We start from the raw sequence: 144,179 nt of genomic DNA, 5'->3' as shown, positions 1-144,179 counted from the left end.
GTGATTTGCAGAGTATCCATGTAGATGTAGATGTAGATTACATTGAAGATACACAGCGGACCCCCACTGAACTCGGCGATGGCGCCGCACGGCGTCGGTGGCTCAAAGTATCAAAGTCGACATCTGGTTGCCCCGCCTTGCGGTTGTAGAGATCCCACTTTCACCACGGCGGAGTGGCCACCGCGTGCGTTAACTGTGCCCGCGGCCCAGAATACGGCTGACTGCTCCCTCAGGCGTAACTCGAGGACCCCGTGTAGAGCGCCCTCCATGTAGTGAGCATTAAAGCCGGCGGCACACGGACCGTGCTGTCGAACGTTAACGTTGAGCGTGCCAAGTTCAACGTGCTGCTGAACGCTCAGGAACGATGCGAGTTGTGCATACGGTACGTGGGCCCCAACGTGGTATACGCGATCGCAACGCACTCCAGCGGCAGTTGAGGGATGTTTCTAGTTCGTATATCACACTGTTTACTCAAAGAGCGCGCGTAAAATTCCCACGTTAGCTCTATTAAAACGCACATTTCCTCCATCGTCCACGAAAAGGAAAGTACTATGTCCGATCAATAAGGACACAGGCTTATAAAAGTTCCATTACAAACAGTGCGGAACAAATTTGGAATACTTCTCCGCATAAAATAAACATTATTTCATGATTCCCAAGCCGGTCGGAGTGGCCGAGCAGTTAAAGGCGCTACAGTCTGGAGCCGCACGACCACTACGGTCGCAGGTTCGAATCCTGCCTCGGACTTGGATGTGTGTGATGTCCTTAGGTTAGTTAGGTGTAAGTAGTTCTAAGTTCTAGGGGACTTATGACCACAGCAGTTGAGTCCGATAGTGCTCAGAGCCATTTGAACCATGATTTCCACATTTTAGTAAAACGCCAAGGTCAGTCTTAATTGATCACTGTTCCTACCCAGTAGCAGAATCTTTGCAACATGTGAATTACGAAGCGTAAAAGAAAAAGGACCAAAATATCTTCATACGAGTAGCGCAAGCTGTCCTGTAGATTAAGCCAATCGAAAAAATTCACCCTTCAAAAAAAGGTGAATTTATATTTAGATAACATCAAGTATTATAGCATATACTTATATTAAACTAATAATGAAGTATCAGAACCTAATAAATGTTACTGAAAAAGTTTGGAAGTATCAAGACGCGAACCACCGCCTCAACAAATAACTCAATACTGGACAGCGACGCTACTCATTACACTAACCCAACAACACACCCTATGTATCTAATCATATTATGTTACGTCTTGCTAAAAACCTTATACGTAGATGTGTTACTGACTGAAATTTAATCATAAAAAATTGTACCAAGAACAATGCGGTTTGGGTGGATCTTCAGTGTGTCGCTGCCTTCAAATAGTAGCCTACTCTCATAATACGGAAGTTACAATAATTGTTTTGCCACGAATATGATGTTTCTTATATATATATATATATATAGTTGTGTGATTCGTTCCAATAAACTAATAAGAAACATCATATTCGTGGCAAAAGAATTATTGTAACTTGCGTATTATGAGAGTAGGCTACTATTTGAAGGCAGCGACACACTGAAGATCCATAAGCCGTCGGCACACGGACCGTGCATCCGAACGTTGAGCGTTGAGCGTTGAGCGTGCCGAGTTTCTGACGTCATAGCGTGGAATAGCACGTTCGGGAGTCTTTCCGAACGTGCAGAGCAATATTTGGCAAGTCAGATATTCTTAGCGTGTGTCTGAGTGTTGACCAATGAGATGGCACAACGCCACCTACGTCACACATACGCCGTCTCCCTTCAGTACAGAGTTGTGAGGCGCCATATTGGCATTCATTTCAAACCTGTATGTATATATGCCGTTTCTGAGCAACAGAAAATTGAGAATCACTAAAAGAAACCCGCTGTTAACTGTGTGATTCATTCCAATAAAATAATGAGAAACATCATATTCATGGCAAAAGAATTGTTGTAACTTGCGTATTATGAGAGTAGGCTACTTGAAGCCAGCGACACACTCAAGATATACCCAAAAGGCATTCTTCTTGGTACAATTTGTTACAATTAAACTTCAATTAGTAACGTATCTACGATTAAGGTTTTCTGAACGTGCAGAGCAATATTTGGCATGTCAGATATTCTGAGCGTGTGTCTGAGCGTTGACCAATGAGATGGCACAACGCTACCTACGTCACACATGCGCCGTCTCCCTTCAGTACAGAGTTGTGAGGCGCCATATTCGCATTCATTTCAAACCTGTATGTATATATGCCGTTTCTGAGCAACAGCAAATTGAGAATCACTAAAAGAAACCCGTTGTTAGCTGTGTGATTCATTCCAATAAAATAATGAGAAACATCATATTCGTGGCAAAAGAATTGTTGTAACTTGCGTATTATGAGAGTAGGCTATTTGAAGCCAGCGACACACTCAAGATATACCCAAAAGGCATTGTTCTTGGTACAATTTGTTATAATTAAACTTCAATTAGTAACGTATCTACGATTAAGGTTTTCTGCACGTGCTAAGATACTATGATTAGACATCTGAAGCACGTTATTGCTGTAGCGTAGTGACTAGCGTCACTGCCTTCAAGGTTATTTTGATGGGACGGTGGTTCGTGTCTTGCCACTTCCTAATTTTTTTTCCTAACATTCGCCTTTTTATTGGGTTCTGATACTTTATTATTAGTTTAATATAAGTATATACTATAATATTTGATGTTATGTAAATATAAGTTCACCTTTTTTTGAGGGGTGGCTTTGTTCGATTGGCTTAGTCTATAGGACAGCTTGCGCTACTTGTGCCCGCATCTCGTGGTCGTGCGGTAGCGTTCTCGCTTCCCACGCCCGGGTTCCCGGGTTCGATTCCCGGCGGGGTCAGGGATTTTCTCTGCCTCGTGATGGCTGGGTGTTGTGTGCTGTCCTTAGGTTAGTTAGGTTTAAGTAGTTCTAAGTTCTAGGGGACTGATGACCATAGCTGTTAAGTCCCATAGTGCTCAGAGCCATTTGAACCATTTTTTGCGCTACTTGTATAAAGATATTTTGCTCCTTTTTCTTTTTCGCTTCGTAATTCACGTGTTGCAAAGATTCTGCTACTGGGTAGGAACACTGATCAAGTACGACTGACCTTGGGGTCTTACGAAAATGTGGGAATGATGAAATAATGTTTATGTTATGCGCAGAAGTATTCCAAATTTGTACCGCACTGTTTGTAATGGAACTTTTATACACCTGTGTCCTTATTGATTGGACATAGAACTTTCCTTATAGTGGACGATGGAGGAAATGTGCGTTTTAACAGCGCTAATGTGGGAATTTTACGCGCGCCCGTTGAGTAAACAGTGTGATTCACGAACTAGAAACACCCCTCAACTGCTGCTGGAGTGCGTTGCGATCGCGTATACCACGTTGGGGCCCACGTACCGTATGCACGAGTCGCATCGTTCCTGAGCGTTCAGCAGCACGTTGAACTTGGCACGCTCAACGTTAAAGCCGTCGGCACACGGACCGTGCTGTCGAACGTCAACGTTGAGCGTGCCAAGTTCAACTTGCTGCTGAACGCTCAGGAATTCTATTACAAACAGTGTGATACAAATTGGCAATAGTTCTCCACATAAGATAAGCATTATTTCAGCATTCCCACATTTTAGCAAAACCCTAAGGTCATTCTTACTTGATCACTGTTCGTACCCAGGAGCAGAATTTTTACAACATGTGAATTACAAGACGTAAAAGAAAAAGGAGCAAAATATCGTTATACAGGTAGCGCAAGCTGTCCTGTAGATTAAGCCAATCGAACAAACTCACTCCTCAAAAGAAGGTGCACTTATATTTACATCACATAAAATACTATAGTATAAACTTATATTAAACTAATAACAATGCGTCAGAACCTATTACACGAAAGGGGGGAAAAAATTAGACAGCGCGAGACACGAACCAAAGTTATTTCTTGCAGGTAGGTAGAAGTTGGTAATGCTACTCACTACGCTACGCTGACAACGTTGGAGCATCATTGTGTCGTTGCATTCAAATCACATACTCTCATAACGCGCAAGTTACAATAACACTTTTTCCACGAATAAGATGTTTCTCGTTATGTTTTTTGCAACTAAACACACAGTTAACAACAGGTTTTCGAGTAATTCTCAATTTCCTGATGCTCATAAACGGCATATCTACGTATAGGCTTGAAATGAGTGCCAATATGGCGCCTCACAACTCTGTACTGAAGAGAGAGACGGCGTGCGTGTGACGTAGGTGGCGTTATGCCATCTCATTGGTCAACGCTCAGCCGCACGCTGAGAATATCTGAGATGCCAGATATTGCCCTGCACGTTCGGGAAGACTCCCGAACGTGTCATTCCGCGCTATGACGTCAGAAACTCGGCACGCTCAACGCTCAACGTTCGGATGCACGGTCCGTGTGACGACGGCTTTAGCAACACCGGCCGTAACCCCAGGGCAGCTCGTACAGTGGCCGCAGAGGGCTGTGCACTCGGGAGGCCGCGAGTTCGCACCCCTGCCCTGTCCGTGCGGACGGCAGCTTGCAGTCCGCCGGACGATGCCACCCACAGAGCAGAGGTTAGCAGCCATCTCGCTCCCTGCGCCGTTGTAGCTCAAACATGCAACGCCCCCCGCCACAGCAATGACGCGTCCGTGCAGCGGAGGTTGCACGTAGCTTCAACGGCGCGGTTGACCGCCGATATCCATCACCAACAGGTCATCGCCGTTGGCCTGAAACTTAAACAATAGTCCTTCTCTCCGGTTCTAGACGCGGACAAAATGGCGACACTGCTGCCTGCGTTGAGCCTCCGGGCTCGCCTGTTTATACGTCTTTTTCCCTACGCCTCTAACGTAGTTCCTCTGGAGGGGAGAATTGGTGGTGAGAAGTTCGTGTGCGACCAAACTGCTCAGGTCATCGGTCCCTAACCTAAAGCCGTCGGCACACGGACCGAGCATCCGAACGTTGAGCGTTGAGCGTGCCGTGTTTCTGACGTCATAGCGTGGAATAGCACGTTCGGGAATCTTTCCGAACGTGCAGAGCAATATCTGACATGTCAGATATTCTGAGCGTGCGTCTGAGCGTTGACCAATGAGATGGCACAACACCACCGACGTCACACGCACGCCATCTCCCTTCAGTACAGAGTTGTGAGGCGCCATATTGCCATTCATTTCAAGCCTATATGTATATAAGCCGTTTCTGGGCACCAGCAAATTGAGAATCACTGGAAAAACCGTTGTTAACTGTGTGATTCGTTCCAATAAAATAATGACAAACAACATATTCGTGGCAAAAGAAATATTGTAACTTGCGTATTATGAGAGCAGGCTATTTTAAGGTAGCGACACACTGAAGATCCACCCAAAACGCATTGTTCTTTGAACAACTTCCTATAAGTAAATTTCAGTTAGTAACATATCTACGATTAAGGTTTTCACCAACGGTTATCACAAAATAATTGGAGATCCGTGGTATGTTGTTCGTGTAGCGTAATGAGTATTTTTTTCTTAACATTCACGTTTTTATTGGGTTCTGATACTTTATTATTAGTTTAATATAAGTATATATTGTAATATTTGATGTTAAGCAAACCAATTTTTGTGGAGTGACTTTGTTCGATTGGCTTAATCAACAGGGCAGCTTGCGCTACTTGTATAAAGATATTTTGTTTCTTTTTCTTTTACGCTTCGCAATTCACATGTTGCAAAGATTCTGCTACTGGATAGGAACAGTGCTCATGTAAGACTGATCTTGGGGTTTTACTGAAATGTGGGGATGATGAAATAACCAAGAACCAAATTAGTACTGCGCTGTTTGTAATGGAACGCCTGTGTCCTTATTTATTGGACATGGCACTTTCCTTTTCGTGGACGATGCAGGAAATGTGCGTTTTAATAGTGCTAACGTGGGAATTTTACGTGCGCCTGTTAAGTAAACAGTGTGATTTACGAACTGGAAACATCCCACAACTGCCGCTGGAGTGCGTCGTGATAGCGTATACCACGCTGGGGCCCACGTACCGCATGCACAAGTCGCACCGTTCCTGAGCGTTCAGCAGCACGTGGAACTTGGCACGCTCAACGTTAACGTTCGACAGCACGGTCCGTGTGCCGACGGCTTAACGCACTACTTAATCTAACTTAAACTAACTTACGCTAAGGACAACTCCTACACCCTCTTCCGAGGGAGGTCTCGAACCTTCTACTGGGGGAGCCGCCTGAACCGCGGCAAGGCCCCTAAGACCACGCAGCTACCCACGCGTCTGGAGGGGACAAGCGGAGTGCTCTTTAATAATTACGTCGCCAGCCTTCCTCAGCTCGCTTCGGCCGCTACACACAGGTAACTAGGTGCTGTTGTAACTGCAATGCATGGATTCTTCACAGGACATCGGTGCCTTGGGCTCCTCCGATTACTTCACACTTGTATACAGTACCCGCTGTGCCATGCCTTCTATCCTGCGAGCAGTGTCGTAGACCTGTCTCAGAGAATTGTTTGCAAAACGTCGACACCGCCTGCGCCTGCGATCCAACGTGCCAATCGATCCCTTGTGGTAGACTCTTTTATGTGTTTGTCTATTTTTTGTTTGTCTGTTGTCGATGTATTATGCTCGCAGTAAAAGGTCGTAACAACGTGATAAAATTGTCTCTGGTAGAGCTGTTAAAAGAAATTACTGTTTGTTGCGCGTATGAAGAGTCTTGGGAGAGACGGCTGGATATTTTTAGCAACTATTCATACATCAGATTGCAGGTTCGAGTGCTGTGTCCACGTCTCTTCCCACCGAGCGAGGTGGCGCAGTGGTTAGCACACTGGACTCGCATTCGGGAGGACGACGGTTCAATCCCGTCTCCGGCCATCCTGATTTAGGTTTTCCGTGATTTCCCTAATCGCTTCAGGCAAATGCCGGGATGGTTCCTTTGAAAGGGCACGGCCGATTTCCTTCCCCATCCTTCCCTCACCTGAGCTTGCGCTCCGTCTCTAATGACCTCGTTGTCGACGGGACGTTAACCACTAATCTCCTCCTCCTCCTCCTCCTCCACGTCTCTTCCCGTACACGTCGCATTCAATCTGAAACAATTCTGCCATTTCTATACTTCCAAAAATACTAATAAAGGTCGTGACGCTCACCTTTGTTCCCATGAAATAATAACGGTTTCTGTGTCTCTTGCACAATTCTCCACATAACATCAAAAGAAGCGAACAGAAAACTCTAGTTACCCTTAGTTACGAGTAAACCACAGAGAGAGTAATATTCCGAGTCAACGATATAATTAGCATAGAGTCTCTCAGATAACGTCTTTGCCACTTAGCTTTCTCACAGTCGATTCAGTACATTACATATTTATTACACTACACCCTTAACAATTAGCCGTTCGTACGTTTCGTATAAATTTATTTGCTTGGCGCCGGCAGCGCTAATTCGGCTTACTTGACTTGTCGCCAGCCGCTTGTCACTTTTCCGTAGATGACAGGCTTCAAACGCATTGACTTTTGCTCGTTTTAATTTTCCGGAAATCCTCTATTTTGCCATATCGTTCCACAAACTCGAATTTTCTTTTCAAGTAAATTCTCTGCAAGTTCTACTCTGTTATAATAATTATCTATGCAGAGGTTGTGCCACTTTCCATCAGAAGGTGTCAATAGTTCCGTCACTGTTATTGCTGAAGGCTGTCCAGCGCCGGAATGTATCTTGAATGAGGAAATGTATCCCGTACTAAAATCACACAGCATCCGCATGAGTATACCGTATTTCGTAATTTTTCACGGATTATAAACTTTAAAATTTAACCTTCCACGCCACGGTATCATTCCTTCATCTATTGAGATGTTTTGACTTGGATTAAACGTTTCTTTAAACTTTTTGGAAAAATAATCAATTACGAATTGCATTTTGACAAGCCGTTCGGGACTATCCAGTTTATTGTTGTTGTCGGAAAAATGTAAAAATGATATTTGTCTGAATCGGTTGCGGGACATCGTTTTGCGAAATATCGGCGTGTCTATCAACGGATTCGTTGACCAATAGTCATTGGTCCTTGCTTTTCTTACAGTTCCCATAAGAATAGCAAGCCCAAACCATTTTCTAATTTCGGGTCCCGTAACGTCGACAAATTTGATGTTTTTTTTTTAAATCCAGATTCCTTCTATTGCAATTTTGACTGTAGTACTTTTTGGTTTCGTTGCTAATATATTCAAATAGATCGTTCCCAATATACAGGGTTATTACAAATGATTGAAGCGATTCCACAGCTCTACAATAACTTTATTATTTGAGATATTTTCACAATGCTTTGCACACACATACAAAAACTCAAAAAGTTTTTTTAGGCATTCACAAATGTTCGATATGTGCCCCTTTAGTGATTCGGCAGACAGCAAGCTGATAATCAAGTTCCTCCCACACTCGGCGCAGCATGTCCCCGTCAATGAGTTCGAAAGCATCGTTGATGCGAGCTCGCAGTTCTGGCACGTTTCTTGGTAGAGGAGGTTTAAACACTGAATCTTTCACATAACCCCACAGAAAGAAATCGCATGGGGTTAAGTTGGGAGAGCGTGGAGGCCAGGACATGAATTGCTGATCATGATCTCCACCACGACAGATCCATCGGTTTTCCAATCTCCTGTTTAAGAAATGCCGAACATCATGATGGAAGTGCGGTGGAGCACCATCCTGTTGAAAGATGAAGTCGGCGCTGTCGGTCTCCAGTTCTGGCATGAGCCAATTTTCCGCGGGCTACGCGTGAAACTTGCCCGCACGCGTTCAACCGTTTCTTCGCTCACTGCAGGCCTACCCGTTGATTTCCCCTTACAGAGGCATCCAGAAGCTTTAAACTGCGCATACCATCGCCGAATGGAGTTAGCAGTTGGTGGATCTTTGTTGAACTTCGTCCTGAAGTGTCGTTGCACAGTTATGACTGACTGATGTGAGTGCATTTCAAGCACGACATACGCTTTCTCGGCTCCTGTTGCCATTTTGTCTCACTGCGCTCTCGAGCGCTCTGACGGCAGAAACCTGAAGTGCGGCTTCAGCCGAACAAAACTTTATGAGTTTTTCTACGTATCTGTAGTGTGTCGTGACCATATGTCAATGAATGGAGCTACAGTGAATTTATGAAATCGCTTCAATCATTTGTAATAGCCCTGTATACCTGTACGATATCCTCGACGCTCTGTGTATCTTTTGGAAATATGTTTGGACCCGGGGATCCTTCAAATTTATTAATGGTCTTCGGTAAATCAAAGTCTGACCACTGTGCACTGTCTTCTTCGTCTGATTCAGCAGAATCAGTTGCCAATCGTTGCGTTCGCCGAATTCTTCTTGGGCGTATTTCACTATCTTCCTACGATTCTGCACCACTTTCTTTTTTTTTTTTTGATATCCATTATCTTCTTCCCAATCGGCCAAGTCGTCCGGAGCGTCAGAGAAGACGTTCGCGCGTTCATCGTAACTAATCCTATTGTTTCTTTCGTCCGCCATGATGAAAGGCCACAAGTACTTATAAAAACAAAACATTTGTTGACGTGTGTAGTTTATTGTTACCTAAGCAAAACATCAACAGAATGCAAAAGATACTAATGTGCTGTCGCCAGCCACTGCGCGATACCATGCCCACGACACCACTGTGGTGTCGCCGGACGGCTTAGTGTTAACTATTGCCTTCCAGCCACAGGTGGCGAAATTTACAAGACTTCCCCAAATCCATGTCTGTGCTTATTCATGGCGCAGAAAATGTTTAAAACGTGACGGGTAGGAATTAACTAACTCACATCTGTATTTCTTTTTCTATTGGTAGAAAAAAAGACTTAGAAATGTTCAGAATGTAACCATAAGAACAAATTAATTTTGCGATGTGAATGTAAAATTAGTCGTCCCGCATCATTACGATCTATCGTGGAAAATGGTCGGCAGCATGTAACTATGAAACTAATTGTGCGATATACGGTTATACCTATGCCGACCAGATTTCAGAGAGGAAAATCAGGTACAGTTGTGTTCGTACTTTACACTTAAATTCATTACTGCAGTCACACTTATCTTTCATGTCACTTATCCTGGTATTACGAAATTGATATGGGCTATTACGGTGCAGCAGCTGAAAACCCACATCAATACTGTATTTTCATTTTGAAATTTTTGGAAAAAAAGATGTGGGTAGATTACACATTAATAAAATCCTTTTCTTCAGAAATAAAAAAGACTGATACATATTTTTTTTGTATTACCCTAGATTTCTTTTCTGCAAAGTTTAGCCACATACTTAGGTACATTTCTTTAATCGTAAAAACTATGTAATATAACTAATCAATAATTAGATACAAATTATACATTTCATACTAAAATTTAAGATTTCAGACTGTTACGTAAGTGTGCATGAATAACAAACAATATTCAATAAGCATTGCTAACACACGCCGCATCACTCACATTCTTCGCAAAATTAACCCCCATATGGCTGCAGTCCCGTCAGAAGAAATGGTGTAAGTGATGCTTGTTTATAACTTCTTCGGTTTTGTGTTTATTTGTCTTGAGAACCATAATGTGGAAGGTCGGCACTTTAGAGGCTGTGGTTGGTAATACCAGCTTTTCGTTTCAACATATCTCTCTCTCTTTTTTTAGGCAAAAGACGAGTTAAACTATATGCGGCAGGCAAACATGCTGTGAATATATGTATTTCCGTAACGTTATACTTATAGAAAACTTGTTTTTCACCTATATTTAATTGTATGAAAAATATTATTGCATGCATTTTATTTCTCGATTAAGAACCGGGACAATTGAGTATTCTGAATGGTTTACTGGGGACACCAGCACACTCATGTAAAAACCGGGGACCGTCTCGGAATAACTGGGACTTCTGGTCAGCCCAGTGATATCCCATGCCTTCGGGTAAAGGCAGGTAATTTGTGGGACACAAACGGGCAATGTTACCTTTTCCATATGTGTCATGAGACACACCGATACTCACGCAAGTCATCTTCATTTCAGCCTGTACAATACCCTTGGGCAAACTTCTCACACTTTAAGTACTTTACTCAATCTGATTTTCTTGTTGACGACTAGGTTTCTTTCCAACGAAGACGAGGCGTTTCATTCTCATCTTCAAAAGAGCTGTTTGCCTCATATGTCTTTAGACTCTTCTGACTGTTTTTTTTTTTCTTTGTGACCTAGATTCGGAGTCCGTCAACATTTTATTACCCTAACGGGAAGATGCATTTGTTGCATTGAGTTCATTTTCGTAGCGAGACTCCGTGATCGCGGTGCATTTTCGTCTTCACCTGGTTGATGGCGGGCTCTCGTAACGGGGTACTGACTATACATTCTACGGTGATACAGTGAATGAAAACCGTGCTAGCACCTCAATCGACGGACCAGGATGTGGAGAAGAAGCAGTAACTGACTCTATTGCCTTCTGGGAATCTGGCATTATCCTTACTGTTGTATGTGACGGTGGAAATTCCTCTTCACCATAGGCATTTGCATTAAGCGGGAAAACGCCTGTGTCGATAAACCCATATAGGTCATTTTTATTTTTGGTATTCTAGTATATGCAAGTCCCAACAACTGAGCTATTTGGTACTAAGTTGACACTCTTCTCAGATGTCTGTTAAGGCGTGTCTTAATTTCCTGACCGTATAAACCGCTTAATGGTCCCGCCTCAAATGAAAAATTCCACTTGCATAATGGATAATCAATCAAATTACTTGTTACAAAAATTACCCAAAAATGGTGCGAATTAGTTGTAAACTGTACATGTAATTATTAAATTGTAGTTATTAAAACGTGTACACACAAGTAGAGTACCGTTAAAGGTATATACCGCTTAGGTCACACATGTAAGTCATATGTAACGAAATCCCCGGGTAATATCAGGTAGTTCCGGTTTTACCCAACTGCTTCTACTCGGTTTTACCCCATGTGAACCGTATCTATGAAATTCCTTCTGTATAAGAAAGACGGCGAAGCATCGCTTAACTTAGCATATGTTCATAAAATTTGTGAAATGTATTATTCTTCGTATTAAAAGTTTCAGGTTGTAATACAACGGTATAAGTTCCTCATTGAACACAAAATATCACAAAGTACGATACAAAACCACAATAATCTAACAAATTATTTTGTTGAATAACAATGCACCTGACACTACCAGACTCATGGCGGCTCTGAAGTTTGCGACTGTCTTCACGGTCCAACGGCCAAAAAACAATGTTACCAACTCGTAAAGAGGAATAGGAGTGTTCCCAGTTTCACCCGCACACCCTATTATACCACAACGCCCCATAAGTGCTGCGATACTCCAGAGGCATCGGAAAAGGCAAGTGTGACAAAAAAGTATTGGATTTATCCGATATTACGCGAGAGGTCTGCGAAGGTAAAGTATATTCTATCTGTCAGTTTATGCACAAGTTTTAGTGAACGCATTATTGTGGCCAAGATAGATACGACGCCCACGCCTACTACAGTAGTACAAGTTTATATGCCAACTAGCTCTGCAGGTGACGAAGAAATTGAAGAAATGTATGACGAAATAAAAGAAATTATTCAGATAGTGAAGGGTGACGAAAATTTAATAGTCATGGGTGATTGGAATTCGGTAGTAGGAAGAGGGAGAGAAGGAAACGTAGTAGGTGAATATGGATTGGGGCTAAGAAATGAAACAGGAGGCCGCCTGGTTGAATTTTGCACGAAGCACAACTTAATCATAGCTAACACTTGGTCCAAGATTCATAAAAGTAGGTTGTATACATGGAAGAAGCCTCGAGATACTGAAAGGTATCAGATAGATTATACACTCCTGGAAATTGAAATAAGAACACCGTGAATTCATTGTCCCAGGAAGGGGAAACTGTATTGACACATTCCTGGGGTCAGATACATCACATGATCACACTGACAGAACCACAGGCACATAGACACAGGCAACAGAGCATGCACAATGTCGGCACTAGTACAGTGTATATCCACCTTTCGCAGCAATGCAGGCTGCTATTCTCCCATGGAGACGATCGTAGAGATGCTGGATGTAGTCCTGTGGAACGGCTTGCCATGCCATTTCCACCTGGCGCCTCAGTTGGACCAGCGTTCGTGCTGGACGTGCAGACCGCGTGAGACGACGCTTCATCCAGTCCCAAACATGCTCAATGGGGGACAGATCCGGAGATCTTGCTGGCCAGGGTAGTTGACTTACACCTTCTAGAGCACGTTGGGTGGCACGGGATACATGCGGACGTGCATTGTCCTGTTGGAACAGCAAGTTCCCTTGCCGGTCTAGGAATGGTAGAACGATGGGTTCGATGACGGTTTGGATGTACCGAGCACTATTCAGTGTCCCCTCGACGATCACCAGTGGTGTACGGCCAGTGTAGGAGATCGCTCCCCACACCATGATGCCGGGTGTTGGCCCTGTGTGCCTCGGTCGTATGCAGTCCTGATTGTGGCGCTCACCTGCACGGCGCCAAACACGCATACGACCATCATTGGCACCAAGGCAGAAGCGACTCTTATCGCTGAAGACGACACGTCTCCATTCGTCCCTCCATTCACGCCTGTCGCGACACCACTGGAGGCGGGCTGCACGATGTTGGGGCGTGAGCGGAAGATGGCCTAACGGTGTGGGGGACCGTAGCCCAGCTTCATGGAGACGGTTGCGAATGGTCCTCGCCGATACCCCAGGAGCAACAGTGTCCCTAATTTGCTGGGAAGTGGCGGTGCGGTCCCCTACGGCACTGCGTAGGATCCTACGGTCTTGGCGTGCATCCGTGCGTCGCTGCGGTCCGGTCCCAGGTCGACGGGCACGTGCACCTTCCGCCGACCACTGGCGACAACATCGATGTACTGTGGAGACCTCACGCCCCACGTGTTGAGCAATTCGGCGGTACGTCCACCCGGCCTCCCGCATGCCCACTATACGCCCTCGCTCAAAGTCCGTCAACTGCACATACGGCTCACGTCCACGCTGTCGCGGCATGCTTCCAGTGTTAAAGACTGCGATGGAGCTCCGTATGCCACGGCAAACTGGCTGACACTGACGGCGGCGGTGCACAAATGCTGCGCAGCTAGCGCCATTCGACGGCCAACACCGCGGTTCCTGGTGTGTCCGCTGTGCCGTGCGTGTGATCATTGCTTGTACAGCCCTCTCGCAGTGTCCGGAGCAAGTATGGTGGGTCTGACACACCGGTGTCAATGTGTTCTTTTTTCCATTTCCAGGAGTGTATAATGGTAAGACAGAGATTTAGGAACCAGGTTTTAAATTGTAAGACATTTCCAGGGGCAGATCTGGACTCTGACCACAATCTATTGGTTATGACCTGTAGATTAAAACTGAAGAAACTGCAAAAAGGTGGGAATTTAAGGAGATGGGACTTGGATGAACTGACTAAACCAGAGGTTGTACAGAGTTTCAGGGAGAGCATAAGGGAACAATTGACACGAATGGGGGAAAGAAATACAGTAGAAGAAGAATGGGTAGTTTTGAGGGAGGTAGTAGTGAAGGCAGTAGAGGATCAAGTAGGTAAAAAGACGAGAGCTAGTAGAAATCCTTGGGTAACAGAAGATATATTGAATTTAATTGATGAAAGGAGAAAATATGCAGTAAATGAAGCAGGCAAAAAGGAATACAAACGTCTCAAAAATGAGATCGACAGGAAGTGCAAAATGGCTAAGCAGGGATGGCTAGAGGACAAATGTAAGGATGTAGAAGGATGTAGAGGCTTATCTCACTAGGAGTAAGACAGATATTGCCTACAGGAAAATTAAAGAGACCTTTGGAGATAAGAGAACCACTTGCTTGAACGTCAAGAGCTCAGATGGAAACCGAGTTCTAAGAAAAGAAGGGAAAGCAGAAAGGTGGAAGGAGTATAAAGAGGGTCTATACAAGGGCGATGTACTTGAGGACAATATTATGGAAATGGAAGAGGATGTAGATGAAGATGAAATGGGAGATGCGATACTGCGTGAAGAGTTTGACAGAGCGCTGAAATACCCGAGTCGAAACAAGGCCCCCGGAGTAGACAACATTCCATTGGAACTGCTGACGGCCTTGGGAGAGCCAGTCCTGACAAAACTCTACCATCTGGTGAGCAAGATGTATGAAGCAGGCGAAATACCCTCAGACTTCAAGAAGAATATAATAATTCCAATCCCAAAGAAAGCAGGTGTTGACAGATGTGAAAATTATCGAACTATCAGTTTAATAAGTCACAGCTGCAAAATACTAACGCGATTTCTTTACAGAAGAATGGAAAAACTAGTAGAAGCCGACCTCGGGGAAGATCAGTTTGGATTCCGTAGAAATACTGGAACACGTGAGGCAATACTGACCTTACGACTTATCTTAGAAGAAAGATTAAGGAAAGACAAACCTACGTTTCTAGCATTTGTGGACTTAGAGAAAGCTTTTGGCAATGTTGATTGGAATACTCTCTTTCAAATTCTAAAGGTGGCAGGGGTAAAATACAGGGAGCGAAAGGCTATTTACAATTTGTACGGAAACCGGATGGCAGTTATAAGATCCGAGGGACGTGAAAGGGAAACAGTGGTTGGCAAGGAAGTAAGACAGGGTTGTAGCCTATCCCCGATGTTATTCAATCTGTATATTGAGCAGGCAGTGAAGAAAACAAAAGAAAAATTCGGAGTAGGTATTAAAATCCATGGAGAAGAAATAAAAACTTTGAGGTTCGCCGATGACATTGTAATTCTGTCAGAGACAGCAAAGGACTTGGAAGAGCAGTTGAACGGAATGGACAGTGTCTTGAAAGGAGGATATAAGATGAACATCAACAAAAGCAAAACGAGGATAATGGAATGTAGTCGAATTAAGTCGGGTGATGCTGAGGGAATTAGATTAGAAAATGAGACACTTGAAGTAGTAAAGAAGTTTTGCTATTTGGGGAGCAAAATAACTGATGATGGTCGAAGTAGAGAGGATATGAAATGTAGACTGGCAATGGCAAGGAAAGCGTTTCTGAAGAAGAGAAATTTGTTAAAATCGAGTATAGATTTAAGTGTCAGGAAGTCATTTCTGAAAGTATTTGTATGGAGTGTAGCCAAGTATGGAAGTGAAACGTGGACGATAAATAGTTTGGACAAGAAGAGAATAGAAGCTTTTGACATTTGGTGCTACAGGAGAATGCTGAAGATTAGATGGGTAGATCACATAACTAATGAGGAAGAACTGAATAGGATTGGGGAGAAGAGAAGTTTGTGGCACAACTTGACTAGAAGAAGGGATCGGTTGGTAGGACATGTTCTGAGGCATCAAGGGATCACCAATTTAGTATTGGAGGGCAGCGTGGAGGGTAAAAATCGTAGAGGGAGACCAAGAGATGACTACACTAAGCAGATCCAGAAGGATGTAGATTGCGGTAGGCACTGGGAGATGAAGAGGCTTGCGTAGGATAGAGTAGCATGGAGAGCTGCATCAAACCAGTCTCAGGACTGAAGACCACAAGAACAACAACAATGCACAAATATCAATTAAAATAGTTTTTGCCGGTGTTAAAACTCTTTGATCTGAAGCAGTTACAAATTTATAATTAAAAATCAAAAAGTGTGACAGAAAGTTCTTCACTTTATTCGGTGCACTGTGATTCACTATTTTCATAGTGTCGGTGCAGAAGACTGAGTATCTGTATTGCCATCTGGTGAAGACGGTGAAGATGAAGATGTGGGAATTGTATATGATTGTGAAAATCTAGTTTTTCCTGCATTTTCAGTTTCCTAACCGCAGGAAGTTGAGAGATGGGGAACATCTCATCAGCGTTGGGCATGTGAGTCGTAGATTATAGGCTACCAAAGGTCCTTGTAACACCAGTGCTATTGCCTCCTGGAACAAATCCTGTTTCCTCTTCTTAGATTTTGGTCTCAGCGTACTTTCTGCAGATCGAGGTGAGGTGCATGTGCGCTCTCTGTATCCTGATTACTTTCAACGGTGTTCATGTTCCCTCCAGTTCTGAGAAAAAATAACGTTTGCATGTAACTTAACGAAATATTCTTTCATACTAAAACAATAGAAACAGCTACTACACCTCAACCGGTGAAATAATACGTCCACAGGCAGTGACGGATAGCTCTCACTTACGTTCTTTGTTGAAACACTCCTTCGAGGAAAGACATCTGCTTGTAAAATACGTATGCTCCGCTGGATGTGCCAGATTCACCACCCCTCCTCTGGTTTTTCACACATTTCGTATAAGAATCTTTCATACTTTTCCACCTTTTCTGATCTTATATCCCTGAAAGATCATGGCTAAAAGTGTAATTACCTGCTGCTTATTTAACTGCTTTTGCTTAATATAGAACATCAGAGATTTATTTATGAAGTAACTCTTTTGTTACAAGTCACGATTTTCTTTTTATCTGTATCTATTTTTTATTTATATTTAAATTTATATTTGTATTTTTCTTTTTTATTATAATTTCTTATATTTTGCATGACGCGTTTCGGGAAAAGGTTCCCATTTTAAAGGGCATCTTCTGTGCGCTTTGCAATTTGTGCGTGATGTTTACCGTGTGTAGGTGTTGCGTTATTCTGTTGTGTTTACTGTAATTTTTTAAAAACATGTGCAGTTTTTAATTAATAATCGATCTTTATATGGATGTCACCACTAACTATATAAAAAGATCGATCTTTAATTAAAAATTGCATCTGTTATTATATGCTAAAGGCTACAGAACATTGCAGTAGCTCAGACGCACAAAATATCGTGAATACATGGCATGTCATAAGGAAAACGCACTTGGAAGTGGGAATCATTTCCTGAAACGCGTCGTGGAAAATATAAATAAAAAGAAAATCCGCAGGCTTCATCAACCATCCCTGAAGGATCGAATCAAATTTTACATGTATCTTGAGACTGGAAATTCGATGCGTTCTCTACATTTCGAGGTTCTTCTCTGCCAATCTACAATCGTTGACATTGCCCGCCCGGTTAGCCGTGCGGTCTAACGCACAGCTTTTCAGATTGGGAAGGAGCGCCTGGTCCCCGGCACGAATCCGCCCGGCGGACTTGTGTCGAGGTCCGGTGAGCCGACCAGCCTGTGGATGGTTGTTAGGCGGTTTTCCATCTGCCTCGGCGAATGCAAACTGGTTCCCCTTATTCCGCCTCAGCTACACTATGTCGGCGATTGCTGCACGAACAAGTTCTCCACGTACGCGTCCACCACCATTACTCTATCACGCAAACATAGGGGTTACACTCGTCTGGTGTGAGACGTTCCCTGAAGGAGTCCACCGGGAGCCGAACCACACAATAACCCTGGGTTCGGTGTGGGGTAGAGATGGGGGATCCGCTCTTGAACTAATTAATAGAGTTGAACCTTTCAAAGGAGTGAACAATCAGTGTTTCAGAAAAAAAGAACGGTAGCTCCAAACGTTTCCCCACGGCAGAGAGAGAGAGAGAGAGAGAGAGAGAGAAGAGAGAGAGAGAGAGAGAGAGAGACGGAGCATATCAGCAGCGCCTCTGCTGGTCAGAGCACAGTGCACGCCACACAACACAGCCAGCGCCGGCCTCTGCCCTGCTCCTACCTTGGCTGCCTGCATTGTGCAGTGCCCCATTGGATTTTGTGTTTCACATATGCCGTGCCGTCTCTGTGCGTCGTCTGCCGCGTGGTGTCTGGCGCAGCTTACCTTCGCATCGCACTCTGTCGGCGATCGTTTCAGTCGCACGTCCTGCCCTCTGGGCAGTTGATGCGAGCAACAGGACAGAGAGCCACCTAGCGGATAACATAGGAACTACTTGCAACAACCTGCTCGCAAGGGAACGAACGATTTGTCTCGGAGCGGGTGAGTTCACCGCTCCCCCCCACCCTCGGAACTCGCCCGCTCAACGCTCACCCCACTGTCTCGACTCTAGCCAGAGCGTTGAGCAAAGCGACTCAGGTGTCACTCTGGTCTCTGCGGTCTCAGCTCACGCAGTAATACAGCTCGTGGCTCGACCTGCTCGACTCAGCACCTCCGCATCGGAGTTCGTCCCTACTGGATATTGTTCTTCGTAGTAATACCACTATGTATATTACATTATTATGTTATGTATACATCAGTTGTTTTTATGTTATTTTTATTTGTTTAAACTGATTAGATTAGGTTCCTGATGATTCCTCTTACTATAGGATTTTTATTATGGACACTCGAATTTACGCTTTAACTACGAGCGAACCGATAAATGTATCGCAAAATGTGATACACCAATATTTTCCTTGTTTTATTCTGCGGATGGCTATATGCAGCACTTTCGTTTTACAGTCAAATTTATATATTTTTTTCTTATTCTTGTACGGATTTTACGATTTTAGGCGTCTTCGGAAGGAAACGTTCACTTTAAAAATATATGGCTTGCGATGTATTTGTATGAGGTTAATGAAATTTTAATACATTATAGCCAAATATATTGTTAATGTAAATCTCAAGTTACAACATTTTCCGATCACCCAAAAAACCATGATAGTGCAAAATAAATCAATAATCAAAAACTTTGTCATATCGTGGAAATTTCAATAAACAATACAAAATTCTTACTCATTATCTGTGTTACTTCAAAATAGGATCAAATAAGATCAAAATACAGGTATAGTACTGGAAGAAACCAAGTTTAAAGGGCAATGTGCCTTCCATTTATTTTCTATTGTAAATGAGTGGTGAGTCATGAAAAAGAGCTAATTCATTTCAGGGAGTGAACAGTTCTGATCCAATCTCTGAAAAGAACAGTTTTGCCCATCTCTATTCGTTACCGTTGTACACATAACCAAGTAGGTGTTTGGTAAGGAGGGGGTCGAGTCCACGTCCAGTTCTCATGCAAAATTCGCCAGAATTAAAGAGGTACAAACTCTTCTCCACCCCAGTACCTCGCAGGATCTTCTCTATCTCTTCTATAAGTCCTATCTGGCAAGGATCCTACATAGATGAACAATTCTCCAGAATCGATCGAACAAGCTCCTTGTAAGCCACTTTCTTCGTGGATGAGTTGCATTTTCTTATGATTCTTCCTTTGAATCTCATTCTGGCATCTGCTTTTCCAACAATTCCCTTTATGTGGTCATTCTGCTTAATGTCGCTCTGAATGCAACTCCTAGATATTGTACGATAGATATTGTTTCCAGTTATTTGTCATCAATAGTGTACTTAATCAGCAATGGTTTTTTCCTATGTATGCGCAATATATTACATTTGTTTACGTTCATGGTCAACTGCCAGAGCCTGCAACATTACTCAGTCCTCCGCAGGTCATTATCCAAATCGAAACTGTCGTTGCTACTTTCTTTCAGGCAACCGCATGATCTGCGAACAGCCTTAAAAAGCTTCGATGCCTTCTTCTAGATCATTTATATACATTGTAAATAGTCCCAGCACACCTCCTTACGATACCCTGGAAATTACATTTACATGTATCGATTTTTGATTTCCGTTAAGAGCGACGGTTTGAGTTCTGTCTGAAAGGAAGTCTAGAATCCAGTGGCAGATCTGCTCCGATACTCAGTAAGGTCGTGTTTTTTTTCCCACTAAACAGCCGGCCGGGGTGGCCGAGCGGTTCTAGGCGCTACCGTCTGGAACCGCGAGACCGCTACGGTCGCAGGTTCGAATCCTACCTGGGTATGGATGTTTGTGATGTCCTTAGGTTAGTTCGGTTTAAGTAGTTCTAAGTTCTAGGGGACTAATGACCTCAGAAGTTAAGTCCCATAGTGCTCAGAGTCATTTGAACCATTTTTTTCGCTAAATGGTACTGCGAGACGGCGTCACATGTCTTCCTGACATCAAGGACCACGACATCAACTTCAGCGCCATTGTCTACGCGCTATAGACTTTATGGAGGGCAGAGTGAGCTGATTTTCACAAAATCTCTGTTGCGGAATCAATGTTCATTTAATAAAAGAGATTTTCGTTCTCCAAAAGCGACGTAATTCTTGAGCATAAAACATTTTCCATAATTTTACAACAGACTAACGTCAGCGATATAGGCCTATAATTATGTGAATCTCCCCTACCACCCTTCTTAAAAATGGGAATGACCTGCACTTTTTTTCTGGTCACTAGGTGTCATTCCTCGCGCCAACGATCTATGGTAAACTGCTATTTGAAGGGGACTGAGTTCTTTCTCATAATATTAGTAGTATCTTATAGGTATCTCATCTGGCACTGGTGCCAATTTCCCAACTCCCAATTGCCCATTTCCCGAATAATATACATCATTTCGATAAAGAAATCGTTCAAATGATCTATGGAACCTTTAAATACCTACCTACCTAAATAACTAACGAACTAATTAACTGCCTTTCCACTAATAAGCGATTGTAGTTGCTTATCTATTCCGCGATCGGTTATCAAAATATCTGCCGTTTTGTCATTCGTTCGATGATTGAATGGAGGGAGCATGTTACGATGCTTAGCAAAAGTGACAAGATACAAACTTCAGAGTATTGGAGTAGTCACCATTCAGTACTGGAGCACAAATGGAAAAAACTCAAAACGGTGTTCCTATAAGCCTTAGACGAGTACGTTCCGAACAAGGTCTTAAGGGATGGGAAAGACCCACCGTGGTCCAATAGCCGTGTTAGAAAACCGCTATGTAAACAAAGATTCAAGAGAAGTCAAAACCTAGCTGACAAACGAAAGCTTAAGCGGGAGATGTATAGCTCATACCGTTTTCGCGAATAAATAGCAAATTATACAGCTGCATCATACCATTTACCATTTAAAAAATTTACACTGCTGTGAGAATGATGTTCTAAACTGATAAGTGAAGCTTGAGATAGTCGCTGCAGTGCATTTAAGGATCGTTCAAATGTCTAAGGAATCAGGCGCTGACTTGTTCTGCTGGGGCCTTACATTGCAGGACTTTCTTATCATCCTTCTAGCAACTGCCTTCGATTGATTATTTGTGGGAGTGTAATGCGCGATCGACAAAAGTGAAATTTTGAAAACAAATGCACGCCACCCGCCTTATACACTTGACGGTGTTAGTGTGCATTGTTGCTATAAACATTTGTAGTTTCTGAATCTCATCTAGAAGTTTTTCCTGATAGACGACAGAAACACACAGAAGTTTGTTACGACAGAGCCCAAGGACGCAATCATTGCCGTTTACTAAATTAATAAGACACTAAAACATTCTTTTTCAGCAGTAAATTAAATAATAAAAGTTAAATTAAATATGCATTGTGAAAATTTTGTAAAATAGATTAAAGTTATCGGTAGTAACCGTAGTTGCATGCTCATGCATTGTAGTTTCTCTCGCAGTCAAGTGATTCGTTAATTACGAATGCTAATAAGTAATTAATACATACCTTATTACTCAATTACTATTATCGTAATTAAATATTTTCTCTTTATGCTTTGGTTGTACCCTTTGTTTGCGGGAATGCGTGTATCCATATTGGCGTTATCAAAGTGACGAACATAAGATAGAGCTGTGTCAGAGAAGGTTTACTTATCAATATAATTATGTCACTGGTTCAATTGATGAGAGAATGGTGGTAGCGGCATTTTATGGGTGGTCATATGAGTAGCAAAGAGCAATTCGAAACGAAAAAATAAGAAAAGATCATACAGAGATGTCAACTGTTACTGTTTGTTTAATAAGAGGGTATACGAGAGACGATCATTAAAAATGAAAATCACCGGTTTAGTAGCAATTTCAAACACACGTACCTAGAATGTCCTACTGTACCAGAGAGCAAATTATTTTACTGGTACACACTGAAAGCTATTAGGCACGCTATCTTCTCCAAACTGTAAACAGTACCAATACAAAACTCCTGCTATAAAACACTCTTCTATCTAATACACTTTCCTCAAAAAGAGACACAAAAAGGACAAGTCTGATGAACTAACCAGAAAAATTAGAAATTTTAATATATTATCTTGGAATATTGTCTACATTGTGCATGGAAACGTAGTGAGTTCACCGTTTAAAAATAATAACACCATAAATCTATTGTGTTAAGGGAGCAGTAAAGGAGTGTGATACGGAAATTTTTCGCATATAAAATCCTCTCGCTCAAGAGACTAAATCTCAACATTTTCGTAACTTCCAGAAGCCACATCCAACTACATCGACAGCTGCAGCTGCTGCGAATTCAAAGCACTGTGGCTAGCATAATTTGCTACGGCGTAGGAATAGGAGGAAAACATAGTGACCTTCATGCGCAACAGCGCCTGGCACTGTAAATTAACAAAACAAGATATGTAGGCAGTTTTCCTCAAAGACAGTGGATATTTTCCTTCGAATAAAAACAGGGTTCCAGTAAGGCAAGGATTTAAACACTTCTTGTTAATGTTAAGAAAGTCTTTTCGCACATATAACTCGTAGGCCTACTGAGTCTGAAATCTGTACGAAACACTACTAAGCGAAAAAGTGGAAAAACCTGGAAAGTTAATCATTGTAGGAGGATTGGGATACATATCTCGATTTATTGGAACACTGTGATCATTAGAATCATTTCAATTCGAACACGCCCAAACTACACTACTGGTCGTGCTTAGAGATGGGGGATCCGCTCTTGAACTAATTCATAGAGTTGAATCTTTCAAAGGAGTGAACAATCAGTGTTTCAGAAAAAAAGAACGGTAGCTCCAAACGTTTCCCCACGGCAGAGAGAGAGAGAGAGAGAGAGAGAAAGAGAGAGAGAGAGACGGAGCATATCAGCAGCGCCTCTGCTGGTCAGAGCACAGTGCACGCCACACAACACAGCCAGCGCCGGCCTCTGCCCTGCTTCTACCTTGGCTGCCTGCATTGTGCAGTGCCCCATTGGATTTTGTGTTTCACATATGCCGTGCCATCTCTGTGCGTCGTCTGCCGCGTGGTGTCTGGCGCAGCTTAACTTCGCATCGCACTCTGTCGGCGATCGTTTCAGTCGCACGTCCTGCCCTCTGGGCAGTTGATGCGAGCAACAGGACAGAGAGCCACCTAGCGGATAACATAGGAACTACTTGCAACAACCTGCTCGCAAGGGAATGGACGATTTGTCTCGGAGCGGGTGAGTTCACCGCTCCCCCCACCCTCGGAACTCGCCCGCTCAACACTCACCCCACCGTCTCGACTCTAGCCAGAGCGTTGAGCAAAGCGACTCAGGTGTCACTCTGGTCTCTGCGGTATCAGCTCACGCAGTAATACAGCTCGCGGCTCGACCTGCTCGAGTCAGCGCCTCTGCATCGGAGTTCGTCCCTACTGGATATTGTTCTTCGTAGTAATACCACTATGTATATTATATTATTATGTTATGTATACATCAATTGTTTTTCTTTTATTTTTATTTGTTTAAACTGATTAGATTAGGTTCCTGATGACTCCTCTTACTATAGGATTTTTATTATGGACACTCGAATTTACGCTTTAATTACGAGCGAACCGATAAACGTATCGCAAAATGTGATACACCAATATTTTCCTTGTTTTATTCTGCGGATGGCTATATGCAGCACTTTCGTTTTACAGTCAAATTTATATTTTTTTTCTTATTCTTGTACGGATTTTGCGATTTTAGGCGTCTTCGGAAGGAAACGTTCACTTTAAAAATATATGGCTTGCGATGTATTTGTATGAGGTTAATGAAATTTTAATACATTATAGCCAAATATATTGTTAATGTAAATCTCAAGTTACAACATTTTCCGATCACCCAAAAAACCATGATAGTGCAAAATAAATCAATAATCAAAAACTTTGTCATATCGTGGAAATTTCAATAAACAATACAAAATTCTTACTCATTATCTGTGTTACTTCAAAATAGGATCAAATAAGATCAAAATACAGGTATAGTACTGGAATAAACCAAGTTTAAAGGGCAATGTGCCTTCCATTTATTTTCTATTGTAAATGAGTGGTGAGTCATGAAAAAGAGCTAATTCATTTCAGGGAGTGAACAGTTCTGATCCAATCTCTGAAAAGAACAGTTTTGCCCATCTCTAGTGTGGGGCGGCGGAGGGGTGAAGTGAACTGCGGTAGTCGTCGTGGGGTTGTGAACCACTGCGGATGCGGCGGGGACGAAGTGCCTCTGTCGTTTCTAGGCCCCCAGTTAACACACAATACAATACAATACAATCGTTGACATTAGCAGGCACAAAGCCAGATCATATGGCAGATGCTAAAAGAAGAATGTATCAGCACGCAAACCACGGAAGAGAGGAAAATACAAGAAACGAGTATGAGACACGAGCAAACGCCCCTTGGTGTGTGGAATTTATAGACGAAATACACGTGAGACTCTGTAAACTGTGGAGATCAAGCAGCGAATATCGTAATTGCAAAAAGTATTTTTCTATTGTACTAATGGCCATAAAACTGAACTCAGCCCGAACAGACCATGAAGGGCCGGCCGCTGTGACCGAGCGGTTCTAGGCGCTTCAGTCTGGAACCACTGCGGTCGCAGGTTCAAATGCTGCCACGGGCATGGATGTGTGTGATGTCCTTAGGTTATTTAGGTTTAGTAGTTCTAAGTCTGGCGGACTGATGACCTCAGATGCTGAGTTCCTTAGTGCTTAGAGCCATTTTAATCATTGAAGACCATGAAGGCCCAAAGGTGCCGACCGGCCGCCGTGTCATCCTCAGATCACAGGCGTCACTGGATGCGGATATGGAGGGGCAAGTGGTCAGCACACCGCTCTCCCGGCTGTAGGTCAGTTTCCGAGACCGGAGCCGCCACTCCACAATGAAGTAGCTCCTCAGTTTGCCTCACAAGGGCTGAGTGCACCGCTTACCAACAGCGCTCGGTTCACCGGACGGTCACCCATCCATGTGCTAGCCCAGTCCGACGGCGCTTAACTGCGGTGACATGACTGAAACCGGTGTTACCACTGCAGCAAGGCCGTTGGCACTCATGGCCATAGTAGACAGCAAATATTTTTCAGATTGATAGACGTAGAGGGATTTGGTCGGCAAGGACACTCTACTATGTTCAGAGCAACTGAATTAGGTATAAAAGTACGTATTTACAACCAAAGTTTGAATTTGCTGGATGCAGTACCACTTCCGATGATCATAAAAGAAAGCAGCGCGTTTCTTGCGCATGCTGCCGGCGCCCAACGTGAAAAGAAACGCAGATCGAATGTACCTCAGCACGTTCGAGCCCCGTGAATGCAGAAATCTGTGGGCGCACAGCGTGCGAAAACGTTTTGTGTGGCCAGCCTCAGGAACTTGGGCAAGGTTTTCTAGAAGGGAAGTTGGGGGTCTAGTTTGTTAAAGAGGATCTTAAAAAAGGCTCGTGTTTTGATGTGTTGGCAGAAGAGCCAACGCCGTGTTGCTAGAGGAGGCCGAAATGCACGCGTTAAAGCTCACGCAGGCTGGCGTGAGGTCTGGAACTGTTAAGGGAATTATAGTAGCAAATAAAGTACGTAGTTGATGTAATACTTAACTTTAATCCATAATTGGAGAACATCGCTCTTGACAGTACATTAATAACAATCTCAATATTAACTGGTAATGGCGCCTTGCTAGGTCGTAGCAAATGACGTAGCTGAAGGCTATGCTAACTATCGTCTCGGCAAATGAGAGCGTAGTTGTCAGTGTAGCATCGCTAGCAAAGTCGTCTGTACAACTGGGGCAAGTGCTAGGACGTCTCTCTAGACCTGCTTTGTGGCGGCGCTCGGTCTGCAATCACTGACAGTGGCGACGGGCCGTTCCGACGTATACTAGCGGACCGCAGCCGATTTAAAGGCTACCACCTAGCAAGTGTGGTGTCTGGCGGTGACACCACATGTTTTTCATTTATTCTGAAAATCTTTATTTGACAAGATGATAATTTCACTCTATTGCAAAACGAATTAAAATTCTGATCTAATGTATTGCCTCTTTCCTAACAAAACACAGCTCAGTCCTATAATACAAGGTTTACTATCGCAAAACAGAAGAATCTTAATCATGGGCTCAATAAATTATGAAGTTAAACGAGTTCAAACCTCTTAGCTATTTTTCTCCTGCTTTTGTGTTGTACTTAAATGTACGGCTTACCTGAAACGAAGTGAGAATTCCTTCTGCATATAAAGCATACCAAGTTCCTCAGTTCAGTCCCAGATTTTATTAAAGTATCTTTCATTTCACTGAAATTCAAGTTCCTTAAGTGACGAACTATTTTAAAAATTATTGTTTCAACAGTCAACTTGAAATTATAGCAGTCAAATACATTTATAAAACAAACCGTAATACACAGATACTATCAGCTACAGTTTTTGGATGTTAGCACTCACTTCAGCTAGACCTCTAATGTATGTGACCTCATAAATGAGTTTGTATTGCTCCATGATAATATGCTTATACAGTCTTTCTTGCTAATAAACTCCTCTGCGATATACAACATACATTCCCATTTACATAACATTTACTTTCTTTTAGAAACGAACGAATTATAGAATGTTCTCTCACATACCCCTTCCGCTCTCCATAAACTCGTCCTCATCTTTCCGTATCGGAACTGGTTTCATAATTGAGTACCGTCTGGGCAACCAGATTGGGCCATATTTTCCTACGTGGGCTACTAATGATAGGACAACTCAAGAAAAGTGCGTGCTGGTTAATTTCCCTAACGTAGAAATCTTCGTATCTTTACGCTTAGAGTTTGTATTTAATGTTATTTCTAGCGATGTTTGCTGCTCTGCTACCTTGTGAAATACTGAAATATTGCATCCCTGGAGTGCTACGTCTCCAAATAAAGACTTCAGTGCCAACATTAAACTGGTATACATAGGTCTTAGGCTGCTATAGTAGTGTTTATGTTTTCTGTACTTTTCGTAGCGCGAATGGATGGATCGAAATCGGCCTTCTTCTTTCTTGCTACAAACTTATCCATAATTAGAAGCTATCACAAGAGAACACAGCACAAAATAAGTGAACAATAGCACTTACATTACGTTCAATTGCAAGTAAGAACTGAGGTGATAAACAAAACAACAACTGAACTCAAGTAAGGCCAACAATGTAAAGTAGTTGACCTTGGCTTAAACCACAGGTGGGTGACGGCCAATGGTGCTATCGATATATCGATAGTTTAAATTTATCGATGGCTTTGAGTTTTTCGTCGCGTGATCAAAAATAAAAATACCTTCCAGTTTTGCGGTACATGGCAACTACACTCCTGGAAATTGAAATAAGAACACCGTGAATTCATTGTCCCAGGAAGGGGAAACTTTATTGACACATTCCTGGGGTCAGATACATCACACGATCACACTGACAGAACCACAGGCACATAGACACAGGCAACAGAGCATGCACAATGTCGGAACTAGTACAGTGTATATCCACCTTTCGCAGCAATGCAGGCTGCTATTCTCCCATGGAGACGATCGTAGAGATGCTGGATGTAGTCCTGTGGAACGGCTTGCCATGCCATTTCCACCTGGCGCCTCAGTTGGACCAGCGTTCGTGCTGGACGTGCAGACCGCGTGAGACGACGCTTCATCCAGTCCCAAACATGCTCAATGGGGGACAGATCCGGAGATCTTGCTGGCCAGGGTAGTTGACTTACACCTTCTAGAGCACGTTGGGTGGCACGGGATACATGCGGACGTGCATTGTCCTGTTGGAACAGCAAGTTTCCTTGCCGGTCTAGGAATGGTAGAACGATGGGTTCGATGACGGTTTGGATGTACCGTGCACTGTTCAGTGTCCCCTCGACGATCACCAGTGGTGTACGGCCAGTGTAGGAGATCGCTCCCCACACCATGATGCCGGGCGTTGGCCCTGTGTGCCTCGGTCGTATGCAGTCCTGATTGTGGTGCTCACCTGCACGGCGGCAAACACGCATACGACCATCATTGGCACCAAGGCAGAAGCGACTCTCATCGCTGAAGACGACACGTCTCCATTCGTCCCTCCATTCACGCCTGTCGGGACACCACTGGAGGCGGGCTGCACGATGTTGGGGCGTGAGCGGAAGACGGCCTAACGGTGTGCGGGACCGTAGCCCAGCTTCATGGAGACGGTTGCGAATGGTCCTCGCCGATACCCCAGGAGCAACAGTGTCCCTAATTTGCTGGGAAGTGGCTGTGCGATCCCTTACGGCACTGCGTAGGATCCTACGGTCTTGGCGTGCATCCGTGCGTCGCTGCGGTCCGGTCCCAGGTCGACGGGCACATGCACCTTCCGCCGACCACTGGCGACAACATCGATGTACTGTGGAGACCTCACGCCCCACGTGTTGAGCAATTCGGCGGTACGTCCACCCGGCCTCCAGCATGCCCACTATACGCCCTCGCTCAAAGTCCGTCAACTGCACATACGGTTCACGTCCACGCTGTCGCGGCATGCTACCAGTGTTAAAGACTGCGATGGAGCTCCGTATGCCACGGCAAACTGGCTGACACTGACGGCGGCGGTGCACAAATGCTGCGCAGCTAGCGCCATTCGACGGCCAACACCGCGGTTCCTGGTGTGTCCGCTGTGCCGTGCGTGTGATCATTGCTTGTACAGCCCTCTCGCAGTGTCCGGAGCAAGTATGGTGGGTCTGACACACCGGTGTCAATGTGTTCTTTTTTACATTTCCAGGAGTGTATGTCGCTCGAAATTTCGTTTAGGTGATGAGGGGGAGGGGTCCGGACATCCTAAAGACTCCACTCACCCTCCCCCCCTCCCCCAGCCACAGCCTCCTTTTAGCTACGTCCCTGCGAGCCCCATTCAACAAACAGTGGCCCATATTGTCGGCATGAATTCCTACAGAAACGCGCGTGGAAAGCACGCTGGTGTGGCAGCAGCCTGTAGCATGGCTCAGCGCTTGGTGACTTGTTATTTGCTTTTCAACGGTCAGTTTGTGAAATTCACACGTGGGAAAAGTTTCCTGAATAAACATAGATCGTTTCTCTGGCGCTAGCATTTGTCCTTGGAGGGAACAGATGTTACGAAGATTTCGCCTTTAGGGAAATGCATCAGCACGCACTTTCCCTGAATTTGCTTCCCAGCAATTTGCTCCGACTTCATCCACCAGAAAAAATTTTTTTACCGGCGAACAAAGCTAGTTTTCGTAATACATTTACCGAATTTAACAATAATCTTGTACAGTCGTTAATCTGAACACTAGTTCACTCAGCACTCCACTCCATCTTTTCCATGGCTATTCTTGTCAGAGTAACCGCTGAAGCCTACGTCCATGATAACGCGCATGCTGCATTCCTTTTACTACTCCCAGAACTTCCTTCGATTATCAATTCACCTGTTGTTTGACTTTGTGGTGGCGATTATTGCAGAGAATAGATTCGCACAAATTAAACCTCGAAAGTCTCTACACCTCGATTCGCAGAGTAATACAGTGGACACTGTAAATTAAACTGGAAATCATAGAACCTAGCAATTAACACGCAGCAGTGCTAAATGATGTGAACAGCTAACCGCTGTCGAGTGCAAGGAGCTCTAGGCAAAGTGCCACGGTGCCACGGAGCACGGAGACGGGCTGACGAATGTTCGGCCACCGCGCAGACTCACAGATGAGAGGCATCATCTTAAAGCCCTTGCTACTGAGAAGGAATTGAGACTTTTTTTTTTGGTCATCAGTCTACTGACTGGTTTGATGCGGCCCGCCACGAATTCCTTTCCTGTGCTAACCTCTTCATCTCAGAGTAGCACCTGCAACAACCTACGTCCTCAATTATTTGCTTGACGTATTCCAATCTCTGTCTTCCTCTACAGGTTTTGCCCCCTACAGCTCCCTCTAGTACCATGGAAGTCATTCCCTCATGTCTCAGCAGATGTCCTATCATCCTGTCCCTTCTCCTTATCGGTGTTTTCCACATATTCCTTTCCTCTCCGATTCTGCGTAGAACCTCCTCATTCCTTACCTTGTCAGCCCACCTAATTTTCAACATTCGTCTATAGCACCACATCTCAAATGCTTCGATTCTCTTCTGTTACGGTTTTCCCACAGTCCATGTTTCACTACCATACAATGCTGTACTCCAGAGGTACATCCTCAGAAATTTCTTCCTCAAATTGAGGCCGGTATTTGATATTAGTAGACTTCTCTTGGCCAGAAATGCCTTTTTTTGCCATAGCGAGTCTGCTTTTGATGTCCTCCTTGCTCCGTCCGTCATTGGTTATTTTACTGCCTAGGTAGCAAAATTTCTTAACTTCATTGACTTCGTGACCATCAATCCTGATGTTAAGTTTCTCGCTGTTCTCATTTCTACTAGTTCTCATTACCTTCGTCTTTCTCCGATTTACTCTCAAACCATACTGTGTACTCATTAGACTGTTCATTCCGTTCAGCAGATCATTCAATTCTTCTTCACTTTCACTCAGGATAGCAATGTCATCAGCGAATCTTGTATCATTGATATCCTTTCACCTTGTGTTTTAATTCCACTCCTGAACCTTTCTTTTATTTCCATCATTGCTTCCTCGATGTACAGATTGAAGAGTAGGGGCGAAAGGCTACAGCCTTGTCTTACACCCTTCTTAATACGAGCACTTCGTTATTGATCGTCCACTCTTATTATTCCCTCTTGGTTGTTGTACATATTGTATATGACCCGTCTCTCCCTATAACTTACCCCTACTTTTTTCAGAATCCCGAACAGCTTGCACCATTTTATATTGTCTGACGCTTTTTCCAGGTCGACAAATCCTATGAAAGTGTCTTGGTTTTTCTTTAGCCTTGCTTCCATTATTAGCGTCAGAATTGCCTCTCTCGTCCCTTTACTTTTCCTAAAGCCAAACTGATCGTCACCTAGCGCATTCTCAATTTTTATTTCCATTCTTCTGTATATTATTCTTGTAAGCAGCTTCGATGCATGAGCTGTTAAGATGATTGTGCGATAATTCTCGCAGTTGTCAGCTCTTGCCGTATTCGGAATTGTGTGGATGATGCTTTTCCGAAAGTCAGATGGTATATCGCCAGTCTCATATATTCTACACACCAACGTGAATAGTCGTTTTGTTGCCACTTCCCCCAATGATTTTAGAAATTCTGATGGAATGTTATCTTTCCCTTCTGCCTTATTTGACCGTAAGTCCTCCAAAGCTCTTTTAAATTCCGATTCTAATACTGGATCCCCTATCTCTTCTAAATCGACTCCTGTTTCTTCTTCTATCACATCAGACAAATCTTCACCCGCATAGAGGCTTTCAATGTATTCTTTCCACCTATCTGCTCTCTCCTCTGCATTTAACAGTGGAATTCCTGTTGCACTCTTAATGTTACCACCGTTGCTTTTAATGTCACCAAAGGTTGTTTTGACTTTCCTGTATGCTGATTCTGTCCTTCCGACAATCATATCTTTTTCGATGTCTTCACATTTTTCCTGCAGCCATTTCGTCTTAGCTTCCCTGCACTTCCTATTTATTTCATTCTTCAGCGACTTGTATTTCTGTATTCCTGATTTTCCCGGAACAAGCCGGCCACTGTGGCCGAGCGGCTCTAGGCACCTCAGTCCGGAACCGCGCTGCTGCTACGGTCGCACGTTCGGATCCTGCCTCGGGCATGGATGTGTGTGATGTCCTTAGGTTAGTTAGGTTTAATTAGTTCTAAGTTCTAGGCGACTGATGACCTCAGAAGTTAAGTCGCATAGTGCTCAGAGCCATTTGAACCATTTTTTTCCCGGAACAAGTTTGTACTTCCTCCTTTCATCAATCAACTGAAGTATTTCTTCTGTTACCCATGGTTTCTTCGCAGCTACCTTCTTTGTACCTATTGAGACTACAGCGTGTAATACTTTCATGCCGATGTGCTCTTTGACCATTTATTATTATACAGGGTGAGTCAGCTAACATTACCGCTGGATATATTTCGTAAACCACGTCAAATACTGACGAATCGATTCCACAGACCGAACGTGAGGAGAGGGGCTAGTGTAATTGGTTAATACAAACCATAAAAAAATGCACGGAAGTATGTTTTTTAACACAAACCTACGTATTTTTAAATGGAACCCCGTTAGTTTTGTTAGCACATCTGAACATATAAACAAATACGTAATCAGTGCCGTTTGTTGCATTGTAAAATGTTAATTACATCCGGAGATATTGTAACCTAAAGTTGACGCTCGAGTACCACTCCTCCGGTGCTCGATCGTGTGTATCGGAGAGCACCGAATTACGTAGGGATCCAAAGGGAGCGGTGATGGACCTTAGGTACAGAAGAGACTGGAACAGCACATTACGTCCACATGCTAACACATTTTTATTGGTCTTTTTCACTGACGCACATGTACATTACCATGAGGGGTGAGATACATGTACACACATGGTTTCTGTTTCCAATTACGGAGTGGATAGAGTGTGTCCCGACATGTCAGGCCAATAGATGTTCAATGTGGTGGCCATCATTTGCTGCACACAATTGCAATCTCTGGCGTAATGAATGTCGTACACGCCGCAGTACACCTGGTGTAATGTCGCCGCAGGCTGCCACAATACGTTGTTTCATATCCTCTGGGGTTGTAGGCACATCACGGTACACATTCTCCTTTAACGTACCCCATAGAAAGAAGTCCAGAGGTGTAAGATCAGGAGAACGCGCTGGTCAATTTATGCGTCCTCCACGTCCTATGAAACGCCCGTCGAACATCCTGTCAAGGGTCAGCCTAGTGTTAATTGCGGAATGTGCAGGTGCACCATCATGCTGGTACCACATACGTCGACGCGTTTCCAGTGGGACATTTTCGAGCAACGTTGGCAGATCATTCTGTAGAAACGCGATGTATGTTCGTGCTGTTCGGGCCCCTGCAATGAAGTGAGGACCAATGAGGTGGTCGCCAATGATTCCACACCATACATTTACAGTCCACGGTCGCTGTCGCTCTACCTGTCTGAGCCATCGAGGATTGTCCACGGACCAGTAATGCATGTTCCGTAGATTCACTGCCCCGCGGTTTGTGAAACCCGCTTCATCGGTAAACAGGTAGAGCTGCAACGCATTCTCTGTTAATGACCATTGACAGAATTGCACTCGATGATTAAAGTCATCACCATGTAATTGCTGATGTAGCGACACATGAAACGGGTGAAAGCGGTGACGATGCAGTATACGCATGACACTACTTTGACTCAGTCCACCGGCTCTCGCAATGTCTCGTGTACTCATGTGTGGGTTCATGGCAACAGCAGCTAACACACCAACTGCACCCGCTTCTCCTGTGACGGGCCTTTTACTGACCCGTTTGCGTGCTACGACCATACCTGTTGCATACAATTGGCGGTAGATGTTTTGCAATGTGCGGCACGTTGGATGCTCTCTGTCCGGGTGCTGTTCTGCATACACCCTGCAGCCTTCAGCTGCATTTCGTCGACACTCGCCATAGATGAGAATCATCTCCGCCTTTTCAGAGTTCGAATACACCATGGTCACAGTTCCTACAACACTACACTATCACAGACGTCTGGTAACACGGTGTACTACAGTTGGTCTGCGTGCGGAGACGAATGCAGAATAACAATAGCAGCAAGCGCTACATGCGGACACTGCGACAACTAGACCAAACCACAACAGTGGACTACAGCCACACTCGTAAACACGGTTGTCATCGTAAACATGTCCCTGCAGATGCTGCTCGCCGACCGTGGCCCGTGTTTGTTACAACACGCAACTGGACGTCGGAGGTTTCAAGCCTCAGCTTTAGGTTACAATATCTCCGGATGTAATTAACATTTTACAATGCAACAAACGTCACTGATTAGGTATTTGTTTATATGTTCAGATGTGCTAACAAAGCTGACGTGGTTTCATTTAAAAAAACGTAGGTTTGTGTTAAAAAACATACTTTCGTGCATTTTTGTATGGTTTGTATTAAACAATTCCACTAGCCCCTCTCCTCACGTTCGGTCTGTGTAATCGGTTCTTCAGTATTTGATGTGGTTTACGAAATATATCCAGCGGTAACGTTAGGTGACTCACCCTATATATATACAGGGTGTTTAAAAAAAAAAACGGTATATTTGAAACGGCAATAAAAACTAAACGAGCAGCGATAGAAATACACCGTTTGTTGCAATATGCTTGGGACAACAGTACATTTTCAGGCAGACAAACTTTCGAAATTACAGTAGTTACAATTATCAACAACAGATGGCGCTCTATAGTACGATATTTTCCACATATCCACCATGCGTAGCAATAATATGGCGTAGTCTCTGAATGAAATTACCCGAAACCTTTGACAACGTGTCTGGCGGAATGGCTTCACATGCAGATGAGATGTACTGCTTCAGCTGTTCAATTGTTTCTGGATTCTGGCGGTACACCTGGTCTTTCAAGTGTCCCCACAGAAAGAAGTCACAGGGGTTCATGTCTGGCGAATAGGGAGGCCAATCCACGCCGCCTCCTGTATGTTTCGGATAGCCCAAAGCAATCACACGATCATCGAAATATTCATTCAGGAAATTAAAGACGTCGGCCGTGCGATGTGGCCGGGCACCATCTTGCATAAACCACGAGGTGTTCGCAGTGTCGTCTAAGGCAGTTTGTACCGCCACAAATTCACGAAGAATGTCCAGATAGCGTGATGCAGTAATCGTTTCGGATCTGAAAAATGGGCCAATGATTCCTTTGGAAGAAATGGCGGCCCAGACCAGTACTTTTTGAGGATGCAGGGACGATGGGACTGCAACATGGGGCTTTTCGGTTCCCCATATGCGCCAGTTCTGTTTATTGACGAAGCCGTCCAGGTAAAAATAAGCTTCGTCAGTAAACCAAATGCTGCCCACACGCATATCGCCGTCATCAATCCTGTGCACTATATCGTTAGCGAATGTCTCTCGTGCAGCAATGGTAGCGGCGCTGAGGGGTTGCCGCGTTTGAATATTGTATGGATAGAGGTGTAAACTCTGGCGCATGAGACGATACGTGGCCGTTGGCGTCATTTGGACCGCAGCTGCAACACGGCGAACGGAAACCCGAGGCCGCTGCTGGATCACCTGCTGCACTATCTGCGCGTTGCCCTCCGTGGTTGCCGTACGCGGTTGCTCTACCTTTCCAGCACGTTCATCCGTCACGTTCCCAGTCCGTTGAAATTTTTCAAACAGATCCTTTATTGTATCGCTTTTCGGTCTTTTGGTTACATTAAACCTCCGTTGAAAACTTCGTCTTGTTGTAACAACACTGTGTTCTAGGCGGTGGAATCCCAACACCAGAAAAATCCTCTGTTCTAAGGAATAAACCATGTTGTCCACAGCACACTTGCACGTTGTGAACAGCACACGCTTACAGCAGAAAGACGACGTACAGAATGGCGCACCCACAGACTGCGTTGTCTTCTATATCGTTCACATCACTTGCAGCGCCATCTGTTGTTGAAAATTGTAACTACTGTAATTTCGAAAGTTTGTCCGCCTGAAAATGTACTGTTGTCCCAAGCATATTGCTCGTTTAGTTTTTATTGCCGTTTCAAATATACCGGTCATTTTTGAAACACCCTGTATATACTTGCTTTTATCTTCATGTAAATTTATATGTACACGATGTATGAATTATTTTATTTTGCTGTATAATATATTATGTATATTATGTAAATATCGCTGAGTAATCGCTGAGGGAATGTTAGGGAAACGTTAGGTTTTTGTCAGCGGATAAGTATCGTTGGAGTAGCGGCGTCTCTGGACGCGGGAGGATGTTACGTCCGAGCGCGCGCTACACAGAGAGAGACCTCTGGTGTGAGACTTGGTGAAGTGCGGACGGATGGATGGCGTGCACTGCACTGGAGGAGTGACTGTTTAGCAGCACGCGGCAAGTGATGAGCGCGGGCGGTGGAAATATTGGCTGCAGCAACATCAAGAACCCGCCACGCCAATATCATTGCCAATAACTTCCGTGCTCGCTAATTATCATGGAAAGGAGCCAGCAGCAGTATCGTCGTCAGCAACTTCGTCTCGGCGAGAATGGACTGAAGTAAGATTGCTGCATCACAGCTTATTGTCAACTGGTTTTCTAAAGGCGGTACTCAGCTTAGTGGTGTTTTGCGAGTGAATAATTACCATAGTTTAATCAAAACTGTTTACTCGTGATTCTCCTAAAATCATTCACCAAGTTGGTTGCTGTCCTGTCCTATTGTTACAATAATCCGACTACCGTTTATGAGAAATGAAAATTGCAGTGCCAGTTAATTTTGCTTATGAACTAAATGATTCAGTTAGATTAAAGATTTGAACTTAAAGCATTCAATAATTTCAGTCTCAATAACTTTAAATTTAACATTAATCTGAGGCGATCTAATTGTTGCAAATAGTAAATAAACTAATCAAATTAAAATTATTCCTGACACTATGAACAAAAGCACTAATTAGAATTAATGAGTGAGAGCAAATATCAGTGATTATTGTAATTTGTTGTTAGTAAAGTTCTGGTTCACATTGTGACTTGCAGTTGTGTTAAAGTATGATAATTACCTTTTGATACAGTAATTATCAATTTCTACTTCCCTGTTCAGAAATCAATAGAGTTTCTTTTAATTATTTTTAGCCATTTTCCAATATTCATATGAAAATAGTAGACGTTATTGTTAGGTAGCACTATTGCCACTTACAACAGTAAGTAACCATTAATCTAAGTGTTGTGGCGTATCAAGACAGCCACGCCACTCGGAAGTAGCCGAAATGCACGCGTTACACACGCCGCTGGCGTGATGTCTGAAACAGGATACGTAATGAATGCTATAAAGAAAAGTACGTAGCTTCTGTAATACTTAACTTTATCCATCATTTGTATACAGCATTCTTGAAGATACAAGTGAGACTCTCTCTAGATATGGTTAATGGCGCCTTGCTAGGTCGTAGCCATGGACTTAGCTGAAGGCTATTCTAACTACATATCACTCGGCAAATGAGAGAAAGGCTTCGTCAGTGTAGTCGCTAGCAAAGTCGTCGTACAACTGGGGCGAGTGCTAGTAAGTCTCTCAAGACCTGCCGTGTGGTGGCGCTCGGTCTGCAATTACTGACAGTGGCGACACACGGGTCCGACATGTACTAATGGACCGCGGCCGATTTAAAGCTACCACCTAGCAAGTGTGGTGTCTGGCGGTGACACCACACTAAGTGTTATCTTGTATGTTTTCAAAATTTCAGCTCTATTAGTTAATGATATTTCGAGTGCAAACTATTTTCTTTCTCGCTTTATTACGTGAATGTTTCACTTGTTTTTGCTAACGTGCGTGCAGCCCTCTGTTGCCGCGCGTGTCCGAGTAATTCTTGACACTGACCGTTCGGCTCATTAATTCACCTACCGAACAGAAATTCTGCCCAGTTGGGCTGGCGACCGTATTTCTTTTAGCTACAATTATTTCAGTAACTCTTTTTACTCTGTTCCGATCCACGTGGTACCCGTTCTCGTTAGCACAGTACGTGAATGATAGCACAAACCTTTCGAACAACCGTACTAAATTTTACAGTAATTAAGTAATCGGAATAAGTTGCCCTAGAAGGCATCTTGTTGTTAACCTACCTCTCATTTATCGACTTTATATTGCATCTTCGGAACGACAGCCTTTTCAAAACATTATTCCGATTGTTTAGGCATATGCTTACACGGTCATATATTTCTAACATTGTCGATAGAAAGAAAGGGGGACGTTACAAGCGAACGCAGTTCCCGGCCTTGGCGGAATTCCTGTCAGGTTCGGCATTTCATGCGCTGCAGAGTTAGCCCATTCCATAAAACACATTTACAGAGATTCCCTTGCACAGCATGTAGTCCCCTCTGATAGGGAAAGAGCGCAGGTCCCTTCTCTTTACATGCGTAAAATTTCGGATGCACAGTATTACAAGACAATGTCGCTGACGCCCATCTGCTGGAGGATTCTGGGGCATATTCCAAGGTCAAACATTATGACGTTTGTGAATAAAAATAAACTTATCTCACAGACGAGCACGGATTAAGGAAAGAACATTCGCGTGAAATGCAGTTTGCTCTCTTCTTACATGACGTCTTGCAGACAATATACACTCCTGGAAATTGAAATAAGAACACCGTGAATTCATTGTCCCAGGAAGGGGAAACTTTATTGACACATTCCTGGGGTCAGATACATCACATGATCACACTGACAGAACCACAGGCACATAGACACAGGCAACAGAGCATGCACAATGTCGGCACTAGTACAGTGTATATCCACCTTTCGCAGCAATGCAGGCTGCTATTCTCCCATGGAGACGATCGTAGAGATGCTGGATGTAGTCCTGTGGAACGGCTTGCCATGCCATTTCCACCTGGCGCCTCAGTTGGACCAGCGTTCGTGCTGGACGTGCAGACCGCGTGAGACGACGCTTCATCCAGTCCCAAACATGCTCAATGGGGGACAGATCCGGAGATCTTGCTGGCCAGGGTAGTTGACTTACACCTTCTAGAGCACGTTGGGTGGCACGGGATACATGCGGACGTGCATTGTCCTGTTGGAACAGCAAGTTCCCTTGCCGGTCTAGGAATGGTAGAACGATGGGTTCGATGACCGGTTTGGATGTACCGTGCACTATTCAGTGTCCCCTCGACGATCACCAGTGGTGTACGGCCAGTGTAGGAGATCGCTCCCCACACCATGATGCCGGGTGTTGGCCCTGTGTGCCTCGGTCGTATGCAGTCCTGGTTGTGGCGCTCACCTGCACGGCGCCAAACACGCATACGACCATCATTGGCACCAAGGTAGAAGCGACTCTCATCGCTGAAGACGACACGTCTCCATTCGTCCCTCCATTCACGCCTGTCGCGACACCACTGGAGGCGGGCTGCACGTTGTTGGGGCGTGAGCGGAAGACGGCCTAACGGTGTGCGGGACCGAAGCCCAGCCTCATGGAGACGGTTGCGAATGGTCCTCGCCGATACCCCAGGAGCAACAGTGTCCCTAATTTGCTGGGAAGTGGCGGTGCGGTCCCCTACGGCACTGCGTAGGATCCTACGGTCTTGGCGTGCATCCGTGCGTCGCTGCGGTCTGGTCCCAGGTCGACGGGCACGTGCACCTTCCGCCGACCACTGGCGACAACATCGATGTACTGTGGAGACCTCACGCCCCACGTGTTGAGCAATTCGGCGGTACGTCCACCCGGCCTCCCGCATGCCCACTATACGCCCTCGCTCAAAGTCCGTCAACTGCACATACGGTTCACGTCCACGCTGTCGCGGCATGCTACCAGTGTTAAAGACTGCGATGGAGCTCCGTATGCCACGGCAAACTGGCTGACACTGACGGCGGCGGTGCACAAATGCTGCGCAGCTAGCGCCATTCGACGGCCAACACCGCGGTTCCTGGTGTGTCCGCTGTGCCGTGCGTGTGATCATTGCTTGTACAGCCCTCTCGCAGTGTCCGGAGCAAGTATGGTGGGTCTGACACACCGGTGTCAATGTGTTCTTTTTTCCATTTCCAGGAGTGTATACACGTGAACGTTTACTGTGGTTTGCGTCCTCTTACATTTCCGCAAGGCGATCTACATCGGCGGTTTCTAATAAAGTTACGATCATACTGTCTTCACAAACATCTGACTGGATCAGCGAATAGAGATCAACATAAACGTCATTTCCGCACTTTGTATTGCTCATGAAAACCACACATTGCATGTTGCACCACCATACAGAGAGACCTTGTAATGTTGTTGCTTTATTTTGCTATGAAAGCGGTACCGACAGCCAATAAAAGCGGCATAAAAGCTATGATCTGTCTGGGGAAGTTAACCTTGCATTACTGCGCAACTGTTTCACCAGGTATCCAGTCTAGCTTACCAAATTCCCAACTAGACTAACATTAATTATAATCTTTTAATAGTCATACGACAACCGGTGATATATATATGTATAAAAAAGAGAATTTAAATAACAAGAAATAAATCAGTTTATATTTCGAAATTTATTTTAACATTTATCATTGAAATTTCAGCATATTAAACGTGAGTCATAACTAAGCTGGTGCTTTATTTAGGACTGTGAAAATGTGAGTTTGTAATCTTACGGAACACATCAAATATGGAGCCAAGATTGGGAGACTGCACACAACACTGCATTCATAAAATAACACACGAAGAACGTTGAAACACATGCAAGAGGAAATTAACCACAACCAACCGATTCAATTTTCACCCAAAGAAGTTACGTTCGTTGCACAATCCTGTCCGTCATGTAATTACCACACACTGGGATACTAAATTCATACTAACTCTCTGTGAAACCTTCCCGAAAAGAATAGCTGAGGGCTAGTTTGATGATTACACCACATGCTTCACGTGGTCAACTTGGTTTACACAAAGAGTGTAACTGCACAATAATTTTGATAAAAAATAAATTAGATCGAAAAGCAATTTACAAAAGAAAAACCTCGAACTGGTTACTATCGTCTTACTATTAACCTGATGGGTCAAACAATTGTATAAGCACGTGGTACTGGTCTCACAAAGTACACCCCACGTGGGTTGAACATAAAGAAAAGTTGCAATATTGAAAAATATTGTCAAGACGAGACGTTATAATCTCACGCACATTCGCATTGAAGATTGATGATGCTAGTTAGAGTTACTGATCAACACGTGGTTCCACTTTACTCATAAAGTAGTGACAAAGCAACTACCGGAATATATTCTGAACTTCACACTCCAATTACACTGCGTTGCAATTTAAGATAACATTAGATATTTTACAGCTAAACCTGAAATAAAGGTGATTAAATTTTCAGTTAGGCTGAACTTAAGAAATCCATTGTCCTATGGACTTAGCAGACACGCGCTTAGCCGGAGATCTTACCACTTCAGACGCTCGCCACGGACAGACTGCTGTGGTCCCTTTCTGAGGGTGGCTCATAAATACAAAACGGAAGTGGCCAGAGGGGCAGCTTCCTATACCAACATGACTAGAGACGGACAGGACCATACTAAGAATAGAAACATCTCTGCTTTTAGAAAGCGTAGCTACCTGTTCCGACGTTGGTCCTACTGTTCTCTAGCAGACAGGCTTGTCTGTTACCCTCAAGCATGCAACTAGAAATACATTTGCTCATTCATCCTCTCACACAGAAGGGAAGCGGGATGACAGTATCTTATCATATACAGTATATAAAAGAAAGCGGATGTAGGTTCCGTATGAGACTGTGTGACATGAATTACATATAAACTGTGTTTTAAAGTGTAGTAGTGTGACAGATCGCTCTTATTTATGTGTAAAAGTAACATGTTCCACTACTCAGTCTCCTCCCAGATAGTCAGAAACGCCACAGTAAATTTAGAAGAGTAATTTATGCCGTAAATGACAACAGATTTAAGAAATTAACATGAAAGGAATCCAGCAGAGACCTTTCAACCTTCAGAGGTGGTGGTGCAGATTGCTGTACACACAGGTCCCTCTAATGCCCAGTAGCACCACCTCTTGCATTGATGCATGCCTATATTCGTAGTGGCGTACTTCAAAATGGTTCAAATGGCTCTGAGCACTATGGGGCTTAACATCTAAGGTCATCAGTCCCCTAGAACTTAGAACTACTTAAACCTAACTAAGCTAAGGACATCACAAACATCCATGCCCGAGGCAGGATTCGAACCTGCGACCGTAGCAGTCGCACGGTTCCGGACTGAAGCGCCTAGAACCGCTCGTCCACTCCTGCCGGCAGTGGCGTACTATCGACAAGTTCATAAAGGCACTGTCGGTACAGATTGTCCCACTCTTCAACGGTGATTCGGGGTAGAGCCCTCAGAGTGGTTGGTGGGTCACGTCATCGATAAACAGCCCTTTTCAATCTGCCCCAGGCATGTTCGATAGGATTCATATCTGGAGAACATGCTGGCCACTCTAGTCGAGCGATGTAGTTATCCTGAAGGAAGCCATTCACAAGATGTGCACGAGGGGGGCGCGAATTGTCGTCTATGAAGACGAATGCCTCGCCAATATGCTGCCGATATGGTTGCACTATCGGTCGGACTTCAAACTACAAGCAGACTAACGTGCCTCCGACTTCAGCTTTCGCCTTAGCATAATTAAAGTTTAGAATAGCCTTGTATTCAGTCAAGAAATCAACACCTGGTACCATTTGTGTAGTAAGAAGGGGAGCAATAAAGAAGTTGGCAGAGAAATGATGACCTTGTAAAATGAGATCTAAATGTGTCTGTTTACTAAATTCTACAGCATTTCCAGCATTCACACCCTTAATTTTGTTTCCATGCAATGGGAATGTTGGACCAACAGTTCATTACTGACATTTACTGAAAGCTGCCTCGCTGATAGCCGAAATAAGACTACCTGAGTCTAACACCACTGATAAAGAAACCTTTCCAACAGAAACACTATAGGATGGATTAAGATGTTGTGATTACCTATTTTCTCTTCCAACAAGGTATCTCTAATACCATCAAACTGGACAAAATTTATTCGTCTCTTCTCAGAATCCATGTCAAAAAATAATTTTTCCTAAGAAAGTGTCTCCATCATATGCTACCATTTCATTAGTTATGTTCCCTACTGCTTGTGGATGTACATCTTATCCAGATTCACTATCATCATCTGACCAAGCCAAAAATACTGATCCAGCAAAAACACTGATTTCCCATAAGTCTATTGCCTGGTCCTCAGTAGTCTCTCTGTTAACTGGACTATGGTCTGTTGCACTTAATATCTGTTCGTCATTTTAATTACTAATGTCTCACACCGTTTATTCTGTTCGTTAGTAGGTTCACAATGTATGAATTTTATGGTAGGAATGGCGTTAGTCTCTGTAGCGTCAAACGAGTCATTTGCCACACGAGGCGTGAGACATCCCTGAGATGGCCCGTCACTCATAACATTATCACGAGGATTGTGTGGCCTCATCTCAACTACTTCAGGACTAAAGTTTCCACGATCGCTCCTCTCCTGATTATTTCTTTGGTAATAAGTGTTACGATCATGCGGATTGTCTCGTGTTTGGTTGTAAGGATATACGTGTGATCTAAAATCAGTGTTCTCAGTTTCTCGATTTGAATTAAAGTTTTGTCTTTCAAGCCAATTACTGTGATTGCGTAGGCTTTCCCGGTGTAATAAGTCTTGAAAGTCTCTTCGGGTTTGCTGCTGGATCCTAAAATCGACTCGATATTTCGGCGATCCAACTGTTCGCCATCTTCAGGAAAATGCTGCTTATGCTGATGAGTCCCGCTGAGAACTGACGCCAGGTTTTTTTTTTCTTTATTGTAACTTTAAACACCTTATACAAAGGCGGGCTGTCAGCAGCACAATGCGCCGCTCTTCAGCCTTGAGTTTGACAACAAGTAGTACATAAAGGTGGCACAGAGAAGACAGTCAAAACGGGGGGCAAAAAATGTAGACACTAAAAATCGAAAAAAACATGGAGCCGTTCACGCTGGACGAGAAACATCACTAACACTGGGCGAACAACACTACACACAAACGAAGGCTCACACACGAAACACTGATGGCGATGATCTCCAACACGCGAATGTTCACTGAGCGTGTGCGAGTCTGGGGACCTGCCAAGAGAGGAGGAGGAGGAAAGGGAATGGGAGAGGGAGAGGGGAGAGCAGAGATGCCATGGGCAGAGGAGAGAGGGGGAGGGAGGAAGGCGGAAAGGAAGCCCAGGGGAAGAGGGGAGGAGGGAGGGAATGGGGGAAAAGGAAAGAGAAGGGAAGGGAAGAGAAGGGAGGGAGGGTGCCTAAAGGAAAGGACACTGGAAGTGGGGAGGGGGCAGGATCAAAGTTGATAGGAGGGGTAGATGGAGGGGAGGAGAACATCATCAGGGAGGGGGAGCTGGCGGAAGCCACCGTGGGAGAGGGTAAGGAGAGTGGAGAGATGGAGACCGGGTGGGACGTGGGAATACAGGCGCGGCAGCGGGCGGAGGTGGGAGAGGATGAGCGAGACAAGTGGGTGAGGAGGATCGAGTTTGTGGGAGGTGTACAGGATCCGTATCCTCTCAAGGAAAAGGAGGACTTGGGGGAACAGAATGAGATCATACAGGATCTGCGTGGGGGAGGGGAGATGGATGCGATAGGCGAGGTGGAGAGCATGGCGTTCAAGGATTTGAAGGGATTTATAAAAGGAAGGGGGGCGGAGATCCAGGCTGGATGGGCATAACAAAGGATAGGGCAGATGAGGGATTTATAGGTGTGGAGAATGGTGGAGGGGTCCAGACCCCACGTACGGCCGGAAAGGAGCTTGAGCAGACGAAGGCGGGAGCATGCCTTGGCTTGGATTGTCCGGAGATGGGGAGTCCAGGAGAGGCGACGGTCGAGGTTGATGCAAGGTACTTAAGGGTGGGAGTGAGGGCGATTGGACGGCCATAGATGGTGAGATAGAAATCAAGGAGGCGGAAGGAAGGGGTGGTTTTGCCTACAATGATTGCCTGGGTTTTGGAGGGATTGATCTTGAGCAACCACTGGTTGCACCAAGCGGTGAACCGGTCAAGATAGGATTGGAGAAGGTGTTGGGAGCGCTGCAGGGTAGGGGCAAGGGCAAGGAAGGCGGTGTCATCGGCAAACTGGAGAAGGTGGACGGGGGGTGACGGCGGCGGCATGTCCGCCGTGTACAAAAGGTACAGAAGGGGGGAGAGGACGGAGCCTAGGGGCACACCGGCGGAGGGGAAAAAGGTGTAGGAATCCGTGTTATGGATGGTGACATAGGAAGGACGGTGGGAGAGAAAGGAACCGATCAGATGGATGTAGTTAATGGGAAGGGCGAAGGTTTGGAGCTTGAAGAGGAGAACCAGAAATGTTGGCAACCACAACAGTTTCCTCAAATTTCAGTTTGTGTCCCTCATTTAGGCAGTGTTCTGCTACCGCCGATTTTTCCGGCTGTTGTAGTCTCGTATGTTGGCGATGTTCCACACACCTGTCTTGCACTGTGCGAATAGAACGGCCAACGTAAGCTTTCCCCATTGACATGGAATTTTGTGTACAACATTTCTGGTTTTTGGAACAGTGTGTATAAAGAGGCGATTGAAATTAGGTTGACTGATAATTTAATCGACAGAGGCAATGGGTTTCAACGTGGAATCCTGTATTATCTCGCATCAAAACTGAACGTTCTTCGGTGCGGCCTTGATTGCGATGTATCGTCGCCAGCAGTGTTTCACTAAGGGCGGCGCCACCTCCCTGTTTTGGAAGGCAGAAACTGTGATGGGCGGCGAATGCGCCGTGTACTGTACGGTGGCCTATATAGGACGTCGATTTGCAACCTGGCGTCAGTTCTCAGCGGGACTCATCAGCATAAGCAGCATTTTCCTGAAGATGGCGAACAGTTGGATAGCCGAAATATCGAGTCAAATTTATTTTAGTATCCAGCAGCAAACCCGAAGAGACTTTCAAGCCAATTACTGTTATTTCTTTCATTATACTGATGTCTCTTGGAATCGCCATTACTGCCGTAGCTTCTTTGGTTCCTAAAACCACGACCTCTTTTCCTGCCTTGAAATTGATACTGTTGTCGGACCGTTCTCTCAGATGCCAATTGTATGAATAGTTATGATAATCGCCATTAGAAAATTGATTATCCTGATCACAGCTTTTGTTACTATTTGCAGAATACCTGTCATCTGAGCTCCTTCGTTGTGACTGGAAATTTTTCCCGTTGCTGTCTCTGTATTTATTTTGTGAGTAAAATTCCTCACCGTGAACTTCAAGTTCTTGCAGTAAATTTTAAAAGGCTGAATGTTATCTTTACAGTGTCCTTCCAAAATAATGTGTCGCAAGGGTGTCGGTAATTTAGTCAAACAGATTCTGATTAATTCAGAGGAACTGTACTGATTCGATAAGAAACAATTCTCACATATCATGTGCTGAAAATAGCCTGCCAGGCTGGAAAAGTCTGACTGAACAAAATTCTTTAGCATGCTGATACTGTTTTTGACTCTGTCTTGTGTTGCTTCAGAAGCATCTGCCGACAAGAATGCGTGATAAAAATCACCTTCTGTTTGGAATTCTTGTGCAGTTCCTCTCAATGCAGATTCTAAATAGCCACACATATATTCAAGTTTATGACCAATTGGCCCACCCAGGGAGGTGGCGCAGTGGCTAGCACACTGGACTCGCATTCGGGAGGACGACGGTTCAATCCCGTGTCCGGCCATCCTGATTTAGGTTTTCCGTGATTTCCCTAAATCGCTCCAGGCAAATGCCGGGGTGGTTCCTTCGAAAAGGGCACGGCCGACTTCCTTCCCCGTCCTTTCCTAATCCGATGAGATCGATGACCTCGCTGTCTGGTCTTCTCCCCCTCCCCCCCCCCCCCCCAAAAGAAAAAAAATTGGCCATAAAGGTAGAAGACAATACTGGAATTGCTGAAGTCACTCTCTGGGGTGCATGTCATTGGGAGAATTTTGGAACACTTTAAACTTTCGAACTGTAAGAAAATGTTTGTAATCGAATGAATCATTCTGATCAGAGAGCAAATTATTTTTCACTCTCTGCGAGGCATCTGCGCTACCTTGTTTGTGTAATGCATTGCATTCACGTATCACTTCACCTATGTGCCACGAATCAGAAACTTAGTAAGAAGTATTAAAACACAAAGTATGGCTATTGGAATCATCATTTTCTGTTCAACGTGCGGTAATCCGTCATCCAATTTCTTTACATATGATTTGTGCCGTTGATTACTGGTAATTTGTCTGTGTTTAAAGGGATGAAGAGAAAGATATTCTTCCAATTCTACAGAGGGAACAGGTTGTGTAACAGTCGAATTTTTATTCTCATTGCTAGACGGTTGGGTCACAGTTACAGAAAGTTCGTCTACATCTTTGGTAATGATATTTAACTGCTCTTCAGTATCTGTCTCTTTAGTTTTCAGCGATGCACATTGTTCTTCAGTACTTTGAATCTAGGTTTCAAACTGGCTTCCCTGTTGCTTTTACGTGAAATCTCGACCATTTCAATGTGTTCAATCTCGACTTTATTTATTACAGGTTTGCCTAATCTGTTTCATCTCACCCTTGAAGCGATTAATCTCTTCCCTAACGCTTTCTTTAATGTCTTTTGTCACAATCCCTAATCTCCTGTCACTTTCTTCATTGTTTTTTTGAATGATTTTAATATCTAATAATAGTATATGCAAATGATCGTTGTCATTATCTTTGCCATTACTACAGGAAGGGGTGGAGACTGGCTCAGTTTGATTAACAGTTGTGGATTCAAAACTCAATCTTTAACTACAGAATCGAACTGCTATGAAAAATTACATTCAATGGACTCAGTTTCCAAAGTAGAGCCCCTACTGCACTTTCTTTCCCCATGTTTGATACTGAAAAATTTCGCTGATCAATCCTGACAGGTATTGTCGTATCCTCTCAGTTAAATCATTATTTTGAGAGGAAACCTGTACAACTGCCCCTTCTCTATCTACGGGATTACCAGAAGTGACGTCAGCTGCAGCTCTGGCGTCTGACCTAGCTCTGGTAAGCTTTGAAATTTTAAAGCAATTATAGTAATACAGCAAACAAAAAGGAAAATTGTCACACACAGAAGATCAATACTACATAAATAACTACTAAAAATCACTTCCTAAAATGTTAATGAAAACAGAAAAATATAAAATTTATCACTGACAGGCTTCACTGAATAAATGCAAATATAAGCTTCTGACAATATCACTGTGCGATGAAATGCCTATACGTGAGTACAGGACAGAATGCTGCCTGCACCATAAAAAATCACTGTTTAACCATACAACACTTCAAGATTCAGTAAACAAGAATAGTTTTAAATGGCAGTATATCATTGGTAGCTGCAAAGAGCAATAGCAGAATTACATATTATAAGCACAATATAACACTAACAATGCATAAAATGCACTGCTGTCTGTTAGATACTTGTCACAAATCGGTATTCAAAGTTGCAGAAAATACACAAAACTCTGCTCATGCTCAAACAAATTTTAACTGTTCTGACACGTGTGAGACAGGTTCTGATGTATCTTTCTACCACAGATGCGCAAGGACGCCTTTAAACAAATGATCACATAATGACTCTCGCAATCGTGTCAGCTACGTAACTTTGAGATAACCAGCTGTTTCTTTCATGCGTGTCGTAACGCAGGCGACTACAGTGAGTCACCAATGTCTTGAGTTGGGTTTTTCCAGACGTTTATCTGCGAACTCCGCCCATGTTCGTGTAGAAAGGCTTTCCGAATGTCGTCATTAAAACCAGGGGCAAGGGCTACTTTTGCTGGCGACCTACGCAGCGGCTGCAGCATCTCATTGTGTGCGCCAGGTGTCCCATGGCGAGGGTTTCAGCCGCGCAAGACGGCGTGCCATCATAAAATTCTCCATTCCCTCAGAACTGCATCTGGTAGCTCGGATCAGGGAAATTACTTGCGTGCAATTAAAAGTGTGAGTGTTAGTAGTTTGTATTCACGAAATGTTGATTTGTTTATCTGCTTCGCTTTGCCTATCAAATAAATTCGAACATTTTCACTTAACTATGTTGTGTGATATATATCGAGTTAACTGAAATTGTTTCAGGAATTTAGTGTAAGGTGTGTTATAAAGTGTTTTATTTGTTTGACACCTTACATTGTTCTCAAGAAAATTTGTCTTATTGTTTGCTGGTAATAATTATACAAAACAACTGTGTTGCTGTAATGGTATGCTGTGTATAATGACTTTGATTGTTACATCTCAAATCTTGAAAGTAATTGATAAGTCAAAACCAATAATTGCAATATTAATTTATATATGGTTGTAAAACAAGCTTTATCTGACTGCAAAAATCAGCAGACTACCATATAATTATGCATACAACAGAAAAGGTCGACATGTGGAAGTAATATGTAACATTTCTACTTAAATTCGTGTTTACCATTGTCAGGTATGTGATAAATGTATAAAACTTATTATAATATCATAATAAGTAAATCTCAGAGCAGGGTAACAGAACTACGTGAAAATTTAATTTTGAACAGAAATACGTGAAGCTCACACTACATGATGCGAAGTCCAGGTTAGCCAGTATGTCAAACAATTCCCCTACGAGAGGGCATTCCATTTTCAATAGAAATTACATATGGTACCTGACTGTATAACAATAATTCAAATAAAAGTCTTGCCTCTTAATGTTGTCAGTCTTTATCTTTAGTCTGGAAACAATCACTATACCAGAACTATTACTGTAATTACAGAAGAAAAGGACATAAATATTAACACATCTGACTTTGCGTTAAAGCTACTCGAAAGTGCATAAGATAACACCTTTCTGAAATCTGTTATTGATTTGAAGCCTCTGAAATGATACGATATTTTCACAAATACATTTCGACAATCACTGTACCTTACAGTGGACATGAAGATTGATGATAATGAAATTTGTTGGCCTACCTGTACAAACAAAATGCTCGACTGTTCTCAACCTGTTATTATTATGATAATGATGATACTGTCAAAATCAATTTTCATTTACCATACTTGCGATGTGCAATGCAAAATGGTATCTTACCACTTTTCATCAAAATGCTTCTACAGCACACAACTCGTGATGTGCAATGCGAGTACACAAAACACATTTGTAAGTATTAACTTTGCTTCACTGAGCCATAACAATACACCCTTTCACAGGTTTCTTACAACTAGACAAGTTAGCAAAAATCTTTCTTAATAGTTTTCTTGTCTTCAATTATTTTCCTTGATACTTATTTCAATTATAAGACAAATTCATGTACTTGACTATAAAACTTCTTTCAGCAAACTTTAACCATACACAATGTTCTAACAATAAGATACTATACAGTTACGAACATATGTATATAAAAAACTAGATTACCTTAGAAAACTTCCCTTTTGACATTCTGGCATTTATATCATCTCATTCCATAAAATTTTTTCCTCAGAATAAACTGATACAAAATCCTTTTCAAATAAAATTGTCGAATCTGTTTTAATTATGAGTAATTTCGTTGAAATGACACTCTGTAGGAAACTTCTCATGCACAAGGGTTAGAGAAGCTGCATAAATGGGAAGAAATTAGTCATACTGTCGTGTACAAACTTTATCTGCCTATTAACTTAGTATCTGTCATGGAAATTCTTTGACTACGTATACATGTTTCAGTTATGTGAAATTTTGAGGATGTTGTTTAAAATTATGCCTGTGGGTTTAAATAACTAACTGAATGATTGGTATGGAATGTACTATAAATGACTTGGTCCATAATTAGGAAACGTAAGATTGAATGTGAAAGATGTGGGGAAGACCCGCAGCTACGGAAGTAGCCTGGCAGAGGGGGAAAGGTGTGGTTGGCGCGCAAGTGGCAACTCGTCCTCTGCGACTAGTGAGGAGTGTGGGTTGAGCAGTGCTGGGATTAACACCTCGCTAGCAGCAGCGGATCATAGTGGCTCGTGTTCCTGGAGTTTTGATGAAAGAAGAGCTTAAGGGCAGTATTTATGGGCCTCGCGTGCTGCATTTGGTGATACCACTATCACGACATGGTTTTTGGCCCATGAAATATTATTTCGACGCGAAGAAGGTCAGTAATAGGGCGAGGCCACCAATGTTGCTATGACTGCATCGCCGACAGGTTAACAGCCACTGCAATTTACGCCACCAGTGACACCAGCCATCCACTAAATTGTTTTGTATTTGGCACTCTGTAAGTGGACCAGGTATTTGTGAAAATTGCTTGACTTTAAGGGGCTCCGGAACGCCCTATACTTGCAATGTTAAAATAACGCTTATAAATTACATCTTTCCTCACAAAGTATTTGAGGTAGGAAGTTGAACTTTTTACAGATTATTTATTGGAATATGGACTACAACTTAACACAGGGATTTTACAAAATTTTAGTTCAGTTATATGATGATTTTTTTTCAATTGTAATGAAAACTCACAACATTTTTTTTGCAATTTTTTGTTTATATATTCAAAAATATACAGTTTTTTGGAAAAAAGGCTGTGTTAAATTATGCAGAAGGTACTGTGTAACATTTACTGAAAGTTTGAAACAAATATGTTTGGAAGATCCTTAGAAAACATGTAATTAGTATGAGAAAATAAAGGTTTTGGGAATCGAGCGACAAAGATTGGATTAACTTTTTAGTGCATTCCAGGTCCATAGGATGGATTATCTTCATCCTCTGCAAACTCCTCCTCCAGATTCCTCTTGTTCCTCCTCCTGTTTACTCTTGCTTGTATTTCTAGACTCTTTACAGCCCTGTCTGCAGCCCGAAGGCGTTCCTTGTCTAAAGCAAGCATCGCTCGTACCATGTTAGAACCTATCTTCATTCCGATATTTCTAAATACCTTGCACCTTACAATGTTGCCATCATTGAAAGTCGCAACAGCAACTTTACTTTTACTCATTACTATACTTCAACAAAACAGAGACTCAAGAAACAGAATTAATTACGAATATTTTCGAGATAACGACAGAGTAAATAAACATGAAACAATCGACAATCTCACCAGCGATATATATTGAACCATCACAGGTTAGCCACAACACATACTTTATCTCACATCACTAAAATGTACCTGATGAACACGGACGTTAATAATAACACCATTTGACAGCAGTTTGACAGCGCCACAGTGGATCACGCCCATGTAGAACACATTTCAAAAAAAATTAAAAATAGTTGTTGTCTTCGGAATTGAATAAATTATACATCTATTAAAAGGTAATAGTCTGCAGATTCAGAAAACGCAAAAAAGTAAAAATTGAACTTTTCATGATTTTGAGCCTTTCCGGAGCCCCTTAATAATAATAGTGGTGTTACTAAAAACTTTATCTTACACCAGTGCTTATCCCAAATCACAAACCTGGACAGGATTCGTATCCTAGTAAATTTAATTCCGAGTGTCCTAATTTACTATGAGAAAGTGGCTGAACTAGAATTTAACTTTGTCATTTGCACAGCTAATTATAACTCTGTGTAGGTCAAAAGACTGCTTATGAAAGCACATTCGTTATTTAAAGAGTTATAGTTCGTTGTGCTTTACTTAACTAATAATTAATAATAAAATACTTACCTTTTTTCATACATTTTGGTTTAGTTTTATTAACGAGCATGGTTCTTCAAACCATGAAAGTTTAAGGGTCCTCATGTACCAGCCTAGTTGTTTAATGAAGCAATGCAAACGCTCCTTCACAGCCAGTGTAGTTACATTTGCATTCTGTTTAGTTGTTTCAAACCGAGTGTAAGAAGTAACTGTTTACTGTGTTATCTATTGAAATGCAAGTTGGTTAATGCACAGGCACAGAGACGCTGTAACAGCCAATGGATTTACGGAATATGATCATTAGTAGATTCCCTGATTTAAATTCAGAATCATTTCAAGCTTTTCCCTACTACTAGTTTCATGTGTGTCAGTATTTGGTTTTATAAACTGTTGCACCTAGTTCATTTAAGATACGTGTTGTTGAGAGGCATATGTTGCTGTTTACTATCTCATTGGCCATTTGCTTATCTGACTTACTGGTTAGTAGCACATTTATCTGTAAGGTTAGCTTACTGTGTTCTAGTGTGAACAGATATAAAGATATAGAGTTTAGTGTGTGTCTCAAGGAAGGTTAGGTTAGTCTTAGCACTGCCTTCTGCTTTTTCATTTTGCTTCACACAAGAATGCCTAATTAGGCTGGCGACCGGTTTTAATACGTAATCTTACAACTTGCTTGTGTGCTGGGAGAACGTCTGTTCCTGACCCACCGTTTGCTGTTTGATTGTTCTGTTTCCATTAGGTTATGTCACGGTCACCACTTTCAAAAATTCCTCGCAGAGGTACAGCGTTAGCATCGATTACCGTTTAATGTGGTCGATGGTAGCGTTACAATAGCACCAGTATGAATATATTGACTGGCAGTTTACTCATACACACTTGCAAATTTATCTAGCACGTGTCTCATAAATTCGCAGAAATTATCTCAACAAGACTTTATGATACTATGCCTCGATTTTTTAACATTTAAAGTGTCTCGTATCAATGTAACATTTACAATCATACATTTGTTGTACATACCTATGAAAAGTAACGGGTCCTTCTTTTACGTACTTCTCTTTATATCCGTAGCAACGATAGTTACTGCACCATAGCTGTTAACAAAACTGAAACGTACAGAAACTTATATAAAACAAGGCGAATACGTGTAATATTCAAGTTTCGCAATTATCACATATTATAGACAAGCAGCATCGGCCCAAAATCACGTGACTGTCCTGGTTTGATGCTGGGAAAACGCGCAGTAGGATATGCCCACTGTATGTACTCTGGCAAGCCAAAACCGTAGTCCAGGTGTAGCGTCTTTGATCAGTAATCAAACTGTCCTCTGTCCCAGATTCAAAACCCTCCACCGGTTAAATTTTGATTAATAATCAAGATTAGTTCAAATGGTTCAAATGGCTCTGAGCACTATGGGACTTAACTTCTGAGGTCATCAGACTCCTAGAACTTAGAACTACTTAAACCTAACTAATCTAAGGACATCACACACATCCATGCCCGAGGCTGGATTCGAACCTGCGACCGTAGCGGTCGCGCGGTTCCAGACTGTAGCGCCTAGAACCGCTCGGCCACTGCGGCCGGCCAAGATTAGTTGCCCAAGACTTCTGGCATAAGAAGTCACCCTTATTCTGTCAACGGCCTTGCCAAAGAAGGTGGAGGAGCAGACACGGTGTTCAGGGCACTCTATGCCACTAAAGGCGGAGGAATCAGCAATGGTCAAAAGCATGAGGCTGCAGAAGGCAATGGAAACCACTGGATTAAAGGCACGTAACGTGTATCCACAGGACATGTGACCCGTAACTGAAAAAGTGTCATAATGATCTCTCTATTGGCAAAAGATTCCGGAATAATCCCTCATTCGGAACTCCGAGAGGGGACTGCCAAGGGAGAGGTGACCATGAGAAAAAGATTGAATCACCAATGTGAAGATAACGTTCTACGAGTCGGAGAGTCGAATGTCAAGCTTGAACGTGGTAGGGAAACTAGAAAATCTGAAAAGGGAAATTCAAAGGCTCTAGCTAGAAGGTGCAACGAGTCTACCAAAGAGACTGCTTACACTACGCTTGTCCGTCCTATTCTGGAGTATTGCTGTGCGGTGTGGGATCCGCATCAGGTGGGACTGACGGATGACATCGAAAAAGTACAAAGAAGGGCAGCTCGTTTTGTATTATCGCGAAATTGGGGCGATAGTGTCACAGACATGATACGTGAGTTGGAGTGGCAATCATTAAAACAAAGGCGTTTTTCGTTGCGACGGGATCTTCTCATGAAATTTGAATCGCCAGTTTTCTCCTCCGATTGCGAAAACATTCTGGTGGCACCCAACTACATAGGCAGAAATTATCATGAATACAAAATAAGAGAAATGAGGGCTCGCACAGAAAAATTTAAGTGCTCGTTTCTCCCTCGTGCCGTTCGAGAGTGGAACGGTAGAGACAGCATGAAGGTGGTTCATTGTACCCTCTGCCAGGCACTTTACTGTCAATAGCAGAGTAATCACGTAGATTTAGATGTAGTAGGGATCAGTGTAGTGAAACAGAAAGAAGACAAGGATTTCTAGTCAGAGGAGTATAGGGTAATATCAACATCAGCAGAAAATGGTATAATGGGAGTAGGATTCGTTATGAATAGGAAGGTGATATTGTGTTACGTTCAGTGATAGGGTTGCTCTTAACAGAATCGACAGCAAACCAACACCGTCAACGATAGGTAGAGAAAGTATTTGAGGGTGTTGAAAGCGTAATGCATTACGTAAAGGGAGACGAAAACCTAATAGTCATGGACGACTGGAATGCAGTTGTGGGGGAAAAAGTAGGAGAAAAGATTAAAGGCGAATAAAGGTTTTGGTCAAGGAATGAGAGAGGAGAAAGACTAATTGAGTTCTGTAATAAATTTCAGCTAGTAATAGCGAATACTCTATTCAAGATTCATAAGTGGAGAAGGTATATTTGGAAAAGGCCAGATGATGTGGGAAGATTTCGGATAGATTAATCATTGTCAGACAGTGATTCCGAAATCCGATACTGGATTGTTATGCATAGCGAGGAGCAGATATAGACTCAGATCACAATGTACTAGTGATTAAGAGTCGGCTGAAGTTGAAGAGAGTAGTTAGGAAGAATCAATAATCAAAGGAGTGGGATACGGAAGTACTAAGGAACGACGAGATACACTTGAAGTTCTGTAAGGCTATAGATACAGAAATAAAGAAAAGCTCAGTAGGCAGTAGAGATGAAGAGGAATGGACATCTCTAGAAAGGGAAATCACAGAAGTTGGAAAAAAAAGAAATAGATACCAAGAAGGTATTTGCGAAGAGACTATGAGTAACAGAAGAAATACTTCAGTTGATCGATGAAAGAAAAAAGTACAGATTTTTTCAGGGAAATTCAGGAACACAGAAATACAGGTCGCTGTCGAATGAAATAAACAGGAAGTGGAGCGAAGCTAAGACGAAATGGCTGCATGAAAAAGTGAACAAATCGAAAAAGAAATGATTGTCGGAAGGACTGACTCAGCATACAGGAATATCAAAACAACATTCGGTGAATTAAAAACGAGAGTGGTAACATTAGAAGTGCAAGGGGAATTCCAATGTTAAAAGCAGAGGGACCAGCAGATAGATGGAAAGAATACATTGAAAGGCTATGAGGGGGAAGATTGGTCTGATGTAATAGAAGGAGAAACAGGAGTCGGTTGAGAACAGATAGGGGATTCAGTATTAGAATCAGAATTGAAGAGAGCTTGGGAGGGCTTAAGATCAAATAATGCAGAAGGGATAGACAAAATTCCATTAGAATTTCTAAAAGCATTTGGAGAAGTGGCAACAAAGCAACTATTAGTGTTGGTGTGTAGAATGTATAAGTCTGGCGATATACCATCTGACTTACGGAAAAATATCATCCACACAACTCCGTAGACTGCTAGAGCTGACCACTACGAGAATTATCGCACAATCAGCTTCACAGCTCATGCATAAAAGTTACTTGCAGGAATGATGTACAGAAGAATGGAAAAGAAAATGGAGAATGAGGTAGATGACGATCAGTTTGACTTCAGGTAAGGTGAAGGCACCAGAAAGTCAATTCTGACGTTGCTGTTGATAATCGAAGCAAGACTAAAGAAAAATAAAGACCCGTTCATAGGATTTGTCGACCTGGAAAAAGCGGTCGACAATGTAAAATAGTGCAAGATATTCGAAATTCTGAAAAAAATGGGGGTAAGCTATAGGGAGAGACGTGTAATACACAATGTGAACAAGATGCAAGAGGGAATAATATGAGTGGACCACCAAGAACGAAGTACTCGCCCCTACTGTTCAATCGGTACATCGAAGAAGGAATGTTGCAGGTTCGAATCCTGCCTCGGGCGTGGATGTGTGTGATGTCCTTAGGTTAGTTAGGTTTACGTAGTTCTAAGTTCTAGGGGACTGATGACCTCAGATGCTAAGTCCCATAGTGCTCTGAGCCATTTGATTTTTGAAAAAGCAAAGATGGAAATAAAAGAAAAATTCAGGAGTCGAATTAAAATTCAAGGTGAAAGGATATCAGTGATACGATTCGCTGATGACATTGCTATCTTGACTGAAAGTGAAGAAGAATTACATGATCTCCTGAATTGGATGAACAATCTAACGGGTACAGAATATAAGTTGACAGTAAATCGAAGAAAAAGACGAAAGTGATGAGAAGTAGAAGATATGAAACTAGCGAGAAACTTAATATGGGGTTTGATGGTCACAAAGTAGATGAAGTTAAGGAATTATACTATCTAGGCAGCAAAACAACCAATGACGGACAGAACAAGAAGGACATCAAAAGCCGACTAGCACTGGGAAAAAGGGCATTCCTGGTCAAGTGAAGTGTATTGGTATCAAGCGTTAAGTTGAGGAAGAAGTTTCTGAGAATGCACGCTTGGGGCACAGCAATGTGTGTTAGAGAAACATGAACTGTGGGAAAACGGAACAGAAGAGAATCGAAGCATTTGAGATGTAGAGCTCCCGACGAATGTTGAAAATTAGGTGGGCTGATAAGATAAGGAATGAGGAGGTTCTGCGCAGAATCGGAGAGGAAAGGAATATGTCGAAAACACTGATAAGGAGAAGGGACAGGATGATAGGACATCTGCTAAGACATGAGGGAATGACTTCCATGGTACTAGAGGGAGCGGTAGAGGGCAAAAACTGTAGAGGAAGACAGAGATTGGAATACGTCAAGCAAATAATTGAGGACGTAGGTTGCAAATGCTAGTCTGAGATGAAGAGGTTGACACAGGGGAGGAATTCGTGGCAGGCCGCATCAAACCAGTAAGAAGACTGATGAAAAAAAAAGACAAAATATTATGACCACTTGCCACTGAGACGTTGGATGTCACCTGATGGCGTTGCGGGCACGTGACGCCGTAACAAAATATGTGAGTGAGGTTAGACACGGACGAGGAATGATCATAGCGAAGATATGGACTGCAAATGGGGAAATCCATTGAGATAAGCGACTTTGACAAAGGACAGATTATTATTACGCAGAGCCCGTGAGTATCGTGAAAATGGCGAAGCTGGTCGAATGTTGACGTGTTACTGTCGTGAGCATCTGCGAACACTTTGGACGACAATGGCATTGAAATAGAGGATGACACGCGTAAAGCTGAAATACTAAACACCTTTTTCCACAGCTGTTTCACAGAGGAAGACCGCACTGCAGTTCCTTCTCTAAATCCTCGCACTAACGAAAAAATGGCTGACATCGAAGTAAGTGTCCAAGGAATAGATAAGCAACTGAAATCACTCAACAGAGGAAAGTCCACTGGACCTGACGGGACACCAATTCGATTCTACACAGAGTACGCGAAAGAACTTGCCCCCCTTCCAACAGCCGTGTACCGCAAGTCTCTAGAGGAACGGAAGGTTCCAAATGATTGGAAAAGAGCACAGGTAGTTCCAGTTTTCAAGAAGGGTCGTCGAGGAGATGCGCAGAACTATAGGCCCACATCTCTGACATCGATCTGTTGTAGAATTTTAGAACATGTTTTTTACTCGTGTATCATGTCGTTTCTGGAAACGCAGAATCTACTCTGTAGGAATCAACATGGATTCCGGAAACAGCGATCGTGTGAGACCCAACTCGCTTTATTTGTTCATGTGATCCGGAAAATATTAGATACAGCCTCCCAGGTAGATGCCATTTTTCTTGACTTCCGGAAGGCGTTCGATACAGTTCCGCACTGTCACCTGATAAACAAAGTAAGAGCCTACGGAATATCAGACCAACTGTGTGGCTGGATTGAAGAGTTTTTAGCAAACAGAACATAGCATGTTGTTATCAATGGAGAGACGTCTACAGACGTTAAAGTAACCTCTGGCGTGCCACAGGGGAGTGTTATGGGACCACTGCTTTTCGCAATATACACAAATGACCTAGTAGATAGTTTCGAAACTTCCATGCGGCTTTTCTCGGATGATGCTGTAATATACAGAGACGTTACAACATTAGGAACTTGCAGCGACGTGCAGGAAATCTGCAGCGGATAGGCACTTGGTGCAGGGGCTGGCAACTGACCCTTAACAGAGACAAATGTAATGTATTGCGAATATATAGAAAGAAGGATCCTTTATTGTATGATTATATGATAGCGGAACAAACACTGGTAGCAGTTACTTCTGTAAAATATCTGGGAGTATGCGTACGGAACGATTTGAAGTGGAATGATCATATAAAATTAATTGTTGGTAAGGCGGGCGCCAGGTTGAGATTCATTGGGAGAGTCCTTAGAAAATGTAGTACGTTAACAAAGGAGATGGCTTACAAAACACTCGTTCGACCTATACTTGAGTATTGCTCATCCGTGTGGGATCCGTACCAGGTCGGGTTGACGAAGGAGATAGAGAAGATCCAAAGAAGAGCGGCGCGTTTCGTCACAGGGTTATTTGGTAAGCGTGATAGCGTTACGGAGATGTTTAGCAAACTCAAGTGGTAGACTCTGCAAGAGAGGCGCTCTGCATCGCGGTGTAGTTTGCTGTCCAGGTTTCGAGAGAGTGCGTTTCTGGATGAGGTATCGAATGTATTGCTTCCCTCTACTTATACCTCCCGAGGAGATCACGAATGTAAAATTAGAGATATTCGAGCGCGCACGGAGGCTTTCCGGCAGTCGTTCTTCCCGCGAACCATACGCGACTGGAACAGGAAAGGGAGGTAATGATAGCGGCACGAAATGTGCCCTCCGCCACTCACCGTTGGGTGGCTTGCGGAGTGTAGATGTAGATGAAAGAGGTAGGAGGGCGAATGGTTGGACGTCCATGACTCTTCATAGAACGTTGGGCTCGGAGGTTTGTCTGCTCTGCAAAGTAGGACGGACAGTAAGTAACCTGTGGCATCTCTGCCGAAAGAGCACAATGCTGTGTTTCGGACCACACCGTTCATCGTACATTGTTGCACATGAGGCTCCGCAACATGTTCAAATGTTGACCCAACAATATCGTCAGTTACGATTGCAGTGGGCACGAGACTCTCCTGATTCGACCGTCGATCAATTGAAACGTATCGGCTCTTCGGGTGAATCACATTTTTGCTACACCAGGACGTTCGCCGTCCCCATAAACGCCGTCATCGTGGTGAACGGCGGCTCGAAACGTGGAGCGCGACACGATCGCATACTAGTGGGAGCGGTATTATGTTATGGAAGACATTCTCCTGCCCTTGCATGGGACATGTGGCTGTAATCTGCATCCCTTCATGCTCGATCTCTTCAACGACGGCGGTGTCATCATTCAGCAGTGTAACTGTCCGTGTATCGTAGACAGTTCTACCCGGTTCTAGGCACTTCAGTCTGGAACCGCGCGACTGCTACGGTCGCAGGTTCGAATCCTGCTTCGGGCACGGATGTTTGTGATGTCCTTAGATTACTTAGGTTTAAGTAGTTCTAAGTTCTAGGGGACTGATGACCTCAGAAGTTAAGTCCCATAGTGCTCAGAGCCATTTGAACCATTTTTTGAACTTATTGAAACTCTAGAAGAGCGTAGCGTTCCAAAGGATTGGAAAAGGGCACATGTCATCCCCGTTTTCTAGAAGGGACGTCGAACAGATGTGCAGAACTATAGACCTATATCTCTAACGTCGATCAGTTGTAGAATTTTGGAACACGTATTGTGTTCGAGTACAATGACTTTTCTGGAGACTAGAAATCTACTCTGTAGGAATCAGCATGGGTTTCGAAAAAGACGGTCATGTGAAACCCAGCTCGCGCTATTCGTCCACGAGACTCAGAGGGCCATAGACACGGGTTCACAGGTAGATGTCGTGTTTCTTGACTTCCGCAAGGCGTTCGATACAGTTCCCACAGTCGTTTAATGAACAAAGTAAGAGCATATGGACTATCAGACCAATTGTGTGATTGGATTGAGGAGTTCCTAGATAACAGGACGCAGCATGTTATTCTCAATGGAGAGAAGTCTTCCGAAGTAAGAGTGATTTCAGGTGTGCCGCAGGGGAGTGTCATAGGACCGTTGCTATTCACAATATACATAAATGACCTTGCGGATGACATCGGAAGTTCACTAAGGCTTTTTGCAGATGATGCTGTGGTGTACCGAGAGGTTTTAACAGTGGAAAATTGTACTGAAATGCAGGAGTATCTGCAGCGAATTGACGCATGGTGCAGGGAATGGCAATTGAATCTCAATGTAGACAAGTGTAATGTGCTGCGAATATACAGAAAGATAGATCCTTTATCATTTAGCTACAAAATATCAGGTCAGCAACTGGAAGCAGTTAATACCATAAATTATCAGGGAGTACGCATTAGGAGTGATTTAAAATGGAATGATCATATAATGTTGATCGTCGGTAAAGCAGATGCCAGACTGAGATTCATTGGAAGAATCCTAAGGAAATGCAGTCCGAAAACAAAGGAAGAAGGTTACAGTACGCTTGTTCGCCCACTGCTTGAATACTGCTCAGCAGTGTGGGATCCGTACCAGATAGGGTTGATAGAAGAGACAGAGAAGATCCAACGGAGAGCAGCGCGCTTCGTTACAGGATCATTTAGTAGTCGCGAAAGCGTTGCGGAGATGATAGATAAACTCCAGTGGAAGACTCTGCAGGAGAGACGCTCAGTAGCTCGGTACGGGCTTTTATTGAAGTTTCGAGAACATACCTTCACCGAAGAGACAAGCAGTATATTGCTCCCTCCTACGTATATCTCGCGAAGAGACCATGAGGATAAAATCAGAGAGATTAGAGCCCACACAGAGGCATACCGACAATCCTTCTTTCCACGAACAATACGAGACTGGAATAGAAGGGAGAACCGATAGAGGTACTGAAGGTACCCTCCGCCACACACCGTCAGGTGGCTTGCGGAGTATGGATGTAGATGTAGATGTAGACTGCAGTTACCTTCCATGTCACCTTGTATTCTCTTTATTTTTAGATTGTGGAAGAAATGTCAAAAGCAAAAGACTTCGGACAGAGTTTAGTAGAGATCCTAATTCATGATTGGAATGGTTCAATGATCTGCGTGATGAAGATGCTCACGTGATGGCGCTGACTCAGAGACTGAGGACTGTGTTCATGAAAGCGGTCATGATTCAGGAACAGAACAAGAAGTGCCAGAGAATGATGAATATGAGTCACAGGAAGAACTAACTCAAGAGGATGCTTTTCTTTTAGGGAAAGGTGGAGTAACTAAACGGAGGGACAATAAATATCCTACCATTGTTAGACGCAGATCTTGTAATATTACTACGCATCTGCCTGGACCAAAAAATCAAGCTCGTATAAAAAAGATAGAAATAGAAATTCTGAATTTGTTCTTGGATGAAAACATAATAAGCATTATCGCAACGTGCAGTAATATATCCATCAGTGAAGTTCATGGTATCTTCTCTACGGAAATGGATGCTAAAGAAACAGATGCGATAGATGTAGTGGACTGACAAGACAGCCAGTCCACAGTGACGGGTAACCGAAAGACACGCGTGTACACACGCCGGCTGGCGTTAGGTCTGAAACAGGATACGTAATGAATGCTATAAAGAAAAGTACGTAGCTGCTGGAATACTTAACTTTAATCCATCATTTGTATACAGCATTCTTGATGATACAAGTGAGACTCTCTCTAGAAATGGTTAATGGCGCCTTGCTAGGTCGTAGCCATGGATTTAGCTGAAGGCTATTGTAACTATCTCTCGGCAAATGAGAGAAAGGCTTCGTCAGTGTAGTCGCTAGCAAAGTCGTCGTACAACTGGGGCGAGTCCTAGTACGTCTCTCAAGACCTGCCGTGTGGTGGCGCTTGGTCTGCGATTACTGACAGTGGCGACACGCGGGTCCGACATGTACTAATGGACCGCGGCCGATTTAAAGCTACCACCTAGCAAGTGTGGTATCTGGCGGTGACACCACAATAGATATCAGAGCTTTCATTGATTTGTTATATCTGTGTGGATCTTTGAGATGTTCTAGAAGAGTATATCGAAACTGTGGGAACTCAAAGGGAAACGGACTTGAATCATGTTATTTATGCATAAGTGAAAACCGATTCAGATTTCTGTTGAGATGGCTTATGTTTGATAATATCCGTGATAGAGGTGTTCGCAGAGAGACTGACAAGTTGGCTCCTATCAGAGAGGTACTCGAACTATTCACGAACAATTGCCAAAAATATTTTTCACCTAGTGAATATCTGACTGTTGACGAACAGCTTTTGGCATTTAGAGGAAACAGCCCATTCTATTCAGGCAATATATCCCTAGCAAACTAGCAGAGTATGGGTTAAAAGTGTTTGCTTTGGTTGATGTAAAAACAGCTTACACTTTGAATTTAGAACCGTACGTCGGTAAGCAACCAGAGGAACCATGTAATGCCAGTAATTCAGCTGAAGATACACTCCTGGAAATTGAAATAAGAACACCGTGAATTCATTGTCCCAGGAAGGGGAAACTTTATTGACACATTCCTTGGGTCAGATACATCACATGATCACACTGACAGAACCACAGGCATATAGACACAGGCAACAGAGCATGCACAATGTCGGCACTAGTACAGTGTATATCCACCTTTCGCAGCAATGCAGGCTGCTATTCTCCCATGGAGACGATCGTAGAGATGCTGGATGTAGTCCTGTGGAACGGCTTGCCATGCCATTTCCACCTGGCGCCTCAGTTGGACCAGCGTTCGTGCTGGACGTGCACACCGCGTGAGACGACGCTTCATCCAGTCCCAAACATGCTCAATGGGGGACAGATCCGGAGATCTTGCTGGCCAGGGTAGTTGACTTACACCTTCTCGAGCACGTTGGGTGGCACGGGATACATGCGGACGTGCATTGTCCTGTTGGAACAGCAAGTTCCCTTGCCGGTCTAGGAATGGTAGAACGATGGGTTCGATGACGGTTTGGATGTACCGTGCACTATTCAGTGTCCCCTCGACGATCACCAGTGGTGTACGGCCAGTGTAGGAGATCGCTCCCCACACCATGATGCCGGGTGTTGGCCCTGTGTGCCTCGGTCGTATGCAGTCCTGATTGTGGCGCTCACCTGCACGGCGCCAAACACGCATACGACCATCATTGGCACCAAGGCAGAAGCGACTCTCATCGCTGAAGACGACACGTCTCCATTCGTCCCTCCATTCACGCCTGTCGCGACACCACTGGAGGCGGGCTGCACGATGTTGGGGCGTGAGCGGAAGACGGCCTAACGGTGTGCGGGACCGTAGCCCAGCTTCATGGAGACGGTTGCGAATGGTCCTCGCCGATACCCCAGGAGCAACAGTGTCCCTAATTTGCTGGGAAGTGGCGGTGCGGTCCCCTACGGCACTGCGTAGGATCCTACGGTCTTGGCGTGCATCCGAGCGTCGCTGCGGTCCGGTCCCAGGTCGACGGGCACGTGCACCTTCCGCCGACCACTGGCGACAACATCGATGTACTGTGGAGACCTCACGCCCCACGTGTTGAGCAATTCGGCGGTACGTCCACCCGGCCTTCCGCATGCCCACTATACGCCCTCGCTCAAAGTCCGTCAACTGCACATACGGTTCACGTCCACGCTGTCGCGGCATGCTACCAGTGTTAAAGACTGCGATGGAGCTCCGTATGCCACGGCAAACTGGCCGACACTGACGGCGGCGGTGCACAAATGCTGCGCATCTAGCGCCATTCGACGGCCAACACCGCGGTTCCTGGTGTGTCCGCTGTGCCGTGCGTGTGATCATTGCTTGTACAGCCCTCTCGCAGTGTCCGGAGCAAGTATGGTGGGTCTGACACACCGGTGTCAATGTGTTCTTTTTTCCATTTGCAGGAGTGTATTTTTCTTCGAATGGTCGAACTGTTTGAAACGTTAGAATATATTATACTGTGTACGAATATTAAATGTATTATATTTAGATTTAATAAAAAATCATAAAATCAGTCATAAAGACCGTTCAAAGTATACAAATAGACCGCTTGCTTTGTGGATGGCACCTGTCATCCGCGCGAGTGTCCATGTCACGAATTTTCGAGCGAGTAACGGAGGGTTAAGTAGTTCTAAGTTCTAGGGGACTGATGACCTCAGATGTTAAGTCCATAGTGCTCAGAGCCATTTTTTAGATTGTCACTACGTTTGCTCTATGAGTTATTAGAGAGCTGCTGCGGGGAAAAGGAAATTCTTCTAGCTGGAAGGAAAGATTTTGGTGACATGAGGGTCTAATCAGTAGCTAATTATGATTTTTACAGTTTCGCTCATATCAGTAAGTATACATAGAATTGATTTTTCAGCTTTTACTTCATAAACACTTTATACTTAACTAAAATTACTATAAATGGCTGAGAAAAAGAGTGGGAGACCTGCCTCGTTTGTTTACACGTCTTACTATTAAAATAATTCTGCAGCAGGAGACTTAGCTGCACTGTTTCGATCTGGAACTAGTTTCGATGAAAACTTCCACATCCTGGGTAGTACTGCGCTTTGTCCGAGTTGTGAAGTTCTTGTCATTGGCGTGGAACACGATGTGAGGAAAGTGAGGGACGGTAATTTATACTTTCTCCAACTGACCGTTGTCCCGAAAGTGCGTGGTTATGCGTAGTTAGAATGTGACTGTCACATGGAAGGATGTATTCTGCGAACTGGGCTTCATTTATGGCGCTTATGGTTCTAATTCTAGTGGTCATTTCTTTTGCTTTGGGAATACTTTGAACTGGGTTCAGTAGAGACAGTAAAAGCATTTTGTCGTCGTCGTCTTTTCCTTGCCGCTCGAGTTATTCCCTTTGCTGCAGATTTGCGTTAAGCTCCGTAATTAAGGAGTCGTCGTATTTTATCTCTGCCTTATTTTACTTTTTCTTGATGCAACCGGACGACAGATACTTATTTTTCCTGCTTTAGTTCTTTTATGCTGGGACCGGTCTTAAGAAACGACACGTGAATGAAACCTGTATTCGCTCTTCCTTCGAATGACCCTGAGCCTGACTTTACAGATTTTCTGCGGTCCAGTTCACGACCAAAAGAACAATCATTCTCACTACACGGCATTCGCGATGGAACAGGGTGGGGGAAACAGTTAGTGGTATCATAAGTAACATCCACCATGCGCCATTAGGTGACTTGCGGAGTGTGATGTAGTGAATGTGTTAGGTACTCAAACAGAGGGCGACGATCTTGCAGTGAGACAAATTTACTGAGTATTTTGTTAAACACGATCCGCTTATGTTGCGAAATACTTATTTTCACTGAAATAAAATAAAATGTTTTTCACACACCCAGCTCTTTTTTGTCTTTCAAAGTGGATTGTTTTCTTCTGAAAATTTCCAGAATGTCTTCCCAGCACACTTTTTAAAGTTTGCGGCTTGGATAATACTTAAATGAACTGTCTTAAATTGCAGGTGTCAACGAAGGCTCGGAGATTAAAGATTCAGTGTCAAAACTATCGACAGCGCGCGCACGGCATTAGAAGAAAACTGCATGTGGGTGAGTGACAGATAGCGCTTGGCGGTTCTGCTGGCGTCCTGGTTTGGGAGCGGCCATAAGATGCCCCACTTTCCACTGGCAGCGCTCGGTCGAAAAAGGGGGGGGGGGGGGCAGGAGGTCTGCTGGCGCAGTCGCGGCACTCAGAAGGAACCGTTTGAGTGCGAGGTCGCAAGGGAATCTTAAGTTGACAATTACGACAGGAAGAATATTAGCTGCTAATTACTCACCATGTGCACCAGGAGAGCGACATAATATGAGTGTTCGCGAGGTGCAGAGATCAACCTTCTATGGGATGTATGCATTACACTTCAAAAAATGGACATCGGTCACATTCAAGACATGTTCAAAACAAACCATAACTGGCAAAATAATACATAATGAAAAGTGGCACACTACAGTCATCACAAAACTCTTCGCGCTATCAAGATCGAAGGCGAAGTCCTTGGAAGTTACAAACTGTATCCAATCTTGAAGAATGCATGTAGAATCATATTGGTGTAAGGGAATGATGAGAAGTGATGGAACGTGATGGCATGCAAAACAGTTTGCCATAGTGTAAGACGTGTATATTTCTATTGTTTATTGTCAAATCACAATTTATGAAAGATATTTATATTTTATTAATAGGATAAAGTAGGAATAATTAATATTTGTCATGTTGGAAATAACTGTGGTAGCAGGGAATGTCTGCACCAAAGTATTGTTGATACAATTTTAAAAAGAGCGGGAGAAACCGCGTATGGATACATTTTAAGAAAAGAGCGGGAAAGACCGCGCATTGATACATTTTGTAATGGTAGCAGGGATTGTCTGCACCAGAAAGCATTGTTGGCAGGAGAAACGGCACTTTAGCGTTCGTAGGAAGTCAGTGGTAAGCGAGATGCGAAGCGAGTCGGTAGCAGGTCTGAAGCGAGAGGTTGAGAGGAGCGGTGTGCCTGCCAGCCACCAGCTATGATTTACAAGAGATTATAAACGGATGTACAGAGACATCAGCTAACTATTATCATAAGAGGAACTAATATTATTGAATTAATTTTTTTGAGAAACTCAAGACAACTGAAGGTATGTTTGTGCATTGCTAGTTGTAAGATTATTGTAAAAAGTAAGTCCCATTTGAACGTTTGTAAAATCATTTCATTCAGAATATAATTAACTTTTGCCAGCAATATTGCATTTCTAATTATAATCCATCCCAAAAACCATCAACGTAAAACTTTGCAAAATTTTAGTGTTGTCAAGAAAAAATTTAACTATGAATTATGTAATTTCAGTCAAATTAATTATAGAATAACGTCAGCTTTGCTATTAAAGAATAACGTCAGCTTCGGTAATAAATACAGCCACTTATTATGAAAGCCCACCATCAGCTAATAGAGTATAGTAAAACAGAGTAAGTATATGCATGTCGCAGTTCGATGTAGCAGTCAGATGGCGATCCAGTAACAGTAAAAAAGGTAAGGAATAGTTTTGGGTTATTGCAGGTAACGACTGACTGCCACGACGACGACGACACATTCTATGTTTCGTCGAAATAATCAGAAAATCACTTTTAATAAGCAGCAATTAAATTTGTGTGCGAAGATAGAGAAAGAGAATAAATTTCAAAGGGATGATTTCATTTGTTATTATTAAGCAAGAGATAGAAATCCTAAGAAAAGGTTACATGGTTTGTTGTAAAAGGGAAGGTTATCAAAAACACAAGAGGTATAGAGGAGACGGGAAGGTTTCACTTGGCGACCTCCAATCGGTAAGACTCTTTAGTGGATCTACTGTGAAAATCAATATACTGACTCTGACAATTGTATGAATAAGCTAGTGTTAAGTGGCGCAACGCTTATACTAAACGGTATACCTTTAATTCACAGCCCATCGGCAATTCTGTTTGCTCTATTGATTCTGCGTTGAAAAGTGCTTGTTCAATGTTAAATCCGCTTTGAACAGTGATATATTTGTTGCTTGTGTTAATTATAGACAATGTCCCTCAGAATAATTACTCGTTCTCAAAGCGATAAAAGTGTAGAAAATAATGACGAGAATTTCTTTTCAGGAATAGACAGAAATAATACGTGTGAAAAACGCGGTAGTGAAACATTAGGTGAACAGACATTCGAGAGCAGTAATAATATGGAATCTTTTGACGAACAATCAACTTCAGAAATGCCAACTGATAATGAGACATTAGCGCAAAATAATTTGTTTTTAAATACAACAGACGGTCCACAGCCACAAATTACGCGTAGCAGACTTAATAGTTTCAGTAACGAAACCACTATAATGCAGTCAAACAGTGTGACTCCATTACGTGCCGAAACAGATTCAAACGGTTCACAGATACACAATCTGCGTAGCAGATATCACAGTTTTATTGACAAAAATTCCGAAACCACGGAAGAGGTGACACGATTACAATCGTCTGAGAATGTTCAAATGAACACAGATGTACAACTTTTAACAATGAATACAAATAGACACAGAAGTCAATCCGAACGGATCCAATAATGGCATTTTTGCTACAAATGAGACAAGACACGAATCAAAACTTTAACAGAAGGGCACAAGAAGCAGTAGACCTAAAAAACGAAATCAAGGTAGTCGCTGAAAAATCAAACCAAGAATTACACGCCAAGATTCGAGAAATAACAGATAAACAAGAAGCATTCGCGGTTAACATACGAGAAACAATGACAGATAACTTCTGTAAACAAAACGCTCACATTAATGAACGTTTTAACAATCACATAGAAAACTGTTTGATACGTCACCGCAAACTGGTGCGATCGCAGGATAAAGAACGAAAAGAACTATTACAAACAATTAATAAACAGCGACAGGACGACAAAAAGAAAGTGTTTGCTCAGGGAAAAACTTACGTGGACAATTACATACACTCGATTTCGGAAGAAATCGAAAAGGTTAAGGAGACAAATATTCAAATACAAGAGAGGCTCACGGAAATCCAATCACACACAGTTGAGGCGAAAATTTCTACAGACACTGAAATCCAGAATATTAGGGATAAATTAACAGAAGAAGTTCTGACACTCACTGACAGAATGGAACACATAGAAATCAATCAAAACTCGGAAAATTTGAAAGCAGGTTTTAAGAAAGTAACAAAAAGTAATCGTAAATTACGAAACGAATTGACAGAAAAGATCAACGAACTCACTACAAGAACAGACCTGTTAGATACTACCAATGACAGTAAATCAGATGACACTACACCAATCTCAGTTCAACAGATTTCTATTAGTAAAGATACGCAAATTACAAATGTACAACAAACAATCGCAGACCTAGAATCACATAATAATTTGTTACATCTGAAAATCAATTCTTTACAGCAAAGGATAGCTGACACACAAGAAACAACTGCAAACAATCAATTTCAACAGAACACACACTATTATGACATGCCTCAGATGCACAATACATATAATGTCGGTAGACTTCAGAGAGTAGGAGATCTTAACAAGGCAGAAAGACACAAATTCATATTCAAAACATTACGAAAATAATTACACACAAGGACATGACGGTTTCGACCACAAGCATTTCCTTTCAGTGAGAAAGTTTAAGACATTTAAAAACGACAGGACCCAAATACATCCACTGGACTGGATCCAACAATTCAATGCGGCACTCCCACCATCACGGCCAGTTCAACACAAGCTAGAATTTATTGTTAGTTTTCTTGAAGGGGAACCAGCGAGAAGAATGCGACCAATTGCTAGATAGTGTTTTTCAGTAGAAGCATTCCAGGAAGCATTTCTAGCAGCATATTGGTCAGATACCACACAGAGTAGCATTAAAGATCTGCTAATTAGTCTACCAAATTTCGAGAATTCTACTTTCCCAACAATCACATGATTTTTCGGGTATATGGTTGAACAAAACCAATACCTCAATGAGCCATACAGTCAATCCGCATTAATACAGTTGTGTATTTCAAAACTCCCCAGAGCATTGAAACTGTCATTATTAACAGGCCAGCAAAAGGACAGCGTGTACGCATTTAGAGACATCCTGCAATTGCTAGAGGTACAGCAGGCAGATTATGCGTTTGTTAATAAGAACTTTTCATGACATAACGCAAACCAGACAAACAATAATAATTTTGAGCAAACACGATTTGGCAATAACAATCATAATAAACGCTTTCGCAGCGAAAATGAAAACTTTAGTCGAGAATACACACAGGGATCCAATGAATAGCAGTATAATAACAATGTACATAACAATTCAAGACAGCAACAAAGCCATCCAAATAACACGACACATATACGACAGGAAATGCCGAACCGGTCAAACTTTCACATGACTCATTGCCAATACCGGTGCAAACAATTACATGGGTCAGCCGCAAAATACACAAAACGAACAAAGACAGCCTTTTCAGAGAAACACGCGTGCCTCGCCACATATCCACAATTACGACGACAGAAGGAGAGAAAACGAACAGCGACCGCAAAGGACATTCTAGAATGATAATTTTCATAGAAATTCAAACAGTGCACAACAACCAAGTTATCGTATGAATCTACCAGACAGAAGATTTCATCCGCCACCTACCGCTAATAATCAAAACGGTAGAACAGTGCAGCTCATAGAAAACACACAACACTCCCCAACAGAAAATGAAATGTCAGAACATTTATGACTAGAGATAGACTGTGATGAATCTCTAAATGACGACACTATGGATAAGGACAGAGAAAAGATAACGATAGAGAATGCCATTACATTCGACGACGTGCGAGACACATTGTTACAAGAAAAACCGATCATGCAAAAAACTATATGCCACATAATAATCCAGATAAATTTAAAGTCACAAAACATTTTAGCAATAACTGATTCAGGCTCGCCAATGTGCGTAATTAACGAAGACACACTTAACAGATTCAATAGCGATAATAATTATCCAGTATTCCCATTACACAAAACTAAAGTTAAGGGAGCATTTCCAGGAAAAATCATTGTAGTCAAAAGACAGACACAATTAACGTTTGTTTTTGCAGGGCAAACTTTCCACAGCAATTGTTGGATAGTTCCACATTTAACAACTGATATAATATTAGGAATGAATTTTCTCGTACAGTACGACGCAAAGATTGACTTTAAATCGTCATACCTAACATTACAGAAGGAAGACTGCGAAGTGGTAGTGAGATTTCAAAACACAGTGTCCTCAGAAGAACAAAATATGCACAGGATCGAGATTATTGCAGATTCTAAAGATAACGGTTGTTATCTCACACTATACACGAATACACATAATAACGACATGGCAAAGGAACAGGAGAATAATGTATTAGAGACAATTACACGCAAGGTTGGAGACAGTATAGCAAAAGACGACACAGGGCGCACAGAATTAGAAAATATTCTTGTGCAACATGAAACAGTTTTTAACAATGTTCCAGGAACGATGACATGATTTATGTACGAATTTCAGGTGAAACCACACGAGACTTTCAAAGCAAAACACTATCCAATCCCGCCCATATACACAGAAGCAGTTAAGAAAGAGTTACGAGCAATGATTGATCAGGGTATAATTGAACCAGCAGCAAGCCAATATATAAATCCACTACACATCGTTGAAAAGAAGGATGGATCAGTCCGTTTAGTTTTAGAATCACGTGAGGTTAATAAAATAATCATTACAGAAACTGACGGTCCACAGACGTTAGAAGAGTTACTGCAAAAGTTTCATGGCACCTCTATATATACCACCCTCGACCTCAAATCAGGATTTTGGCAAATCCAGTTGCATCCAAATTGCCGAAAGTATACGGCATTCCTTTGCTTTAGTGAATGTTACCAATTTTGTAAACTTCCGTTTGGACTAGCGATTTCGTCTGCAGCCTTTATTCGAGGCATGAATACAATTATCCCACAGGATCTTAAAAACAAAATTACTACATATGTAGATGACATTCTAATCGCAGCAGAAAACTGGGAACAGCACAACCACACCCTTCAACAATTACTGAATGCATTCGTGCAAAATGGTATAACTATAAACCTCCGTAAATCTGAATTTGGGAAAGCCTCAATAAAATTTCTAGGTCATATCATTTCACAAACAGGTATTGCACCAGACTCTGACAAATTGCAAGCATTGAAAGATGTCGACGTGCCAGCAAATAAGAAGGAACTTCGGAGCTTTTTAGGCCTTATTAATTATTTTAGAAAATTCATTCATTATAAAGCATTAGACGCACCCTTGCTATACCAGCTCACAAGTAAAAACACAATTTGGTCATGGAATGAAGACGCTGAAGTTGAATTCGAGAATTTGAAAGAAGCTTTACTAAGGGCACCTTTGTTATCGCATCCTGACCCAACACAAAACTTTTCCATTGCAACAGATAGTTCAACTACAGCACTAGGAGTACATATTTTCCAGGAAGTAGAGGAGGACGGTAAGACAATCGTTAAACATATTGCGTTTGCAAGCAGGATACTTTCTCCAGCAGAGCGCAATTACTCTGTAACAGAATTAGAGACGCTATGTGTAGTATGGGCATTTAAGAGATTCCGTCATTATCTATATGGAAAACACACCACAGTATATACCGATCACCGTGCAATCCAGTTTTTATTATCAGCAAAACTTACGCGTGACAGATTAAGTCATTGAAAATTATATGTACAAGAGTTCGACTTTACTATTGTACACATTCCAGGCACGCAGAATATTGTTGCCGACGCACTATCGAGATCTATTCAGCATAAACGACTAGAGAAAGAAAATACCTTCTGCTACAACAACCATAGTATTATGTACATCAAACAAGTAGCTTTCGAAAACTTTATATCATCGGCATTACAGGACATAGAGAGAGAACAGCAGAAAGATGAAACACTAAAAGAGATTTTAACGCTTTGGCGAGACAAGAGCAACGCAAAAATCAGACATAATTACAATATACATCAAAATATTCTGTTTATTCGCTCGTACCCAGACGGCAACAATTGGCTTTTATGCATTCCAGAAGGGATCAGAAACAAATTGATATGGTATACGCACCTAAGCTATGCACACTACGGAGCTAGGAAATGCTTTCTAATTCTTCGACAAAATTGTCACTTCAACAATATGGAAAAACACATTCGCAAAGTTATAGCATCCTGCAAGATATGTCAGAAAGCTAAATCATCTACAGTATCACATATTCCACCACTGTATCCCACCATACCGGGTAAGTTAAGACACATGGCAGCAGTAGATCTTTTCGGTCAAATCCCCAGAACAAGTAAAGGTTATAGTTATATTCTAGTAGCCGTAGAACTGACATCCAAATTTGTAACATTTTCTCCACTAAGGAAAGCAACAGCTAGATCAGTATCAAGAGCATTTGTAAGAGATTTTCTACCAATAGTAGGACATGTACAGAAGGTTATTTCAGATAACGGACCGCAGTTTAGGTCAGACATATGGAAAAAAAATGTTAGAGAGTAAGAACATAACACCAATTTACATATCAAGATATCACAGTTCTGCTAACCCGGCAGAAAGAATAATGAAAGAGATCGGGAAACTTTGTAGAATTTATTGCCACAGAAAGCATACAACATGGGACGAATACATTTCACAGTTTCAGGAAGTAATAAATGCAATACCTAATGAGTCAACGATGCTCTCACCAGCTGTAATACTGACGAATAAAGACCCACCGAATAAACTTACTGAAATGATTACTTTTCCAAAGAAGCGTAGAGTTCGTCATTGTGAGATAATGGACATGGCATTAGCGAACATTAAACGAGCTACAGATCGTCGGAAGAGACATCAGAAGCAGGTAAGTAGATTACGCAAGTACGAGATTGGCGATAAGGTACTAGTCCGCACCCATTATCTGTCACATAAAGGGAAGAACCGATGCAAAAAATTTGAACTTCTATACGCAGGACCGTACAGAATTCGAAATTTTCCGCACGCTAATGTAGTACACATTGAGACACTCAGAACAAAAAAATCGAGAGGAAACCATCATATGTCAAACATAAAGAAATTCTTAAAATAAAAAAAAGACCTTCTTACAGGGATACATGTAGACAGATTATAACAATGAGCTTCTTGACACATTCCAGCAAGCCCGAATACAGTGAGCTACTAATGGTTTATGTACGTGCACAACAGGTCACCTCGATTCGACCGCAGATAAATACACTGAACATTAATAGCAGTCTTAGAAGCGTTCTCGCAGGACATTTATTTCACATTATGTAAGGTAAGTGAAGCAATTAACAGGGCTTCTTAAAAGTAAATGTATAACACGTACAAATAATTTTCATACAGTAGTAGCAATTAGATGTATTCTTTAACCCGTGCATGCAGCATTGTGGTCATAGTTCACCAAAATAAACGTAGTTTTAATTATAATACAAGTATTGAATATGGAGAAATGTGGATAAATGCTTTACAGGTCATGCCGAGAGCTGACGCGATTTTCCAGATGCAGAGAGATATTGAAGTCATGCCGTGCGCTGACGATTATTAACAATGAATATTTTATTATAGGCTATGCAGAGAGATGACACGAGGTATAAAGGAAAGAGGAGAATGAAGATGTTAGTATGTAAGGAGTATAATTTAGTAATGGTTTAGTTTGATAACAGGTGACACAGTGCAGTGCAGCACTACGGATGGAGAAACCACATTAAATTGCTTACTATATGTACTTTGCTATACGAAAAATTTTTTCTGCATTGAACATGATATCTTTTACATCAGATACATACATTAGAAAAACAGATCACACCAAATGTCAGCATACCGATTCGCACTCTACGTAAAATACAAATGTTTTCTCTTAAATAACACTGACAATGTGTGCTACACAACTCAAACATAATATATAGTTGACTAACAATATGACTCGTAACTGACGAACACCAGATTATGATTCATTTAGAGTCGCAGAAAGTGACATAGTTTGTATAAAGGTACTTGTCTATTTTATTTAAAATGATGATGCCTAAATGCAATACTAAATTCCACTTACAGAAATATTTGTTTATGTTATTGACTGACACGTAATGTAATATGTATAGTAGGCTGATGGAAAATGTGTTTTTTACGTAATTGTTTAAAACTTTAAACTTTTTCTACAGTCACACAAGGTGACATATTTTGTCCTTTTAAACGTAAAATAAGAATACGGTAAAGATAATTTTTATGAGCACAGAGGAAAGAGATGATCTAAAATTTGGTAATAACGGTATCAACCATATCCGTGAACCTTTTGAGAAAATGCTTACAACCGTACCTTAATTCCTGTGCATCCACATGGTTGTTGTTGTTGTGGTCTTCAGTCCTGAGACTGGTGTGATGCAGCTCTCCATGCTACTCTATCCTGTGCAAGCTTCTTCATCTCCCAGCACCTACTGCAACCTACATCCTTCTGAATTTGCTTAGTGTATTCATCTCTTGGTCTCCCTCTACGATTTTTACCCTCCACACTGCCCTCCAATACTAAATTGGTGATCCCTTGATGCCTCAGAACATGTCCTACCAACCGATCCCTTCTTCTAGTCAAGTTGTGCCACAAACTTCTTTTCTCCCCAATCCTATTCAATACTTCCTCATTAGTTATGTGATCTACCCATCTAATCTTCAGCATTCTTCTGTAGCACCACATTTCAAAAGCTTCTATTCTTGTCCAAACTATTTATCGTCCATGTTTCACTTCCATACATGGCTACACTCCATACAAATACTTTCAGAAACGACTTCCTGACACTTAAATCTATACTCGATGTTAACAAATTTCTCTTCTTCAGAAACGCTTTGCTTGCCATTGCCAGTCTACATTTTATATCCTCTCTACTTCGACCATCATCAGTTATTTTGCTCCCCAAATAGCAAAACTCCTTCACTACTTTAAGAGTCTCATTTCCTAATCTAATTCCCTCAGCATCACCCGACTTAATTCCACTACATTCCATTATCCTCGTTTTGCTTTTGTTGATGTTCATCATATACCTTCCTTTCAAGACACTATCCATTCCATTCAACTGCTCTTCCAAGTCCTTTGCTGTCTCTGACAGAATTACAATGTCGTCGGCGAACCTCAAAGTTTTTCTTTCTTCTCCATGGTTTTTAATACCTACTCAAATTTTTCTTTTGTTCCCTTTACTGCTTGCTCAATATACAGATTGAATAACATCGGGGATAGACTACAACCCTGTCTCACTCTCTTCCCAACCACTGCTTCCCTTTCATGTCCCTCGACTCTTATAACTTCCATCTTGTTTCTGTACAAATTGTAAATAGCCTTTCGCTCCCTGTATTTTACCCCTGCCACCTTCAGAATTTGAAAGAGCATATTCCAGTCAACATTGTCAAAAGGTTTCTCCAAGTCTACAAATGCTAGAAACGTAGGTTTGCCTTTTCTTAGTCTAGCTTCTAAGATAAGTCTTAGGGTCAGTATTGCCTCACGTGTTCCAACATTTCTACGGAATGTTTCAATGGAGCTTATTGTGGAACTGCCTGTCCTTTAAGGGGTAGTTGCAGGTAGTGTGAATATATGGAGGCACGGAAAAAACAACCATCCAGAGGCTGAATTTGTCTAGTGATTCCGGATGGTGTGAACTTTAATGTAAAACTCTTTTAAGGAGGTATAATTTGGTCTAAAGAAGTATGATTTTCATACGCGCACCAGGAATCTAACAAAAGGAAGTTATTTTGACCAGCTATTGGCCAAAAGTAATGCTCATACCATAGCTGTTGTTTTCTTACGTCCATTTTTCCACTCTTACTTGCTGTAATCTAAATACTTCGTAGCCGGCCGGGGTGAACGTGCGGTTCTAGCCGCTACAGTCTGGAGTCGATCGACCGCTACGGTCGTAGGTTCGAATCCTGCCTCGGGCATGGATGTGTGTGGTGTTCTTAGGTTAGTTAGGTTTAATTAGTTCTAAGTTCTAGGCGGCTGATGACCTCGGAAGTTAAGTCACATAGTGCTCAGAGCCATTTGAACCATTTTAAATACTTCGTATTTCCCTTGCAACATCACGCACACGAGAAAAAATCGTACAGGGCAGAGTACCTCCAACTTCTGGCAGCTTGATAAATAACTTTCCAGCCAATTCACCATCCAGATTAACAGTCGCCGTAATTCTACACGAATACGTAAAACCTTTGAGTTAGTCGATCTTGATACAACTCTCTGGGTACCTATGATTTCCACGGTTCCTTTCATATGCTTTTCCTCTTCAGATCACGAGCTGTCGGAGTCTGAAACAAATTCCTTACTGATCGACGGGATAAGCATTTACATCTCCTCTAGAAATTTTCAGGCCGAATCCGCAGTTTGCTGTGCATCGTCAAGTTGACGGTTTGTTTGAAATTTCGTTACCTTACGTCTTCCAATTTTGTACCACTGACTGAAGCGAAGCGAAATGTAGTGTGAGGAGGGCTATGCGAGAGGCGTTCAATGAATTCGAAAGTACAGTTCTATGTACTGACTTGGCAGAAAATCCTAAGAAATTTTGGTGTTATGTCAAAGCGGTAGGTGGATCAAAACAAAATGTCCAGACACTCTGTGACCAAAATGGTACTGAAACAGAGGATGACAGACTAAAGGCCGAAATACTAAATGTCTTTTTCCAAAGTTGCTTCACGGAGGAAGACTGCACTGTAGTTCCTTCTCTAGATTGTCGCACAGATGACAGAATGGTAGATATCGAAATAGACGACAGAGGGATAGAGAAACAATTAAAATCGCTCAAAAGAGGAAAGGCCGCTGGACCTGATGGGATACCAGTTCGATTTTACACAGAGTACGCGAAGGAACTTGCCCCCCTTCTTGCAGCGGTGTACCGTAGGTCTCTAGAAGAGCGTAGCGTTCCAAAGGATTGGAAAAGGGCACAGGTCATCCCCGTTTTCAAGAAGGGACGTCGAACAGATGTGCAGAACTATAGACCTATATCTCTAACGTCGATCAGTTGTAGAATTTTGGAACACGTATTGTGTTCGAGTATAATGACTTTCCTGGAGACTATAAATCTACTCTGTAGGAATCAGCAAGGGGTTTCGAAAAAGACGGTCGTGTGAAACCCAGCTCGCGCTATTCGTCCACGAGACTCAGAGGGCCATAGACACGGGTTCACAGGTAGATGCCGTGTTTCTTGACTTCCGCAAGGCGTTCGATACAGTTCCCACAGTCGTTTAATGAACAAAGTAAGAGCATATGGACTGTCAGACCAATTGTGTTATTGGATTGAAGAGTTCCTAGATAACAGGACGCAGCATGTCATTCTCAATGGAGAGAAGTCTTCCGAAGTAAGAGTGATTTCAGGTGTGCCGCAGGGGAGTGTCATAGGACCGTTGCTATTCACAATATACATAAATGACCTGGTGGATGACATCGGAAGTTCACTGAGGCTTTTTGCAGATGATGCTGTGGTGTACCGAGAGGTTGTAACAATGGAAAATTGTACTGAAATGCAGGAGGATCTGCAGCGAATTGACGCATGGTGCAGGGAATGGCAATTGAATCTCAATGTAGACAAGTGTAATGTGCTGCGAATACACAGAAAGATATATCCTTTATCATTTAGCTACAAAATAGCAGGTCAGCAACTGGAAGCAGTTAATACCATAAATTATCTGGGAGTACGCATTAGGAGTGATTTAAAATGGAATGATCATATAATGTTGATCGTCAGTAAAGCAGATGCCAGACTGAAATTCATTGGAAGAATCCAAAGAAATGCAATCCGAAAACAAAGGAAGTAGGTTACAGTACGCTTGTTCGCCCACTGCTTAAATACTGCTCAGCAGTATGGGATCCGTACCAGATAGGGTTGATAGAAGAGATAGAGAAGATGCAACGGAGAGCAGCGCGCTTCGTTACAGGATCATTTAGTAATCGCGAAAGCGTTACGGAGATGATAGATAAACTCCAGTGGAAGACTCTGCAGTAGAGACGCTCAGTAGCTCGGTACGGGCTTTTGTCAAAGTTTCGAGAACATACCTTCACCGAAGAGTCAAGCATTATATTGCTCCCTCCTACGTATATCTCGCGAAGAAACCATGAGGATAAAATCGGAGAGATTAGAGCCCACACAGAGGCATACCGACAATCCTTCTTTCCATGAACAATACGAGACTGGAATAGAAGGGAGAACCGATAGAGGTACTCAAGGTACCCTCCGCCCCACATCGTCAGGTGGCTTGCGGAGTGTGGATGTAGATGTAGATGTAGAAGTTATGCAACCAGCCACTGCTTGCGCTGAAATCACTGTAATCTGTATCGTAGTAGGTTACTATCATAGACATCCTGTAAAATGTATCGAGCATCCTTGAAACCAGTATTTGTAAAAAGTGTGCTTTGTCCTCCCTGGAATATCTGTAGTATTTCTTACGAACTACACAGCCATATTGCTGCGGACTGATTCGAAGCTGTTCATAATTGTTTTCTTACTATGTTGCAGATGACCTTGCAGGTATGTAATAATGTTTAGTAGCCGCTCCTTGGACAACAGTTGTCATTTATTGTTTCTCATGGGAGAAGGGATTTATGGCACCCTGACCGAAAAGGATGATGAACTATATTGATCGACACCTGTTTCAATGTCACTTTCACTTGTAAAGCAGGTGTTATCATCATTGTACTCCTCACGTACATTGCCAGCCCAGTTGAGCGTATGCGACACCACACACTGCTCAGATTCCTCTTGTAGAAACGCTAATATTTCATGTGCTATGTCTTTATCACTCTGTCCATTTCGTTGGGTTCCTTTCTGACGAAGTGTCAACTTCGAGAGATATTTTTGTAGATGTGTTCAAATGGTTCAAATGGCTCTGAGCACTATGGGACTTAACAGCTGTGGTCATCAGTCCCATAGAATTTAGAACTACTTAAACCTAACTAACCTGAAGACATCACACACATCCATGCCCGAGGCAGGATTCGACCGGCGACCGTAGCAGTCGCGCGGTTCCGGACTGCGCGCCTAGAACCGCGAGACCACCGCGGCCGGCTGTAGATGTGTTTCACATGTTTTGTGGTAAGATGTTATGAGACCAATCTGCTTAGGTCATCGGTTCCTAAGTTTACACACTACGTAATCTAACTTAAACTAACTTACGCTATGGACAACACACACACACCTATGCCCGAGGAAGGACTCGAACCTCCGACGGAGGGAGCTGCGCGGACCGTGACAAGACGCCCTAGACCGCGCGGCTTTTTGTAGATATAATGCAATAATTTTTTTGTTTACCGTTGCTATTTCTCTGCTCTTTTTCAAAAGCACTTGCACTGTTCTGTGGTACTCGTCGATTGAGCAGTTCAGCTACACTCCGTGGCGTCATGGTTTGCTCGCCACTGGATGCCTCCAGTTCCGCCCCCTGTCATCATTAACAGCCAGTATTGTGGTTGCATGAGTAGACAATATGTGGGGCGTCGAATTCCGGTAACGTCATCGGCCTTTTGCGCCCTCGCACTCAAGTGGGGTCCTTCTGAGGCAGCTGCCACGTGCGGTAGGCTCCGCTCTGTCCCATCCATCGTGTCTGGGGCTCCTGCTAGCAGCGCTGCCATGGCATACACGTGCAGTAGGGGCCGTTGCCAGCCCGCAGTCTACCCAGCAATGCCGCCGTCTGACGTCAATTGCCACCGCTGCCGGCATCGTACAGCGCCACATTGCGTCATCTCCCTCACTTCACATGTGTGGAGCATCGTTTCAGGTTGTATTAAGTGCGCAGATCATAATTCTACAGAAATAGATAAAAAAACAAGTTTCTCCTCCTACCCGTGCTACGGTCGCAGGTTCGAAGCCTGCCTCGGGCGTGGATGTGTGTGATGTCATTAGACTAATTAGGTTTAAGTTGTTCTAACAAGGGAACCTCCCCATCGCACCCCCCTCAGATTTAGTTATAAGTTGGCACAGTGGATAGACCTTGAAACCCTGAACACAGATCAATCGAGAAAACAGGAAGAAGTTGTATGGAACTATGAAAAAAATGAGCAAAATATACAAACTGAGTAGTTCATGTGCAACATCAAGGATAATGTGACCTCAGGAGCACCGTGGTCCCGTGGTTAGCGTGAGCAGCTGCGGAACGAGAGATCTTTGGTTCAAGTCTTCCCTCGAGTGAAGAGTTTACTTTCTTTATTTTCGCAGAGTTATGATCTGTCCGTTCGTTCATTGACGTCTCTGTTCACTGTAATAAGTTTAATATCTGTGTTTAGCGACCGCACCGCAAAACCGTGCGATTAGTAGACGAAAGAACGTGCCTCTCCAATGGGAACCGAAAACATTTGATCGAAACCGATCCCTCCACAGGAAAACATGTCTGATATATTCTATACGACACTGGTGACGGAATGTGCGTCACATGACAGGAATATATTGCCGATACCACCTAACTTGTACATTGGATCAATGGGTAAAAAGATTCTTCTACCTTGCCCGATTTTGGTTTTATTGTGCATGTGGTAATCACTCCCAAAAAAGTGATGAAAACATAAGAGTTTGTCACATAAACTGAAAATAAAAAATTAAACTTTTCACTCGAGGGAAGACCTGAACCAAGGATCTCTCGTTCCGCAGCTGCTCACGCTAACCACGGGACCACGGCGCTCCTGAGCTCAGATTAACCTTGATGTTGCCTATCTTGCGCATGGACTGCTCAGTTTGTATATTTTGCTTATTTTTTTCATAGTTCCACACAACTTCTTCCTGTTTTCTCGATTGATCTGTGTTCAGTTTTTCAAGGCCTATCCACTGTGCCAACTTATAACTAAATCTGAGTGGGGTGCGATGGGGAGGTTTCCTTGTAAGTCTAGGGGACTGATGACCTCAGATGTTAAGTCCCCTAGTGCTTATAGCCATTTGAACCATTTGAATCTTCCTACCCCAATGAAACACGTCAAAACTCTCGACGGCAGGACCTAGGTATTTAGATTGTGCTCCAGAATCAGTCATGATTGAAATCTTTTCTACTGCATGAAGGCGCCATTATAATTTTTAAATTCACTTAACAAAAAACGTTTTGATCCATTCATGTTTTCACATTCTAAGTGTACTGTCATTTCGCTGGTTTAGTTGTGGAGTATCTTTGCGGGCAGCCGCGTCTAGAGAGTCGAGCACGGGACACGAAACCGTTATGTTGCGTAGTGTGTAGCTCTGCATGTGAGAAGCATGGTTAGTATTCAGACTGAAGTGTTGCTACAAGTGCTATTACAGTAAAGTGATTAAATATAGAAGTAATTCAGAGGAAAGTGCGTCAAGATGCAATTAAAAATGAGCAGTGCCGCCGATAACGTATTTGTGTATCCTCTCGTTGCGTGTCGCACGGTATCAATCATCCGCGCCGTGTTCGGTCTCCCAGAATGAACTGATGTGAATCAGTAGGAATTAGTTACCATAAAAGAGTGCAGTCAAGTGCCAGTGTCTTGTAGCGAGTGTGAGGACGTGCGTTCGATCATCGCGTTTCCGCATTTATCAACAATCAGCCGCGCCGCGACGGTTACGCGCGCGCTCGTACAAGTGAGAACTGAGAACTGAAAAATTAACTTTACGAACAGTGTTATACCATTACTAGTGACAAGGAGGACTATTACCAGATATCTGTATGTGTGACGAGCGTAAGAAATTTCGTTCGATCATTCGGCTTCCGCATCATCAACAATCACCTGCGTCGTGTTGGTTACGCGTACGCTCGTCCGAATGATATTTTGGACTGTTAAATCATCAAGACTGTTAATTGGGATAAACATTTACGATTTAGAGTGTAAAGAGTGCAACCTGTGGTTTCCATATCGTCTCAGAATATAGATGTTCATACCAGACATAGGACAGTGTTACGTTTTAACGTTGAGTGGCTCACCTAAACCCGCTTGCATATTTAGATACATAATTTCAGGCAAGCCAGCAGCAGTGTGGAGCAGGACAATACGACCGCCGCGGGATTATCAGGTACGTGGTGTGGACAGGGCGCACGGTCGCGAAACGAGAAGTCAGTTTAAATTACCCCACCAATTTGTACTCCCGGGCGTGTTACAACATAACTTGATTTGCAACGTTAATTTTAACTTTTTATTGATTTTTGTCGTTGGACACAGCCCATCATGTAAGAAAATAGAGTTATTCAGTTGTTGCTGACGGTAGATCCTTGTGTTATAGTTTTGCACTTCGTCCTTCTTCTTCATGTGGACAGTCTCACTCGTCATCCTCATGAGTCGTCAACCAGTTTCAGCTGGCGTCGCATCGACGTTTAGTGACGAAATACAAAGCCGCAGTCTATCGTCCTCTTTCCAGCCGTCCCAAAATCTTGTTTTCAACGGTATATAGACATCCACTATCTTAGCATCAGGTAATTCCCTCGGTTTATCAATGAAAGTCGACTGCGCTCTCCTGCGTAATGCTTTCCAGCTTCTCGTCGTTTTGGGGATGTAACTTTCATCGTACAACTGAGTCTCTGATCTTTTTTCACTTTGTTCGGTACGCTGTGAACTTTATTTTTCGTTTTCGACAGGTAGAATACTGGGATGCTATCACACTTGAATCTGCCTTCTTTGTGATTAGAAGGCGGCTCAAAATTATTTAAATGTGGTTCTCGGTTGAATTACCTAAGACGAAACACGTCCCTTCACAACATAACTACAGAGAGTAAAGCTCAATCGAAGTATAAGGACATGCGTTTATGCAATATTTCCCGCACAAATAACGCATCAACGCACTGAAGTTACAAATTTTACTGAAAATGATCATTCGTAAAATTCCTTTTCATGCTGTCTTTTAATTTTTGCACATCGAATTGTCTTTCTACTTCCCTTCTATCGCTCTCCCCCGGGTAAATAGGAATTCATGTTGGTTTAAAGTGCACAGTCAACACTACACTGTGGCACGTAAGAAGAAAACAACGGAAACAGCAAGCAGAACAGCGGGCTAATAACGCAGGCTGGGCAACTTGCCGTCAACACAATACGTTTAGAATCTTGGATAGGGTGTACATAACACTATTTGAGCCGATTCATGTTTATCAAGACTAAATTGCATAGGAAGGAGTATGGAATGGTCTGGTCAGACTCAGCAGCGCTAAAGATCGTACCACACTTGGACTGAAAACGCATTAAACTGTATTTTGACCTTGGCATACATTTGGAAATAATGATCTTCACGTAAACAATTTGTAAGATCATTGGTGCATTGCAATTTGTGTTAAGGATATTAACATTCGTAATAGTTCACGTGATTTACATCATTTCATTATGTATTTAGTTCTGACGTTGACCTGTATACATGTCAGACGGTTTTAAAGTTTAACGCGAAATATTTTACAGACCCACTTGATAATGGTCTTAAGGCCGAAACTGCAGTTGTGAAGTGAATAATTTCTACAGTCAACAGCGAATATGACGTCCTTTAACAAATTAAGTCTCTGTTAGCATGGCACGATATTCCCCTCCCACCCATGAGATATCTTACTTCTATGAAGCTGACTCCGTCACACAGTAAAACTGCCATTCCAAATGATTGTTCTTTATTAATTTTACCAACTATTACGTATCCCCCAATGCCTTTTTTAATTAATTAGCTTTTGGGACGTGTCCATAAAGCCATCTCAACAGTGGAATGTATGTAATTGTAACCTCCCCCTCACTTATCGACCTTAATGACAGTGAAAAATTAAACCACGTGTACCTAATGGAAATTTGGGAAAAGCAATCATCACCGAAGTTAATCTGTCGGTAAAGAGGGAGGAAAGGGTTACATCTAAATGAAAGGAAAATGCAAATTAAACTAGTGGAAATTAATTTTGAAAAAGGGGTAAAATTAATAAAGAAAGTAAATGTGCGGCCGTTACGTTAACAATCAATTAGCGGTAATTAGATATTTGAGATTTGGGGGAAATTACGGTCGCCAGTCCTAAGGACTAAGGAAAAAGAAAGGTTATTACACATATAATTAGCACTAGAAGCATGGCAACTGAAGGTTGAATGTGCAGTGTGAAAACTGAAAGTTTGTCAGAAGTAATAAATTTCGCTACACTCTGACTTAATTTAGCAAAAGAATTAATAAAACAGGAAACTCGAAAGTTAATTTAGTGACTGAAGTTAATAGTGAGCTTTCTTTCTGAAGCACATCGAAATTCAGTAAAATACGGTTAGTCTTTGGCTACCTCAACAATCATTTCAAGAGCTACTTGAATCTACACAATTTAGAAATAAGAGATTTAACTTTGAACTTGAATTAAATGATTCTGAACAATTAACAATAGTAAAATTTAGTATGTACCAAGCTGAGCTGCAGTCACAGGTAAGCTAAAATACGGTAACAAAACTCGCACTCTTAATTTGTGCTTGTGTAATCTAAATATTGTAGCCAGCTATGAATACCTTAACTGAACTTTGAAATTAAAGCAGTGAAATCGAATTTGAATTTCAACGACACTCGGGTTCATTCCGGAAAAGGAAGGGACCCTGCTTGGTAATGCAATTGGGACAATGAGCAGCAAAGGTTCATGCTGAGTTGCTGTAATTTTGTGAATGGAACAATTTTAAAAGCTGAGGTCTGCCATACAGTTCTAAAACTTTACGTGCTTCCAGTCTTCTTTGATGGTTGATTGAAGGTTTGAAGCCGTCGATCGAGGAGGTGGCGACAGTCACTCATTGTCGGCCATCGCTGTTGCAGAAGCTGGATGTTGGCGCGCCTTCTTCTTCGCGACACGGTCACCAGACGAAACGGGCTCTTGATGTGCGCCAGCTAATGCTTCCCGTCCGCGACACCATGTCAGAAACTATCATCCGAAGTCGAGCGCATTTACATGCTGCCAAACCCCGAAAGCGCGGCAACTCACGGGAGCGTCACACAACACACCTGCTCCACTCGCTACTCCAGCCAGACTCCCTCTGCCCGCGCTCCACGCGGCAGAGTTAACACTACCAAAGATCCTACACACTTTGATTCTTCACACGACCTATCGATGTAATCGTTCGATAGCAGCGTAAAAATACAAATAATATTTACGAAACAAACCAATTATACATCGACATAAATGCATATATATATATATATATATATATATATATATATACAAATAGTAAAACAATTACAATATACGAAGACAGAGAAATGTTATATATTCAGGCAACAAAAATAATGAAAACAAATTTATAGTACAATAGATGGAAATAGGAGGATATGCATTTCCGGCGTTACATAATGACGACATGAACGTAAGGGCAACACAACATCCAGTCTCCGAACGGAGAAAATCTCCGACGGCCAGGAATCGAACCTGGGTCTCTTCTTAGCAATTCACCGTGCTGGCTGTGCTGCCACTGAGATAGATACCCTCCAATGTTGATTTCTCTATGTACTTACTGCATCAACGCAGTGTCCACATATCTGCTACATAAAAAATTTGTCAGTGCTCGCAGTTATAGAGCTCTGTAGCGTGCTGGGCACTCTGCGGGATGAGTGAGGGGGGTCGTGAAATGCCGTAGTGCTGTAACACCAAAGCTCTAACGCTGTACTGATTTATTTTGACTTTTGTGTTATTTAATGTTATATCACTGAGTTTCTGTAAGTGTTGTTGGATTTAATCGATACCATGAGAGTGTTTATTCTTTTCTCTGTTAAAAACTTTGATGTCTTTTAGAGTGTAGGAAGTGTAATCTCTGTAGTATGTACAATATGAGCAAATTATATGTTTTGTCTTCCTCATATAATCTCTTTGGTTATCTTTAAAACTGCATAATTTTGTTTAAATAATTTTTTGTAGAAATGTCAATATATGCAAATGTTCTGTTTTATTTAAAATGTTTGTTTGCTGTTATGCAAACTGCTGTCCTTCACATAGGATTCTGAGTTATTTTGTATGTAAAAGGTGGTGTGGTTCCACTCGGGAACGGAACTGTGTAGCACACGCAAAATGTGGTGGGCATGGACAGAAAGTCGGAGACGAGCTACCAAACTGTCAACTGCTCATGTAAAAGTTGTACATTGTGCTGGTGCCGAGAGAGGCTTTCCGTGTCGCTTTCCAATGGCTCAGATGGATGGATAAAGAGCTGGAACTATTCTGGAACTGATATCTATCATCGCCACCAAGAAACGACAGAGTTTAGCAATTCTACCTGCAAATCCACCTACCAACATGCACTCGCCACCGCATCACGCAATCACTGTCATACAACAGAAGAACTATAGTAATGTACGGTGAAGGATCAGCTCATTGGATATGTTAGTGTGCTCAAATATAAGGTAATTTATATCTGAATTTATGTACCTACCTTGATTTTTTCCTTATCACAACACCTCTCAGGTTCCTCTGTGTTTGAACTATGATTACCGTGTGTCCTTTTTTGAAAGCATGTTAAAATTAACATGGCAATAGAGTGTGCTAAGATTAATAATTTTTGTTGAAAGGATCTAACAAAATCTCAGTTTTGTGTTTTCATTGCAGCAAAAGTTCAGAACTGCAACTGTTGAGAGTAATATGTTCATGCTTGCTAAGTGTTTCACTGATGTAATGAAAGTGAGTTTTGTTTGCTCTGCTACAGTGGTCAAGATCAAGGGCCTGCCTCCATTGAAAGTAGTTCAAAGGCACAAAGTTACTTAATTACAGAAAGTTTCAATTACCCTTGCTATTCAAGTCAAATTCTGTACGATATTGGATTCCTCTTGTGTATTAAAAGTGCATGTTAATGTTGTAACAGGATCCATAGTTTGTCTATTGTGCTCATGCTACATAACGATTAATAGAAAGACAATTATCTATGAATACAGTAACTACTTTATTCAAAAGACAGTGAGAAGTAATCTATTAGTGAATTCCATTTAATTTTCATTCTAAATAAAAAAAAGTGTTTAGTAGTGAGAGACTCAATCTATGCACAATAACTAAATTTTACTGTACTCCATACCCATATTTCATGTCAGATAGGAATATGTTTGAAAAGTAATATTAAAGCTATGTCCAATTTTTGATTCTAAAGCGCATTGTAATAGTAATATTATTGAAACCACTCAGTTTGACCAAGCCTTGAAAGCAAAAAAGTAGATGTCATTATCTGCTGTACTTACGCTAATAGCCTTGTTTTTCTATAACTGTTAACACTTTCACTTTCTTTAACGGTAACATTTGCTAGTGACAGAGTTCATTGCACTCTCGTGTGACAAAGTATAGGCCTTGTTTACTCATTGAAGTCACTTATTTTCATTTTCAGGAACACGAATGTTACTCATTCTTATGCCTAATTAAGCTGGCGACCGTTTTTATTATCATTTGGACAGTAAGGATAAGCAAGTTATTGTTTAAATTTTTACGTAATAGGTACATCACGGTCATCACAACTAAATTCCTTTCAGAGGGTAACACTGTACTGTTGCTTTATACCATAATTACTTGAACAAGATAGTTCCATTTTACGATCTGCTTCCAACTTTAAGGTTATGGTATAGCAGTGGCTGACTGAAGTGTTATAGGGCAAACACGGTTAGCAATTACAAAGCATTTTATTGACCTTGGTACACGGCGTAGTGAGGTAGGCACGTCTGTCCTTGCTGACCCCGGATGAGGCAATGAACGGGTAGTGGGTTCTGCTGGTGGTGCTGGACTACCAACACACTGTGGGGCTAGCAGCCTCTGTAGGCCACGGCCCCGGCGTCAGTGGGGCATCGTGTTGTGCTGCTCGGCAGACGGCTCCTCGAATTCACACGTGGCTGCGGTGATGGCATGTGGAGAGTGCTGTGCGCTACTTCCCTCAGCATTGTGTAGGCGCGACGGCCTCTCGCCCCGCTCATGTCAGCACGAGGAAACGTGAAGATGGCTGGGCGCAGGGTTACATTATGTTAACCGGGGACCTAGAAACGACAGAGAGGCTCTGTCCCCTCCGCAGCCGCAGCGGCCCGCAACCCCACGAAGACCGTAGTCCACTTCACCCCTCCGCCGTCCCACACCGAACCCAGGGTTATTGTGCGGTTCGGCCCCCGGTGGACCCCGCCAGGGAACGTCACACGCCAGACGAGTGTAGCCCTTATGTTTGCGTGGTAGAGTAATGGTGGTGTACGCGTATGTGGAGAACTTGTTTGCACAGCAATCGCCGACATTGTGTAGCTGACGGGGAATAACGGGAACCAGCCCGCATTTGCCGAGGCAGATGGAAAACTGCCTAAAAACCATCCGCAGACTGGCCGGCTCACCGGAACTCGATGCAAATCCGCGGGGCGGATTCGTGCCCGGGACCGGCGCTCCTTCCCGCCCGGAAAGGTGTGCATTAGGCCGCACGGCCAACCGGGTGGGCTGTGAGGAGGGTATTTGGTGGTAACTTCCTATGGGACCAAATTGCTGAGGTCATCGGTTCCTAGTCTTACACACTTAATCTAACTTACACTAAGGCCAACACACACCCATGGCTGAGACAGATGGGTGGAACCGCACGAACCGTGACGAAGCGTCTCAAACCGCGCGGCTGAGCAGGGTACTATTAGCTGACCTCCGACAGTAATTGGCTGGCAGTAGGCGCTGTGGCTCCGAGTCCCGGTAGGCTGTGCTGTGCTGGAGTCGGCAGACGTGGATGGCAGATCGGCAGGGCTGAGCCACCAAGTCCCGTGGGAGACTTAGTGCAGATGCTAGGCGCATCCCGGTCTCGCACCCGTGGCTACAGCTGGCGCAGCCCATTTGTCTCACTGTCTGGCGACGCTCTGGTATTGCGGTGGTGCTACTGGCTTCTGATGATGAGAAGTGATCCCTGCCTTAAAAGGCAGACTTATTGATGTGCCTCCAGTGCCCAATTGTTTCTCTAAAAGCCGGTGCCTAGTCACGTAGCCAAAACAACAGACAGGCCCTGTTGTGACGCCACCACTACGGCTATGGCTGTGGAGCTCCATTTACCGCCGAACTCAGCTATCCTCGACATACAATGCGCTGGCGTGTGTGTTAATACAACCCACATGTATCCACACTTGCAGTTATCGATCCACGGCTGTTAACGCAACACTCTATGGCGTTTCAATGCCACTTTTACATACTTTTGTTAATGACTAAATATTCTTCTTCCAAAGACTGGTTCGCCACACTACACTGTCCTCCCCTGTGGAAAAGACCCGAATCTTCATGTCTTACCTCGGCCCGGAACTCTACTGTAATCACTTCCACTCTTAATATGTAAAGCTAATACCAAACCCCCCCCCCCCCCCCATGAACCATGGACCTTGCCGTTGGTGGGGAGGCTTGCGTGCCTCAGCGATACAGATAGCTGTACCGTAGGTACAACCACAACGGAGGGGTATCTGTTGAGAGGCCAGACAAACATGTGGTTCCTGAAGAGGGGCAGCAGCCTTTTCAGTAGTTGCAAGGACAACACTCTGGATGATTGACTGATCTGGCCTTGTAACAATAACCAAAACGACCTTGCTGTGCTGGTACTGCGAACGGCTGAAAGCAAGGGGAAACTACGGCCATAATTTTTCCCGAGGGCATGCAGCTTTACTATATGATTAAATGATGATGGCGTCCTCTTGGATAAAATATTCCGGAGGTAAAATAGTCCCCCATTCGGATCTCCGGGCGGGGACTACTCAAGAGGATGTCGTTATCAGGAGAAAGAAAACTGGCGTTCTACGGATCGGAGCGTAGAATGTCAGATCCCTTAATCGGGCAGGTAGGTTAGAAAATTTAAAAAGGGAAATGGATAGGTTAAAGTTAGATATAGGGGGAATTAGTGAAGTTCGGTGGCAGGAGGAACAAGACTTCTGGTCAGGTGACTACAGGGTTATAAACACAAAGTCAAATAGGGGTAATGCAGGAGTAGGTTTAATAATGAATAGGAAAATAGGAATGCGGGTAAGCTACTACAAACAGCATAGTGAATGCATTATTGTGGCCAAGACAGATACGAAGCCCACACCTACTACAGTAGTACAAGTTTATATGCCAACTAGCTCTGCAGATAACGAAGAAATTGAAGAAATGTATGATGAAATAAAAGAAATTATTGAGATAGTGAAGGGAGACGAAAATTTAATAGTCATGGGTGACTGGAATTCGAGTGTAGGAAAAGGGAGAGAAGGAAACGTAGTAGGTGAATATGGATTGGGGCTAGGAAATGAAAGAGGAAGCCGCCTGGTAGAATTTTGCACAGAGCACAACTTAATCATAGCTAACACTTGGTTTAAGAATCATGATAGAAGGTTGTATACATGGAAGAACCCTGGAGATACTAAAAGGTATCAGATAGATTATATAATGGTAAGACAGAGATGTAGGAACCAGGTTTTAAATTGTAAGACATTTCCAGGGGCAGATGTGGACTCTGACCACAATCTATTGGTTATCACCTGTAGATTAAAACTGAAGAAACTGCAAAAAGGTGGGAATTTAAGGAGATGGGACCCGGATAAACTAAAAGAACCAGAGGTTGTAGAGAGTTTCAGGGAGAGCATAAGGGAACAATTGACAGGAATGGAGGAAAGAAATACAGTAGAAGAAGAATGGGGAGCTTTGAGGGACGAAATAGTGAAGGCAGCAGAGGATCAAGTAGGTAAAAAGACGAGGGCTAGTAGAAATCCTTGGGTAACAGAAGAAATATCGAATTTAATTGATGAAAGGAGAAAATATAAAAATGCAGTAAATGAAGCAGGCAAAAAGGAATACAAACGTATCAAAAAGGAGATCGACAGGAAGTGCAAAAGGGGGAGACCAAGAGATGAATACACTAAGCAGATTCACAAGGATGTAGGTTGCAGTAGGTACTGGGAGATGAAGGAGCTTGCACAGGATAGAGTAGCATGGAGAGCTGCATCAAACCAGTCTCAGGACTGAAGACCACAACAACAACAACTCTTCCACCCTAATAGAAGTGAGTGGCTCTGTTAATTTTGGCAGCCTCTGTAAGAGTACCTGCTTCCGACTCAAATCCACTGGCTGTGAACAGTCCACACCAGTTCTAATGTACCGATCACGTTCCTTCCTTCCCTCCCACTAATACTTTTCTGTCACTCTCTGACTCGCTGTCTGGCATCCTCAGTAGCGCGATAGAATGTGACCACTTCTAGCTTCGGCTTGGCCGACACCACAGCTCGTTTCCCCGATTTCATATCTCTACATAATAATTCATCACGCATGCTAAACTACTGTTGGTGTCAAACAGCTTACACTCTTCGTTGGCGCTCTGTGCTGTTTTCCTATTCCCTGAGGTCGTGACCCAGTGCCTGTACGACAGCCTTTCTTTAGCCCATCCGCACTTCCATGTTTCTTTCCTGGTCTGTGCATTACTTCGTACCCAAATTCACTGAGTTTCAATGTTCACCTCATCAGTCTGCAGGATGGTTCATTCAAACTGAGTAACCACTTCAAAGCAACATGGTCTGTCACCACATTGAACTTCCTTCCATTCCGGTAACACTGGAACCACAGCATTCCATGTACCAAGGTAACCATTTTCCTTCCTATTGTAGAATAATTCTCTTCCACTGCGTTCAATTTTCTTGATGCATAGACAACAGTATGTTGTTTCCCGGCCACCTCCTTGCTTAAAACACACCCAGAGTGTGATACGATGGATCAAAAATGGTTGAAATGGCTCTAAGCACTATGGGACTTGACGCCTGAGGCAGTCCCCTAGACTTAGAACTGCTTAAACCTTACTAACCTAAGGACATCACACACATCCATACCCGACGCAGGATTCGAATTTGCGACCGTAGCAGCAGCGTGGTTCTGGACTGAAGCGCCTAGAACCGCTCGGTCACAGCGGCCGGCTTACGATGGATCACATGATAATATGAACTCTTTCTGAAAATCTGGAAACACCAACACTAGACTCGACAAATGCTAACTGACATTTTTCCGAGCACACAAACTCACTCCCCTTCTCTAGCTACTACGTAAGAGGCCTGGAAATATCCAAAAAACCCTTCACGAAGTTTCTATTTTGCGAGACCAAGAAAAGTTTGTCATTCCTTGGTTGTTTGTGGTACCAGAAGCGTTTGCACCGCCTGTATTAAGGGGCTCCGGAACGCCTTATACTTGCAATGTTAAAATAACGCTTATAAATTACATCTTTCCTCACAAAGTATTTGAGGTAGGAAGTTGAACTTTTTACAGATTATTTATTGGAATATGGGCTACAACTTAACACAGGGATTTTACAAAATTTTAGTTCAGTTATTAAAGATGATTTTTTTCAATTGTAATGAAAATTCACAACATTTTTTTTTGCAATTTTTTATTTATATATTCAAAAATATACAGTTTTTTGGAAAAAGGCTGTGTTAAATTATGCAGAAGGTACTGTGTAACATTTACTGAAAGTTTGAAACAAATATGTTTGTAAGATCCTTAGAACACATGTAATTAGTATGAGAAAATAAAAGTTTTGGGAATCGAGCGACAAAGATTGGATTAACTTTTTAGTGCATTCCAGGTCCATAGGATGGATTATCTTCATCCTCTGCAAACTCCTCCTCCAGCTTCCTCTTGTTCCTCCTCCTGTTTACTCTTGCTTGTATTTCTAGACTCTTTACAGCCCTGTCTGCAGCCCGAAGGCGTTCCTTGTCTAAAGCGAGCATCGCTTGTACCATGTTAGAATGTTATTATTTACAGCAATAAGACATACCTTTGGCTTTCCAACATTTCTCCTTTTCTTAAAAGCCTTCGGAGGATTTCTAATAACTTTACTTTTACTCATTATTATACTTCAACAAAACAGAGACTCAAGAAACAGAATTAATTACGAATATTTTCGAGATAACGACAGAGTAAATAAACATGAAACAATCGACAATCACACCAGCGATATATATTTAACCATCACAGGTTAGCCACAACACATACTTTATCTCACATCACTAAAATGTACCTGATGAACACGGACGTTAATAATAACACCATTTGACAGCAGTTTAACAGCGCCACAGTGGGTCACGCCTATGTAGAACACATTTAAAAAAAAATTAAAAATAGTTTTAGTCTTCGGAATTGAATAAATTATATATCTATTAAAAGGTAATAGTCTGCAGATTCAGAAAACGCAAAAAAGTAAAAATTGAACTTTTCATGATTTTGAGCCTTTCCGGAGCCCCTTAATCTTGGATCTGCTCTTACACCGTCCCTCCTAATGATGTGGCCCAAATAGTTAACCTGTTCCAGCACAATGTGGCATTTATCAGTGCAGGTAGTCAAGTGCACTGCTTTTAATCTCTTGGCTTTGTTTATGCCCTTGCATATCTCTTGAAAACACAATTATATTATCGAGGTATACGAGACACTGAAGCTGTTTCAGTCCATTCAGCACTCTGTCAAGCAACCCCTGGAATGTTGCTGGTGCATTCTTCAATCCAAAGGGCGTACTTATATACTGACAGCATGCTCAAGGTGCAGGACACGTCGTTTCGGTCTATCTTTTGGAGTAACTTCTAACCAACTCCTTAAGTCCATTGTCGAGAAGTATTGGCTCTGCCCTAGGTTCTCTATCTTCTCCACGATGTTTAGAATTGGGTAGGAATCTGCCCCAGCCTTACTATTCAAATTGTGACAATCACAACAAAATCGATTCATCTTTGAGCCATCCACAGACCTTTTTCGGTACAATCACAATTCCCGCCCCCGTAGGCTAGTACTCTCCTCCATAATTCCATTATCCAACTGTTGGTTTATACAGGGTGTTTCAAAAATGACCGGTATATTTGAAACGGCAATAAAAACTAAACGAGCAGCGACAGAAATACACCGTTTGTTGCAATATGCTTGGGACAACAGTACATTTTCAGGCGGACAAACTTTCGAAATTACAGTAGTTACAATTTTCAACAACAGATGGCGCTGCAAGTGATGTGAAAGATATAGAAGACAACGCAGTCTGTGGGTGCGCCATTCTGTACGTCGTCTTTCTGCTGTAAGCGTGTGCTGTTCACAACGTGCAAGTGTGCTGTAGACAACATGGTTTATTCCTTAGAACAGAGGATTTTTCTGGTGTTGGAATTCCACCGCCTAGAACACAGTGTTGTTGCAACAAGACGAAGTTTTCAACGGAGGTTTAATGTAACCAAAGGACCGAAAAGCGATACAATAAAGGATCTGTTTGAAAAATTTCAACGGACTGGGAACGTGACGGATGAACGTGCTGGAAAGGTAGGGCGACCGCGTACGGCAACCACAGAGGGCAACGCGCAGCTAGTGTAGCAGGTGATCCAACAGCGGCCTCGGGTTTCCGTTCGCCGTGTTGCAGCTGCGGTCCAAATGACGCCAACGTCCACGTATCGTCTCATGCGTCAGAGTTTACACCTCTATCCACACAAAATTCAGACGGGGCAACCCCTCAGCGCCGCTACCATTGCTGCACGAGAGACATTCGCTAACGATATAGTGCACAGGATTGATGACGGCGATATGCATGTGGGCAGCATTCGGTTTACTGACGAAGCTTATTTTTACCTGGACGGCTTCGTCAATAAACAGAACTGGCGCATATGGGGAACCGAAAAGCCCCATGTTGCAGTCCCATCGTCTCTGCATCCTCAAAAAGTACTGGTCTGGGCCGCCATTTCTTCCAAAGGAATCATTGGCCCATTTTTCAGATCCGAAACGATTACTGCATCACGCTATCTGGACATTCTTCGTGAATTTGTGGCGGTACAAACTGCCTTAGACGACACTGCGAACACCTCGTGGTTTATGCCCGGCCACATCGTACGGCCGACGTCTTTAATTTCCTGAATGAATATTTCGATGATCGTGTGATTGCTTTGGGCTATCCGAAACATACAGGAGGCGGTGTGGATTGGCCTCCCTATTCGCCAGACATGAACCCCTGTGACTTCGTTCTGTGGGGACACTTGAAAGACCAGGTGTACCGCCAGAATCTAGAAACAATTGAACAGCTGAAGCAGTACATCTCATCTGCATGTGAAGCCATTCCGCCAGACACGTTGTCAAAGGTTTTGGGTAATTTCATTCAGAGACTACGCCATATTATTGCTACGCATGGTGGATATGTGGAAAATATCGTACTATAGTGTTTCCCAGACCGCAGCGCCATCTGTTGTTGAAAATTGTAACTACTGTAATTTCGAAAGTTTGTCTGCCTGAAAATGTACTGTTGTCCCAAGCATATTGCAACAAACGGTGTATTTCTATCGCTGCTCGTTTAGTTTTTATTGCCGTTTCAAATATACCGGTCATTTTTGAAACACCCTGTAAATTTCTCCAAAACTAGTTGCAGTGATCGTGGGATTCTGTACGACCTTCAGCACGCCGCACAGTGGCTCAGAATCCCAAAAAGCTGGTCAAAATATAAGTAGTTGTTCAATTTGTACCAAACTTAGTATGTAAGGGTTTACGGAGTTTATGATTAAGAATATGACATCAAAAAGTGAAAAAAGAAACAAAATGGCGGACCCAAGATGGCAGGCTCTATGTACACTACTATCATTTTTTACGTATAAAAGTAATTTTTAGGGAATTATCGAGGTTACTGATGATGACAGAGTTCAAAAAATTTAAAAATGGTGGATCCAAGATGGCGGTCAAAATCTAAGTCTTTTTATTTATTTATATTTATATATTTTTATTCATATAAAAGTCAGTATTTAGGGGTAATTGTAGTTAATGCTTAAAAAATAAACCAAAAAAGTGGAAAACTCGAAGAAAGGACCAAATATAGGTTACAAGATGGTGTAAAATATTACAAAAAATTATTTCATTTTAATAACAACTATTTATTTTGTAAATTTTTTATAACTTAATTTACAGGTTTTCAATTTCTTATTTTTTTTCATGTTCTGCTTCAACTGAATCGTCATCATCCTCAAACACTGTTTCCTCATTATCTGCATCTGCATCTGAATCTTCATAGTCTTCCGCCACAGGAACTAAGAGGGCAACGGCTTCTGGCGACAAACTCTTCAGTTTCTTCGGCCAAGATTTGCGTAAGGAAGAAATGTAGGGGTCTGTCGTTGCCAACAATCTCCTGAACACGTCTTCCATAGTCTTAACTCTTGAAAACTTTCGAGAAAAACTCAGGCGATATTGCTTTATCAACTTATTGGTTGATTCCTGAGCATCCTCCGATAGTTGACTGATGGGTAAAATGGCCGAAGAAATAATGTCTGGACCGTGAATCAACAATCTATGGACTGCTGTTGGCAGGTTGTACCAGGGGTATTCTTTCACGTAGTGCCTGGCAGTGGCTAAGGCGTATGCTCGAAACTTTTCAACGTCGATCTGACGTCCGCTCGAAATCGTCTGCAAAATTATATGGAAACGATGGATTAGTTCTTCGGAAACTCCAGTTATCAGCGCTGATGTTGGACTGTTTTCAAAAAAACGTCGAGCGGTGTTTCCGTCATTCGTACTGCCAAACTCTTGTTTCGGCATGTCAATTACAATTCCAAGCTGCTCTTTGAAAGCTTTTTGAATGTTTGCTTTCAGTATTGCTTTTTCCTCTTTATCTTCTGCTTTACGTGCCTGCCACTTTTTTGTTTTCATTTGGTATGCCAAATGAATACAACATTCAAAACATCGAATCCAGGCGCGAAGAGTTGATAGTCCGTACTGCAGATAATCGGCGGTAACATCGTCAATGTTATTAAATTGGGCAGACGTAGCCTTGCAGAGATAGCACCGTTGCGCAGATTTCGTGTTGGTGATAGCATTGCACACTTTACCATCTACCATGGTCATGCTTAAATTGTATTTAATGGAAATGTCTTTCCCATGAATAACTGTTTCGAATGACTGGAGTTGTTCGATCTGTTTGTCGTAATACGCTTTCTCATTTAACGACGTTTGCTCTGTTTCCTTTGTAAATTCTAACTTCAGTGGTCTGCAAAAGAGGGTTGAAGACGGCTTCGGATTAATCCATAAGATCTTTTCTTCTTTAGTTTCTTCATTTACACCTGCAAGTTTCAGTGGAACAAGCGAAGTGAAAAATAAAGTTGCATCTGAAATACTCGAATCTGAAAACTTCATTTTATACATGCTTTGCCCGGAAGTTCCGTCAAAGCCCCACTTACAAATTATGGCCATATTAGACATTTCCGAATCACTCATATGTAAAATATCGTCTCGTTTCAGCAGTAGAACACGTTGAACAGTGTGGTCTAACAAAGCTTGCAACCGTACCTCAGCTTTTGATTCGGTAAAAGTGAGGGTTACGTCTGGAGGGCAGCAAGCTTTTTTTGCTACCAAAACAGCTGAATACGGTGGATATAGTGTGTTTAAGCCTTTTCCTTTAGCTCCATTTCTCAAATGCTGGTAAGATTCTTTTGACAATTTCAAGTCGAAAAGGAGTGCTAGACCTTCATTTGCATCATATGAGGATGGCGATGATGTTGAAAATCGCAAGCCTGCCTTGTATTTTTTCACCTTGGATAGACTTGAGATTGTGACGTCTTTCACAATCTTCGCAGCATCTGGGTGCCCCGAAGATCGAAGACTCATTTGCGCGGCGAACGATAATTCGACAGGACTGAACTTCGTACGAATCTCCTCAGTTCTCCTTCTTTTAGACCTATCAGATAATGTTTCAAATTTTGTGGCAGGTCGGCCTGTTGATTTAGTCACACTTGCAGGTTTCGAATCAATCGGAATATATACTATTGTATTTAACCAGGTTTCGTTCTTCTTGAAAAAATATCCTTTTCGCCGAGTTGCTTCCTTATACTTGCTTCTTAACTTTAACAAAATCGGAATGGTAGGCCTCATATCATAGGGAATTTTAATTTTATGTCCACTTTTTCTGTCAACGACCTTTCCAAATGTTCTATGACCCCTTCCAAATCATTTGACAAATACTTTTTTGTTATTAGAGAAAATCTTTCCTCGAAAATCCGATTCTGGAATCCGCTGGATCATATGAAACTGAAATTAAAAAAAAAAATCTGTGTTACACTTTTCGTCATTTTTCTAATTATTTTATTCTTTACAATGCTTCTACGTGTCGATTGTAATTTAAATTGTACAAATAAAACTCATAATTAATTGATTCTACTGTCATTTTTGAAGATGTCTGAACAATGACATTTTGCTAGTGTCGCTTAAAACGTGGCTCAAAGCCGGAGTCGCAACTAGTCGCAGGATTTGAAGCTTAATTTACAAAGGTAATAATATATACTAGCGTACACAGCGCAAAAGAAAGCGGAATGTCGTGGAATTCGTAACTTATCTCTATTTTTTAAGCGCATTTTACGATTTTGTCATTTATTTGCCTGTAGTACGTTAATTGAAATGTAAACGTGCATAATTGATGATTTAATAGTAATATAAGTGTTTTTTCACTAGTACATACCTCCTGGAATACATTCCATATTGAAATTATTGGTTTCACTTGCACAACACATAAATAACTTCCTTCAACAACACGACTGTTTTTGTAGCCTGACCAGCTGCGCGCACGCTAACAATGAACTGCCACATTTGCCCTGAGATATTACCGAACAAATGAACATCTGGTCGTCCGCACAGCCGGCATTCAGTTGTCCCAGCATTGCTGCTGCCAACCCGATAGTCCAAAATCCCCATCTTTAAACTTTTTTTTTTTCCTTTTTGGTCACGTTTTCAAGATTCTGGCCCACTGTGAGCCGGTGCTTTATTCACTGTAAGAATCCTGTGTTGTGTTACTGGTGTAGCATGTAATGGCCTTGCAGAAAAAAAAATTGAAAATTCTAACAACAGGTCCTCCGTCTGCGTCCTATCCGTTGCTTGTAAATGCTTCAGTTTCTCGCGAAATGCAGTCCTAGGAGCATCCTTTGCCTCATCACTACCAGCAGCCCCTGTGTTGCAGCGTTCCTCATCCGGAATCTCCAATGTAGCCAGTAACGTTCCCTGCAAGAACTTAACTTCTTTGGCGCCAAAATTATCTACATTGGCATGTAATATTTTGTCCCCGTACCTCTCTTATACACATACAGTGCTAGGTTTCATGAGACAACATGCTGCATCCAATATTTGACTCTGCTCCAGCGGTTCTATTACACAAGACATATCAACTGGCACTTCAGGCTCCACAGTGACCCATAGTGACTTCCCCAAACCTCCTGACACACAATGGTGTGAATCATGCCTTAATGTCACTGCTCGCAGCTTAACTGGCAGATCAACAGTCACAACAGTTTCCCCTCGTCCGTGAGTCCTCCCACCAAGTTGTGCTACACGACGTCGAGCGTGAACTGCAGTATGATGCTGAAGCAACTCTACGATCTTGCTTAGCTCTCGATTACATGAAACACGCCCGCATCTCGTGGACGTGCGCTAGCGTTCTCGCTTCCCACGCCCGGGTTCCCGGGTTCGATGCCCGGCGGGGTCAGGGATTTTCTCTGCCTCGTGATGGCTGGGTGTTGTGTGCTGTCCTTAGGTTAGTTAGGTTTAAGTGGTTCTAAGTTCTAGGGGACTGATGACATAGCTGTTAAGTCCCATAGTGCTCAGAGCCATTTGAACCATTTGAACGTGAAACACTGCTTCTATACAGCGCTTAAACTAGTTTCCTTCGAACGCAAAACTCATGGTACCTGACCCCAGTGATCGTTTATCACTGTCCCCTACCCAATGCAAATCCCACTAAGTCTCTCGTGGCCACTGACGCTTGTGACCCTGCGTCCAACAAAACTTTATATTTCCTACCATCTGTCACACACATTATGGCAAATTCTGCATCTCCATTCGTTTTAACCGCATTTATTTTTACTGGGAACTTCTGTCGGCAGCCCTGTGGTTCCTTCCCAAGTTTAACGGATCCTTCCTTTCACCTCTACCATCTCTATTACCATCCGTACATCCTTGTAGGTGACCTACACCTTCCCTACTAGAAATGTTGATATTTTTAAAAATAATTGGATATAAGATGTATCGATATTTAAAAAATATCATTATGTAGCCTCCCCCTCACTTATCGACCTTAATGACAGTGAAAAATTAAACTGCATGTACCTAATGGAAATTTGGAAAAGCAATCGTCACCAAAGTTAATCTGTCGGTAAAGAGGGAGGAAAGGGTTACATCTAAATGAAAGGAAAAATGCTAATGAAACAGGTGGAAATTAATTTTGAAAAAGGGTAAAGATAATAAAGAAAGTAAATGTGCGGCCATTACGTTAACAATTAACTAGCGGTAATTAGATATTTGAGATTTGGTGAAAATTATGGTCGCCAGTCCTACGGACAATTACTATAGTAACTGAAAAAGAAAGGTTATTACACATATAATTAGCACTAGAAGCGTGGCAACTGAAGGTTGACACGTGCAGTGTCAAAACTGAAAGTTTGTCAGAAGTAATAAATTTCGCTGCATTCTGACTTAATTTAGCAAAAGAATTAATAAAACAGGAAAATCGAAAGTTAATTTAGTGACTGAAGTTAATAGTGAGCTTTCTTTCTGAAGCATATCGAAATTCAGTAAAATACGGTTAGTCTTGGACTACCTCAACAATCATTTCAAAAGCTACTTGAATCTACGCAATTTAGAAATAAGGGATCTAACTTTGAACTTGAATTAAATGATTCTGAACAATTAACAGTGGTTAAATTTAGTACATACCAAGCTGAGCTGCAGTCACAGGTAAGCTAAAATATGGTAACAAAACTCGCACTCTTGATTTGTGCTTGTGTAATCTAAATATTGTAGCCAGCTATGAATACTTTAACCGAATTTTGAAATTAAAGCAGCGAAATGGAATGATATTCCTTTAATGCTGGCGTTTGAATTTCAACGACACTCGGGTTCATTCCGGAAAAGGAAGGGACCCTGCTTGGTAATGCAATTGGGACAATGAGCAACAAAGGTTCATGCTAAGTTGCTGTAATTATAGTTACGAAAATGGTACAGTTTGAAAAGCTTAGGTCTGCCATACAGTTCTAAAACTTTACGTGCTTCTAGTCTTCCTTGATGGTTGATTGAAGGTTTGAAGCCGTCGATCGAGGAGGTGGCGGCAGTCACTCATTGTCGGCCGTCGCTGTTGCAGAAGCTGGATGTTGGCGCGCCCGACACGGTCACCAGACGAAACGGGCTCTTGATGTGCGCCAGCTAATGCTTCCCGTCCGCGACACAATGTCAGAAACTATCATCGCAAGTCGAGCGCAATTACATGCTGCCAAACCCCGAAAGCGCGGCAACTCGCGGGAGCTTCACACAACACACCTGCTCCACTGCACTACCCCAGCCAGACTCCTTCTGCTCAGCCCGCGCTCCACGCGGCAGAGTTAACACTACCAAAGATCCCAAACACTTTCGTTCTCCACACGACCTATCGATGTAATCGTTCGATAGCAGTTTTCCCTAGGCAAGACCCAGCGTAAAAATAAAAATAATATTTACGAAACAAACCAATTATACATCGACATAAAATGCAGAAATATATATATATATATACAAATAGTAAAACAATTACAATACGTAAAGACACAAAAATGTCATATATTCAGGTAACAAAAATAAGGAAAACAAATTTATAGTACAATAGATGGAAATAGGAGGATATGCATTTCCGGCGTTACAATTATCGGCACTCGATATATCGGGAAAGGTATCGTTACATCGACAGGACGACAGAAAAAGACGTACCTGCCTATAAAAATATCGTCTGCACATTGTAAATATATCGTTGGTTTTAGAGCTGTATTTTTAAGTGTTGATTTAGAACATGATATTCTGTAAACCAACTAGCTAGCAGCCTGCCTATCTCCCTCAGAGCAAGAAATGAAAGGTAAATGATGCACTTTCACGGTTGGCGGTAACCACTTTGCTAACAACGGCAACTGGATGTAAGGGGCACATTGATAGGTGTCTGATGAGTCCATCGTTCGCTTTCGTCACATGTCGGATTTTTTCCGGAACACTTCATGTCGACTTCCCTGGTTTTTCATTTCTGCAACGCCCGCGAGCTAGCAGTTGTTGTGTCAGAATTGCGTGGTGGTGCCAAACGTCGCAGTTTCTGTTGGTAGCGCCGAGCGCCGATTACGTCAGCATTTCCACTCACATGTCTCCGCCCACCATAACGACCAGTTTTGCCGTTTAGACTTTTGCTCATCATTTTCAGCAACTGGTTAAGAAAAATGTCGATGTGAAGAAATACCACACTAGTTGCGTTAAAAATTGTTTTTTAACGCAACTGGTGTGCTGTTTCTGCCTCGCCCCCCCCCCCCCTGCCCCCAACTCCCAGTGCAATTGGAGTTCTTCTTTTGTGACACATATACTTGCTTCACACAGTCAAAGAGAAAGACTGGACGTGATGAAAGCTCAAAAAAAAAAAAAACTGATAAAAATGCTCTTAACGCCTTTTTAAGAGACAGTCTTCACTCCTTCCCATCTGACCATGTAAGTGTAGAAAAGTTGTGGAATGTTTTCAAAGAGATAGTATCGACAGCTATTGAGAGATATACACCACAAAAATTAATACGAGGTGGTACTGATCCCCCATGGTACACAAAACGGGTCAGATCGTTGTTGCAGAAGCAACGAAAAAAGCATGTCAAATTTAAAAGAACGCAAAATCCTCAAGATTGGCAAAGTTTTACAGAAGTTCGAAATATGGCGCGTACTTCAATGCGAGATGCTTTTAATCATTTCCACAACGAAATTCTGTCTCGAAATCTGGCAGAAAACCCAAAGAGATTCTGGTCATACATAAAGCACACCAGTGGCAAGACACAATCAATACCTTCACTGCGCGATAACAACGGTGAAGTCACTGATGACAGTGCCACTAAAGCAGAGTTATTAAACACGGTTTTCCGAAACTCCTTCACCAAAGAAGACAAAGTAAATATTCCTGAATTCCAAACAAGAACAACTGCCAAGATGAGAAACATAGAAGTAAATGTCCTCGGAGTAACAAAGCAGCTCAAATCACTTAATAAAGGCAAGGCCTCCGGTCCAGATTGTATACCAGTCAGGTTTCTTTCAGAGTATGCTGATAAAATAGCTCCATATTAAGCAATGATATACAACCACTTGCTCACAGAAACATCCAAAAATGGTTCAAATGGCTCTGAGCACTATGGGACTCAACTTCTAAGGTCATCAGTCCCCTAGAACTTAGATCTACTTAAACCTAACTAACCTAAGGACACCACACACATCCATGCCCGAGGCAGGATTCGAACCTGCGACCATAGCGGCCGCGCGGTTCCAGACTCTAGCGCCTTTAACCGCTTGGCCACCACGGCCGGCCAGAAACATCCGCACCTAAAGACTGGAAGATTGCTCAAGTCACACCAATACCCAAAAAGGGATGTAGGAGTAATCCGCTGAATTACAGGCCTATATCACTAACGTCGATTTGCAGTAGGGTTTTGGAACATATGCTGTTTTCCAACATTATGAAGTGCCTCGAAGAAAACGATTTATTGACACATAGTCAGCACGGTTTCAGAAAATATCGTTCTTGTGAAACAGAACTAGCTCTTTACACTCATGAAGTAATAACTGCTTTCGACAGGGGATGTTAAATTGATTCCATATTTTTAGATTTCCAGAAGGCTTTTCGACACCGTTCCTCACAAGCGTCTTCTAACCAAGCTACGTCTCTAAGAAATATCGCCTCAGTTGTGCGACTAGATTCCTGATTTCCTGTCGTTGTAACACAGCGAAAATCATCGACTAAAACAGAAGTAATATCCGGCGTTCCCCAAGGAAATGTTATAGGCCTTCTATTGTTCCTGATCAATATTAAAGACATGGGAGACAATCTGAGTAGCCGTCTTAGTTTGTTTGCAGATGATGCTCGAATGTACCGTCTTGTAAAGTTATCAGACGATCAAAACGACTTGCAAAATGATTTAGATAAGATATCTGTATGGTGCGAAAAGTGGCAATTGATCCTGAATAAAGAAAAGTGTGAAGTTATTCACATGAGCACTAAAAGAAATCAACTAACTTTCGATTACGCGATAAGTCACACAAATCTAAAGGCTATAAATTGAACTAAATACTTAGGGATTACAATTACAAATAACCTAAATTGGAACGATCACATAGACAATATTGTGGGTAGAGCAAACCAAAGACCGCGATTCATCGGCAGAACACTTAGAAGGTGCAACAGGTCTACTAAAGAGACTGCTTACACCACGTTTGTCCGCCATATTTTGGAATATTGCTGTGCGGTGTGGGATCCGCATTAGGTGGGACTGACGGATAACGCCGAAAAAGTACAAAGAAGGGCAGCTCGTTTTGTATTATCGCGAAATAGGGGAGATAGTGTCAAAGACTTGATACGTGAATTGGAGTGGCAACCATTAAAACAAAGACGTTTTTCATTGCGACGGGATCACGATAAAATAGGAGAAATCAGGGCTTGCACAGAAAAATTTAAGTGCTCGTTTTTCCCGCGTGCCGTTCGAGAGTGGAACGGTAGAGAGACAGCTTGAAGGTGGTTCATAGAACCCTCTGCCAGGCACTTTCTTGTGAATAGCAGAGTAATCACGTAAATGTAGATGTAGATGAAGACTACTTCACACAGTGAAAATAAATTTATGTTCTACTACAATTTCCAAAGAAAAATTTCGAATATTTATCGAAAAAATATAATATAAAATAAAAGCATCGGCACTCAATATTGCCGTTCTGATATAAACACATCGATAAATCGGGAAATATGTGGACAATTATATCGAGATATTTAGCAAAAATATCGATATATTATCAAGAGTCCTATTCCCTACTAGCATTTCTTCAGAATTGTAGACCATGTTAAACCCACCACTCTTTCATGGGTGGCAGCACTGTTTCTCTGCCTATGAATTTGTGTCCAGGATTAGAACACTTTATATTCGATGCAAACACATGTATTCGATACCTCACTGCTGTTCATTTATCAGTTTCCTGGTATTCCAGCGCTAACCTAGCCCCAGCATGAAGATATGTAGCGCCCTCCTCCGCTCATCCCCCTGTAAGTACTTTCCTAAACATCTCTGGTGCCAAATCCCTCAGAAACACCTCAGAAGGACGTCGAGTACTCGCTGTTTGGCCTCCTGCAGCGCCACGTTGTTCACCTCGCCATTCCTCGGTAACTCACAGCTCTGAGCTTTCAATTTCCTAATCTATCTACGAAGTCCTCCACTGCCTCATCATACCTTCTGGATGCAGCACCCAACTGCTCCGAAAATATTGCGCACTATTCTGCTTCCTGCACCGTTCTTCCAACCCCTACCTCAGTTCATGAAAATTCTCTGCACTAACATTACTGTGCACCTTGCGAAAAATTTCGCTTTCAACATGAAACGTAACATTGCAATTTGTAACGACTTCTTATTCAATCAACACCCTAATTTAGCCAATGACTACTGCGAAAGCAAAGAGAGCTTCACTGCAAATTTAAACGCAGCCAAAACCTCTCAGACAAACAGAACTAAACGATGTCAAAGTTAGCGTAAGGAGGGCTATGCGTGAAGCGTTCAGTGAATTCGAAAGTAAAATTCTATATACCGACTTGACACAAAATCCTAGGAAGTTCTGGTCTTACGTTAAATCAGATACTGGATCGAAGCAGCATATCCAGACACTCTGGAATGATAATGGCATTGAAACAGAGGATGACACGCGTAAAGCAGAAACACTAAACACCTTTTTCCAAAGCTGTTTCACAGAGGAAGACGGCACAGCAGTTCCTTCTCTAAATCCTCGTACAAACGAAAAAATGGCTGACATCGAAATAAGTGTCAAAGCAATAGAAAAGCAACTGAAATCACACAGCAGAGGAAAGTCCACTGGACCTGACGGGATACAAATGCGATTCTACACAGAGTACGTGAAAGAACTTGCCCCCCTTCTAACAGCCGTGTACCGCAAGTCTCTGGAGGAACGGAAGGTTCCAAATGATTGGAAAAGAGCACAGGTAGTTCCAGTTTTCAAGAAGTGTCGTCGAGCAGATGCGCAAAACTATAGGCCTCTATCTCTGACGTCGATCTGTTGTAGAATTTTAGAACATGTTTTTTGCTCGCGTATCATGTCATTCCTGGAAACCCAGAATCTACTCTGTAGGAATCAACATGGATTCTGGAAACAGCAATCGTGTGCAACCCAACTCGCTTTATTTGTTCATGAGACCCAGAAAATATTAGATACCGGCTCCCAGGTAGATGCCATTTTCCGTGACTTCTGGAAGGCTTTCGGTACAGTTCGGCGCTGTCGCCTGATAAACAAAGTAAGAGCCTACGGAATATCAGACCAGCCGTGTGGCTCGATTGAAGAGTTTTTAGCAAACAGAACACAGCATGTTGTTCTCAATGGAGAGACGTTTATAGACGTTAAAGTAACCTCTGGCGTGCCACAGGGGAGTGTTATGCGACCATTGCTTTTCACAATATATATAAATGACCTAGTAGATAGTGTCGGAAGTTCCAAGCAGATTTTCGCGGATGATGCTGTAGTATACAGAGAAGTTACAGAATTAGAAAATTGCAGCGAAATGCAAGAAGATCTGCAGCGGATAGGCACTTGGTGCATGGAGTGGCAACTGAAACTTAACATAGACAAATGTAATGTATTACGAATACATAGAAAGAAGGGTCCTTTATTGTATGATTATATGATAGCGGAACAAACACTGGTAGCAGTTACTTCTGTAAAATATCTAGGAGTATGCGTACGGAACGATTTGAAGTGGAATGATCATATAAAATTAATTGTTGGTAAGGCGGGTGCCAGATTGAGATTCATTGGGAGAGTCCTTAGAAAATGTAGTCCATCAACAAAGAAGGTGGCTTACAAAACACTCGTTCGACCTATACTTGAGAATTGGTCATCAGTGTGGGATCCGTACCAGGTCGGGTTGGCAGAGGAGATAGAGAAGATCCAAAGAAGCAGCGGCGCGTTTCGTCACAGGGTTATTTGGTAAGCGTGATAGCGTTACGGAGATGTTTAGCAAACGCAAGTGGTAGACTCTGCAAGAGAGGCGCTCTGCATCGCGGTGTAGCTTGCTGTCCAGGTTTCGAGAGGGTGTGTTTCTGGATGAGGTATCGAATATATTGCTTCCCCCTACTTATACCTCCCGAGGAGATCACGAATGTAAAATTAGAGAGATTCGAGAACGCACGGAGGCTTTCCGGCAGTCGTTCTTCCCGCGAACTATACGCGACTGGAGCAGGAAAGGGAGGTAATGACAGTGACACGTAAAGTGTCCTCCGCCACTCACCGTTGGGTGGCTTGCGGAGTAAAAATGTAGATGTAGATTATCTGCTCGCAGCTGTGATACCTGATCACTAACGATTGCAAACCATCCTCACTGGCGACATCCTGTGTGTCTGACTTCGCTTCTACCATGACCTTACTCATTTTCATGACTCACAGAGAAGTAACAAACGTAATAGAGAGAGAATACATAGTCGCATATTTGTGTATCAGCTTACTTCAGTGTAATCACGAGTCAACTTCGACTCGCTATACTGTTTTGTTGTGCTCCCAAAACGATTACAAGTGAAGAAATTCACTGCTACCCAAAACGATTACTCGTAAAGAAATTCACTCCTACCGATTCAGCCCAAAGGGCAGAATGCCCAAGCAAATTACACTGTGTACAACGCACAGGAACCAATCACTGATCTCTAGAATTACCCTTGAAGTGTGATGAATCAGCTCGCTCCTCCAGTCTTTTAAAGGGAGTGAAGTGTCGAGTGCTACTGACAAGGGATTTCAGATCGATTCCGTATTTCTGGATTTCCGGAAGGCTTTTGACACTGTACCGCACAAGCGGCTCGTAGTGAAATTCCGTGCTTATGGAATATCGTCTCAGTTATGTGACTGGATTTGTGATTTCCTGTCAGTGAGGTCACAGTTCGTAGTAACTGACGGAAAGTGATCGAGTAAAACAGAAGTGATTTCTGGCGTTCCCCAAAATAGTGTTATAGGCTCTTAGCTGTTCCTTATCTATATAAACGATTTGTGAGACAATCTGAGCAGCCGTCTTCGGTTGTTTGCAGATGACGCTGTCGTTTATCGACTAATAAAGTCATCAGAAATCAAAACAAACTGAAAAACGATTGAGAAGAATTATCGGAATGGTGGGAAGAGTGGCGGTTCACCCTAAATAACGAAACGTGTGAGGTCATCCACATGAGTGGTAAAAGGAAGTCGTTAGACTTCGGTTACACGATTTATCAGTCTAATCTAAAAGCCGTAAATTCAACTAAATACCTAGGTATTACAATTACCAACAACTTAAATTGGAAGGAACACAGAAAATGTTGTGGTGAAGCCTAACCAAAGACTGCGTTTTATTGGCAGGACACTCAGAAAATGTAACAGACCTACTAAGCAGACTGCCTACACTACGCTTGTCCGTCCTCTTTTAGAATACTGCTGTGCGGTGTGGGATCCTTACCAGATAGGACTGACGGAGTACATCGAAAAAGTTCAAAGAAAGGCAGCACGTTTTGTATTATCGCCACATATGGGAGAGAAATGATACAGGATTTTGACTGTGAATCATTAAAAGAAAGGCGTTTTTCGTTGCGACGGAATATTCTCACGAAATTCCAATAGACAACTTTCTCCTCTGAATGTGAAAATATTTTGTTGACACCGACCTACATAGGGAGGAACGATCACCACAATAAAACAAGGGAAATCAGAGCTCGTACGGAAAGATCTAGGTGTTCATTCTTTCCGCGCGCTATACGAGATTGGAATAATTGAGAATTGTGAAGGTGGTTCGATGAACGCTCTGCCAGGCAATTGAATGTGATTTGAAGAGTATCCATGTAGATGTAGATGTAGAACTTCGATTCCCTATACTGTCCAGTTGTGCGCCGATATCGATCACACGTGAAGAAATTCACTGCTAACCAAAACGATTACACATAAAGAAATTCACTGCTACCGATTCAGTACAAAGGGCAGAATGACCAATCAAATTACACTGTGTGCAACGCAGAAGAACCAAACACTTATCTCTAGAATTACCATTCAACTGTGATGAATCAGCCCGGTCCTCCGGTCTTTTAAAGGGAACCCCCGTACAATTACGCCCCCTAAACTTCGATCCCATTCCTGTCATCACACAAGAGCGAAAAGAAACGTCTCACTCACTGTAACGATGATACTGATACTGTGGCCTGTGGCTTGGACGATGCGCTGTGTAGCACCCCTCCGCCCTCTGTTGTCGCGGCGTTGACCCTATCATCCAACTGGGAACTAATTACATGTGGGGTCCCACAAGGTTCCATTTTGGGGCCCTTACTTTTTCTTGTGTATATCAATGACCTTTCATCAGTAACATTACCAGATGTCAAGTTTGTTTTGCTTGCCGATGATACAAACATTGCAATAAATAGCAAATCAAGTGTAGTCTTAGAAAGATCAGCAAATAAAATATTTGTGGACATTAATCACTGGTTCCTAGCCAAGTCTTTGTCACTAAACTTTGAAAAAACACACTACATGCAGTTCAGAACTTGTAAGGGGTGTCCCAAGAGTATATGTGTAACATATGATGACAAGAAGATAGAAGAAGTGGACAGTGTTAAATTCTTGGGATTACAGCTTGATAATAAATTCAACTGGGAGGAGCACACCACAGAACTGCTGAAGCGTCTTAACAAATCTCTGTTTGCAATGGGAATTTTGTCAGACACAGGGGATATAAAAATGAAAAAGCTGGCATACTATGCTTACTTTCATTCCATAATGTCATATGGGATTATTTTTTGGGGTAATTCATCAAGCCAAGCTAAAGTTTTCCGCGCACAAAAACGTGCAGTGAGAGTTATATGTGGTGTGAACTCAAGAACATCCTGCAGAAGCCTGTTTAGGGAACTAGGGATACTAACTACTGCTTCCCAATATATTTATTCCTTAATGAAATTTGTCATTAAAAATATATCACTTTTTCAAACCAACAGCTCAATTCATGGAATCAGTACTAGAAATAAGAATAATCTTCACAAGTATTTAAAGTCACTTAGTCTTGTACAAAAAGGTGTGCATTATTCAGGAACACACATTTTCAATAACTTGCCAGCAGCCATAAAAAGCTTAACAACCAATGAAATTCAGTTTAAGAGGAGCCTAAAGGATTTATTGGTGGCCAACTCCTTCTACTCCATTGATGAATTTCTTAGTAAAACCAACTGATTTGTATATAAGTACAACATAACTTCTGCACAATTACAGTGCAGTAATGTGTTCATTGAAAATTTGTGTGTGTGTGTGTGTGTTTGTGTGTGTGTAAGTATAATCTAACTTCTGCACCATTTCAGAGCAATAATGTGTTCATTGTAAATAAGTACTACGGTAGTTGTATTACATGTTTATTACCTTATAAATAAATAAAAAACTTTTTTATTTTAAATTCAGTGCATTAGTATTTGTAAAATGACTCTTAGTGTTCATTAAAATGACGATCATTCCACTTGGGACCTGTGGAATGGTACATTAGCTTATTTGTTTTAGTTGTAAATATTTGTCGTGTATTGTTGTTTTTTCTGACATGTTCCACATCCTGGAGGACCTCCTCACTACGGATCAATTGGAATGAAAGTAAATCTAATCTAATCTAAAAAAAGCTAGAGGAGCGGTTACTGAGACGAGGGCGTCCATGGGAGACACTGTTACCAGTTATAAAGACCTTTATTGATCTTGATACTTGGCGTAGTGGGGCAGGCACGCCTCTTCTCGATGACCCTGGCTGGGGCCGATAAATGGGTGGCGGCTCCCTCCTGGTCCAGATGGGCTGGCGTCTTACGCCGCTGTGGCTGGGAGCTCTGTAGAACGTGGGCGCTGATGCCAGCGGCTCGTCGTGTTGCGCTGTGATGACGCTCCACTCAGCAGACGGACCCTGCTACCGGCGGAAATGTCAGAAGACTGTTGTGTACTACTTCCGTCGAAATCGATTAGTCCCCACGGCCCGTCGGCCAGCTTGCATCTCAGCTACGGAAACCGAAGATGTATGTATGCTGGTATCACTACCTGCCGTCGGACGGTTGTCGGATGGCGGCTGGCGTTGTGGTGCGTAGTCTGTCTAGGAACTTAGCTTTGGAGTCGGTGGGCGTGGACAGCGTTGACACATCAAGTCCAGTGAAAGGCTTAGTGCAGGTGACAGGTACAGCCCGGTCTCGAATCCATGTCTGCAGTTGGTGGAGCTCAGTCGTCTCACTATCTCGCATCATTCTGGCGTCGTGGTGTTACTGCTGGCTTCTGGCGATGACAAGTGACCCATGCCTTGAAATCTAGACACACACTCCTGGAAATGGAAAAAAGAACACATTGACACCGGTGTGTCAGACCCACCATACTTGCTCCGGACACTGCGAGAGGGCTGTACAAGCAATGATCACACGCACGGCACAGCGGACACACCAGGAACCGCGGTGTTGGCTGTCGAATGGCGCTAGCTGCGCAGCATTTGTGCACCGCCGCCGTCAGTGTCAGCCAGTTTGCCGTGGCATACGGAGCTCCATCGCAGTCTTTAACACTGGTAGCATGCCGCGACAGCGTGGACGTGAACCGTATGTGCAGTTGACGGACTTTGAGCGAGAGCGTATAGTGGGCATGCGGGAGGCCGGGTGGACGTACCGCCGAATTGCTCAACACGTGGGGTGTGAGGTCTCCACAGTACATCGATGTTGTCGCCAGTGGTCGGCGGAAGGTGCACGTGCCCGTCGACCTGGGACCGGACCGCAGCGACGCACGGATGCACGCCAAGACCGTAGGATCCTACGCAGTGCCGTAGGGGACCGCACCGCCACTTCCCAGCAAATTAGGGACACTGTTGCTCCTGGGGTATCGGCGAGGACCATTCGCAACCGTCTCCATGAAGCTGGGCTACGGTCCCGCACACCGTTAGGCCGTCTTCCGCTCACGCCCCAACATCGTGCAGCCCGCCTCCAGTGGTGTCGCGACAGGCGTGAATGGAGGGACGAATGGAGACGTGTCGTCTTCAGCGATGAGAGTCGCTTCTGCCTTGGTGCCAATGATGGTCGTATGCGTGTTTGGCGCCGTGCAGGTGAGCGCCACAATCAGGACTGCATACGACCGAGGCACACAGGGCCAACACCGGGCATCATGGTGTGGGGAGCGATCTCCTACACTGGCCGTACACCACTGGTGATCGTCGAGGGGACACTGAATAGTGCACGGTACATCCAAACCGTCATCGAACCCATCGTTCTACCATTCCTAGACCGGCAAGGGAACTTGCTGTTCCAACAGGACAATGCACGTCCGCATGTATCCCGTGCCACCCAACGTGCTCTAGAAGGTGTAAGTCAACTATCCTGGCCAGCAAGATCTCCGGATCTGTCCCCCATTGAGCATGTTTGGGACTGGATGAAGCGTCGTCTCACGCGGTCTGCACGTCCAGCACGAACGCTGGTCCAACTGAGGCGCCAGGTGGAAATGGCATGGCAAGCCGTTCCACAGGACTACATCCAGCATCTCTACGATCGTCTCCATGGGAGAATAGCAGCCTGCATTGCTGCGAAAGGTGGATATACACTGTACTAGTGCCGACATTGTGCATGCTCTGTTGCCTGTGTCTATGTGGCTGTGGTTCTGTCAGTGTGATCATGTGATGTATCTGACCCCAGGAATGTGTCAATAAAGTTTCCCCTTCCTGGGACAATGAATTCACGGTGTTCTTATTTCAATTTCCAGGAGTGTATTTATATGGCTCCAGTGCCCATTCTTTCCACTAAACCTGACGCCTAGCCATCTTGCCAAAACAAGATAATTGCCCGATGTGGTGGCACCATCCCACTTGCTACAGGATTGGGGCTGTGCAACGCCGTTTATCGCAGAGCTCGGCAAACCTCGCTGCGCAATGCACTAGCGTGTCTGTTACTGTAGCCCCCATGTTGCCACACTTGTAGCTTCCGTCCCAGTGCTCTATGGCCCTTCCGTGCCACTTTTCCCTGCTTTTGTTGAGGACTAACAATTGTTCGACCAAAGACTGGCTCGAGGCTCTACAGCTCTTTCGATACAATATACGTCCAGCTACGTAACACAGCGAGTTTGTAGGTAGATCATAGGCTTACAGTATATGCGTGACTCTTGGCTCTCTCTAAGATCCCACCTACCATCACACTAAGCAGTCGGGGAGCGGTGGTAGTTTCACAGTGTTCTGTTGGCTTTTCCCACTTCTTTATTATTCTCTGCTCGTGTTTGCGGTTTCTTTTTCTAACTTTTCTTTTAGTTCGGAATCCTGTCCGTATAAATTCCTACTTTCTTTTTATCTAGGGATGACAGTGTCGGCAAATTCTTTGTTTTTTTTTTTTTATTTTGTAAAATCTAGAACATCGCAGCATAGCGGAACCACCAGCCACAGCAGCATCTACGGCAGCTTATCGTTTGTACACAGATTTTACGTGTCCCTTTAGTTTAGCGGCATTCTTTCCTAATTATAAGTAGAAGTCAACATTAGCACATTATTTAGCTTTTTTTAAATAGGGTTATTTATTCTTATTGCGAGAGTTCATGTATTTTTCAATTGTTTGCCTTGAGTGAAAAATTCTAAATTTGTAGTAAGTTCCTATGGGACCAAACTGCTGAGGTCATCGGTCCCTACGCTCACACACTACTTCATCTAACTTACGCTAAGGACAACACACACACCCATGCCCGAGGGAGCACTCGAACCTCCAACGCAGGGAGCCACGCGAACCGGGGCAAGGTGCCCTTAGACCACACGGCTAAACCCGCGCGGCTGCTTTGAGTGAGTTCAGTTTCCTGGATTAGGGCTACATAACCTATGGTTCAGACTATAGTTGCTTAAAGACCGATAGGGACTGCACCTGGTCTGTGCAGATACAGGGAAAATTGGCCACTGTCCGTAAACAGCTGGAAGCCCTGTTGGCCACGGTCGGCAGGTTTCAGGCTGTGCCCTGGCTCCAGTGGCGTTGGCGCATCTAAGATGAATGTTTTGTCCCCTCTGGAGCCTGTAGCTCCGCCTGGGGTCCCTGATGTTGCTGTGTCTTCCGATTCGCACGTCCTGGCCAGCCGACATTTACCTCATGGTGACTGGCGAACAGTGGTTGGCGAATAGTGGTTAGCGAACAGTGGTGGAGTCGCGAATCTCTGGGTGGAAGGCGCAAGTGGTTACCTGCCACAGAGCTATCACCTTACGTCCTAAAAACTAATCTGAGACATTGATGCTGCTGAAAGATCCTCTGAGCCAGCACAGGACGACTCACCTGTTGGGACACTGGCCGATCGTCTGGAAAAAGCCTGGAAAAGAAATGAGGTTGGGATTGCTCGTCATTGGGAGCTCCGGTGTTAGGCAGATGATGCAGGTCCTCAGGAAAATAGCGGCCAGGTCGGGAAAGAAGGACAGGATGCACTATCTGTAGACGGAAATGAGGCCTGCCACCTGGGGTCAGAGGCCATCTTCGGTTGGTCCAGATGACTGGCTGATTTGGTAAAGACGTATAGCCTTGGCCATGGGATGAAAGCAGAGTTATCGTTTTGCAACATCGTTCCCAGAGCCTATCGTGGTCCTCTGGTTTGGAGCAGAGTAGTAGGTCCAAACCAGAGCCTCAGGTGATTCTGCGACGGAATCCGATTCAAATTTCTCGATCAGGGCTTCCCCTAGTAGATCGGGCGTGCACTGCACACAGGAAGCGGCTTCTAGGGTAGTGGAGTAAGTGTGGCATGCACATGTTGGATTTTTAGGATAGGGAAATCCCTGTCCAGGATCGGTAAGATGCCTTCTCAGTCCAGTCGTCATAGCATATGGAGAAACAAAATGTTGATATGACTGTAGTATTAGTTAACTACAGGAGATTCCATGGAATAATACCAGAAATTATCTCTATTATAAATGCTAACAATGCCCATAGAATACTAGGGACAGAAAGCTAACTGGAACCAGATGTCAACAGCACTGAACTTCTGTATTCCCACTGAAATGTATAAAGCAAAGATAGGTTAAACGATGGTGGCTAGGTGTGTTTATAGCCACAAAAAACACTATAATATCTAGAGAAATCAGCACAGATTACGAATGTGAAATAATCTCGGTGAAGCCAAGAGTTAAAGGTGCAGCAAACGTGGTGATCGGATGCTTTTATAGACCCCTTCCTCAGCAGAAGTAGTGGCGGCCCGGTTGAGGGGAAACTTGTAGCATATTTCGCGTAAATTTCCTGCTAATTTTATAGTTCTATCCGGAGATTTTAACTCACCAGCTATAGATTGGGAGACTAAAGTGATTAGGATGAGTGGTAGGGCTAGAGAATCATGCGAAATTGTTTTAAGTGCCTCATTCGAAAATTACATTTCATCGTTAATCAGAGAACCGACTCGTGAAGATAACATATTAGACATGCTTGGACAAAAAGATCCGTACTTTTCGACTTAGCGTAGCAAAGACAATCCGTTATCATAAGGCCATTACAGAGCCACTGAATGCGGCTGGAATTAGGAATACGAAGAAAGGCAGGAAGATAATTCTGTTTAGCATGAGCGTCAGGAAACGGTTTTCAGAATACGAAAATTTCATTTCCAGCAACAACACCGTTGACTATCAATAGAGAAAGTTCAAGGGCATTGTGCAATACGTTTTAGAAAGCTGTGTGCCGAATAAAGTTTTGAGGGATGGAAAAGTCTTCATCTACATCTATATCTACATGGATACTCTGCAAATCACATTCAAGTGCCTGGCAGAGGGTTCATCGAACCACCTTCAACAATTCTCCATTATTCCAATCTCGTATAGCGCGCGGAAAGAATGAACACCTATATCTTTCCGCGCGAGCTCTGATTTCCCTTATTTTATCGCGGTGATCGTTCCTTCCTATGTACGTCGATGTCAACAAAATATTTTCACATTCGCAGGAGAAAGTTGTTGATTGGAGCCGGCCGGTGTGGCCGTGCGGTTCTAAGCGCGTCAGTTTGGAACCGCGTGACCGCTACGGTCGCAGGTTCGAATCCTGCCTCGGGCATGAATGTGTGTGATGTCCTTAGGTTAGTTAGGTTTAAGTAGTTCTAAGTTCTAGGGGACTTATGACCTCAGTGCTCCCATAGTGCTCAGAGCCATTTGAACCATTTGTTGATTGGATTTTCTTGGGAAGAATCCATCGCAACGAAAAACGTCTTTCTTTTAATGATGTCCAGCCCAAATCCTGTATCATTTCTATGACACTCTGTCCCATATTTCGCGATAATACGAAACGTACTGATCTTCTTTGAACTTTTTCGATGTACTCCGTCAGTCCTATCTGGTAAGGATCCCACACCGCGCAGCAGTATTCTAAAAGAGGACGGACAAGCGTAGTGTAGGCAGTCTGCTTAGTAGGTCTGTTACATTTTCTGAGTGTCCTGCCAATAAAACGCCGTCTTTGGTTAGCCTTCCTCACAACATTTTCTGTGTGTTCCTTCCAATTTAAGTTGTTCGTAATTGTAATACCTAGGTATTTAGTTGAATTTACGGCTTTTAAATTAGACTGATTTATCGTGCAACCGAAGTTTAACGAGTTCCCGCAGTGGTTCGACAGCTGGGTTCGAAAACTGCTACGAAAGCAAAGACAGAGATTCACTGCAAATTTAAACGTCGCCAAAGCCTCGCAGAAAACAAAACTTAAACGAAGTAAACATTAGCGCCAGAAGACCCACGCGTGGAACGTTCAACAGATTCGAAAGTAAAATTCTGTCTACCGACTTAGCAGAAAATCCAAAGAAGCTTTGGTCTTATTGTTAAGTCGGCAAATGGATCGAAGCTATCTGTCCAGATACTGTCTGACTATAACGGCATTGAAACGGAGGACGACACAGAAAAGCGCGGAATACTAAACGCCTTTTTCCACAGCTGTTCCACAGAGGAAGATCGCCCTGTACTGCCTCCATGTAATCGTCGCAAGAACGACAAAGTGGCCGATATTCAAATAAGCGACCATGGGATATAAAAGTAATGGAAATCTTTCAACAGAGAGAATGCCATTGCACCTGACAGGATACCAATCCTGCATACTACTTTACACAGATTACCCTCTTCTAGCAGCAGTATACTGTAGGTCTTTGGAGGAGTGAAGTGTTCCTGCTGATTGGAAAAAAAGCACTGGTCATTCCCGGATTCAAGAAGGTCCGAAACTACACTCCTGGAAATGGAAAAAAGAACACATTGACACCGGTGTGTCAGACCCACCATACTTGCTCCGGACACTGCGAGAGGGCTGTACAAGCAATGATCACACGCACGGCACAGCGGACACACCAGGAACCGCGGTGTTGGCCGTCGAATGGCGCTAGCTGCGCAGCATTTGTGCACCGCCGCCGTCAGTGTCAGCCAGTTTGCCGTGGCATACGGAGCTCCATCGCAGTCTTTAACACAGGTAGCATGCCGCGACAGCGTGGACGTGAACCGTATGTGCAGTTGACGGACTTTGAGCGAGGGCGTATAGTGGGCATGCGGGAGGCCGGGTGGACGTACCGCCGAATTGCTCAACACGTGGGGCGTGAGGTCTCCACAGTACATCGATGTTGTCGCCAGTGGTCGGCGGAAGGTGCACGTGCCCGTCGACCTGGGACCGGACCGCAGCGACGCACGGATGCACGCCAAGACCGTAGGATCCTACGCAGTGCCGTAGGGGACCGCACCGCCACTTCCCAGCAAATTAGGGACACTGTTGCTCCTGGGGTATCGGCGAGGACCATTCGCAACCGTCTCCTTGAAGCTGGGCTACGGTCCCGCACACCGTTAGGCCGTCTTCCGCTCACGCCCCAAAATCGTGCAGCCCGCCTCCAGTGGTGTCGCGACAGGCATGAATGGAGGGACGAATGGAGACGTGTCGTCTTCAGCGATGAGAGTCGCTTCTGCCTTGGTGCCAATGATGGTCGTATGCGTGTTTGGCGCCGTGCAGGTGAGCGCCACTATGAGGACTGCATACGACCGAGTCACACAGGGCCAACACCCGGCATCATGGTGTGGGGAGCGATCTCCTACACTGGCCGTACACCACTGGTGATCGTCGAGGGGACACTGAATAGTGCACGGTACATCCAAACCGTCATCGAACCCATCGTTCTACCATTCCTAGACCGGCAAGGGAACTTGCTGTTCCAACAGGACAATGCACGTCCGCATGTATCCCGTGCCACCCAACGTGCTCTAGAAGGTGTAAGTCAACTACCCTGGCCAGCAAGATCTCCGGATCTGTCCCCCATTGAGCATGTTTGGGACTGGATGAAGCGTCGTCTCACGCGGTCTGCACGTCCAGCACGAACGCTGGTCCAACTGAGGCGCCAGGTGGAAATGGCATGGCAAGCCGTTCCACAGGACTACATCCAGCATCTCTACGATCGTCTCCATGGGAGAATAGCAGCCTGCATTGCTGCGAAAGGTGGATATACACTGTACTAGTGCCGACATTGTGCATGCTCTGTTGTCTGTGTCTATGCGCCTGTGGTTCTGTCAGTGTGATCATGTGATGTATCTGACCCCAGGAATGTGTCAATAAAGTTTCCCCTTCCTGGGACAATGAATTCACGGTGCTGTTATTTCAATTTCCAGGAGTGTATATGCCTGCAACTTTGACGTCGGTGAGTTGTAGAATTTTACACCATGGTCTATGCTGAGGTATTACGACATTTCTGAAGTTCGAAAATCTCCTCTGTAGGAATCCACCTGGTTTCCGAAAACAACTATCTTGTGAAGTGCAGCTCACTACGCTTGTCCACGCGACCCAGAAAGCAGGGGGCACGCGCGCCCATGTAGATGCCGCGTTCCTTCACTTCCGAAGGGCATTCCATACTGTTCCACACTGCCGTCCAACGAACAGAACACGGGGGTGCGGAATTTCAGTCCAACGTCCGATTGGACAGAAGAGTTTCTAGCGAGCAGAACACAGCATGTCATTCTGAACGGACAGAAGTCTCCAGAGGTAAATTTATCATCGGGCGCGCCCCAGGGGAGTCTTACAGAACCATTACTTTACGTAGAAATGACCTAGTAACAACGTAGGAAGTTCCATGTGACCTTTTGTAGATGATGGTGTTGTATACAGAGAAGTAGCGACGCTAGAAAAATGTGGTGAAATGCATGACGGCCTGCAAAGAATTGACGCTTGGTGCAGGGAATGCGGATTGGTCTCCAGCTTAAACAAATGTAGCGTATTGCTAATACGTAGATAGATAGACACGTTACTGTATGGTTACACAATTGCGCAACAATCCCTGTAAGCAGTCACTTCCTTAAAATATGTACAGGGTGTTTCAAAAATGACCGGTACATTTGAAATGGCAATAAAAACTAAACGAGCAGCGATAGAAATACACCGTTTGTTGCAATATGCTTGGGACAACAGTACATTTTCAGGCGGACAAACTTTCGAAATTACAGTAGTTACAATTTTCAACAACAGATGGCGCTGCAAGTGATGTGAAAGATATAGAAAACAACGCAGTCTGTGGGTGCGCCATTCTGTACGTCGTCTTTCTGCTGTAAGCGTGTGCTGTTCACAACGTGCAAGTGTGCTGTAGACAACATGGTTTATTCCTTAGAACAGAGGATTTTTCTGGTGTTGGAATTCCACCGCCTAGAACACAGTGTTGTTGCAACAAGACGAAGTTTTCAACGTAGGTTTAATGTAACCAAAGGACCGAAAAGCGATACAATAAAGGATCTGTTGGAAAAATTTCAACGGACTGGGAACGTGACGGATGAACGTGCTGGAAAGGTAGGGCGACCGCGTACGGCAACCACAGAGGGCAACGTGCAGCTAGTGCAGCAGGTGATCCGACAGCGGCCTCGGGTTTCCGTTCGCCGTGTTGCAGCTGCGGTCCAAATGACGCCAACGTCCACGTATCGTCTCGTGCGCCAGAGTTTACACCTGTATCCGTACAAAATTCACACGCGGCAACCCCTCAGCGCCGCTACCATTGCTGCACGAGAGACATTCGCTAACGATATAGTGCACAGGATTGATGACGCCGATATGCATGTGGGCAGCATTTGGTTTACTGACGAAGCTTATTTTTACCTGGACGGCTTCGTCAATAAACAGAACTGGCGCATATGGGGAACCGAAAAGCCCCATGTTGCAGTCCTATCGTCCCTGCATCCTCAAAAAGTACTGGTCTGGGCCGCCATTTCTTCCAAAGGAATCATTGGCCCATTTTTCAGATCCGAAACGATTACTGCATCACGCTATCTGGACATTCTTCGTGAATTTGTGGCGGTACAAACTGCCTTAGACGACACTGCGAACACCTCGTGGTTTATGCAAGATGTTGCTCGGCCACATCGCACGGCCGACGTCTTCAATTTCCTGAATGAATATTTCGATGATCGTGTGATTGCTTTGGGCTATCCGTAACATACAGGAGGCGGCGTGGATTGGCCTCCCTATTCGCCAGACATGAACCCCTGTGACTTCTTTCTGTGGGGACACGTGAAAGACCAGGTGTACCCCCAGAATCCAGAAACAATTGAACAGCTGAAGCAGTACATCTCATCTGCATGTGAAGCCATTCCGCCAGACACGTTGTCAAAGGTTTCGGGTAATTTCATTCAGAGACTACGCCATATTATTGCTACGCATGGTGGATATGTGGAAAATATCGTACTATAGAGTTTCCCAGACCGCAGCGCCATCTGTTGTTGAAAATTGTAACTACTGTAATTTCGAAAGTTTGTCTGCCTGAAAATGTACTGTTGTCCCAAGCATATTGCAACAAACGGTGTATTTCTATCGCTGCTCGTTTAGTTTTATTGCCGTTTCAAATATACCGGTCATTTTTGAAACACCCTGTACAAGTACGTACACGGAGCGATTTGAAGTACTCTGAGGTTCATTGGAAGAATTCTCAGGAAATGTAGTCCACCAACAAGGTAGGTAGTTTACAGAACACTCTTTCGACCAATATTTGAACACTGCTCGTCAGTTAGAATTCGTACCAGACAGGACTGATAGAGGAAATAGAGAAGATCCAAAGAAGAGCAGTGCGCTTCTTTACAGGTTCATTTTAGTAAGCAAGAAAGCATCACTGAGATGATCGACCAACTCAAGTGGCATCACAGTGTAGTAAATTGTTAAAGATCCTAGAGGGCGCGTTCTTAGAAAAACCAACAAATATATTGTGAAACGTCCCCTTAGAAAAATTATGAGTGACAGTGCTGGAAAAACTCTTAAGTTATTTGATACAAAGACAGCTGAGTAAAAGTGAACGTATTCAGACATTTCTCTCTTTACTTATTCAGATCATCACTAAACGGACACACAATATTTTTTTTTTAGCGCAACGCAATCTGACTTTCAATAATCCCTACAAAATAATGGCCTTGACTAACAATAACCTATACCTTTTATGAATCACTTACCTCACAAAAATCTTCGTTACTCGAACTACTGCAATACAGCGAGCGCCAATACTGCCAGCTAAATACAAGATTCTAACTACTGAAGGCACTAACTACTGACAGGCATAGTTAGCAAATGAAAGATTTTGAGAGAGAACAAACAATGTATTTACCTTAATAAGGTTCAAATGTCATTATATATATAATTTTGTGACATCCAATTAAACAAATTTCCTTTTCTGACGGACACACGTCGAGATCGTCCGCTCAAAACTCTGGCATCTCTCTCCCCACATCCACCACTACTGGTGGCTCACCTCCAACTGTCCAACGCTACGCGCTGTTCACATCCGACTGCCCACACTACACAAGCGCACAAGAGAATATTCCGACAATGAGTCGAACCAGCCACAGACTGCACACAGCACAGTCAGTGATCTTCATACAGAGCGCTACGTGGTGTTATCAGTATAAAAACCTAAGTAGCCTACTTACAATTGCTTCTCCTACGTACATCTGACTAAAGGGCCATAAAGATCAAATTAGAGATTCGAGCCCACATGGAAGCTTAGCGGCAATCGTACTTCCGGCCAACTGTTCGCGACTGGAACAGAATAGGGGGAAGTGACAATGGTACTGAAAGTACACCGCAGAGTATAGATATGGATGTAAACTGACCTTTTTAATTTCATTTGAGGGAGGCATGACTGGGGTGGGAGCAACGGTTTCAGGTTCTTATGAGGCCTCTTTCGGTTTAGAGATAATTCCAGTTGCCAGAAGTGGCTCAGCTTGTGGTGCCTGTTCGGCCGCTACGTGCCGTCATATCGAAGGCCGTGGTGATTCCTGGAATAACAACTTGAACCTGTTTACCTTGAGTTGAAAAAAGTTACGTGTGTGTGTCGCCTGTTCTGCCTCCGAGGCAGTTGTCTACGAAATTGCGTCGGAGGCTGCACTGTACCACGTGACCCCTGGACAGGGCACGCGTCGTCCTTTGTCGCATTACTGGGGGTCGCAACTGCACTTGCCGCTTATGGGTGCATTCGGCTCACATATCGTCCACTGAACTGCCAAAAGAACATATTCCCAGTCGGCGGTCACATGTTGTTAATGCCTTGCACGAACGTACATTCAGAAAAGACATTATATGCCTTTTTAGATCTGTCCACATAGCTCTGCTACTGTTGAGACCGCACTGCAGTTCCTTCTCTAAATCCTCACACGAACGAAGAAATGGCTGTCATCGAAATTAGTGTCCAAGGAATAGAAAAGCAACTGAAATCACACAACAGGGGAAAGTCCACTGGACCTGACGGGATACCAGTTCGATTCTACACAGAGTACGCGAAAGAACTTGCCCCCCTTCTAACAGCCATGTACCGCAAGTCTCTAGAGGAACGGAAGGTTAAAAGTGATTGGAAAAGAGCACAGGTGGTTCCAGTTTTCAAGAAGTGTCGTCGAGCAGATGCGCAAAATTATAGGCCTATATCTCTGACATCGATCTGTTGTAGAATTTTAGAACATGTTTTTTACTCGCGTATCCTGTCATTTCTGGAAACGCATAATCTACTCTGTAGGAGTCAACATGGATTCCGGAAACAGCGATCGTGTGAGACCCAACTCGCTTTATTTGTTCATAAGATCCAGAAAATATTAGATACAGCCTCCCAGGTAGATGCTGTTTTCCTTGACTTCCGGAAGGCGTTCGATACAGTTCCGCACTGTCGCCTGATAAACAAAGTAAGAGCCTACGGAATATCAGACCAGCTGTGTGGCTGGATTGAAGAGTTTTTAGCAAACAGAACACAGCATGTTGTTATCAATGGAGAGACGTCTACAGACGTTAAAGTAACCTCTGGCGTACCACAGGGGAGTGTTATGGGACCATTGCTTTTCACAATATATATAAATGACCTAGTAGATAGTGTCGGAAGTTCCATGCGGCTTTTCGCGGATGATGCTGTAGTACACAGTGAAGTTGCAGCATTACAAACTTGCAGCGAAATGCAAGAAGATCTGCAGCGGACGGGAACTTGCTGCAGGGAGTGGCAACTGACCCTTAACATAGGCAAATGTAATGTATTGCGAATACATAGAAAGAAGGATCCTTTATTGTATGATTATCTGATAGCGGAACAAACACTGGTAGCAGTTACTTCTGCAAAATATCTGGGAGTATGCGTACGGAACGATTTGAAGTGGAATGATCATATAAAATTAATTGTTGGTAAGGCGGGTACCAGGTTGAGATCAATTGGGAGAGTCCTTAGAAAATGTAGTCCATCAACAAAGAAGATGGCTTACAAAACACTCGTTCGGTCTACACTTGAGTATTGGTCATCAGTGTGGGATCCGTACCAGGTCGGGTTGACAGAGGAGATAGAGAAAATCCAAAGAAGAGCGGCGCATTTCGTCACAGGGTCATTCGATAAGCGTGATAGCGTTACGGAGATGTTTAGCAAACTCAAGTGGCAGACTCTGCAAGAGAGGCGCTCTGCATCGCGGTGTAGCTTGCTGTCCAGGTTTCGAGAGGGTGCGTTTCTGGATGAGGTATCGTATATATTGCTTCCCCCTACTTATACCTCGCGAGGAGATCACGAATGTAAAACTAGAGAGATTCGAACGCACACGGAGGCTTTCCGGCAGTCGTTTTTTTCCCGCGAACTATACGCGAGTGGAACAGGAAAGAGAGGTAATGACAGTGGCACGTAAAGTGCCCTCCGCCACACACAGTTGGGTGGCTTGCGGAGTATAAATGTAGATGTAGATGTAGATGTAGATGTATTTAATATTTGTCTAACGTTCTGCACATACTATAAACAGTATCAAACCGAGCCTGTGTTTCCTTGATACTACAACTGTTTATTTCAAATGGCAAGTAGTGAATTTTAACCAGTCTAAGACCCAGTGCAGCAAAAGAAAACTGAACATTTCTCACGTAGCCGCCACCGCTCTGGAAATCAGCAGATATTTTGGGCAGATTAGTTAATGTCTGGCACATTTTATTTCTTATGTTGACATTGAGTGCCTGAGACGTTACCTACAGCTGCCAACGAAAGCTTCCTTTGTCTGTTTTTATGTGTGTAGGTTAAAGGGGAGCCAAGGAGTATCAGAGACGGCTTTGATGCATCCAGAATTGCAAGCGAGCATGGAGCATCTCCGGATAGAGAATGAAGGCCTGCAAAGGCGACTCAGTGACGAATTATTAAATTCGATGCCACAGATCAGCACTGCGTCCGCAGTTCGCCTCGTTTCCCTGTTTCTGGGATCCTCAGAGACAGTTCCGTTCCGGCCTGTAGGTGAATGTTGCAATGGGTACGCTGGTTCCCACTTTCACGGACAGAATGGATGGAAATGTCCACACTTTCCTATAATACTTAATGGGTCTAGGGAAAATTTGCGCATGGGATAGCAAAGTTGGAAGGAGAGGCTCATGCTTACTAAATTCCATGAAAGGCGTAAGAAATACCAAGGTATCTGACGTCCTTATAAAAGGACTAGTGCGCCATAAGCCAGAATTCCGGAGAGGAATTAGAGATCTGTACTGACCGTATAGCAGCTGTATCGTGCCACACGTACGCGGGGCGTTTGAAAAGTCCGTGAAAAAAACCCCTTAATTGTTTGGGGTAAACCTTTTTTTTAATTTTTCGAAATAGTCTCCTTTTAGACTTAAAAACTTCGTCCAACGCTGTTCTAATTTGTTGATCCCTTCCGAATAATAGGAATTGTCCAAGTCTGCAGAACAGCTATTAGTTGCTGCAATCACCTCCTCGTTTGAATAAAATCTTTGTCCTACCAGCCATTTCTTCAGATTGGGGAACTAATAGTAGTCTGAGGGAACCAAGTCTGGAGAATAGGGAGGACGTGAAACGAGTTGGAATCCTATTTCCATTAATTTTACGACCACAACTGCTGAGGTGTGTGCTGGTGCATTGTCGTGATTGAAAAGGACTTTTTGTGGTCCAATCGCCGGCGTTTTTCTTGGAGCTCGGTTTTCAAACGGTCCAATAAAGATGAATAATATGCACTTGTAATAGTTTTACCCTTTTCCTGATAGTCATTGAGGATTATCCCTTGCGAATCCCAAAAGACAGTCACCGTAACCTTTCCGGCCGAAGGAAAGGTCTTCGCCATTTTTGGTGCAGATTCTCCCTTGTAACCCATCTTTTAGATTGTTCTTTGGTCTCAGGAGTATAGTAATGTATACATGTTTCATCCACAGTGACGAAACGATGCTTAAAGTCCTGTGGATTCTTCCTGAACAGTTGCAAACCATCCTTGCAACACTTCACACTATTCCGTTTTTGGTCAAGCGTGAGCAGTCGCAGAACCCATCTTGCGGATGGCTTTCTCATGTCCAAACTTCTATGCAAAGTATTATGTACCCGTTCATTCGAGATGTCCACAGCACTAGCAATTTCACGCACCTTAACTCTTCTGTCATCCATCACCATATCATCGATTTTATCAATGATTTCTGGAGTCGTAACCTCCACAGGGCGTCAAGAACGTTCAGCATCACCTGTGGCTGCGGTAGGTACTGAGAGATGAAGAAGCTTGCACAGGATAGAGTAGCATGGAGAGCTGCATCAAACCAGTCTCAGGACTGAAGACCACAACAACAACATGATACTTGTCACATACCAAAATATTCCATAATAAGTCATCAATGAAAGAAAATGTAATTTTCATATTGCAACAGCTTCAAAATACGACAAGTATACGCAGTCTGATAATGAGTACTGTCATTACCTACCTTTTTTTCAACACCAGTTTAGGAGGGGAATGAAGATGGCGCATCGCAACAAAAGATACAATTGACGACAAGTATTACGCACTGCTGCATGTGGAACCATTACTTGCTAAATCCTGTGCAATCTACTCCAAAATCTTATAAAAGTACCACCATATACACCACACGATTTTTAGGGAAAGAAATATGCGTTCAATTTTAGGAAGCAATAAGGTGTTTTATTATGATGTATGACTTAACTGCAGAAAGACATGTGTTGTTTTTACATATACTCCGGAGATGACGAAAAAGAGTAACAGTGATAGGTGTAACATTTATGAAGAGTATGGCAGAATTCGTATCTCGAAAACGAATGAAATTATTTATAATTCATTTCTCACACTTTACACCACATCTAACGTGTCTTTATTGTTTATTAAAATACTTGAAGCATGCATATTGTCATTAGCGATAAAAACTTTTAGGCTAAGGAGCATTCATAATTGTTACACATAACCAAATCTGCTTGCATAAAAAAAAGACTTCCTCTTAACAAGAGTGATTTATTTTCACACTTAACAAATCAGAAAAGTACATATTAACAATCCATGTTGTTTGTCAAAACTATTCATTGACGTTGAATTTATTACCACATATATGCTCTTAATGTAGCTAAAATCTAACAGGCAATACATTCAGAAAGGGGAGGCACCCATTTAAGGGGAGCTGGAGGTGGTCAAATCCAAAAAATTACGATTTTTTTGCTATCGAAAATTAATTGGAACATTCCTCTTTAATGTAAACTTTGAATTATTGTTCTACTCGCCCTAGAAGTGGAGTGATTACAATTTTCCCCCACGCCTGCAGAGGAAATGGGCGGCCGCTGAATGCATGTAACACCCTCTCGTGACTTCTTGGCGAACTGCTTGGGATTTTCTCGGCCTGTTACGCATACAGTGCCTTATGTTACGCATACAGCGACTGTGCAAGGATTGGCTACATTGTTTTCTGTGACAAATGAAGCGCCAAGAGCGCGGAACATCGTCTCTTTGATGTTTACCGTTTCGAATTAGTTCATTGTTGCGCCTGTTGTTGGTAGTATTATACTTCTTGTGTAAAGCGTTGTTCTGGTTACGATGCCACGTTTTAGTAACCGTGTATATAAGAAGAGGAAGAACGTAGGGAAAAGAAAATTTAACACTAATACCAAGTTGCGATACTACAATTACTGAAACAGTGCGTTCTTCTGCTAAGCAACACATGGCCGGCCATAGCCCTGTGACATCTTCTAGCAAGAAGCTGACTGGTGGAAGTGACAGATTTCGTGAATATGTTAGTGACAGTGATGATATTACGAAGTACTGAATATTGGATTATTATCTTATGTGCTGAAAGTGTTCTGTGCAAAATGTGTTCAAGTGTAGAAGTGGGACTAGAGATAACAAAGCACTTTGGTTTAGCTTGTGATATGAAGATAATCTGTGCATGTTGCAAGTATCAAGTGACTTTCTACAATTCACATGCCAGTCTCTTTGGTGAAAATGGACAATCCTGAGTGTTTGATGTGAATGTTCGACTTGTGTATGGTCTTCGATCCATTGGAAAAGGGTCTGCTGATGGTAAACTGTTTTGTGGTATTATGAACTTGCCATCACCTCCAAGAAAATTTGGGTACTACTGTGAACTGGTAGGATCTTCTGTTGAAGATGTGGCTTTGAAAATCATGAAGGAAGCAGTGGAGGAATCTCTAGAAATGAACGGTGGTTCTAGGGATTTGGTAGTGGCATTAGATGGTTCCTGGAAAAAGAGGGGTCACAAATCCCTGAATGGGGTTGTAACTGCTACTTGTGGTGATAGTGCAAAAGTGATAGATGTTGCAATATTATCAAAACATTGTAGGTGCAAGAATAAAATCAAAGGAGAGCACAGTGGAACCTGTGAGGCAAATTTTAGTGGATCAAGTGAAGCAATGGAAGTGGATGGAGTGAAACAAATTTTTGAACATTCAGTTCCCAGATACAACGTTAGGTACAAATACTACCTTGGGGATGGTGACTCCAAAGGTTTCAAGACTATAGAGGAACTGAAACCATATGGAAATGAATTTGTAGTTGAAAAGTTGGAATGCATTGGGCATGTGCAAAAGCATATGGGTGCAGGGCTTCGAAGGCTCAAACAAACTTTGAGTTCAAGTAAGCTCAGTGATGGAAAGACAATAGGAGGGAGAGGCAGGCTTACTGATGAGGTGATTGAACGTCTACAGAGATACTATGGGTATGCTATAAGGCAAAATACTAGTAATGTTAGTGACATGTGAAAAGCTGTGTGGGCATTGTTCCTTCATACTGTCTCTTCCAATGAATACCCTCAACACAGCCTGTGTCCAAAAGATTCCTGGTGCAAATATAATGCAAAAAAGGATTATGATCACAAACATGGTTTGCCAGCAGCTGTAATAAATGCAATAAAACCAATTTTTCATGACTTAGCACAGCCAGAATTGTTACACAAATGTCTACACGGAAAGACACAGAATCCTAATGAGAGCGTAAACAATTTGATTTGGAAAGTGATTCCTAAAAGGGTGTTTGTAAGCATAAAAACACTGCACTTTGGCATTTATGATGCAGTAGCAACCTACAACAAAGGGAACAGTGTGAAGTGTGAAGTTCTGAAGGCATTAGGATTTACAGCTGGGGTGAACACTGTATGAGCACTAAGAAATATTGACAGAGAAAGGATAAGAGGAGCTGAAAGAAGAGAAAGGCATATGAAGTATGATTGAACAACAGGCCAGAAAAGAAGACAGAAGAGGAAGCTTTTGGAGGAAGAAGAAGAAGACCCTGATAATCCATCCTATAGTGCAGGAATGTATTGAGAAACTTTGATAGCCATTTCCCATAAATTAGAATTTTTCGAATATAAGGAACATTTTCTCAAAAACCACTCAAGCTAGAGAGATGAAATTTTTATTCAGCACTCCTAGTGGTCAAACTTACATTGTAACACAGCCATTTGGCAATATGTTCAGTAGTTTCATTTCAGTTTAATTATAAAGCAATTATTTGTAAAAAAAATTTGGGTCATTAATAAAAAAAATAATTGGAAGGAAACTAGAAAAGATACTCCAAAATCCCTCTGTCATAACTGCAATACTAAACCACTCTATATGTAAAAGAAATTCAAATTTTTCTATTTGGTAGTTTATTCATAAATGTTCCTCAAACTTAGTGATTTTAACATGGGCAGCATAGGCACCTCCGACTCCCCTTAACGGATACAGTGATATGTCTGCACGGAAAAAATAGCACCCCCTTCTCTTCATGGAAACAAACTTTACATAGGCAAGCGCTTTCAAAGGTCCTCAACATTTTATGGTACCCAATTTAGGTAAGGCTTCTCATACATAACTTCACTTTATTTTTCCCTCCAACTTCAGGTGATAATCGACACTTCTTGAAATTCCTCTTCAATAGGTAGTATTTCATTATTAAGTGCTCTTGAAGCCAGCATGAATACCTGTCAGTATACCAGTTAATTCGGGTTGATATCTGCTAGAGATTTGTTGGAGACCATTTTCCAATCGTGAACGCATTGAATGCAATCATTTTATCGTCTTCGCCTGTCTTCTTTCGGAATGACTGTCCCAATCTCTGCAAGCAGGTCTGATGGGAAGGGTAAGGGCACGCATCGTGAATCACGTCATTCTCTATTCTGCCAAAACATGACACGATTTTTTGTATCCAACATTAGGCACAGCTGGACTGTGATCTGAAATTGAGAATAATGTCTCATTAATATCTCTGTTAAATAATGGTAAGAGACTACATAACTATATTTATTTCACGCGTTTAGTCACTAAGTTTGTGGGAGGTTCAACTGATTGCATCTACTTCTTCTGTGATAAAATATTGTGAGACATTTTATATCCAACCTTAGGCGTACCTGGATTAGGTTTAGAAATAGTTAAGTGATGGTAAGAGTATCTATGAAGGGCCAGGAGAAAAAAACCAGGCAAGTTAATTTTTATGAAACTCGAGGGCAAATGAACAGTGAACTGTGAACTGTGAATACATCAATACAGACTTGTAAGAACATGCAATACTTTTTATTTCGAAAGATAAACACCTTAGGTGCTTGGAATGTGGAAATAAGTTTAAATTGCATCTTGAGTGTTTACGTAAAGAAGTAATTTCCCAAAATGCACTCAAACATCACTTTGTAACGAGAAAGAAACAGATAAGTCAAACGAAATAGACGGAATAATTCCACAACAATCACGACTTCACAAATTTCTGGTTTGATAATACAGCTATAGTACTCGTATCGCATGTGTTTAGCTGTGGGATAGCTGACTGAATGACTCCGCAGCATCAGGACAGAAAAACTTAATCAAATTTTGCATATCTCTGTATTCTATCTTGGACATTCGAAGGATAAAGAAAGGAATTGTTCGATTAGATTACAACGAACAGGAAGTACCTTCATAGCTGTTGTACTTTAGACAAGTAAGGAATTCTGAAGTTAAACATACCATTATAAGCAGGCATGGGTAGTTCTAACAGCTCGTCCATTGGTTGATATTGTCATGGAGTCCTTTTGGCGTCAGTTTGTATTCTTCCATGATAAATCGTTTGACATTTCAGCATATGGCTCTGCCAGGATTCAAATGATATTATCTTTATAGGATGAGTTTTGAAAGAGCATTTTGCAGCGTACTTTGAGTCCAAAAATGTTTTCCATTTCTTGAGTATCACTGAAGCAGTCAAACGAGAAGGGTTACATCTGGATGCTTCAATAATTTCCCTGAAATCTTCAGGTTTTTTCGTCAGTGCCTTTGCGTTCCATAATACAGCAATTTTATTGTACTGTAAGTGCGAATGGTCACGCGCTTTGAATGTAATTTTTATATTCTTTAGGTCTTGAATTTGATTACAAGTAATGCATGGAGGGGAAGACGGTGAAGTTTTTATTTTGACCACCAATAGAATCACAGAATATTAGTATGACAGGAGCGATCATTCGAAGCCAAGATGTTTCAGTTTTAGCCTCTTCAGATGCATACCTTATGAGCTATGAGCAGTTCTTCATCTTCGAGTCTGCGAAACAAATTTCTTCTACATTCCATATTTTGGGAGGAGGTAGTGTTAACCAAAACAAGAAAAATATGTTTAGTAGACACTGACTGTAAAATTGATTCCTTAAGGGATACGGGCACATGTTCATTTTCACTGTGTGAAACACATCTCTTATACTGAAGAAGTTCCTATGTTTACGAGAAAATTTTTTCTTGCTTTGGCCCATACCGTTTCCTCCCGAAATATGGAACGCAAAGAGATTGCTGTAGAAGGGATTGATTTCACGGTATCCAATATGAAAAATTGCACATAACTCATGACGTGTGCATATTATTGGTACTGCCACGTGTTCGTCTTTTTGCGACCCTACATTCTCAAAACCACCGTTATCAGCAATCATGTATAGGTGCTATATTTCTGCCAAGTCTTTCTCCATTACTACACGTGGAACATCCAGCTCCTCCTAACCCTATGACAATGAATATTGGAATCCGTTTTCCGAGCTACTTAGTTCATATGGCTTACATGTCACCTCAGGATGTGGTTTTCAGTGCTACGAAACCTGTTGTAACTGATAATAAAAAGATTAAATACAGCTGAAGCGTCTTCGTAACACCCAATATGATCAGTCACAGCTATTGTTGCCTTTTCTAAAAGGTTTTTTGTTTACCATTCAGCTAGCCGCCTTAAACCGTAGAGAATTCCTTCAGATCCGAAGCGGCGTACGTCGTTAGCACTGACATGCAGTTGACCGGACCCTATGCTTCTCATGGCATCTGGAAGGACCCATACCCCTTCTTGGATGACTTCTCTGGTATGTACACCGGATTCCTTCCCCTCTTTGACAGCTACGTTGGGACAGGGGAGAACAAATTTGACAAGATTGTTCCAGCTCTGTTGGTCCGAAACTACGGTTTATAACTCTTTGATGAACTAGGTTTGCAAGAAGAGGACAACACGTTTGACATGTTGCTGTGGTCTTCAGTCAGAAAGGCTGGTTTGATGCAGCTCTCCATGCTACTCTGTCCTGTGCAACCCTCTTCACCCCTGAATAACTATATAGTTCGGAATCTGCTTACTGTAGTCATCTCTTGGTCTCCCTCTACGATTTTTACCCTCACCTCCCACCACACTGTCCACAAGTACTAAACTGGTGATTTCTTGCTGTCTAAAAATGGTGGCCTAGAACTGAGAACTAATTAAACCTAACTATCCTAAGGACATCACGCACATCCATGCCCGAGGCAGGACTCGAACCTGCGACCGTAGCGGTCGCTCGGCTCCAGACTGTAGCGCCTAGAACCGCACGGCCACTCCGACCGGCTCTTGCTGTCTCAGAATGTGTCCTTTCAACCGATCCTTTCTCCTAATCAGCCATAAATTACTTTTCTGTCCAGTTCTACTCAGTACCTTCTCATTAGTTACGTGATCTAGCCATTTAATCTCCAGCATTGTTCTGGAGTACCGCCTTCCCCGTACAAGAATGACCAGCAAAAATTTTCTGACACTTAATCTATATTTGATGCTAAAAATTTCTCCTCTTCGCCGGCCGAAGTGGCCGAGTGGTTCTAGGCACTGCAGTCTGGAGCCGCGCGACCGCTACGGTCGCAGGTTCGAATCCTGCCTAGATCATGGATGTGTGCGATGTCCTTAGGTAAGTTAGGTTTAAGTATTTCAAAGCTCTATGGGACTGACGAACTCAGAAGTTAAGTCCCATAGTGCTCAGAGCCATTTGAACAATTTTTTTCTCCTCTTCAGAAACGTTTTTCTTGCCTTAGTCAGTTTACATTTTACATTCCGTTGTCCTTATTTCGTTTTTGTCAATGTTCATCTTATTTCCTCCTTTCAAGACAATGTTCATTCCGTTCAACTGCTTTTCCAAGTCTTTTACTGTCTTTGACAGAACTACGATGCATTTGGCAGACTTCAAAGTTTTTATTTCTCCTGCTTGCTCAATCTACAGGTTGAATAACATCGGGAATGGGCTATAACCCAGACTCTCTTCTCAACCACTACTTCCTGTTTTTGCCCCTCGGCACTTATAGCTTCCCGTCTGGTTTCTGTAAAAATTGTAAAAAGCCTTTCTGTCCCTGCATTTTATCCCAGCCACCTTCAGAATTTCAAAGAGACTATCCAGTCAACACTGTCAAAAAATTTCTCTAAGTCTCATCAGTCTTCTGACTGGTTTGATGTGGTCCGCATTATATCTCTTTAAAAAAATTATGTAACTATTTATTTAGAGGAAACACTCTCCTAGTAAATTTGTTTGTCCTTTGATTTATCGTCATCTGTTACTGATTTTTAGTGAAGTTAGTTTTTACGTTTAGTTTTCAAAAAAATACAAAAGAGATATAATAAGCAAAATAATGAATTTCGTAGGTTGCCAATTACGTATTGTATCTGGTTTTACCGAGCGCCAGGCTCCATACAAATTACTGTAAATGCAATAGCGTAGTATTACTCAGCTCTGAAATTATTACTATCACAGAAAATAGAGAAGTTTTAATAAAATTATTTCACTGGATTCCTTCAATTAATCTCACTGAATATTTTAACATAATTTCTTCCGCCCCGGCTATCAGACATTGTGCTGTGAAAAAATATTTTTAAATGTACCGCGTAATGGCGGCTAATTGTTAACAGTCAGAGATCACTGTTACTCGCTCCGCAGCAGCTGGAAACATGCTAAATAATTTTTATTAAATATTCTTTTCATAAGATAAATGTGGCTTAGGTTCTTGAAATAACACACGGAGATCAGTTTATACTAATATATTCTTACTAGGACACAGTTTACACCATTAAATATTTGCAATTACGTTACGACAAAAACAAGTACTAGCGCAGCACAATAGCTTGCGTACCTTATTCCAGCTAACACCAGAACGAACAGAACAAAACAGACTAGACAGAAGAATGAGCATTGCATTGTATTTTATACTCTTACAAAGATAATCACATTATAATCTCATACAATAAAAATAATGTCTTTTCTGCATTTATCGATCTATATTGTATATTTTTACAGTTAGTGTTATTACCTTTCGCAGATAAATCAATGTTTGCAATTCATTTTGAGTCACATACAGTCATTTTTATTTATGTTTCACCTCGATAATGGTGAATATTGCAAAAGGGACACTACATCCGCCACGAATTTCTCTCCTGTACAAACCTTTTCATCCCAGAGTAGCAATTGCAGCCTATGTCCTGAGTTGCTTGCTGAGTGTACCCAAATCTCTTGTTTCCCTCTACACTTTTTACCTTCTACAGCTCCTTCCAGTACTATGTAAGTCATTCTCCGACGTCTTAACAGATGTCCTACCATCCTGTCCCTTCTTCTTGTCAGTGTTTTCCACACATTCCTAACCTCTCCGATTCTGCGCAGAAGATTATCACTCCTTACCTTATCCGTCTACTTCATTTTTAATTTTCGTCTGTAGCACCAAATCTCAAATGCTTTGATTCTCTTCTGTTCTGGTTTGTCAACAGTCGATATTTCATTATTATACAACGCTGTGCTCCAAACGTACATTATCAGAAATTTCTTACTCAAATTAAGGCCTATTTTTGATACTGGTAGACTTCCCTTTTTGCCAGTGCTAGTTTGCCTTTGATGTCCTTCGTGCCCCGTCCGTGGCGTGTTATCTTGCCGCCTAGATAGCAGAATTCTTTAAGTTCAACTCCGTATCACCAATCCCGATGTTGAGATTCTCGTTGTTCTCATTTCTACTACTTCTCATTACTTTCGTCTTCCTTCGATTTACTCTCAATTCACATTGTGTACTCTTGGGACTGTTCATTCTGTTCAGCAGGTCATGTAATTCTTCACTTTCACTCAGTATAGCAAAGTCATCAGCGAATCGTATCCTTTCACCTTGAATTTTATTTCCACTCGTGAACCTTTCTTTTACTTCGATCTCTGCTCCTACGATGTGCGGATTGAACAGTAGGGACGAAAGACTACATATCTTACACCCTTTTTAATCAGAGCACTTCGCTCTTGGTCTTCCACTCTTATTATTCCATCTTGGCTCTTGTTCATATTGTATATTACCCGTTCTTCCTTGTACCATACCCAAATTTTTCTCAGAATTTTGAACGTCTTCCACCATTTGACACTGTAGAACACTTCCAGGTCGACAAATACTATGAAGGGGTCTTGATTTTTCTTCAGTCTTCCTTCCATTATCAACTGCAACTTCACAATTGCCTTTCTGGTGTCTTTACCTTCCCTAATACCAAACAGATCGTCATCCAACGTCTCCTCAGTTTTCTTTTCCATTCTTCTGTATATTATTCTGATCATCAACATGGATGCTTGAGCTGTTAAGCTGATTATAGGATAATTCCCGCACTTATCCGCTCTTATTATCTTCGGAATTGTGTGGATGATGTTTTTCCGGAAGTCGGATGGTATATCACCAGACTCATATGTTCTACACACTAACGTAAATAGTCGTTTTGTTGCCATTTTCCTCAATAATTTTAGAAATTCTGATGGAATTTGTCCATCCCTTCTTCCTTATTCGTTTGCAAGTTCTCCAAGGTTCTTTTACATCCTGATTCTAATACTGGATCCTTTACCTCTTCTATATCGACTCCTGTTTGTTCTTCTGTCACGTCACGCCACACAGCCTCCGCTACCCGTGTAGCCGCCAGCTGAGTGTAGTGAACTCCTGACCTATTCAGCGGAACCCGAAACCCCACCACCCTATGGCGCAAGTCAAGGAATCTGCAGCCAACACGGTCGCAAATCCGTCTGAGCCTCTGATTCAGACCCTCCACCCGGCTCTGCACCAAAGGTCCGCAGTCGGTTCTGTCAACGATGCTGCAGATGGTGAGCTCTGCCTTCATCTCGTAAGGAAGACCGGCAGCCTTCACCAAATCAGATAGCCGCTGGAATCCAGAGAGAATTTCCTCAGATCCAAAGCGACACACGTCATTAGTGCCGACATGTACTGCTATGGTCGCAGGTTCGAATCTTGCCTCGGGCATGGATGTGTGTGATGTCCTTAGGTTAGTTAGGTTAAAGTAGTTCTAAGTTCTAGGGGACTGATGACCACAGATGTTAAGTCCCATATTGCTCAGAACCATTTGAACCATTTTTTTTTGCCGACATGTGCCACCACCTGCAGTTGGGTGCACCCTGTGCTCTTCATGGCATCCGGAAGGACCCTTTCCACATCAGGAATGACTCCACCCGGAATGCACACGGAGTGCATTCTGGATTTCTTCCCCTCCTTAGCCGCCATATCCCTAAGGGGCCCCATTACGCGCTTAACATTGGAGCTCCCAACTACCAATAAGCCCACCCTCTGTGATTGCCCGGACCTTGAAGACTGAGAATTCTAGCGTTGAAAGGTTTTTTGCTTTTCACATTTAACCAAATATAACATTGATGATGATAATTTATGGCAATGTTTGCCGACAAGATAAAGAATGCAACCTTTTAACACTAGATTGCGTACTCACGGCAGTTCTCCTTGGCCGTTTTTTTTTTGGTACGACTAGGAAAGAGAGAAAAATTAATGAATGATCGCCGATGCGTCGGTTCTCGATTGTGTTCAGAAGACGTACAGATTGATTGCGCGAAAATAGTTTCTCAAATGACCTCTTAACTAGGATTCCTTTCACGCAATCAGACTCTTCAATGAAATTACCTAAGGGACCTATTTGAATAATAATAAAGAAAATTGGAAATGAATGCAAAACAGTGAAATTTGGTAAAAAAAGTTGTCAGATCGGAAATTGAACCCATTAATGGTCTCCCAAATACAATCGAGACACCGCGATAAAGAGCGAACCTGTAACAAAGTTCATTTAAACATAAACATTATTTGTGGTTCATTTAAAGAAAAGAATAAGCATAGATTTTCTGCACAGTGAAGCATCAATATATTCTCAAAGAACAAAGGCGTTAAACTATAAACATTAACAAATTTACAATGAATACAAACTTACATTTTTATGTTTTTCTCATACATGGAGCAGTCCAACAATCGCTGCTTTTGTATGTGTGATATTTTGTAAAAATTAAATGTCCTGGCGCGCGCGTAAGTATTTTTTATCGTCACAAGGTTCACAAAAGAGTCTCTTTTTTCTTGGTGATTACGTGGTTTTTCACACTAAATGAAATATAACTTGTAGCGGTGCTACACGACACGTCTTAACAAGTCGGCGACCAAACATCAAAGGTAATGAAGTACATGTTAACATATCGGCGACCAGAAGTACAACTAACTATAAAGACTCTAGAATTTTCCTAACAAATGATAAATTGTTCTTTCTTCTGTTTCGCAACTTCTTGCTATCAAGCGCTGCGGCAATGATTTTAAATATCTGGCCGCGCGTCTTGGTATAGGCGCACGTTATAAACAGATTTCGTTTCTTTACTCTCGCGTTGTCATGCTTAGTATCATTACAAACTACAGCTCGATGGCTGTCCTTTTCTCATATGCAAAACGTCTGAAATCCAATAATATCACATTGCTTCCCGCGTGAGGAGCGATGACTCCGTCAGGATCAATGCGACTCACGCGTAGTCGTGATATTATTGCTTTCGTGAAACAAGTTAGTATTACTTGCTAAAATTCTTTACAATAGATTTTACACACTACATCACGCAATGTGTTAACATACAGAGTATCAGGTAAGTATATTCGTACGACTGAAATTGATAGTAATTTGTCCATAGGGTAACTACATGACAATTGAACTGTGCTCTTTCTAATGTACTGTACAAGGATAACAAATGTTCATTTCTCGGTAAAAGATAATGATATTAAGATAAAGATACACATACATAGATAAATTATACATGGCATAATAAATATTAAAAAATAACAAAGAAATAAATTACTAGACTTCGCAGGAAGTCTGGGTGCTGTGTGCACTCGTGGAAAAAATGTGTTACAAAAAATTGACAGTCTTGTTTTACAATGACATATTACAGGAATATTTTTGTCGTTGTTTCGTCGAAGATTTCTTGCAGTAAATACGTAGCACTTTACTTATTTGTGGCTTTCATGACCTGCAAAAAAAATGTACACTACACTTGAGTAGGTATGAGTTGCACTGGGAGTGGTAGAACTTCGGGTATAAATGATAGCACTGTACTTGAGTGGAGAAATTGATTACACTTTCACAGTGGAGGAAAAGTAGGGCATCACTTTCACTGTGGAAGTTGGAGTGATGTTGCGTTGGAAATACGTCGTGGGTCAGGAACTGGATGACTGGTTCTGCAACATGTTGAGCCGTAAGGTGGCGGTCTCTATTTCACTTGACACATGTCCGTGCTTCCATTTATGTTTTCGTACATGAAAAATACAGAAAAAAATCTATATTAGAATGTGCTTACTTACTAATAACTTAGTCTAAAAGAAAATTGGATTAGGTAAGGATAACAATTGTTTATGTACGTAAGGTCTCATTCTCTTAGGAATGCTTAGTTCTCATATTTATCTATTTTTCTGGTTTTATTTGGTTCGACACGTTTTCCCATTACTCGGCCTGGTCAGTAAATTCGGTAGCAAATGTCAAAATCGAGCTTAAGACTCTTCCGATTAGTGTCTTTATAATTTCACAAGGTACATGAGTGCTTAATTTCTTGCTTTATCATATTTTATTTTGAATGCATTTCAAACACATTTGGCATCCGCGCTCGTTGTGCAAAGGAAAATTGATTGTTGAGCGCTCAGCGTACACAGTGTTACGTCCGTTGGTCGCAATCACGTGATAACAACTTGACATTTCCACAACGCTAGCAGCAGTCAGTGTTGCCAATTTAGCGACTTTGTCGCTAGAAATGGCGACTTTTGCCTTCGTCTTAGCGACAAAAAAAAATTTTTAGCGACAAAAATTATTTAGCGACTTATTTGGCGACGTGTGGAGTACTGACAACTTTTGAAGTACGAATCAAAACTATTTTGGGCCAGTATTTTCATTAACAAAACTAAGATTTTAACTATAGAATGGGTACTGCGCTGACTTTGTTCTAGATTTACTAAGTTAAATTAAGTTCTTAGCAGATCATGTAGCATTGTTCAGCATTTAGTACATTTGTGACGACTCAAATCTTCTTTACATGTTTTACCTTAAACATGCTTTAAAAGACGTACAAATAGCAATAAAGGCTTTTGAAGGAGAAGACAATGACACCACTAAATTACTAGATACACTTCTATTTCTCATGCAGTCACTCGGACAAAACATAGTTTTTCCAACTGTTGATTTGTTGACAACACCAGTTCCAAGCGAATGTATGTTCGCTAATCCGAACCTTGGTTTTACGTTTGAACAGAAATTGTCCGAGTCAAGTTTGTCTGAAGAAAATAAAGTTTATTTGAAGAAGAGATGCATTCAGTTTAGTCTGAAACTCATAAAAGAAATTCAACAAAGACTGCCAAGTAACGTTACGATCCTGAAAAAAAGTCAATGCTGGATGTTGAAGAAACACTACAAGTGAATAAAAATAATGCTGTAGCGGATGTAGCCAAAGAATTGGGTTTTAGTGGCGATTTCATAGACGGTATGCTGCAAGAATGGCATAATATCAACTTCATTGGATGGAATAACACTACTAACACTGTTCGATTTTGGAGTGAGGTTTTGCAGTATAAAAATGCCGCAGGAGAGAATCCTTTTTCTTTGATTTCACAGCTAGCAATGACTGTTCTATGCCTACCGCATTCAAATGCAGAAGTGGAAAGAATATTCAGTTCCATGAACATTATAAAAACTAAACAACGTAACAGATTATCTTTAAAGTCAATTAATGCTTTGATCATATTGAGAGACCAGCTGAAGAAACAAAATAAAGATTGTGCATCTTTTGACATACCGTCAGACGTATTGGAGCTTATTGTAACAAAGAAAAGTTACTCTTTTGCGACAAAACCAGTCGAACTGCAACATCACCTTTTGAGCGACGTTCAATACTCTACATCAACTACAGTTCTGTTAGAGCATGAAGCAGAAGAGTTATTCGATCTTCTGAGTGACAACGATGAATAGCTCACATACTGGTATGTGTATATTTTGTAACCTAATTTGAGTTCTTGCTTTCTTTTGTTACAAATATAGTTGTATATTTCTAGTATATTTGACTACCGTGATTGAAACAACAATTTATGTGTTGCGTCAATTATGATAACGTGTTTAATTAAACTTTAACGTATTTTATATGTATGTTGTTGCGATGCGTCATTTAATTAAGACAACTCCCGCTCTCCCCCATCCCCCCCCCCCCCCCCCCCCCACTGGCTTACTGCGCCATTCACAGCACGAAATTTTCAGTACACCCATAGTAAAATCAGTTTTAGTGACTTTCTAGCGACTTTTGATATTGAATCTAGCGACTCGGGTTTTTTCGAGTTGGCAACACTGGCAGCAGTATTCTGAGAGAAGCAGAGCGTTTGGTGTCTACTAGCCGTGGTGTGAGTTTTTACACAGTTTTTCATAGACTCTGGATTGCGGATGCGGCGACTCCCGCAGCTGTTTCCAAGAATGTGTCCGTGGAAATGCGTACAGTATCGTTTGTGGTAAGTACAACACTTGCTTCGGCTTTCTACATCGCGGTTTCGTGGTACAAGTACTTATAACGTTACTTCACACGCGGTATTTCACAGGTGTCCTTGGAGTTATCACCTTTTCAGTTAACACGTTATTATTAATTCGTGTTCACATTTATTTGGTCGTCATGTTAAGGTTCACACGCACCACTTTTATACGTGTCCATTAATTACTTGTCTATTGTCGGTTCACACGCAGCAGCGTATACGTGTCCATTTATTACTGACTGCATTATTATTACAAAGTACAGTTAACATTTAGTATACATATCATGTCTACAAATTATTTACAAAGAAATATTTAGTCTGTGTGACTACAAGGCCTGACGAAAAGCGTGTCTCTTGTTCGTAGTTTGTGCTTCCAACGCACTTTAGATTTACACTTTGTTCGAAATCTCGTTATTCTTTTCTTTTTACAATAGTTACTGTTTTCTCAAGTTCAGCTCTTTTATTTTCTCTCTATTACGTCGTTAGTTTGAAAACATAGTCAATGTGGCTTCGTTTACGTGATGAACAGTTCGTGTTCAAACTACCATTGGGAAATTGGGAAGCTTGGTGTTCCCTGTCGTGCAATTGCACATAAAAAATCTTAATTGAACTCGCAATTTGCGGAGAATAAGCATAGCCCGTCGACAACCAATGTGTCACGACTATCCATTCGTATAGCCTGTATGTACCAATCATGCAACCAGCCCGTAAAATTCATTTCTCTACTGGATAAGGTAGGATGGTAAGGATACTGGTTAGAGGAAAACACAAAAGACTTTTATGGAGTGAAGAGATTTGAAGACACAGTGTTAATGACGTATGATTTGATGAGCTTAACATAAATTATTATCACCTTAGTTTTTCATGACAAATAGTATAATTAAATCGATACAGTAGTTTCCTTGTCGTCTGATCCAGCTCTCTAAACAATTTTCTATACATATGTAAAATTACTTAAGCCATGCATTAGTAGTGAACTGCGTCTGTTAACTATCTTCTGTTCCATTTATCGTAAAATTGGTTTTCTAATAAAAAAATCGTCGTATATCGAGGACCTGAAATAGATATTTCTAGTACTAAATTAGTTTATTTATAAATGATCTTTGTATTTCAGCTGCACTGTGCGGTAAATTGTTATGAGCGTATACGGCTTTCTCCTTATTATAATAAAATAATTGAGTTGCGCACTTCTTTCCTGCTACCTGGATCGTTATTGAGTTATTTGATTCTTATATGCTAAGCTGCTACTTTTTGCCTGCTGCGTTTCATAGGTGGTCTCCTAAAATTTGTTGTCACACACTCCTTATGCATAACATAACATTTACCTCATTAGAGTAAGCGACCTTAATAATTTTTTTTTCACCTACGAGCAATCATTCTGGTTTGAATGATCATTTTAATTTCATTCAAGAGGAGAGAGCTTTGCTATACTTAAAACTAGTAGCAGGTGGCACTTAGCACGTCCCTACTATAATATTTATTTGTCAGCTCTTTCGGCTGTGGCCGTCCATGGCTCAATTAATTTAAAACTAACTTACATCTAAGGCAAATCTCGCTCTCCTACAATAAATGTATTTTACTTCAGGTGCTCATATAAATTACTTAGCTTGTTGTGGCAGGTCGACAGGGTGTTAGTCCTGTGCATTACTCTTACATACGTTGGTACTCCACACATAGTATGACAACTTATAGTGTGTGTATATTTTATTTTAGCAGCTTAACTTAACAGATATTTTCAATGGTTGACTCGGTATTTCTTCAAGTCTGCGTGATGAAACAATCCTTTTATTCGTCCAGATACAGGGTCAGCTAATAGATAGCAACCAATGTGCGGCTTTCTTAATATAATATATGATCCTTCATGCAAGTGCTGCCACTTGCGATTCTTATGATGAATCAAATATGGTTTGAAGTGGGTCTTTAACAGCACTCGT

This window comes from Schistocerca cancellata, chromosome 3 (assembly GCF_023864275.1).
Source record: "Schistocerca cancellata isolate TAMUIC-IGC-003103 chromosome 3, iqSchCanc2.1, whole genome shotgun sequence".
NCBI lineage: Eukaryota > Metazoa > Arthropoda > Insecta > Orthoptera > Acrididae > Schistocerca > Schistocerca cancellata.
Note: the sequence above shows the minus strand (reverse complement) of the source record.